General features: G+C 43.4%; 16 protein-coding genes, 1 long non-coding RNA gene and 1 other non-coding gene across 22 annotated transcripts; 10 read left to right on the forward strand and 8 right to left on the reverse strand.

Moving 5' to 3' along the window:
* The first annotated feature begins 10,563 nt into the window (after positions 1-10,563).
* LOC127755669 (glucan endo-1,3-beta-glucosidase 14-like) lies at positions 10,564-14,984 on the forward strand. Of its 2 annotated transcripts, XM_052281360.1 has the most exons (4): positions 10,613-11,035; positions 11,765-12,831; positions 13,352-13,556; positions 14,590-14,984. In XM_052281360.1, exons 1-3 carry the CDS (start codon positions 10,972-10,974, stop codon positions 13,400-13,402), a joined length of 1,182 nt encoding a protein of 393 aa, XP_052137320.1. In that variant the 5' UTR covers positions 10,613-10,971; the 3' UTR covers positions 13,403-13,556; positions 14,590-14,984. The 2 variants fall into 2 exon arrangements, with proteins under 2 accessions (XP_052137316.1, XP_052137320.1); XM_052281356.1 differs by lacking the exons at positions 13,352-13,556; positions 14,590-14,984 and having other exon boundaries at positions 10,564-10,705; positions 10,809-11,035; positions 11,765-12,971.
* A 791-nt stretch (positions 14,985-15,775) lies between these two features.
* On the reverse strand, positions 15,776-17,576 carry LOC127760287 (uncharacterized). Its single transcript, XM_052284523.1, has 2 exons — positions 17,442-17,576; positions 15,776-17,347 (listed from the first exon to the last, which is right to left on the reverse strand). Exon 2 carries the CDS (start codon positions 17,315-17,317, stop codon positions 16,412-16,414), a length of 906 nt encoding a protein of 301 aa, XP_052140483.1. The 5' UTR covers positions 17,318-17,347; positions 17,442-17,576; the 3' UTR covers positions 15,776-16,411.
* A 1,801-nt stretch (positions 17,577-19,377) lies between these two features.
* Positions 19,378-20,748, reverse strand: LOC127760288 (uncharacterized). 2 transcript variants are annotated; one of them, XM_052284525.1, is made up of 2 exons: positions 20,309-20,748; positions 19,378-19,840 (listed from the first exon to the last, which is right to left on the reverse strand). In XM_052284525.1, exon 1 carries the CDS (start codon positions 20,697-20,699, stop codon positions 20,313-20,315), a length of 387 nt encoding a protein of 128 aa, XP_052140485.1. In that variant the 5' UTR covers positions 20,700-20,748; the 3' UTR covers positions 19,378-19,840; positions 20,309-20,312. The 2 variants fall into 2 exon arrangements, with proteins under 2 accessions (XP_052140485.1, XP_052140484.1); XM_052284524.1 differs by having other exon boundaries at positions 19,378-19,895.
* A 1,667-nt stretch (positions 20,749-22,415) lies between these two features.
* LOC127763855 (uncharacterized) lies at positions 22,416-22,730 on the forward strand. The gene is made up of 3 exons (XR_008015762.1): positions 22,416-22,442; positions 22,534-22,599; positions 22,712-22,730. It is a non-coding gene; the product is annotated as an uncharacterized LOC127763855 (long non-coding RNA).
* A 17,849-nt stretch (positions 22,731-40,579) lies between these two features.
* LOC127768859 (uncharacterized) lies at positions 40,580-45,270 on the forward strand. The gene is made up of 3 exons (XM_052294516.1): positions 40,580-41,473; positions 42,390-42,544; positions 44,475-45,270. The coding sequence occupies exons 1-3, from the start codon at positions 40,765-40,767 to the stop codon at positions 44,832-44,834; spliced, it is 1,224 nt and encodes a 407-aa protein (XP_052150476.1). The 5' UTR covers positions 40,580-40,764; the 3' UTR covers positions 44,835-45,270.
* Positions 45,271-45,389: 119 nt separating this feature from the next.
* LOC127768850 (uncharacterized) lies at positions 45,390-47,820 on the reverse strand. Its single transcript, XM_052294506.1, has 3 exons — positions 46,437-47,820; positions 46,167-46,338; positions 45,390-46,042 (listed from the first exon to the last, which is right to left on the reverse strand). The coding sequence occupies exons 1-3, from the start codon at positions 47,256-47,258 to the stop codon at positions 45,564-45,566; spliced, it is 1,473 nt and encodes a 490-aa protein (XP_052150466.1). The 5' UTR covers positions 47,259-47,820; the 3' UTR covers positions 45,390-45,563.
* Positions 47,821-48,047: 227 nt separating this feature from the next.
* LOC127768867 (uncharacterized) lies at positions 48,048-51,883 on the reverse strand. The gene is made up of 5 exons (XM_052294525.1): positions 51,487-51,883; positions 51,114-51,352; positions 49,492-49,604; positions 48,632-48,772; positions 48,048-48,440 (listed from the first exon to the last, which is right to left on the reverse strand). The coding sequence occupies exons 1-5, from the start codon at positions 51,767-51,769 to the stop codon at positions 48,182-48,184; spliced, it is 1,035 nt and encodes a 344-aa protein (XP_052150485.1). The 5' UTR covers positions 51,770-51,883; the 3' UTR covers positions 48,048-48,181.
* Positions 51,884-51,907: 24 nt separating this feature from the next.
* On the reverse strand, positions 51,908-51,987 carry TRNAL-UAG (transfer RNA leucine (anticodon UAG)). Its single transcript has one exon. It is a non-coding gene; the product is annotated as a tRNA-Leu (tRNA).
* Positions 51,988-52,398: 411 nt separating this feature from the next.
* Positions 52,399-53,382, forward strand: LOC127760139 (uncharacterized). The gene is made up of 3 exons (XM_052284354.1): positions 52,399-52,787; positions 52,883-52,936; positions 53,028-53,382. Exons 1-3 carry the CDS (start codon positions 52,515-52,517, stop codon positions 53,259-53,261), a joined length of 561 nt encoding a protein of 186 aa, XP_052140314.1. The 5' UTR covers positions 52,399-52,514; the 3' UTR covers positions 53,262-53,382.
* Positions 53,354-57,641, reverse strand: LOC127760138 (sorting nexin 1). Its single transcript, XM_052284352.1, has 11 exons — positions 57,481-57,641; positions 57,145-57,313; positions 56,258-56,393; positions 55,986-56,119; positions 55,355-55,426; positions 55,045-55,204; positions 54,582-54,715; positions 54,410-54,478; positions 54,220-54,299; positions 53,912-53,972; positions 53,354-53,818 (listed from the first exon to the last, which is right to left on the reverse strand). Exons 2-11 carry the CDS (start codon positions 57,286-57,288, stop codon positions 53,609-53,611), a joined length of 1,200 nt encoding a protein of 399 aa, XP_052140312.1. The 5' UTR covers positions 57,289-57,313; positions 57,481-57,641; the 3' UTR covers positions 53,354-53,608.
* A 1,539-nt stretch (positions 57,642-59,180) lies between these two features.
* On the forward strand, positions 59,181-59,930 carry LOC127760194 (uncharacterized). The gene is made up of 2 exons (XM_052284414.1): positions 59,181-59,465; positions 59,565-59,930. The coding sequence occupies exons 1-2, from the start codon at positions 59,340-59,342 to the stop codon at positions 59,928-59,930; spliced, it is 492 nt and encodes a 163-aa protein (XP_052140374.1). The 5' UTR covers positions 59,181-59,339.
* A 525-nt stretch (positions 59,931-60,455) lies between these two features.
* On the forward strand, positions 60,456-65,208 carry LOC127760193 (actin-binding protein wsp1-like). The gene is made up of 2 exons (XM_052284413.1): positions 60,456-61,757; positions 64,238-65,208. Exons 1-2 carry the CDS (start codon positions 60,936-60,938, stop codon positions 64,313-64,315), a joined length of 900 nt encoding a protein of 299 aa, XP_052140373.1. The 5' UTR covers positions 60,456-60,935; the 3' UTR covers positions 64,316-65,208.
* Positions 65,209-71,615: 6,407 nt separating this feature from the next.
* On the forward strand, positions 71,616-73,609 carry LOC127756387 (NAC domain-containing protein 90-like). Of its 2 annotated transcripts, XM_052281735.1 has the most exons (3): positions 71,616-72,080; positions 72,165-72,502; positions 72,983-73,609. In XM_052281735.1, the coding sequence occupies exons 1-3, from the start codon at positions 71,915-71,917 to the stop codon at positions 73,247-73,249; spliced, it is 771 nt and encodes a 256-aa protein (XP_052137695.1). In that variant the 5' UTR covers positions 71,616-71,914; the 3' UTR covers positions 73,250-73,609. The 2 variants fall into 2 exon arrangements, with proteins under 2 accessions (XP_052137695.1, XP_052137693.1); XM_052281733.1 differs by having other exon boundaries at positions 71,616-72,502.
* A 21,613-nt stretch (positions 73,610-95,222) lies between these two features.
* Positions 95,223-96,611, forward strand: LOC127760046 (transcription factor DIVARICATA-like). The gene is made up of 2 exons (XM_052284255.1): positions 95,223-95,791; positions 96,037-96,611. The coding sequence occupies exons 1-2, from the start codon at positions 95,454-95,456 to the stop codon at positions 96,218-96,220; spliced, it is 522 nt and encodes a 173-aa protein (XP_052140215.1). The 5' UTR covers positions 95,223-95,453; the 3' UTR covers positions 96,221-96,611.
* Positions 96,612-97,408: 797 nt separating this feature from the next.
* LOC127760045 (uncharacterized) lies at positions 97,409-100,461 on the reverse strand. Its single transcript, XM_052284254.1, has 2 exons — positions 100,268-100,461; positions 97,409-98,297 (listed from the first exon to the last, which is right to left on the reverse strand). The coding sequence occupies exons 1-2, from the start codon at positions 100,380-100,382 to the stop codon at positions 97,513-97,515; spliced, it is 900 nt and encodes a 299-aa protein (XP_052140214.1). The 5' UTR covers positions 100,383-100,461; the 3' UTR covers positions 97,409-97,512.
* Positions 100,462-102,411: 1,950 nt separating this feature from the next.
* On the forward strand, positions 102,412-103,600 carry LOC127757243 (protein GL2-INTERACTING REPRESSOR 1). 2 transcript variants are annotated; one of them, XM_052282735.1, is made up of 2 exons: positions 102,412-102,584; positions 102,746-103,600. In XM_052282735.1, the coding sequence occupies exon 2, from the start codon at positions 102,789-102,791 to the stop codon at positions 103,176-103,178; it is 390 nt and encodes a 129-aa protein (XP_052138695.1). In that variant the 5' UTR covers positions 102,412-102,584; positions 102,746-102,788; the 3' UTR covers positions 103,179-103,600. The 2 variants fall into 2 exon arrangements, with proteins under 2 accessions (XP_052138695.1, XP_052138686.1); XM_052282726.1 differs by having other exon boundaries at positions 102,416-102,584; positions 102,756-103,598.
* A 14,946-nt stretch (positions 103,601-118,546) lies between these two features.
* On the forward strand, positions 118,547-119,471 carry LOC127759463 (transcription repressor OFP13-like). The gene has a single exon (XM_052283976.1). It carries the CDS (start codon positions 118,610-118,612, stop codon positions 119,342-119,344), a length of 735 nt encoding a protein of 244 aa, XP_052139936.1. The 5' UTR covers positions 118,547-118,609; the 3' UTR covers positions 119,345-119,471.
* Positions 119,472-127,073: 7,602 nt separating this feature from the next.
* LOC127768277 (transcription repressor OFP8) lies at positions 127,074-128,507 on the reverse strand. The gene has a single exon (XM_052293829.1). The coding sequence runs from the start codon at positions 128,139-128,141 to the stop codon at positions 127,455-127,457; it is 687 nt and encodes a 228-aa protein (XP_052149789.1). The 5' UTR covers positions 128,142-128,507; the 3' UTR covers positions 127,074-127,454.
* Positions 128,508-136,054: the final 7,547 nt, after the last annotated feature.

Consider the following 136,054-nt stretch of genomic DNA (forward strand, 5'->3'; position numbering starts at 1 on the left):
GCAAGTTACAAACAAAATAATAATGATTTTCTAATTATAGGAGCAATTGATCAAAGGGTGACTTGCCTTGCTCAAGGTATTTACGGAGCTTCACGAATCTTCGAGAAAACCACGATCGACGAAAAATCCGGTAACCGCAACTATACGCAAACAATCGAAAACCTAGACAAAAGACCAAAAGAAATATCCTAATTAGACTAAATAATAGTTCCATCAAATAGATCTCAATTTTACAGAATTACTGAAAGTGGAACGGGGTCAATCGGAGTTACGGATCGAGAGATATGAATTTTGGAAGCTCGAATGGGATTTTCCGGACTAGGAAATGATTTATCAGAATTTTCTGAAATAGGAGAAATGGTTTGTGGAATTTATAGAAATAATATTCTCAAGAATATTATTGACAGTCGCTGACATGCGGGACCAAAGGAAATGATTTATGGAATCTTGGAATAGAGAATTGATTTATGGAACAAGGGAAAAAGGATTTATTGAATTTAAAGAAATAATAATTAAATTGGTGGAATTTTTAGAAAAGAATATTCTTTGCTTTCATTGACATGTGGGGCCAGCAAGGGGGGAGTTAGACTTTTGTGTAAGAGAGCTGATTTGGTGGAGAGAGGAACGAGGGAGCAAGGATAGACTTCATTCCCTGGGCAGCTGGTTTGAGGGGGGGTATATATGGACTTTGGTTCAAGGGCCGATGGAAAGGGGGCAAACCAGTGGGCCAAGCCCAAGGGCGGGAGGGGCTGAGGAGGCGGCTGACCGGGTCGCCGCTGACTCGGTCAAGCGGGCCCGGCCGCTGAGGTGGCGGCCACGTCGGGTGGGGAGGGAGAGGAGGCCGGGACGGCGCATCGAACGGCCGGCGGCGAGCTGCGCATACCGGCGGGCGGCGGCGAACCGGGAGGGGCGGCGTGCACCGGAAGCAAGCGGAGGTCAAGGGGAGCTGATTCAATGGTGCAGATGAGGGAGAGGCGGCGCGACAGCGGCTGGCGACGGCGGGATGGGCGGCACGGCGCGGGCGTGGCCGGCGAGGCGGGCGACCGCGGCGGCGCGCCGGGGAGGTTCAAGGGGTCCTGCGGACTGCGGCGGTGAGAGGAATCGCTGGGTTTCGAGCAGACGGCGGCGCATGGCCGAGCGCGACGGCGGATGGCGACGGCGGCTATCGCCGGCGAGCAAAGAGGGGTTTCTCGCCGGAGCGACGAGGGGTCAATTCGCCGGTGCTGAAGCATCTACGCGAGGTCGCGAACTCATTCCACCGGTCGAGAGGGCACGGGCGGCGCCGAGAGAGGCCGGCGACGGCGAGCTCGTGCGCGGCACAGAGCGACTACGCGGCGGCGAGCTCTCTAGCAGCCTAAGGAGGAGGAAAAACAGAGAGAGGGGCGGAGGGAGTCACCGCGATGGGGAGAGGCGGCGGGAGACGGCCGGTGGCACGAGACGCGATCACGGCGACCTCGGGTCGGGCAAGGGAAGAAGACGGCGCCCAGAGTCCTGCGTCACGCGCCCACGCACGCACCGGCTCCCCCGGTGCTCGGCGAGGAACGACGACGGCGAGAACAGCGGGAAGGCAACGATGGCACAGTGGAGGTGGAGAGTGAAGCGGGAGAGATTGAGAGGAGGGGCTTGGCTTTATAGCGCAGGCGAGGTTAGTTCGAGGCGGGAGCGAGCGGCAAAGGCGGTTCGTGGGCGACGTGTGGACGGCGACGGCGTGGATGCAAGGGACGATGGAGGCGGTGGATCGGACGGCGAAGAATCGGGTCACGAGCGCGGGAGGAGCAATATGGCGCGGTCAAGGTGGGGGCACTGGCGCGGCAGGACGTCATCGGCGTCCTCTGCCTCCGCGCGCAAGAAGACAAGGACGGGAGAGAGAGAGGCCGGGCTTAGAAGGGAAAAAGGGAGGGACGACGGTGGAAAGGGAGGCCTGTCCCTTCCATTTTGGGCGGCGGGCAGGCGAGGCGCGGCACGGGCGGTGCAGGCGGCGACCGCGGCGGCGACCACGCGGGCGCGCGCGCGACGCGAGGGCGCGGCGGAATTCAAAGGCGGTGGCGAAAATCGATTCGCGGCGCGTAGGCATCGAGAGAGAGAGGGGGGAGAGAGAGAAAGAACCGAAAGGAAGGAGAGAGCTTTCTCTCCCGAGCGGCTCGCGTGCGGCGCACGTGAGAAGGGGGATGGCGGTTGAGAGAGGGAGGAGGGCTGAGGGAGAGAAGTGGGCTGATGGGAGGAAATCCGGCCAATCCAAAACAGAGGACGCCAAATAGACTTTTACTGGGAAATCTGATTTGGCGAGAAATTTGATATGGAGTTTGAATTTGAATGCAAAATGGGAATTTGGTTATTTTTGGAGTCGAGCGGATATTTGGCAAGGTTTTCAAGAGAGGATTTGAATTTCGAATACTTGAATCGGAATAGGGATTTCGAGGAGAAGGATTTGATTGCGACGAGAGGGATCAAGGACGGATTTGAATTGAAATCCACGGCACAACTTAGACTCGCACACAAGGAACAAAAAATTTTTGCAATTAGGATTTTGCCGAATTAGTTTTTAACGTCTCACGAAAAGCAGAGCGTTACAACCCGCCACCCCTGACAGACTCCGGGAGTGTTGGCAGCGAGCATGATGGACCACACCATGAAGGTGAGTATTTGCGGCAACGGCTATGGCGGACTGATCCGGTCAGAGATCTTGCACACGGGTGCCATTAGAATAGCGTCGGCCTACTCCTTTGACAGCGTCTGGTGGTGGATTTGGAGGCAAATGGACCCACAGATAGACTGAACAAAAAAGCATGGCAGTCCGCGCGTGCTCCTTCCGTCACCTGACGGAGCGAAAGAACGCAAGCATGTCGGCGATCTATGTTTGTGGGATCTGAGATGCGACGAGGCCCGTGTTCAATCTCTAACACATTCATAACTTCTTCTTAATAAATGTTTGGAGGGACGTTTCTCTCCAAATCTTGTTTTTTAGGCCCATTTGATTTGGAGTAAAAACATATGAATTTTGGAGGATTCCGATCCTATAGGAAAATTTCCTATGAAGCCCTTTTATACAAAGGATTGAATCATATCCTAACCTTTAAAATTCCTATGGAATGGACAATCCTATAGAGGTTTTAGAGGAAATTTAGCAAGAGTCTAACCTCTTGAAAACTTTCTTTGGAGTCTATCTCTCATATCAGATTCTTGCGGTTTTTTTCCTGTGGTTCAATCAAACGGTTATTTCTGTATTTTTCCTGTGTTTTGCAATCCTCTGTTTTGCACTTGCATTCCTATTAGAATTCTACATTTTTTCTATTTCTCTATTTTTTTTCATTCCTATAATTCCAAGGGGTCCTTAATGTTCGTGGGATCAAAGGATCAAAGTGAATTTATTCCATTCCGGGCCGACTCGTTTGGATAGTTCTTAGTATGGTCCATCTATGTTTTGCGTTAGAATTTTAGTTTGGATCGTTGGCCAATAAACATGGATGGACCTGGCAATGATGTTCCAGACCAGTAAAAGCTCGGCCCAACTAAGCAACCCTTTTCTTTTGGAAAAAGTATACTTTGACTCCCTTAACTCCGGCCCGAGTACGATTCATGACCTCCAACCACAAAACCCGGTATACTGACTCCTCCAACTATCAAAACCGGTACAAACTATATCCCTGGGTGGTTTTGAAAGTGGTTTTGGCTGACGTGGCGCCTACGTGGCAGTGTTGACCTGGTCTTCGTTCCACGTGTCGTAGATGTGTCGCTTATGTGGCATTAGAGTAAAAACAAACATTTGTAGGACCAAAATGTCATTCACAAAAAAAAGTGGGACCCACCGACATGTGGGGGTGGGGCCCACATGTCATTCTCACCGACGCCCCATCCCTTCTTCCTCCCCTCTCTCTCCTTTCTCTCTCTTTCTCTCCCCTTTCTCTTCGTCTGCAGGCGGCGACGGGTGTTCGAGGGCCGTAGCGGCGGCAGCCAGCGGGAGGGCGGGCGCTGCCTAGAGACGGAGCGGCGACGAGGCGCCCTCGTCGTCCTCAAGGCGTCCCGACGGCTCCCGCCGCCCATGCATGTCGCGACGCCTGTGCCGCCGTCGCCGCCTCCCCCGCCGGGGCTCTGCTCCACGTTGGCGTCGGCGCCGCCGGCCCACGCACGCGCACACATGGTGCTCTGCCTTCTCCCTGTACCTCTCCAGTGTCTCCCTGTGCCTCTCCTCGTGCTCCCCTCTCATCAGTAGCTGGCTAGCTTCACACGCAAAATACATTCACACGCATCGGCTACATAGCTCACTCTCACCGACATCATGTCACGTCAATGCAAGGTGTTTGTTGCTATCACGACGTATCCTGGCGGCAAGGATCTGGACGCCGGCGTACTTGACGTCCCAGCTGAACTTGGTGATGGCCCAGCGGGTGCCGCCAAACTCGTCAGCGTTGTCGACGATGTAGTCGAGGTAGGCGGCGGCGGCGGCAAAGGCGTCGCGATGTGCGTGGGCGTGGCGGGAGCCGTCGCGACGCCTTGAGGACGACGAGCCGTAGCTCCGCCCCGAGGGCGCCTCGTCGCCGCTCCGTCTCGAGGCAGCGTCCGCCCTCCCGTTGGCTGTCGCCGCTACGGCCCTCGAACACCCGCCGCCGCCTGCAGACGAAGAGAAAGGGGAGAGAAAGAGAGAGAAGGGAGAGAGAGAGAGGAGGAGGAGGAAGAAGGGATGGGGCGCTGGCGAGCTCCTCTCCGTGGGTGAACGGCGGACGAGCTCCTCCCCCGCGCGTGGACGGCCAGCGACCTCCTTCCCTGTGCGCTGTCGCCGCCGCCCCGCGCTCTAGTGATTGAAGGTGAGAGGAGAGGAAAAGATGAGAGAGAGGGGAGAGGGGTGAGAATGACATGTGGAGCCCACATGTCGGTGGGTCCCACTATTTTTTTTTTTTTGCGTGAATGACATGTTGGTCTTACAAATTTTTGTTTTTACTCTAATGCCACATAAGCGACACGTCGACGACACGTGGAACGAAGACCGGGTCAACACCGCCACGTAGGTGCCACGTCAGCCAAAATCACTTCCAAAACCACCCAGGAATATAGTTTGCACCGGTTTTAGTAGTTGGAGGAGTCGATATACCCGGTTCTGTGGTTGGAGATCATGTATAGTACCCGGCCATAGTTAAGGGAGTAAAAGTATACTTTTTCCTTTTCTTTTCTCATCGCAGAAGAAACCTTCAAGTTTATTACCCCGCTCCCAAATCCCTACCCTTTACTTTACTGCATTACTTACTACTCCCTCCGTCCAGTATAAGAAATTTTGAGTTTTTTCTTGTACTGTTTGAACACTCGTCTTATCCAAAAATTTTATACAAATATAAAAAAATAAAAAGTTGTACTTAAATTACTTTGGATAATAAAGTAAGTCAAAAAAATAAATAATAATTCTAAAATTTTTTGAATAAGATGAGTGATCAAATGATACAAATAAAAACTTAAAATATTATGGTTCGAGGGAGTACTTAAGAGCAAAACTGGAAACTTTTGCTAGCAACATATCGACACCATTTCAGCTGATGGAAGACAGAGCTACAAACAGTCTGTTCAACATCCAGCTTTATACTACTGGAATATCTCACAACACCCATATTTTATACTACTACCGTTCAATAGAAAAGGCTTGATGTCATCTCGCTAATCCTATACTAACAGCTACTAGCTCCTATACGTACTCCCTCTGTCAAAAAAAAAATAGACAAACCTTGGATTTTTATGTTCAAATTTGACTGTTAGTCTTATATAAATTTTTTTTATAATTCGTATTTTCATTGTTGTTAGATGATAAAACATGATTAATATTTTATACGTAATTGTCTTTTTATTTTTTTTTTTTTTTTTTTTTTTTTTTGACGGATGGAGTATCAATTGGTCGGTACGCTAAGGGAGCTACTATCTTTGACAGGTTAGCTACATAACCATGATTGGGATCATAGGATGCTCACATGATTGAGCTAGAAACATCTATCGGTCCAGAAGAGTGAATGAATTTTGTAACCAAACCATATCCCTATATATTCTATTTAACCTCTGATAGCATCGTTGCAAAAAAATAATAGTAATAAATTCTGATTGTGCCTTCGAGCATCAACGGATTAGACAGCCGACTTATTACCACGTCAGGAAGTCAACAAATCTACAAAAGGTTTGCAGGTAAAATCGCACGAACCAGTCCGTGAAAGCTAGGTTTACACATCGATTAACTGCGCGCACATATTATCATCTCCATTACGGTACTTTTGCTGTCAGTTCCGTGTCCATGTGTGATGAACCCTCCTCGTGCTGCTGGAAGAGGAAAGAGAGGAGATTTCTTTTGGTCTTCACGCGCACGTTTATCGAACCGTTAAACGGTTATTTATTTAAATAAACATTAATTTAATTTTATATTAAAACCGTAAAATATTATATCTTAATTATTAATCTTAGCTATTAATACTTAATTAATTATACATTACATTAGTGACTCACCGTGCTTTACATATTTATTCTATCGTCTTATTTCTTTTAGCTTCATCGGTTAGCCTAATAAGTTAGAGAAAAACTAAATTTAATTTACTTGATTTTGAAGTTGTTTAAGATATTTTGAACATTTTTTAATATGAACTTTTAAGTTACTACAGATAAATATATAAAAATTTTATCTATAAATTAACTTTTATTTTTAAATAAGCCATTTTAGCTTATTAAGAAATATGACTAACTGTAACCGATGAGACTCTTCTTATCTCAAACACTCCCACCTGTGCAGCGGGGTTCACGAGGCCGGTCAAAATCGCTCTCCGTCCGGCCTTCCCGGTTTCTACGCATATGAACGAAGGCCCATGGGCTGCCGAGGTGACGTGGATCCGTTCAGCGGTGGGCCATCCTCGAGTCGTGTACAGCGTGGACCGTGCGTCCGCGGCCGACTTCGATCTAGTTGCGTCGACAAGTCGCGCCACCGGCGTACCGCACCGGCGGCTGTCGGCCTCCGCGCACGTGCCGGCCGGCACCGCTCGCCGGTCCTTCCCGTTTTGACGTCTTCCTGAACACGCAGTACTCGGGCATGCCGCCGTCAATTTTCGGTCAAGGTCTAATTAATATGCTCGTCTTCGTCCTAATCTTATCCAGGAGACCTGGACTACCCGAGCTCCATCATTTACCTTTTAACTTATTTTTATTATCAAACGACAGATGCATACCTACACACATCACTATCCACTCAAAACATTAAAAATTTATTATATATTAATTTTGAAGTTTTTTATCATCGTGTCTATTTTTACACTGCTTTACATATATATAATAAAGATTTTAATAAATGAATTTTGATTGTTTTTTTTATTTTCGATGGCTTATCAGCCGTACATCGATGAGGCTGCTAGGCTAATGTCTCCGTTTTCAGATTGCTATGTTATGTGATGTGATTCATTTGACTTTACGCGTGCACTAGCTGCTGCATGCCGTATTTGAGTTTGGTGCCAGGAGAGGTTGCATACGCACCCCATTTGGTGTTGTTACACTTGATTCACGCCGCAAGATTTAGCAGCGATATTTTCTAGCTAGCGGAAGAGTTGCTAGAACTGGGTTTTTGGCAGTTTGGGTATGGAATGAAAGGGTGACATACAGCTAGCTTTGCTTGGGTTGTCATGTCACCTGGATCATTACATTACAGGGATGGTTTTGACCTATGGTTAGCACACCATCAGCAAAATGGACAGTCGTGTACAGCAAGGAAAGCAAACTTAAAAAGTGCCACCACTTTACGTTTGAGGTCCAAGGATCGATGATAGAGAACTTTCAAGGCTTGTTCACTTTACAACTATTTTCAATCCTATCAAGTTTTAGCATTACCAAATTTCGGTAAGATTGTTAAAATTTAGTAAAGTTACCAAATTTTGGCAAGATTTCATATGTACTTACTAAAATTTGGCAACAAACTAAACATAGCAAAAAATTTGGCAACTTTATCAAAAAAAAAATGGTATGGTTGAAAATAGCATCAAAGCGCCTATTCAGATTGTGGCCAAAATAAACATTACTAATTTTTGGCAATGCCAAAGTTTTAGCAGAACTTCTTATGTATTGACCAAATTTAGCAACAAACTAAACGCGGATAATTTTTTGATAACTTTGTATGGTTAAAAATAGCATCAAAGTGAACCCAAGGTGAACAGGCCCTTAGAAATATGTAAACAGGGGACTGAGAAGGAAAGAGAAATCGGAAAACGTAGTCCACGTAGTCCATAGGGAACAACATGTAGAAATCGGAGAACAGCCTTTTGCAAATATCCTAACGAGGTCCGTGCATGAAAATTGTTCTAAATCTAGAAAGGATGTTCTCTCGATTACATGTTACTTGATTATAAAAATACTGGAAAGATTTAACAAGGTAGATTAATATGGGATAGATCACTCAAATTTAACCTCTACATATTGTAACGAAAAAAATAACCGCGAATATACATCAAGTAATTGTATTTTTTTCAATTTATAAAAGCTTAATTTTAACTTGCATTTTATGGAGTGATATATTATATGTTAATACAGCTTATCAAACTTTTAAAAAAATTTACAACTATTTAAGTAACGTGTAAACAACAAGAGAATGTCCCTCGAGAGTTTATAATCTACTTTAGAAGGTGTTTAGATTTCACCCTAAAATTTTACATCATATCACATCGAGCGCTTTAACACTTGTATGAAGTATTAAATATAGGCTAAAAAGATAACTAATTACACATATTACGACTAATTTGCGAGGCGAATCTTTTAAGCCTAATTGCTTCATGATTTGACAATGTGTTGCTACAGTAAACATTTACTAATGACAGATTAATTAGGCTTAATAAATTCGTCTCGTGGTTTATTGACGGATTATGTAATTAGTTTTTTTTATTAGTGTCCGAACACTCTATTCGACAACAATATCTGATGTGACACGCTAAAATTTTACATACCAGCATCTAGACACCCCCTTGGTTGGTGCAGATACATGATGTATTGTTGTCCTAGCTACTACTAGTATGCTACCGTAGCATGTAGCAACACGCAGTTGTAAAAATTAAGGCCGTGTTTAGTTGTTTGGTGAAAAGAATTTTAACGTATACAAACACACATTTGAAATATTAAAAGTAGACTAATAACAAAACAAATTATAAATTCCGCCTGTAAACTGCGAGACGAATCTATTAAGCCTAATTAATCCATCGTTAGCAAATGTTTACTGTAGCACCACATTGTTAAATCATGGCGTAATTAGGCTCAAAAGTTTCATCTCACTATTTACATACAAACTGTGCAATTGATTTTTTTATCCATATTTAATGCTCTATGATGTGACGGAATTTTTGGAAGTTTAAAGAGAATTAAATACGACCTAAATATATGTCATCTTTCGTTTATACCGGTACTATATTCTAACGAAATCCTACATTACATTACTCATCCTTTCATATCATAAGTCGTTTAATATTTTTCCTAGTCAGACTTCTTTTAAGTTTGATTAAGCTTATAGAAAAATATAATAACATTTTAAATACAAAACAAATGTATTATCAAAATATATTTAACTAAAAAAGTTAGCCAATTTATAATATAAAATAAAGGGAGTAGTTATTTACAGACGTCATAGTACATTCTCTCGAGTCGGTACTAGTTTCTCTGTCCTCAAAAAACAATCCGAAGGATGTATCTAGTGATGGTCCAGATTCCAGAGAACCGACCAAAACTTGTAGTGCCATTTATCATACTAGGCCAAGTACTAGCAGTTCTAGTGGCATCGTTGGCCAACATGTACACTGCAAACGCCCAATACTCCGAACTCCCTTGCAACACTACGTACAAACTTCAAAACATTGTTTTGGCCACAATATTTCAGAGCTTAATTGTTCAGAAAAAAATCGGAACTTCCCTGCAAATACTATCACAACACGTGACAACAGTTGTCCAACTCTATTGTTCCCTGCCCTTAATGAACATTATATAATCCTTTTATTATGATGCAATTATGGCCGCAACGGGGCACGTCGGACTCTACCTTATTAGGCTCTTTCTCCCGTACGCGCAAGGAATTCTAAGGGAATCTGACTGATTGCAAAAAAATCCTTGTCATCCTATTAGAAGACAAGATAGCTTCCTATAATTAAGAGAGAGCAAAACGGCAATGGTTATCACCTGATGGATTCAGACTTCAAGTCTGCGACCAGTGTAAAACCAGTTTACAGCCTTACAGGGGTTTGCATGGCTTGGCCTGGCGCTTCTTCCTCCGACGACGAGGGAGTTCAATTCAACTCCTTCACTTCAGCTCACACCGGACAATTTCTAACGTTAGCTGTTGCTTCGTGCAAACCCCCTAGACCTGACAGATGAACAGTATCTTCTGAAACAGAAAGAAAAATCCAAATTTCACACTTGAATCACCAATCTATCACGGGCATGCAGGGGCTGTGACCAGTGGAAACCCGTCATCTGTGATCCATAATTGGTCGATGCAAAGTCAAAACACCAGCAAACAACAGGGTAACACCCAACTTTAGGTAACGCTGGCTCGTGCTAAAAAAACAATGATGATCATATCTCCTATGGTAAGTTCGCTACTCTCAACCTATAAATATAAACCGTACTGAACGTACAGAGGGAGAGGGATCCGTGGAAGCAAATTAAACCGTGGGAGCGCACGAGTTACGCGGTTACTCGGCGAGCCGAGCACCGCCGCCGACCTCCGGTGAGATATTTTCTTTTTAACTACCTCGGTGAAGCACGGCCGGCTATACCTTCTCCCGTTGGTACACCGTACACACTGTATAAGAGCGATCGCATACTTGTAGCGGGGGCCGATCCCGAGGAGAGAGGAAGGGGAGGGGCGCTGTATTAATTCGAACGTAACCACCCTCCCCGTCATCGGCGGCGAGAAACAGAAGTACAGAACAGAGAAGAAGAGCGAGAGACCGAGGGAGGAGGAGGAGAGAGAAGGCGAGGCGCAAAGCGCAAATGGAGCTCTGCGTCCGCGCCTCCTCGCTTCTGCTCGGCCTCCTGCTCCAGCTCCTTTCCTCAGGTGAGTAATCCGGTGTCTTTCTCTCTCAGCTTCCTCCGTTCGCCGCCTCTGGCGCCATTGATGCTGAATTGCTGATCAATCTCATGTTAGTCTTGGATTTTTTCTTCTGCTAAAAACCCTTCTGTCATTGTGGATGATTTGCTTTTTAGAATTTTATGCGCGATTGAATTCCATGTTGGTATTACAATTCCCAAGGAGCACGCGGTTTTTGTTCATCCCAATTTGAAGAAAGTTTGCGCTTTTCTTGGTAAGAGCAACACTTACTGGAGGCGTATGGAGATCTGAGATCCGTCAAACCTAGCTGGAGTACTAGAATTTGCATAGTACTATGCGGAGATATTTTCTCTGAATTAATTGTGCCGACTTAAATACTTTGTCATCTCTGATTTGCACCCAGCCACCCATGCTTCCTATCTTGAGGCGTATTAATACGTCACAATATACGATTTTTTTGCTGAATCCACACACTTGCGAAATGACCCTTGTGCTGTAGATGCCAATTCCATCCGCTTGCATAATTATTAGCCAACTTGTGTATCGTTCATCGATATCATCGGGTTTTTTTTTCGGCGAGCTAATTGCGAAAGTGACTTGGTACCTAAAGTATTCCGTGCTGTGAAAAGGAAATTCGATTTCATAGTTTTTCTTAAAAAAAATCTTATCCTGAAGAAATTTTGATGTAATCGCTGTACGTAATTGCTCACTGGTAAGCTCGTCGTGTGTTCGCAGTGGACGTGGTGTCGGCGGCGCAGAAATTTGGTATCAACTATGGCCAGATCGCCAACAACCTGCCGGACCCGACGCAGGTGGCCGGCCTCCTCCAGTCGCTGAACGTGAACAAGGTGAAGCTCTACGACGCGGACCCCAAGGTGCTGATGGCATTCGCCAACACCGGCGTCGAGTTCATCATCGCCATCGGGAACGAGAACCTGCAGTCCATGGCCGGCAACCCCGGCGCCGCCAGGCAGTGGGTGACGCAGCACGTGCAGCCCTTCCTACCGGCCACGCGAATCACCTGCATCACCGTCGGCAATGAGGTGTTCTCCGGCAACGACACCGGCATGATGGCCAGCCTCCTGCCCGCCATGAAGGCGATCTACGCCGCGGTCGGCGAACTCGGCCTCGGCGGCCAGGTGACCGTGTCGTCGGCGCACTCGGTGAACGTGCTCGCCACCAGCTTCCCGCCGTCGTCCGGCGCGTTCCGGGAGGACCTCGCGCAGTACATCCAGCCGCTGCTCGACTTCCACGGGCAGACGAACTCGCCGTTCCTGATCAACGCGTACCCGTTCTTCGCGTACAAGGCGAGCCCCGGGAGCGTGTCGCTGCCGTACGTGCTGTTCGAGCCCAACCCCGGCGTGCGCGACCCAAACACCAACCTTTCCTACGACAACATGCTGTACGCGCAGATCGACGCCGTGTACGCGGCCATGAAGGCCATGGGGCACACGGACATCGGCGTGAGGATCTCCGAGACCGGGTGGCCGTCCAAGGGGGACGAGGACGAGGCCGGCGCCACCGTGGAGAACGCCGCGGCGTACAACGGCAACCTGATGCAGCGGATCGCCATGAACCAGGGGACACCGCTCAAGCCCAACGTGCCCATCGACGTGTTCGTGTTCGCGCTGTTCAACGAGGACATGAAACCCGGGCCGACCTCGGAGCGTAACTACGGTCTCTTCTACCCCAACGGCTCGCCGGTCTACGCCATCAACACCGGCGCCGGTGGCGTGTCAGGGCGGACGGGGCCGTTCGACCCGTACTCGGCGCAGATGTTCTCGTCGGCGTCCAGATTGGCGGTAAGGACAGCATCTTTGACACTGCTACTGCTAGTATTGCCCCTTCTGTCCTCATTCTCTTGCTAATTAATGATACCTTTGTATACAAAAACGTGCAAATCAACCATGGGGTAGGCCTGGATTCCAAAATTTGGCCGACAGCGATGTGGCTCAGAAAAAAGCTTTCATCTTTTCTCTTATTCCCCTCACAACGATCTGAAAAAAAGTCGCCTTTTCCCCTCTGTGCACTAACCTATCAAGATGTGAAAACACCCAAAGGGGAGGTCGAAAGATGAACGGGCATCACAGAAAGCGCGGCAATGTTAGGAATGTTTGACTGAACAGGAAACAGAGAACATTTTAGCCGCGGCGGCCTTTGCATCGCTTTTGTACTCGCGTTTCTGAAAGTGTCACAGTAGCAGCACAGAAACATCTCATTCCGTCATAGTAGTTGCACAGAGACATCTCGTTTTGTCACTGACAAACAAGGCTTGATCGGTGTGATCATCTCACTTTGTTTTGCTCACCTTCTCGCTTGCAGATGACGTCTGGGATGGGGGTAGTTGTCCTACTCGGCGCATTATTCCTCTGAGCTTCCTCCACACGTACCACGCAGCAGAGAAAGAAAGTCCCACGACTGAACGAATGATTGGGGGTGGTTCACTTCTGACTAACGCATCCAGCAGTCTCTGAGTTGTCATTTCATTCAGAGCCGGCCGATTGCATGTGTTCGTCCTGACAGCAAGGTAACTAACCGAAGCTCATCTCTGCACCCTCCAATACCTGATACGGCAATTTGTTACTACTGCCAGATTGTGTGCTTAGAAAGTCCATCAAGTACCAAACAACCTGTTGAAAATTGCAACGGAATCCTCGGGTTTAGCTCCATGCGGGTAGGTGACCGGTCACTGGCATGCGTGGCCGACTCGGCGCTTTGGCCGGTAGCCGCTTGTGCGCCATGTGAAATAATGGCGAGTTAGCGTATCCTCCCGGGTCGCGTGTCATGGATGATGGGCTACTGTTTGTTCGGTGCATCATATTGCAGCGCCATTGCTGCAGGTCCCTTCAGGCTTTGAGAGTTCCTTCCAAACCAACAGCAACCAGCCACTGTCGAGAACCATCGAAAGCTTTCCTCGAGTCACCACCATTGCTGCTACAATCCAAATAGAGTAGGGACATTTTCAGATAGAGCAGTGTTGTCCCTGTCTGCGACTGCAGCAACACGCTTGGATAAGCAAGTTGTTGATCACTACTCGCTAACGAAGGAAGTAGTTTTGAGAGGTCAATTAAACCAACTAATGTGATGCAAAAAAAAAACCGTATCATGTAGCTGAGCCTGTATCGTCATGTTAGTAATCATCGCGTAAACGTGGAGGCGCTTCCTCGAAAGAGGACGTACAAGTGGATCGTGGAATATCTACGCCTTTGTCTGATACTTTTATTCTAAAGTCACACTCTTCCATGTAGCATTGTGCGATTGCTGGCTAGGAGACTTTATTCCCGATATCAGAAATGTGTAGCTAATATACCATCTATTACCAACCAGTCTTCAGAAAAAAGAAGGAAAAAAATCTGGCTGCCTACCCTATCCCTGTCCCTGTAGTGGTATATTTTTTTCCTGTTTGGCATCTATGAAAGTTTTTATACTACCTCGCTAGAGCAAGATTACAAGAAGCATGCGTTCATGCTTGTCCAGACTCCAGAGAGAATGCATTATGCAATTTTCACTTCTAAGTTCTATAGCTTCTATCAACTCATTATGCTTGTTTTATGATGCAGGAGACTGAGAATTTATACTAGTTCTGAATGGACATCGAGATCTTTACTATAGTCGCACTAACTGCGGAGGAGGAAGCTGTTAGATAAACCTGGTGTACTAGCTAGCTTGACCATGTCCTTGTTATTGCTAATCGGTCAGTCACGTCACTTTGAAAGAACTGAAGGCTCTCAATTCTGGACGAAGTGGCTGTAACTGTCTTTAAGCAACGGCAAGTTCATGATTAGGCTCATAGAATTCATTTTGCTACCTTTCGTTTTCCGTTTTATTGGTGGGGTTACTGTATCTATTCATCTAGATTCGTAGCAGATTTTACACGGAATTATAGCTACAGATGAAGTATATGTGGTGTGTCATTTGTTACATTTAAATACAGAGATACGATTTTTTGTCTGAACGAACACGGCTCAACGTGGTACAGAATGATCTGTGACTGTCTTAGCTGGAGCTGCTTGGCTCTGTTTCATACTTTCATACTCTACCGAAGTACCAATAGTTCTTAAAAAACACTATACCAGTCATCAGAAAATGAAAATTCGGAGCTCAGATTTGAAGTTGCTCGGTCCAAAGAAATGAGAAGTGTGTAACTGTGTTTAGAGTGAAAAAGGAGCTTATCTGGCCCAGAAACTATGGTGCTTGGGGGGCTTGGAATAAGTTCACTTTAGGTCCCTCAATTTGTCACCGAGTCTGAAATTCATCCCTAACCGAAATACCACGGTAATATTTTTGTTTTAACCAAACAATCACTTACATGAGGATCCAACAGTTATTTCTGACTTTATGTGCCACGTCAGCAACTACCATCCCAACTGCCTTGTGACCTTCTTTGCACTGATTTTAAAAGTTGAGGGATGCGTCAAATCTGGTATTGCGGTTCACGGATGAATTTCAGACTCGATGACAAATTGAGGGATCTAATGTGAACTTATTCTAGGAGCTTTACGCATGCAATGCAACGTAAGGCCCAAAGCTCATAAACATCAAATGGGCCAGGCTGATGTCCGCAACCACCCGCGGCCGTCGGCCGAAGTTCGCAACGTCACGTTTCGTGTGAGCAGTGCTCACTCGACGAGAGCAAGTGCGCAACAGTGGTGAAAGCAACGCGGCAACACCCGCAGAAGCACGCGGCGCTGGAGCGTTTCACCGGCGGTGGCGATGCGACAGGTGAAGAACATTGTGACATTGGATTTCTTTTCTTCTTTTTTTTTTGATACATCTGCAACTGCAAGTCAACCAAATCTACCGGCTGATCAGTGATCACACGCTTTGTTTAGATGCCCATACATGGGTGAGTCTCTGATGAGAGAATGGCACAAGCAGCCGCGCGAGTACGCTACAACTACAAGCGTCCACCCTCCGCAGCACGCAAGATCGTCACACATGCTCAACAGTATGGCAGGCACGATCACGGAAAGGAGTGTGGAGGGGGGGCACGAGCACGAATGGAGCAGCGCATTGTGCGCTTCCAGTTATTCATTTCCTGGGTTATGTACAGTACAACGGCGATCATTGGCCACAGCACGCAAACACTCCCGATCCCCAAGTGCAAAACTCCAAAACAGCAAAAAACACCACCGGTAAATTTCAAGACTCCCATTTCGAGGCGATTCACCAATCACCATCGCGGCATGCATGATCCCGCGCCCATCCCTCGTCGGCTCGTCGCTGAATCTGATGGATACAACTCGACACGGCTTTGGCTTCACCTCACCTATCGGCGATCGCGCCCGAACCTACGCAGGGTCACTTACAGCGGGGCCCCACCATCGTATCCAAATCCAACCAGCATCTACCACTGCTTCTCCCGCCTCTGCTGCAACCTACTTACCTGTCGTGGGGCCCACTGTTCAGTGTCGTAGGCTCGTAGCGCTCGACCTCCTGCTTCTTCTCGTCGTCGTCGTCGGCGGCGGCGTCGTTCTCCTGCTGCTGCTCCTCCTCGCCGGCGGCCTCCGCCGCCGCTATTGCCTCCTCTACCCATGAGGCGGTTCGTCTCCCGGACTTGAACCTCCGCATTGCCGCGATGCCGGCCTGCTTGTCGTCGTCCCCGTCGTGGTGGTCTTCATCCAACGCCACCTTCTTCCTGGCGTGTCGTCGTCCTCCTCCTTGGCAAGAGCAGCCGCCGCCGCAGAGGAGCACGGCCACCAACCCGCGCCACCATCTCCGGCCCCGGCTGCGGCCGTACCTCTCCCGGTCGGAAAGCACCTTGCCAATGCAGGACACCTTGGGCGACCGCGGCTCCTCCTCGCCGTCGCCCCTGCGGCTGCTGCCGCCGCCGCCGCCGCCGCGGCTGCCCGAGCGCTTGTCGGGCAAGATCCGGCCCTGCGACGGGCGGCGCCGGGTGAACGCCGGGCGGATGCTCGCGGGGAGGCCGAAGAACGTGGTGGCGGCGGCGGGGGCGCCCGCGATGCGCGTGGAGTTGGAGCGCGACTTGGCCGGGATGGGGTTGGAGGAGGCGCCGGCCGCCGACTTGGGGTTGGTGCTTCCCTTGGTGGAGTCGTCCCGGTCGTATATCGGGTTCAGCTCCGAGAAGGCCACCTCGTCGCCGATGGGGATGGTTATCGACTCCGGCGGGAAGTCGGGGTCCGGCGGCGGCGGCGGCGGCGGCATCCGCGGCGGCGACGCGTCCCCGCTCTCCCCCGCCGCGATGACCGTCTCGCACGACACCTTCCTGTCGCCCGCTCCGGCGCCCGCCACGCCGCACACCAAGCTCTCCAGGTCAACCTGTGGCATTACTGCCACTTCCCCACTAGCCACGCAGCTCTGAACAACTGAGCAGAGAGTGAGCAAGAGATTGGAGCTCGAGCTAGGAGTAGAGACTGAGAGAGAGTGTGAGAGCTGTATGACACACGCTTGCCTTAAAAATTCATGAGAGGAGTAGATGGAGCTGAGGCTGCATCAGCTGCGTTCAGAGGCTGTCGTAAACCTACAAATAAATGAAGGTGCAGAAAAATGCCGCCTCTGAATCGAAACGAACTCCAAAAACGGATCTCGACTATTTGTCTCCCTAAAACATCAGTCTAACCGAGTTGAAACTGACTAATTACTGTGGTTTAGAGAAAACTGACAATGTCAATACCCTAGTAATGCAGCTGCCACGAGGTGATATCTGTAAAAATACCCTCCGTGTGTTTCGTTTTCTGAGGTTAACACCATGATCTTGTGGTTAGATCCTTATAGATCAGTTACTAATTTATTCGGTAGGGTTAACGGTGAGGCAGATAGTAGTGGCCAGAGCGATTTTCATGCCGATCTGGAGTCCTCCGACAAAGCCATTTTCCCCAGTGGCCCTCCCAATTAATAAGCATAGTCTTTTCATTTCAGCGTGGAATGCCCAGTGATCCCCCTCAGACCGATCTGTCTTTTAGTTACTATCAAGCAGTGACCACCAAAATGCGATAATCACACTACCACAGTAGCTTAACAGTTTTCCAAATAAATAACAGTTGTGCCTGCAGATCAGCCTGGCGACACCTGTATATTCAGTTAAAAGAGAAAATGCACTTCAGCACATGTAACCAAGGTCTAAGGTCAGAGCACTTGGATCAATCACAATGACACCACGAAATAGGTTAAACCTCTTCCCAAAAATATGCAACATCTAGCATAATTTTTACCGGGATCAGAGGTACGATTCAAGGAGCAAATCTGCAGTGAATAAGTGGAAGTTCATGAACCGGAATGAGAGAGGGTCTTGGTAAAAGGAATCAAAGGGCCAGTTCTTGGCACAAGGTTTCTGCTCGACGCCACATGGCCGTGTCGGGCAGAGTAGCAGAAGGGCATCAGCGGGGCACCTACCCAGTGTGTACTATTTTGTTGCCTTTGCTGCAGATGGAGCTCCAGTGGCATCAGTCGTTGGTGAGCTGTGCAAGGACCATGTCTTGGCTTCCAAACCTGCTGCTCTCTCGACTCTCTCTCGCTCCTCCTCAAACTCCCAGACTTTAGCAGACTGAATCCTAGCAATACTGGCAAAGAGAAATCTGAATGACCCGAGGCAGACCTATCAGCTGCTCTGAAAGTCTGAATCACGCAGTTGATTTTAGAGTTTGTGGCACAAATAAATGAAAACGGTCAGCACTCAGATAGTCGGAGTAGCTTTATGGAATGGAGAATCCCAGTATTTATAATAGCAGAGAATGAGAGAAGAAAGATATAGCATGCATTTACATTTTTCCTTGCAAAGAAAAACGAGCTGCATCTGGTCGACATTCCAAACGAGTCCAACCTTGGTCAACAGCCCCACAAGCTCCTATGGGGTCGGAATTATTGTACTCCCATAACAGAATCACAATTCGAAACAGTGTCGAGAGGGACGATAAGCTGAATTAAGATCAAGTCCCAGACATGATAACTTAGGAAATAAATATCCTAGCTGAGTGGGCCTCCTATGCAAGAGCTTAACCCAGACAGCTCCCTGAATGTCTATGGTCTGATGATATTGCCACAACAGGAATCCAACTCCAAGCAAGGATTGTGAACGGGAGAATCAAAGTACACCTTATATTATAAGGTGTTTTGGTTACAAAGCTCGTGGCAAATACAGGGCTACTTGCATTTTGGCTGTACAGTAATGGTCTCTACAAATTTGTCTTCAATGCATTGCAGCAATGACAAACAATAATGGATGGAGCAAAGTATAAAACAAAAAATGGGCATGCCAAACTGCTAATTAGCAATAACTTGATTTGAAATTTTAGGCACCAGGTAACTCATGAATCTCAAGACAGTTTATAATCACCAAATCACAAAGGTTAGCGTTTGAAACAAATTATTCAGCAGATTACTCCCACGGATTGTCTACTTGATTACAGGGATAAATTAAACATTTTATGAAATAAACTGAACAGATAGCTTAGAAGTGTGGCCGTGGAGCAAATAACCCACAGCAATAATCCAGTGGATAAGCTAAAAAGAACAGGGCAAGCTAAACGTGCTATGTTAAGGGAAAGGGAAGTACAAAGCTTGATAATTTCTAAGGCACAACAATGAATACCAAAACTTTGATGCCGGCATCAAATAACCGAATGAAACTATTCTCTAGTTCACAGTTTTAGGTTCAGGCATCCAGAAATCATCCCAACGTTAAGGGCTTAAGGCCGATGCAAACACATTGGGTGTGCTTATTCTGTCGATTTATCCAGGGGACCATATATTGTTACCCTCCAAATCCAATCGGACCATGTGAAAGAAATCGCATCATACCAAGTTTGTTTAGGTTTCTCTATCGAATTCCCCACAAGGTCTGCAATGATGATGCTTCAACACAAGATCCGGTTAGATCAACATATTGTTATCTGGTGATCACAGTAATCTGGAGGGCAAAAGTGCATATCAGTAGCTCAGCACTGCAAAATGTGAGAAATACATGAACTCTTATGCTTTCAATTAAAGCTGGGTGGGTGACCGTCTTTCCTCTAAAATGTGAGAAATACAGAGATGATGCAAATGTCTCAAAGATGGGTTTTGGTGACAACAAAAAAACCCAAATCGCTCGTGGGAATGATCATCATACATTGATCGCAAAAATCTAAACCTTTGGCAGAATGGTTTCGAGTACGAGCACTGAATTTCCAAAGGCCACTTAGCATTCTCCATTTCACCTATCTCCTCCCAATCTAGGATCACCTACTACTAAGCAAGGAACCAAACATTGCATCGAGCTCAAATGATGCAGTAATTGTTTTGTAACATGTAAACCTTTCTTTTCAAGCTGCGGGGGCTTACTTTGTCACGGGCCGGAGGTTGGCTTGCCGGGCCCAGACAGCGGCGGCTGCTGCGGCGGCGGAGGAGGAGTGGAAGCCGCCTGCGACTCCTCGGCGGCGGCGAGTTGGCGGAGGCGGGCCTGGAGTCCGCGGACTCGGTCCTCGGTGCGGCGGAGCTTGCGCCAGCGCCAGGTGAGGTAGGCGGCGAGGCCGCCGTAGACGAGGATGTAGGATCCCCACACGTATGGGTAGGTCTCCGCGTGCTCCTTCGTCTTCCGCCACTGCTCCTCCAGCTTCGCGATCACGCCGCCTCCATATGCCGCCACCCCAGCCTCCGCCGCCGCAGCCTCCGGTTGCTGCTCCGGCTGCCGCGTCGCCTTCGCGTCCTCACCGTCCCCGGCGGCCGCCGCCATGAGGCGCTGCTTGGTGCTTGGAGTGGAATAGGGCAACGGGACAAGGCGAGCAATGAGTTGCGGGATAGTCGTCGGCCCAGGATGATGGGCTTCTAGTAAGATTTAGTGGGCCTAATGCTTTTAATATGGGCTTGAGTTTACGTTCTCTGGGCTGAAACCTTCTGCTATAGACTAGGAGTAGTAGCCTGGAAAAAGTACACCGAAGATCCCTCAACTTGTCAGCGGGATACAAAATCGTCCTCAAACCGCAATAATAGATATCCGGCGTACCTTAACTACTCCCTCCGTTCCTTAATACAGGGCGTGAGTGTTGTATTGTAAAGACCAATAAAACTGTTTCAACAGCAGTTACACCGTGTAATATTTTGATACTTGCGCCGGTAGATACGCTGGTATTAAGAGCCATGCAGCATGCACCTAACTTCTGCAGCCATGCAGCCATGAAGCAGTGAGAGAGAGGGGCTTTTTAAAAGGGACTGTCTATGTCTCAGTCGACAGAAAATTTGGTGTCCAATCTGTCGGTTTTTTTTACCAACAAGATTTCGATCAAACAGCCTCATATTTTTCACAGAAATACTTTAAAAAATATATATATATAATCTTATTCATGACCCATTGGATACAATAAAAGCCCAAAACAATAAGAAGCCCAAAATTAAAACATGGGCCAAATCCAATATTACAACCACATTAAAACTGACAGAGAGAATTCACGTGATCACATTGCCTATTGAAGAAAACTTGAGAACCAAGAAGATGCTCTGCATAGGCACGTGATCTGATCATTAAAGCAAAAAAGCAACTTTGCTTCCAAAGAGAAAAATCAGAGCAATAGATCGAACAAGGAATAAGAAGATGGAGGTGGAGAAGAGTCAGAGAGGAGAAGATTGCAAAAAAACGAAGGATTTAGAATCTGCAAACAAAATTCAAGATCTGAGGAATATGAAATCAACAGGTACTGAATCTTGTTCTGAACTTCCTAATTCTTGAAATCAACACTCTTCTAATTCTTGTTCTGAATCTTCTGAACTTCCTTCTTTGTATCTTGAAAAAAATAACTCACAAATGACTCAAGTTCATGGGATTCCTGTGAAGAGGCCAAAAATTGCATCAATCCATCAGTCCTCTATACTGGCGTATGTAAAAGAAGCATAAAATAGCACAACACTATATACACAGTACTTCGTAACTCATTTGACAATTGATAGAATCTTCATATCAATCTACAATAGCACAACACTTTAGACTATTGACAAAAACTTCATATGAATCTACAATAGAACTGTCAAATAATAGATAGAATTTCATCACTCATTTGACAATCAAATATGTTAGTTATAGGATTACACTTTTGGTATTTTTTAACTAAATTCTTGTGGACTTAAGATCTCTATTCATATTGCATATCAATTTATTGGGAACAGACTTATATGTTTACATAATTTAATGAGGTTATGCATACAATTGTTCATTAAAAAAATTTACTAATTTTTGAAAATTCTATGTATACAGAAACAGCAAAAAAACAACAGCTGATTGACTTGGATTTAAACAAAAAAATTTCACAATCAGGTGAAAAAACATAAATTTTTTATGTTGTTTATTTCAATATGAAATCAGAATTATAATCGGAAAATCTCATTCAAACAGGTTTACAATTAATTGAGCAAAATTACAATAGGACAAGATCATTTATAATAGATGCAAAGAAAAGTAGTACACGATCAAGTACTGCACAGTCAGGTAAGAACGGAAAAAAAAACATTTGTCCATATAAATTTTTATTTCATTGATATGTTTAAATTAACTTAGAAAGAATTCATATGTTGTGCAGGTATTTTGAAGGATTTAACAGAGAGAGACAAAAACATTGAGAAGAAGACAATATCAAAAGATGAAGGTAATTGAAAATAAAATTACATAATTTCTTTTGACTAATTGTATTCAGAGTTTGGTTTTAAATTTCATAAGAAACAAACATCAGATTAATTCAATTTTTTTAATAAATAAAGGACTTGGGTTACTGGAGCAAAATTATAATACGACGAGATCATATATGCTTGAAGATGGCAAAGGTGATACAAAAACTGGTAAGAAACATAAATTTAGAACCATTAAATAAATTAGAATGAAACAATAATCTGTCTATTCTATTATAATATGCAGGAAACACTCAAAGAGATTCAGAAATTGACAAGGGAAAGAGAATAGCTGTTATCGAGAATGTAAAAACAATGGAAAATGAAAGAATTCAATTTGAAGAAGATATGTTAGGTATATATATTTTTGACTACACAGAATTTGTTTTTTTGTACATATTTTAGATTGTTTTATTTTTTTTCAGGAGAACAGGATATGAACTATGCAGAAAAAATACATCAAACCAATGTTCTATCACTATTGGATCAAGATTTCATTGATGTAATTATACATTGTCAGATATCGTATATTTGTTTTATTTTGATTTGGTTTTAATTTAATTAATATATTTTAAGCAGGATAAATTTACTTCATACACTAGTCTAATGGAACATATTATATCTTCACAACCTACAAAATGCAATGATTTGGAGGTAATTTAACTTGTACTCTATTGAAAATTAGAATTTCTTCATTTTTTTGAATTTTTTTTTAAAAACTATTTTTATTCTTTGCAGAATTCGATGTTAGAAAGCAGCAGCACAAATGTTGACTTCAATTATAATTTGGTGAATGAGGTATTAAAAAAATTTATTATTTGAATATATCATTCAGAAAACATTAAGATTAATAAAAAACATCAAAAAATCATTATGTTGAATTTTACATGAGTGCAGGTTGAACAAAATGGAAATGATTCTATGCAGACTGTCATTGATGCAAAAAATGTCTGAGGTGATTCCAGAAATGAATTTTGAAGCTCAAGTTGATTCTGTACAACCTTGGTCTCTAGATTTGTTCAATCTACAAGAATCTATTGAGGTATGAATTTTTCATGAATATGTATGGTTCATATCAATTAAGATTGATATAAAGATAAATTTTCAATAATGTAAATTTATGGTCCAATGTTTAATTACAGCAACAGAGTTCAATTCAGTCTAGTGATAAAGGCGAAAGTACTACTGAAATGATCCTGATTTGAATGAAGAATTTCTAACAGAAGAAGATATTGAACAGTTTCTAGATGAAGAACAACAGGAAGCATCAAAAGGAAACAATGCAAGCATAGACAGAAAATATATTCCAGAGTTGAATCAGAAATTCAAATCAATAGATGAGGCACAGAACTACTTCAATTTTTATGCATACATGGCTGGATTTTCTATTGTCAATGCTCACAGTGCTAGAACAGCAAGTAAAAAAAGAAATGGAGAAGTTATTAGAGTAACATTCAAATGCAACATGTATGTGAAGTCGGATTGCAATAAGAAGGAAGAAACAGTTACTTCTGAAAGGAAAACAAATGAAGTCATAGGGACTGAATGCAAATGTGTTCTTGTAATCAGTGAGAGGAATTCGATTTGGGTTATATCGAGGATAGATTTAGATCACAATCATGAGCTCAGTCCTCCAGATGAGGCTAGATTTCTAAGATCTCACAAATACATGTCGACAGAAGAAAAGATTCTAATCAGGAAGAATGCCATATTCCAACAAGAAATATGATTGTAATATTATCTGTTCTAAGAGGTGGTCTAACTTCTTTGCCTTACACTAAAAAGGATATAAGCAATGTCAGAACAGCAATAAACAGAGAAACAAGCAATAATGATTTGATGCAATGTTTGAATTTTTTTTGAAGAAAAAATAGGAAGAAGATCCCAATTTCTTCTATGAGTTTGATCTTGATGAGAATAGAAAAGTGAAGAATTTTTTTTGGACTGATGGAAGATCTAGGGAGTGGTACTACAAATTTGGCGATTGTATAAGTTTTGACACAACTTTTTTGACAAACAGATATAATCTGCCTTTTGCACCATTTGTTGGAGTATCTGGACATGGGAACACAATACTATTTGGTTGTGCTTTTATACATGATGAAACAACTGAAACTTTTGAGTGGCTCTTCAGAGCTTTTTTGAAAGCAATGAATGGAAAGCAACCAAAGACAATCATTACTGATCAGGATGGTGCTATGAGGGTAGCAATCAAAAATATATTCACAGAAGCCAAACATCGAAATTGTTTCTTCCATATAGTCTCAAAAGCTCTGAAGAGATCTGGTTCTCTATTCAAGAAGAGACAAGGTCTTTATGACATATACAATGATATCATACACAACTCATTGACTGAAGAAGAATTTGAGTTTCTTTGGGAGGATATGATTCAAGTTTTTAATTTGCAAGACATCAATTTTCTGAGAAACATGTGGGAAATCAGAAAAAGATTTATTCCAGTGTATTTCAAAACAAATTTCTGCCCTTTCATTCAATCAACAGCACTAAGTGAGGGTACAAATTCCAGATTCAAAAAGAATGTAGGGCCACAGTACAGCATTAGAAGTTTCTTGACAGAGTATGAAAGAGTTATAGACACTATTCAAAATCTAGAGCAACATGATGATCATGAATCAAGGACAAAAAGACCAAGTAGAATGTGGTCACACTATTGTATTGAATACCAAGCAGTGAGGTTGTATAACAACAAAATATTCAAAAAATTTCAGTTTCAGCTCAGCAAGACAAATGAATTGGAAGTTGAGGAAATTGAGAGAATGAAGTGTTATGCAGTGTTTCAATCAAAGAATGTGATCAACAAGGAAATAAGACATAGAAAATACCTTGTGATATTGGACTTGGACTCAGAGGAATTCACATGCATTTGTTGTATGTTTCAGAAGGATGGCATTCTTTGCTCACATGTATTGAAGATTATACTTCACCTCAAAATTAGCAGAATACCAGAAAAATATATTATTCAGAGATGGAGGAAGAAACAAATGACAACAGATAACATCAAGAGAAAAAGTATCATACCAGTTTCTGAATCTTCAGTTCTCCGATCCAATATCCTTTCAAGGAAATTCTGTGAAATTACCTCAAGAGGTGCAAAAACAATTCCAGCATATGAGTTCTTGATGGAAGAGGCAGATAAGATTAATGAAAAATTGAATGATTTGATTGATAATGATAATGAAGTTGGAGTTGATGAAGTGAACAATGATCAAGATGCAAATATGAATGACAATTCAGAAAATAATGTAGTTCAGGATGAGAGATTACCTGAAGAAGACTTCATAGAAGATCCGGACATAGCAAATTCAAAGGGGAGGCCAAGACAGAGATATAAAACAATTAGAGAGCAAATAGCAGAACAAGAAAGTTATCACTGCAGTCATTGTGGTAGGACAGACCACACCTTTCCAACGTGTCCATTCAAGCATATTGAATTTGATTTGCCAAGAAAAAAGAAAAGGAAAGTTCAAAACATAAATCAAAAGGTAATAAATTAAGAAAATTAAAAATAATGTTATTCAATAAAATTGGAAGAATGATAATTTAAAAATATTTTCATGACATTTACAGAGTTCAGATGATCAGAACAAAAGCACAGGAAAGCAGGCAGCTACATCAAGTGCTGCAGCAAGTAAAAGGAAATCTCAAAAAAAGGGGCAGACAATTGGAGGCAAAAAACAAGAAGATGGAGGGAAACAGTCACGCAAAAAGATGGAGGGAAACAGTCACGCAAAATACTGTTCTTCCCAAAATATATGCTAATTACATGTCTATGTAAACATCAGTTCATGTACTGATATATTCCAGCATCGACTTCTAAAGTCCACGTTTGTCTTCTATAGACTAGCAAGTACTACTAAAAAGTCCACCATATAGTCCATCAAGTCCTACTAATATATTCCAACATCTACTTCTAAAGTCCACGTTTGTCTTCTATCGACCAGCAAGTACACTACTAAAAGACCACCATATAGTCCGGCAAGTCCTACCATGTTCATTCAAAATCTTCATATAAGAGAGTAAAGCCTACAGAAAAAATAATGAAAAAAGAAGAAATCACATTTCAGAACAGAAAAAATACAAGCAAAAAATTGAACTATAAAATTTTCAAGTAAGAATTATTACCTTCAGAAATGATCATTTAGGAGTTGATAAAAATCTGAGCAAAGAATAGAATTGTGGGGATGGAACAACATTTTGTTCATTAACTGAATCCTCAAATTGGGTATATCTCTCTGGGAAAAAATATTTCGAAGAAGTACTCTTGGCCCCCATATCTCCATGAATTTTAGTGCAAATATTCCACAATCAAATCTGGGAAAATAAAAAAAATATTAAACAGCTAATAAAAAAATAGTAACATGCAGTCTCAAATATATACAGAATAAACAAAAGCTAATTAAAATGAGACAAACAGACATATTGGTTTAAATTACAGTGAATTTCTATGGCAATTACACAAATCAAAAACTGTAATTACAGAGATAAAAAACTGTAACTGATAGTAGTCTATATACTAATGTAATTAAATATAGATTTGCAAAGTCTAGTCATTCATATCATACAAAACATAAAGTAGAACATCTCAATCGTACCATATTACTGCACAATATTTTCATCTGAACAGTCAGGTTAAAAAGCACAAAAACGGTATAATTATCCTTCACTCAACAGCACAAACTGTACTTTACTATACTTATTTCAGTACTCTTCACTATACAGCTGACAAATAAAATATTAAACTGTTTGACAAAAACAGTAACATGCAGTTTCAAACATATACAATATAAACAATAGCTAATTAAAATAAGGAGAAACAATATCAAACCAAAACAAATAAGATTTGAAAAGAAAATTGGTAAGCAAAAATAAAGACATGTAATCAAACCTGTTATTCTGTTTTGGCACAGGAGGATAAATCACTGAGAATCTGTTGAAATCAATAGAGTGATCTTGAACATAAAGGTTCCAGGCAAGACTAAAATTTGAAATCTACAAAAAAAAATATTAATAGAAGTTAAATTTTGTAGATGAATAAAAAAGCTGTAATGAAATATTTACAAATTCATAAATGTATATAAAACTAAGTATACCAGTTTAGGTCTTAATTCAGCATGATAGAAGCTCTCCTCATCATACAATGAATCCAGAAAAACAAATCTTTCAGATTTCAAATCAATGACAATACGACCCAGTGACTACTCTTGACAATTGGGAAAAATAGCTGAATGAAAACAAAAAAATACATGAAAAAGAATTTAAGTTATATAATGCAAAATTTAGAGAAAAAAAGTAAGAAAACAAACCAGGTCACATGTGTGAACAGGTCTTGCTAGTGAAGCTCCATCAAAACACTTCTTTACAGCCGAGAAATTTGTCATAGAACGGTCCTTAAGGAGATCATCCTAACATTAACAAAAGAAAAAAAATGAGACTGATATTATTTGTTAATGTCAATTATTTATAAAGATCAATATAGAAAACAACTACACAACTACAGTTTCTGTCATATTAACTTGCACTATAGTTCAATGGTATTATTTCATAAGCAAAAATTAATACTAAATAAAATAAATTACAGTCAATTTCTATGGCAATTACAGAAAACAAAAACGGTAATTACAGAGATAAAAAAATGTAACTGATAGCAGTATCTGTACTAATGTAATTAAATATGGATTTGCAAAAGTCTAGTCATTGAGATCATACAAATCATAAAGTAGAAAAACTCAATTGTACCATATAACAGCAAAAATATTTTCCTCTGAACAGTCAGGTTAAAAATCATAAAAACAATTTAATTATCCTTCACTGAACAGTACAAAAGCTGTACTATACTATACTTATTTTAGTACTCTTTACAATACATCTGACAAATAAAATATGAAAAAAACAAGAGACAAGCAGACCCTGCATAATCCTAGTAAAATCATACATAACCAGGGAGCAAACAACCAGTAAATCAGAACAAACAGCAAAACAGAAAAATCATCTCACCAAAAAAAATCATAACTTAAAAAAGAAAAAATAATCATAAATTCAAAAAGGATGCCATCAGATATTAAAGAAACACGTCAAAGCTCTGCAACATCATCAGGCAAGAATTTTAATTATTCTTTTATTAGTATAATTAATATTCTTGCCTGATGACCTGCAGAACTTAGATTTGCTTAATGTAGAGATATTTATCATCATCTGGCGAAAAGAAAATTAAAATAATGAACCAAAAAAATAGAAAAATTATCTACACTGTAGTACAAAGAGACATTAGAAAAATCAATTGACTATCAATCACCACTAATGTTGTAACAAGAGTGCAGAAAAGGGGTTCAAATAGAAGTTTTTCATTGTGTGATTAGTAAGTAAAAGTCTAAACATCTAAGATGATAAGCAATAAAAATTGTAATTCTTGGTTGATGAAGCAGAAGAAGAAGAAGATGGAGAGAAACACATCATATATAATAAATTACAGTCAATTTATATGGAAATTACATAAAGCAAAAAACTGTAATTACAGTAATACATTTCGGTAACTGGGAATTAACTATAGATTAATGTATAAAAATGAACTGTTAACAAAATTTGAATATTGATTTGCAATGTCTACTAAATCAGATCATACAACTCAATCAATATAACTACTAAAACAAACATAGAAAATAAGAAGTTATTTTACTTACTCCAATTGAAGAGAAGAAGTAATGTTTCTTCAATTTTGAAGGGTGACATGATCGAAACATATATCGGCAGAAAACACAAGCTACAAAGTTTGACAGTTCACCACTAGGCTTGAATGAATCTCCAAATGTGTAGAATTTGCAATGAACACCGTCAATATCAACAGCTACCTTACTGCATAATCAAAAAATACAATGACATAAAGAATTATCAATTAATAATCAAATAGACAAATATTAGATTAAAAAAATAAACTATACTATTTTTAGATACTTACTCTTGAAAATTACTCTTGCTGATCTTGCAAACAGCATTGTAAACTTGTCTATCATATTGTGTCACTGGAAAAGAATGTCTCTCAGGGCTGTATGGATCTGTATAGTATCTAGCTGGCTGTAAAATTCTTCTGAGATCATGTTTTGGTTTTTGACTTGTGCTGCACTGTCCAACAGATTTATCAACATTGCACAACAGAATCCTCTCAGGACTGCCTGTAGACATCTTCAACTTCTTGTCTGGTTTAACTACAAATGCGTTGATCTTATTGTACAAAACATTAGTCTTCGAAGTTATGTCAAAACAATTGTCTGGACATTGTTTTTCTCCAAGAAATATGACATCAGGTGAATCCTAAATAAAAATAGAAGAAAAAATGAGAAAAAAATGTATTTATTAATTTTAAACATTGTTCTTGAACCAAAACATAATCCACTACATTTCATTTCAAGGTAAAAACAGAATTACATAGCTTCAAATGGCAGAAACAAAATTTTCAGGAAAGCACTTTTGACAGCACAAATCAAACAGAAAAAAAATTTCAGGAACACACTTTTGACAGGCACAAATCAAGCAGAAAAACAATCTTCAAGAGCGCACAATTGACAGGCACAAATCAAGCAGAAACATAATCTTCAAGAATGCACATTTGACAAAAAAAAAAGATAAACTTCACAATATATTAGTAAAACAAAAAAAATAAAAATAAGAAAACATACCTTTTTCTGTAGTTGTTCAATGTTCAAGTTTTCCTTTTCATTATGTTGAGTCAAGATTTCAGTATCGGTATCCTCCAAAGTTATCATTACTAACTTGTCCTGTGAAATATTAAAAAAGAAATTTAAAAAAAGTATTATAAAAGTAAAGCTTTGTACAATTTAGAAAGTTACCTCATTAGTTGAATTGTTCAATTGGCTTTGTGAATTATCATCGAAATCTTGTGACAGGTCCTTTGGAATGGTCTAGATTAACATAAAAAAAATTTTGAGATGAAAAAAACAGATAAAAAACATATAAAAACATACAAACATGACAAAAAAAGTAAGGAACCATTACATTTGAATTGTCTTGATGTTTGGGTGTTACTTGAGTCTTGATATGTTTTTCTTCATTTGGAAAATCATCATCTAAATCCCAGATTTTAAAGCTAGGCTTCTCATGACCTAAGAATATTGATTTTCTTTCATTGAAACCAACAATGCTTGATATTGCTTTCTTTGGAGAAGTATTACCGAGTCCTGTTTCCAAATTTAGAAGTAATATAACTGAGATTGATAATTTGGGAAAAAAAATAATCATCAAGAAATTTAAATTTAAAAACAAAATATATAAAATAGAAAATTGAAGAGAAACTAAAATTTACCTGGCTTGGAAAGCTTTTTCATAATTCCATCAACAACAGCTATTTTATCCTAAAAAAACAAAAAAATAAGGCATATTTAATCAATATGCTGACATAAAGAAAATCTAAGGCAGCAACGTATTGAAGTTTATATTATGTTTTGCTTTTCAGAAAAATTTAAATACAGATTATAACTAAATTGGAATGTTCATATCAACTAATTAGGGGCAAAGCTAGAAGTTCATAGGAAAAATTAAATTATAAATTCTTAAAGAATTACAATCTAAAATATGTACTAAAAGCATTTTTAAAAGAATCTACAAAATTTCAAAAATCATATTACTTCAACGAGACTAAACTAGCAAACCCATCAAAAGTAGATATTGTACAGTTAGAATTCAGAAATATTGAAAGCAAAATATTGTACAGTTAGAATTACCTTTGGAGAAGATGATATTTTCATAGGAGTTTGCTCATTTCCAATTGCATTATCATTACAGGTATTCTGGTCTTTTACCATTGAACTATCATCATTGAATTTACTCTTGTCATCTTCATTCAGATTAACATCTACATAATTTAAAAGACAAATGTATATATTTATGAGTTGTAAGTTAGACAAAATTGAAACTGAAAGTTCTGTTGTTGATGGTACTAAAAGTAAAAATGCAGCGATTAAGAAGAAAGAATATATAATGATAAATAAATATTGAACAGTAAACAAAATCATATTCAAAATTTAAAAACTTACTAGTGTTTTCAGGAACAATTGGCTTGCTATTAGATAAAAGAACAAAGACATCTACAAGAAGATTCTTTGCTCTTTCATCAATGCAGTCCTCATCAGGACCAAAATGTTGAATCAGCAAATAATTGATCTTGTTTTTCATATCTTGAGTTAAATCAGCACCAATTGAAGAATCAAGCATATCTAGAAAGCTTCTCTCAATGGGTTTAATAGGAACATTTTCTTTCACATCATCACTTCCAATCTAAAAAAAAGAGAGATAACATAAAATTTAAAACATGAAACAATTATATTTTTTAAAAAATAAGAAATAGATTTATAAGTTTACCATTTTGTAACAGCACTCAGAAAAATCTTTAACTGGTCTTTTGCCATAGACACCTTTGCTGATTTTATCAAACTTTGAAAATATTTTGATCATTGACCCTTTCCATACTTTTATTCTTGGAACATCTTTCGGTACTAATCGCATACCAAAATTTAGAAAATCCAAATAATTCACCTATTACAATAAAAATTAAAATGAATAAGTAACTGGCAGAAAAAATAGTTTTAACAAATAATTGAAAAAAAGAGAGAAATAATACTAACCACCAGACAGTAGAAGCAACCTCCAAAAGTTTTTGACTTGTCAAGCTTGCTCAGATGTTTCATTAACTAATCAAAGACAAGACTGCTCCAATCCAAATTGTCAATACAACTAAGATCTTCAAAAACACCCAGATATTTCGTGCTAGGTTGAAGAGAAGAATTTGGGCACAGGAAGCAATTCAAGGATACAATCATGAAACACATTAAGATTTGCTCATCAGACATTGTTTCATTTTTGATAAGCTTCTCTCCAAAATATTTGACAGAGGGCAAAGAAGAGAGGCCGAAAGAGTCAAGAAGGATCTGTTTGCCAACTTCAAAATCTGAACTAATCGTTAAATCTCCAACAGGCAAACCCAAAACAATATGAACTGATTCTTTGGAAAGTGGAATGACTTTATCTCTAACGATGATATCACAAGAGGTGACATCAACTCTTTGTGCCACCCATAAAGCAAATTTACATGGCACGGGACATTTTTCAAAGAGTAAGAGAGTTTTGAAACAGGTTTTGGAAATAATCTCTCTCTGATGTTCAGACAATGAAGTTAGCACATGAGAAAAGTATTTCACAGAAAACCTTGTCAGTTTAGTATCTAAAGTTGCAGCACTCTTCATTGGATTTTTCTGCAAAAGAAAAGATATTTTCATTAAAAAAGATTTTACATAAATTTTGAAAATAATAAAGACAACTAATAACATCAAACTAATTTACCTTGCTTTTATGAGAATAGAGTTTCCTTTTCATTCCATTTAGAACATTATCTCTATATATCTCAAGCAAGGCTGAATCCAACTTATTTTTGAAATCAACATCTACTGTTTCGGTTTTTTTCTCTATCAAAAATAAGAGAATGCAAAATTAATTTTTTAAAAAAGGAGCAAGACAATAAAAGGGGTAATAAAGAAGAGAGAAATACAAAAAAAGTATGAGAAATGCACAAGATCTAATATGATTAAGATTCTACATTATTGGAATTGTTGTATAGAAAATGACATGTTTCAAAGTTCATCAGCAGATATCAAATTCAAAAACTAAAAATAAAATGCTTCTACATTTAGACAAGCAGATAATGTATCCCAATTAAAACTTTACAAACCACATTTATGTGGAGTTCCCTTTTTACATTATTTTCTCAAAAATCAACAGCAAGACAAGTACTAGAAAAACTGAATGTGAGCACATATTGACAATTAATGACTTAATTGCAGCAATGCTCTAAGAATGTAGAATTGATATTGCAAATTTCAAGTATTGAAAAGAATAAGAAAAAAAGTTAAAGGTATAGCTAAGGGATATAAAACAGAAAGCAAAAGCCAAATTACAGTCAATTACAGTGAATTTATATGGCAATTACATAAATCAAAAACTGTAATTACAGAAAAAGAATTATATAATAGAGAGAAGTCTAAAATTTAATGTATAAAAAAGCAATGATAGGAAATTATAAGAGAACATATAACTTAAACTGAACATAGTGTTGTAAACAAAAAATGCAATAATATTTTGTTACCTTGGAAGTGCCTTCATCAGTATTTTTCTTCTTACTCAACTTTCTTTTCAAAGAGTTCAAAAGTTCATCCTTAGAAATTCCAACATAACTAGATTCGGAGTCCTACAAAGACAATTAATGAAATCTAAGAATATTCTTACAAACAATTTTAAAAAATTATTTCATAAAAACAAACCTCATTGTCACAAAATTCATCATCATTTGGAGAACTTTCAGATTCAGAAGAAATAGAATCACCAAAAAGATCTTCAATATCATTAGGATTACCCATCTATTAAAAAACAAAAAAATTGAATTAAAATAAGATAGATAAATACACAAAGCATTCATATCAGAAATCATATATACAGTCACAGGTTCACATCACAGTTTCACAACTCGAGGTTAAAAAAATATACAGATTTTAACAGTTACATGCAGTTTCAAATATATCTAATTTGCAAAGTCTAGTCAGAAGCACAACATAAGAGCTAAATCAAAGCCTATATTGCATATAAACTAAAAAAGAGGGTGATTCGTCAATATTTGCACAAAAAATACAGGCTACAACACTACAAGACCTTCGCAATCTTGAGCTCAAATCACAACAATGGCACCTCCAATTCGGCCACATCAACTTAGTGAATCACCAGAACCACCCCCACGACAAACACCACAAAACGACAGTCACTAGAGACCAGGATAAATCACTAATGAATCACTGCTGAATAAATCATTCAAATAAATAACTACTGAATCGCTTGCAAGAGCTCAAGAGGGTTATTGAGTGGATTAGTGAGTTAACACAAGAAACAGTATCCATTAACAGATTCAAGCAAAATGTTGCATTTGTTAATTCATAAACAAAATAACATTAGGAAGTAGTAGTTTTTGGTCATGAATACAAATGCAAGTATCTCTGGAAAATATGTATGAAAAACAGATAAACATGCGCTGCAGTTCTTAATGAACATCATAACAAACAGGCTAAAATTCTAAATTAACAGCAGAACAAACAGATTCTGCACAACATATGAGAACACACTAAGAAAAAATCTAGATGACTTGTGAATGACAGGAAGGAATTGGATACTCAAACAAAAAAGGGGAATAATGCCATTGACAAAATGACTTGTGAATGACAGTAGACTAGATCTCATTTTGTATGAACAATTAGATCTACACCTAACAACCTAAAAATATCATTAACATCTAAGTCATAAGTGCAAAATTAGCTTCTGAATATTGGATCAAATGAACCATGTCACTGATTTGGATTAAAAAGTACTTCTCTACCTTAAAACAGAAATAAAACAAACAACAACAATTGTAACTCAATGTCACATAACACATTCAGTAACTGGATCAATAAGCTACAGGATTCACAAAATAACAAATCCACCGAATCCAAACACTCAAAACTCACCTAAGATACCAGCTTCAAATCTAAGCCTCAGCCAAAAGTAACCTACAATCCAAAACAAAATAGAGATTAAACTTAAAAAACACCACAGAAAAAACAAAAAAACAGGGGAAAAACCTAAAACGTTGTAGAGCTGACCAGATCTGAGACTCGAAACAAAAATAAAACGAAAAAAAATCAAACAAAATCCTCACGAGACAATCACGAGTTCATCACGAGTTCATCACCTACTGCACATGCTACGACTACACAACTCATGGAGTTCATCACGTACTGCACAAGCTACGCATGTTCCAAACCCTAACCCGTGTCGTCCGATCAAACAACAACAGTGAAATCCTAAAAAACAACACAGAAAAAACAAAAAAAAACAGGGGAAAAAGCTAAAACGTTGTAAAGCTGACCAGATCTGAGACTCGAAACAAAAATAAAACGAACAAATCAAACTAAATCCTCACGAAACAATCACGAGTTCATCACGAGTTCGTCACCTACTGCAAATGCTACGACTACAAAGCTCATGGAGTTCATCACGTACTGCACAACAACAGCAAAAACACGAGAAGGATGGGGAAGGAGATGGTGAAGAGCAAGAGAGAAGAAAGAAAAACTCACGAATCAAATAGAGGTCAACGAGCAGCTCTACACCAGCAGAAAAAGGACGACGAACTCTCCGGCGAAAATCCTCAACACCGGCTAGATCTACGCCGGCGAAATCGCCGTGGCGGCGAAATCGTCTCGTCACAACGGCGACCTCGCCGAAGCCTCTCTGCCTCTGTGTGTCTCTCTCTCCCCCAGCGAGTGAGTGATTAGGGGACAAATATCAGGACAAAAGTGGGACCCACAAAAATGAAATGCAAGCGCGGAGATCAAAATTTGAACAGTACAAGTGGGACCCACAAAGACTGAAAATGTTAGGCGCGTCTCTGGAAAAATCAATTGGGACCCACAACAGCCCAAAAAAAACAGGCCCAACAACCCAGTCAACCCAGACCACGAACGCAAAAAAAAAGAGCCCATATGAAGTAAAGAAGTCCATCTCTCAGCACGAATCTTGAACAGATCAATGGCCCAAAAAACGACAGATTCAGCCCAAAGAAAACTGTCGACAGAGGAATAGCAGTTCCGTTTTTAAAAACCAAACACAGTTAATTCTGCATGCATGCAATAGCTCAACACAGGAGCCTAGGAGTACTAATCAATTTCTGCATGCAACTAGGAGCTGCGCCTTGTATTATGGAACTGGGCTCAAAAGCAGTTACGCCCTATATTAAGGAACGGAGGGAATAATAAAAACCGGTCCCTCGACGGTTTTGATCCCGGTTTTATCCTACGTGGCTGCTGAGTCAGCGTGGGACCCACGCGGACCAATGTCAGTATGTCCACGTCAGCCTCCTCTCTCTACTCTCTTCCCCCTCTTCTCTCCATTCCTCCTCTCTCTCTCAATTTTCTCTTTGAGGCTCTGGGCAGGGCAACCAGCGGGTGCGGAGGAGACTGACGGGGCGAGGCGGGAGAGGAGGTCCGGCAGCCGGCGACGCGGCGGCGGCGACGCGGGAGCAGGGGAGCATTTTGCGACTGTTTTCTTCCGCTGAATCTGGTATTTGCGGCAATGGCGTTGGTGGCAGCAGCAGCGGCGAATCAGAAGCAGCAGAAGGCATCGATCGGGAGGCGAGCGTGGCGACTGCTGCGCCTGGCGGTGCTCTGGGTGAGGAAGGGCAGCGCGGTGCACAGCCTCTGCCTGTTCAGCAACCTGCGGCGCGCCGGCGTGGGCCTCGGCGCCGTCAGCGGCGGCGGCCGCAGCGAGCGCCTGCGGTACGGCGAGCCGGAGTACTCGATCGAGGAGACGCCGTCGGCGCGGGTGCTCTGCCTCATCCCCTGCATCGCCCCTGCTATACCGAACACGCCCGGGTTCTACGGCGACGAGGACCGCTACTTCTTCTGCCACTGGGACACGGAGCCCGAGTGCAGCAGCGTCGGGTGCTACGACTACATCGAGAACAACGTGCTCAAGACGGAGCAGATTGTTCAGGTTGTTAGACCAACTGACCAGCTTGATGCTGAAAAATGCAGGATTTTCGGTGTGTGACTGGCGAACACCTTCGCCATTGCTGTTCTTGATGCAGGTTAGACATGGCGCTAGAGGGGATGTGACCATCTTGCCGACGCTGGTGATCAACAATGTGCAGTACCGGGGTAAGAACAATCAAGATTCAGATCAAGATCACACTGAATTGTGGCTAAGATCATTGTTCGATCAAAGATTTGGAGTTTGCTTTTGTCTGAAACAGATTTGTTTTGCTACGACTACAATGGTGAGCCGAGTGAGTGCGGCGGCGTGGAGGACGAGAGCTTCCCCGACGGCACAATGGACGAGCAGCTCCTCGAGCTGTCCATGCCGACGCCCGCATCCGCCCGGCGCTCCGCACGCTGAAGCAGAACCTTTCGCTGCTCCTCTCCGTGCTCGTCGACCGCGCGCAGCCGGCAGCGGAAAGCATCGTGGCGCTCATGGGCAAACGGCGGAGTAGCTCGTGGAGGAGCTGAGCATTGCATGCGAGTTGAACGGAGCGGCGAGCTCCGCCGGCCAGAGGATGCCGGTGCCGGTGACGCGGCGGATGCGGCGGCGGAGGAGGAGGAGCCGAGGAGGACGCCGACGACCACCGGGAGAAGCAGGGCACACACCGTCGATGCGGCGATGGAGGAGGAGGAGGACGCTGGCCACCGTGCTCACCCGCCTGCCGCTACCGGCGCTCCGCGCCTCCGCTCCACTCCGCTTCGCCGGCCGCTGCTCAGCACCGCTTGCCGCCGCCTGTTCCGTTCGTACCCCCCGCGGAGAAGAGAAAAAAGAAAGGGGATATACAGGGTGATGACGTGGCACGCTGACATGTGGGGTCCATATGGGTTCCACGCTGACTCAGCCGCCACATAGACCAAAACCGATGTCAAAACCACCAAAGGACTTCGGGTGACCTGTTTTGTATAGTTAAGGGACTCTGCATATCTGATTTTGCGGTTTGAGGACGTTTTTTATACCGCTAACAAGTTGAGGACCTTCGGTACAATTTTTCCTAGTAGCCTTGCACGTAGAGCTGCTTCGAAATAAGGCCGTGTCAGAAAAAAAAATGCTAGTATATGCAGTGATGGACTCCAGTCTACTGTTGTGGTCCATGCAGTTTCGAGTACTAGGACACTGTTGCCCTCTGTGTTCTGTACCCTCTGCCACGGCTTCCAAACCGATATACACGGGCATCACCCCACAAAGGCACAAAACATACTGCACGGCTTGTGTAACATGATTTCTTATGAAATTCGTATGTGTTTTTTCAGCACTCCTGCATCGAAAAATAAAAATGCTTGTACAGTTGTACTGAAACGGTAACATGCCTTTCAGTTCATCCCCACGCAGGCATCGCAGAGAGGCCAAGGCCAGCGGCCAAACGGGCGACGTCTCGTCCCCGTCGCACGTTGCCGAGGAGATAGACGCAGTTGACCGTGAGTTTTTTATGCACGCTCCCCATGGCGATCAAGCGAATCTGGATTGCCCGTTGGTTGGATGCGAGGCGGGTGGCACCGGTATTTATTCCGACGGTTCCTGACTTCCTGCGGCTGCGCAAGTGCGCAGTGTCAGTCAGTATCGAGCTTCGTCGGAGACCGCTCCACGCCGCAGCGCAAGCGGAGCATGTGGGAAGTGTGTGCGCGGGCGACGCCGCCACGCCGCGCACACCAGTGCGGGTCGTGGAGATGGGACTTGCTCCTATCTCTTGTCGTGTCGGTAGGTTCGTCACGCGGGACGCTGTCACACGGACACGGCTTTTGCTTTGCTGCTGCCTTGGTGCAGTGGTGCCGGAGCCAGGGCTCGTGGAGCGACTGGTCATCGTCAGATCGACACTTGGACGCGTCGCGATGAACTAGTGGTACTTCGCTGCTAATTAATCCAACCGAAATTGCCGTCCTGCTGGTGGCTTTGATTTGGGGGTCAGATGGCTTCGCCGGGGGACAATGGCAACCAGGGAATTAGTAGGTGCTAAATTTGTTGTTCCAGTCAGTATATGTCGTTAAAACGTTCGATCAACACGGTCACACGAAAATAGTGGAGTAATGAACATGACTACTACACGGCACGGAGAATAACCGGATGATCAGTACTGTATACCGACTCGGTAGCAACACTCTGACGGTCATGTCTTGTCACTGTCATGGCTAACCACTGCAAGCGTCGTTAATGGAATTCAGAGTGCAACGGACTGAAAACTTAAAATCTCATCATACCGTTGTGGTACACAGACACTAATCCAGTAAAGCCCGGTTGGTAAGAGCTACTACGTATACTCCAACACGCCCCGTCACTCTGTTAGAGACAAAAATGGTGCATTATTGGACTACGTATGTGATATTGGCTGTGAGCGCTATATATTTGTCTGCATTCCTTTTTCTTTGTCAACATAATGAGTAAATCCGCCGCTTGGAGGACTGCAGGTACACGAAGACTGTTTGTCAAAGAGCTTTAAGAGCAAGGTTTGCAGCTATACCAATCATCATGGTCCGGTTGCAAGTAAAATACTAGTACTACAACATCATTTCATCAGCCAAGAGGATTACATGCATGCATCATTGGAAGTGTAGAGTTTGCATTTATCCGTTTTCTGGCTGAATCATTCCCTGCAAAGATTCGGATTAGTGCGCCATGATTAAAAACATTCCAAATGAGGATACATCCTGGAGAAAAAAGCATGAAGGCATGTCTTGTCGGACTGTTATACATGTAACCTGGCATTGTATCATGGTCGCTTCCTTTTCTGTTCTCAAGCATTACCGCGTACTCCCTGGTTCGTAATGTAGCAGGCCATATACTCCTTCTGTTCCAGAAAAAATAATCTAGTATAATAAATTAAGATATATCTATCTTAATTCGTTGTACTAGAATGTATCACATTCAGTAGTAGTTTGTTTTTTATGTAACGAAGGAAGTACAATATAGAAATCACTTTGTTGATCTTGCCGGCTCTCCACGGCAAAAAAAAAAAAGAAAAGAAAAGAAATTGACGTCACCATTTGTCCCTACCAATTCGATATTGATTTGTATCATCAGTAGAAGTTTCTATCCATATCAAGAAATAAGAGGTATTTCCACCATTTTTTGACACACTAAAACGGATTTTTTTAAATGAAGAACAGCATCACTGTCATCCGTTTGCAGTGCATCCTCATCCTGATCCTTGCTTAAACCTGACAATATTCCATGGGAGCAAGGGCCAGGCCAATCCAAAGACAGGTCCAACAGCCAAGTACTAACCACCAAGCAAATAATCATCCACATCCATCCTTAAAACAAAAAAAAAAAAATCCTGTCACACCACCAAAAAGCCCGCTCCGCCCGGTCCCACCGCCCCCGCTCCGCCAACTTCTCCCGCAACCCAACACTTCACACCTCCCTCCCTCCGTCCCTCCTCCCCCTCGCCTCATCTCACCACCTCCAACTCTCGAAGTCTCCAAGCCAAGCCAAGCTCAGCTCCGCCCCCCCGCAATCTCCACACTCCACCTCGGATTCCCCAGCGCGCGAGCGAGCCCTTCCCGTCCTTGATGGGCAACTGCTCCCCGTCCCCTCGCCGCCGGGGCCGCCCGACGTCGCCGTCGGGGTCGCCACCTCTGGACCGCACCCCGTCGTCTGCCAAGGCCGCGGGTGGTGGCGCCACCACCACGGTCTCGCCCTACGCGCTCGCCAGATCCCCCTCCGTGTCCGCCGCTGAGGCCGACGGGGACGACGGCGTGGTGCGCGTGTACGGCTCCGACGGCTGCCCCGTCGCGTGGCGGGTCCGCGTCGCGCTCCTCTACAAGGCGGCCGCGCCGGTGCACTTCACGCCGTCCGAGGCGGCGCCGCTCGGCCGCCCCGTGCTCCGCCTCTCCGCGTCCGACCCGGAGCTCTGCGGCACCGCCGACGAGCTGCTGCGACACGTCGACGCGCGGTTCGAGGGGAAGCCGCTGGTGACGCCGCCGGAGCGGCCGGCGCGCGTGTCGGCGGCGGCAGCGGCGGCGGAGGAGGTGGCCGAGCTGGTGCGGCTGCAGCACCGCAGCGCGGAGCGGCACCTGGAGGGCGTGGCGGCGAAGGTGGCGGAGATGGTGAAGAAGGGAGCGAAGAAGGCTGGGAAGGGGGCGAAGGTCGTCGTCGTGGAGGGCGCCGAGGTGAGGAGGTTGGGTAAGTGGTACGGTGACGCCATGGAGGTGATGCTGGAGCACGCCAGGATGGAAGAAACGGTGCTCTTCCCTGACATCCAGAGGGCCTCTTTCCCAGGTCGATTTCAGCTTGATCCCATTCCATATGCGTGTGTTAGATTTTGGTTTCATTCCTCGTTTCATCGGGTTTAGGTTACATTTGTTCCACTTGTTTCCAAAAAAAAATCTGTTCGATTCGTGTTATACCTTTTTTTGTCTCTGCATTTATGGAGGAGGGTTTAACGTACTACATATAAGGTACATTCGCCATTTGCTTTCACTGGCGCATTTTACTTGGACGGTTTCTTTCACTGCTTGCATCTGCATTTCTCATGTGGGCGATTTATGAGTAGGTGCGTTAATCGCAGTCGGCCATTTACTCGTTTGCACATGTCATATTTATCCACTAGTTATTCCAGTACTACTTCTTTTGGTGACTGTACTTGTGATGGTGAATTTTGATGGCATTGAAGAATCTGTTGTGATAAGAAGGGATAAAGATAGATTGTTCTTTTCCCATTTTTAATCTCTGTGTCCCCTACAAGATCCGAAGGTCTGTCTTCCCCTACCTTTCTAGCTGTACAAGTCTGGATTTGTTCTGATCAGTATTAGGAGTTAACAAAGGATAGAAATGTCACGTAGTTGAGCAAAGCTGCTTCTGAAAAATCTTGCCCTACCTTTCTAGCTGTACAAGTCTTTTTGTTCTGATCAGTATTAGGAGTTAACAAAGGATAGAAATGTCACGTAGTTGAGCAAAGCTGCTTCTGAAAAATCTTGGATTATTTGGAGTTTACCAATGGCAAAGAGAACAGAGCGCTGCGAGAATCCAACTCGCGATCTCTCGTTCATGCTCTAAGCGGGGATCATACCACTAGACCAGACACCCATCTTGATCCAAATCCAAGAGCTTCGTTGTAGAGTTGTTTAATTGTCAAATGGTGGCTATCATATTTGTAATAGCAATCTAATCTAAATCCTGGGTACTTTATGTGCAGGGGTTTTGGATAAGGCTAATGAGCAGCACGGGAGGCACTTGCCCATGATGAACGGCATCAAGGAAGATATAAAAACACTCCTCACCCTGGAATTAGGCAGCTCCCTCTTCCAAGAAGTGCTGGTTAACCTCTCAGTCCGGCTCAAAGCATTGCAGGTATGAGCTCCAAACATTTAGTGGTTACACTGCTTGCATCTATTTGTTATTTCATTTAGCATAGAACTGTGGAGTTCAGTGTACTGTGTTGCTTCTGTTGGTTGGGACGGAGTAGCTCATTAGCACACAATTAATTAAGTAGCTAAAACTAACTTGAAAAATGGATTAATATGATTCTTTAAAGCAACTTTCCTATAGATTTTTTTTTTTTGCAAAAAATACACCGTATAGCAGTTTGAAAAACGTGCACATGGAAAACGAGAGAGGAGAGATAGGAACACAGACAAAAGAACACAGCCTTAAGAAGTGTTGCAAGTTCAGTAGGTTTTGATATCTTATTTGAGGGGAAGTTCTAGTGCAGGTAGCTTCAGAAGTGTGCCATATCAACAGTGAATTCTTGTTGGTAGTTATGCAAACTTCACCTTTTGTGACTTGCAAGGCTTCTCTACTGCCTTCAGGCAAAAGGGATATAGTTAGATATTAGTTATCCTCTCATAATCTACTTGCAAGGCCTCTGCTTTAACATTAACCTGCCATGAGAGATGCTCAGAAAAGGAGTAACCGAAAGTGAAGTGGAGTAGAACTCTGAGAATTCACCAAGTTTACCCCAGGGGAAAAAGATTCCTTCCGTTCTCCTATGAAAAAGATATTTGTTGGCTCACCACGCACTTGCACTTTCCAAGGAAGCATGAAGATCATGTGGTCCTGGATAAGGACCACTTCTAACCTGCTTGATCTGTAAAGATTGTGTTGCTTCAGCAGCGCATTGTAGGGTTAATTTTGTTTTTGAGTTGGATACACAGGAACCATCCACGTTGGCTATTGCATACAGCTTGATGCAACGTTGGTATTATTGTTGAAAGTAGGATGCAGCCTGGCCAGCCTGTTTACTCTGCAGGATTTGTTTTTCAGGTTTTCAAGAAAATATTATAGGGCTGATTTAGTGTCCTCTTTCTTCAAAATTGGATATTGATTCACCACACAACTGCTGTTCATACAGCTCTATCACCCTTAGAATTTTGTGCGTGGAACTGGAAAGTTGGAGGGAAGTAGGGTGCAGCCTGACCCAACTAATTAAGAAAGTTGCTTTAAAAGATAAAGCATTTGCACCTTTCAGCTCTTTATTCTCACTACAGCTGGGTCTATTCCACATTTTCCTACCAAGCTGATGGATTGAGTTTGACATAGGTCTTGTCTTCTAGAGAACTACTAGGATTGCACATGCTGCAATCATGACAGGCACTTCCATGGATGTTTCACCACTTTGGTTGTGACTTGCAAAACCAGTCACAAATCTTTGTTGCCCACTTGAGACTTCCTTACTTCTGTTGGGCTACACTTACCAGTTGATTTGTATCTTTGTTGCACAGTTGAGAATTTCCTATGCAATTTGGTGCTAGAATGCTAGTAGATCATATTATACTGAAAATTTTATACAACTGTATTTGTCATACAACCCTTGGCATTATTTTGAAGTTGTAATAAAGTTATATAAATCTGGCTCAATCTCAATAAATAGAATGCAAAATTCATTGGATGAGAAGGAACAAATATTATTTTTACAGGAGCATCTTCTTCAGTTGACACTTGAAGTATCGATCTGTACAACTATTGCAGAGTTGGCAAATATATTTTTTTAAGGATTTGTTTGCTCTAGCAGAATTCTGTATCAGCTATTAGATGTAGCTTCTTCTCTAGTCCTCATAAAACCATCTAGTAACAGATTGGTTGACCTACCCTTATCAGGACTCACGGTCAACTTCCTGAACAGGGGGGAGTGTGTTTAAAATAAGCGTAGTGGTTACTGTAGAGAACTCTTTCGTATGCTATTTAGAAATCCTACTGAAGGAATTGATCCCGTAAATGTATAGCTGTATATATCTCTTTCGTCATGTTTGCTGTGCATCTGAAATTTATCAAACATTTGCAGGATCACACCAAAGAGCACTTCAAGGAAGAAGAGAGGGAGCTGCTCCCAAGATTGGAAGGAGTACGGCGGATGCAGAGAGAAGAGGGGAATGTATCTGACAAGTCCAATACTGCATGGGCGTCGGAGGCCATGGGTACAATGGAAATGACGCACTCTAAGCTGTTTCCATTCTTCATGACTGGTCTCTTGCCTCAGGAGGCTATGCAGTACTTAGACCTGGTATGCCGATGTACTAAAAACACTAGGCATTTGGTCTCCATGCTCAGATCGCTCGCAGAGCGTCTGGAAGACGCAAACCCAGCAATTATACACAACAATCCCACAAAACTATATGAGCACCTACTTGTAAAATCCCCATAAGGTATAATTCCCCACCGTGCAGATAATTGTTATGTGCCACGTAAATTGTGAATGCTAACCTCATTTTCCTTGTCTGGAGTGCAGCTATGTAATTTTCGGGTTTATTGAGCTATTGTGAAAGCCTGTATATCTTATGGTGTTATTGCAGAAGTGTGTGTGTGACTACAGGGAAAAAATTGACAAGTGATTGCAATGGCAAAGATTGTTACTGACCACTAAGCGTTTTTATGTTGTTTTTTTTACTGTGTTCATACTAATCTGGCCCAAAATGATGCTGATCTCTGACCATTCATCTAATCTGCTCTGTATGTGGTATATCATATACTTACTCCGTAGATATGTAAGAACCTTTAGTTCTACACCAGATAAATTGTTGAAATCATAAGCAGGTGAACTGGCATGCTCTTCAGAATTCAGATTTTGTAATACTGTAATTTAGCAATGGACAGTTGGCAGATTGTCTGTTTACTCTGCCAAATGATCGTGGAAGAACACTGCTTTGCTTAGCAGTTAACAGAAAAACCATTTAAGCGCTGTTCCAGTAGAATAGTGGACTGATCACTAAAACGTATGCGCGTGTACTATTCAATTTCAGGACACTACATATTGCACCAAAACGTGCAACATCAATTACTACATGGGACAACATGCCGATAGTTTATTTACCCAAAAAGGCGAAAATGGTCATAAATCATAAGTCATAGCCTCGTACCACGGTTCGACGATCTTTCAGGTACAATCTTCAAAGCTTTCATCATCTCCGATGCTCCCTTCGTGTAAGATCTGCTTCACCTTGTTCAAGATCTCCTGCATCTGCTTTCTGGAATGGAGAGGGCAAGGGTACATGCACGCGAACTCCAGCTGACCATCTCTGATGGAGTCAAACAATCCGATGGATGGCCCGACGCCATGCACGGTGGCGCAGCACACGAATTCCTCCACGCCGGCCTTGCTCTGCAGATCGGAGAGGTCGTACACCACCGGCTCCTCGAACACGGAGACGACCGCCGTCCGGAGCGCAGAGCCCGTCGTCAGCTGCGGGTTCTCGATTGCCCGGCACATGAGGAAGTTGAGGTCGGCAATGTCAGTGAGGTGCTTCTTGTTGTTCTTGGCGTTGGTATACGAATCTTGGCACCTCTTGGCCAGCTCCCATAGCTCTTCTCCGCCATGGATTGCGTGCGTGTTGGTGATAGCAGAATGGTAGAATCCTGCAGAATCAGATCAGTAATGTCAGCAATGCTTTGCTTGTAGAATGTTTTGTGTTTCTCGTGGTGCATTAATGAGCAGTGTCCTGCATTGTGACCAATGTGAGTAAAAGATGTAGGGGCTCACCAACGTTGTGATCATCCAGGGCCGGTTCGAGAAACTTGCGGCAATTGATAAGGGTCGCAATGGAGTACGTCTCCTGCTGGTTGCTCGCCAGCTGCAGCTTCGACTGCCGTGCAGCGAGCAGCGTCGCGGCCGCCATGGCTGCACAAATCTTCACTCCGTTCTGCTTGCACGCCTAGATCAGTGGCAAATTGGCAATGTGGTTAGGAGAAGTGATCTGATCTGCGTGTTTGCAATTTGGAAGTAAAATGTGAGAGAGAAGCTTAGGTTCACATCGAGCAGCCTCGTCGTCTCGTCGCGGTCGAAGCCGAGGCGTAGCATCTGCGTGGACCTCTCCGTGCCGGTCACCTCGAACGGCAGCGTCGACGTGCGTAGGCCGTTGATGGAGTAGCCCACCATGTCGAGCCCCCGCGCCCAGAACGGCTTCCACGAGTCCCTCTGCGGTATCCTCTCCTCCAGCGACGCGCGCACCGCCGCGTCCTCGGGTTCGCTCGCTGCCGCGGCGGCGGCGCCATCGCCGGCCAGCTGCGCGAGGAGCTCCCTCACCAGCGAGGCCGACGCCGCGCGGTCGCACGCGGCCGTGTGGATCCGGACGAACAGCGCCGACCCCCCACCCGCTGGCGGCGGCAGCTCGTAGAGCGTGGCGAAGAGCACCGGTGGCGCGTCGGGCTCGTGTTCGGACGCGGTTGCGGTTGCGGCGGCGGCGGTCCATGGGTTGCGGTTGAGCTCGTGCTCGAGGAGGGAAGGGAAGTCGGGGGCGGACTCGGGCACGGGGAGGAGCTCGAGCGCTAGCGGGGGCGGAGGCGGCGCGGCGGCGGAGGGGAAGGCGAGGGTTGGGCTGCCGGAAGCGGACCCGCGGAGGCGCGCGCGGAGGACGGGGTGAGCGTCCAGGATGGCCCGCAGCGCGGCCTGGACGGTCGCCGACGCCACCGCCGCCTCTGCGCCGCGCGCGAGGCGGAGCGCGAGCAGCGTCGTGCCGGTTCCGCCCGGCACGGCGCGGTACCAGCCGTACTCCATCCCGCCCACCGCGCGGGCGCGCCACTCGGCTGCCGCCTCCGGCTCGCCGCCGCCGCCGCCGACGGTCGCGGGATCCATGGATGAACAAGACTGTTTGGTGGTGGATCGGAGATCGTAGTAGTGTTGGACTGGTGGTTGGTCCGCCGCGGCGGTGTGGCGCTTTGTCGTCACCTCTCCTTCCTATGATCCTATCCCGTGGTTTGCTTACGCAACACAGACGATTTCGCAACGAAACAGTCGAGCTGATGGAATGCGAAATGGCGCGAAATGCAGCTCGTAGCCCCGGACAAAGTCGTCCCTGTCTCGTGCACTCGGGTGTGGCCGCCCGGCCGGCCGGCTGCCGGGCTTCAGTACAGTCATGATAGCGCAGTAGCACCCGGCACACGACTGGGCGAGAGCGTCGTACTCGCGTGGAGAGGAACGGTGAAGTGTTCCAAAATCTTCTTTTGATTGGTTACCGATCCACCACCACCACACGTTCCCGTGGCAATGCAAGGCATGGATGGTTTGATGATTTGATGGATGGAAGTTACCGTCGGCGCTTGGCGTTGTTCATTGGTAGAATTCTGGAACGTGCGAGCGCGTGTTGCATACTTGCATTGCCGCACACTCGCACAGCACTCAACTGGCGCTAGGCACTTCCTCTCAAAGACGACGTGGTTGCCGCAGCTCATCGAGTACATAGAATCAACGGTGGATCTGCAGTGAACCTCAGATTGCATATGATGGAAGATTGGAAGGAGGCGAGGAAACAGTCGACACGGTATCATATTTAAGGAGCAAATTTAAGAGAATCATTCCATTTGATCAACCTATAATATTTCTGTTAAGTTATCCATCTTCAACACCAACTCAATATCCTAAAGGAACATAAATTCACTATAAATCTCTTTTACTAACATATTTCTTTTTTTTTAAGAACATCAACAGAGTAGTTCTCATCCAATCACAAAAACAATGTAACCCTCCAGCGGTAACAAAATGGCATGTTAACAACCTAGTCAAATTTTAGCAGCTGACAGAAAGTTGGGAGCCATTATCTCCAGTAGCCCCTTGGGATTGTCCACATGAACCCAATGGCCAGAGTTGGGGAGAACGTGAAGAGAAACTTTACCAGCATCAGGCTTGCTCTCTCTCCTAGACAACGCTTTTAGCCTCTGAACATCATCAGAAAGCCATCTATCACTGAGCTCTGCTTGCACTATGGCGATGTCCAAACCCTTTGGTGGGTTCTCAAGCAGTGTCCAATAGCTTCTTTCTCTGTATATCAAGAATAATTTTCGTCAGTTTACAGATAGCAAAACAGAATTAAACATGTCGATGTATGATTCATATGAGCAAGCAGCTATTAACATTTATGGTTTATAATAAGCAGCTATTTCACAGATTTAGAATGGGTAGGAAATCAGAAAAGGAAGTGTGGTCAGAAGAAAAGGAAAGGTGAACATTACCTATAAGAATTAAACATATCTATGGCAGCCTGAAGATCAAACGCCCATGTCACATGTTCATTGTCCTTTTTTAAGTTGCTCCCAATCCATTCTGAAAGAGACTTTGAAAATCCCAAGTTGATCATGTGGTCGACAACCCACCTGACAGTAAACGGGCATCATCACTAAGGATATAACAAACATGAATCATTGGTCCTTCCTGATAAAAATTATGATAGGGCCAAAACATTTGCTATCCTTTAACAGTAAGGCTCCTTGGTTGTATATACAGCATTATGAGACAATTGATCGAAGCAGGCATCAGTTATCATCTATATAGGGAGTCTAAAGTTATTTATACTGCTTCAGCTATAAAACAGAACAACATGAAAAAACTCAGGAATAAGACATTATAACACACCAGGTGTTACAGAGGACCAAGCTTGATGTTTGCTTCTGTGCACTTCTTTTATACGCATGGTGACATGCTCATAACATACAGGGGCTGTTCGGCTGCCTGGCTGCAGCAGCCACTGCTGCAACAGGAACAGTTATGCAAGCACGAGCATGAAGGAAGCAACGGGCTGCAGCAGCCCTGCCTGCCGAACAGCCCCACAGTTTACAGCGAAATAGTAACAATGTACAAAATTGAGTAAAATTCTGTCTTAGGATTGTTCTATTTGTGTGCGGAGTAACTAGTGTTAGTATGATATTCAAGATTCTATAAACTGCATTTTTTGTACTGTCATGCACTTTGGATTACCCAGGGGCTAGACAATTTGGCGCAAAAATAAACATGTTAAATCATACAGTTCAAATTAACAAATCAAGCAAATAGCAGGGATAAATTAAAACCGGAACAGCAAGGGAAGAGAGAGTACTTGCGCGATGGAAGCGATGAAGGAAGACTTGCCAGCGTTTGCAAAACCCGTTCAACTTCACCATCACTGTTATCTGTTTCTACTTGACCAGGAACAGAATCAAGCACCCAAAGCTGTTCTGCATCAAAACAAACGTATAACACAGTGAAACATATGTCCTTTCTCTTAAGAATCAAACAAGGGAGAATTGCAAATATACCACTACTTTTACACTCGAACTCGAAATAGCCATTAAAAAAACGCAAACTGCAAATTTGCCACTGAAATAACCTCCGTTGGCTATTTCTGTTGGTTAAGGACAATTAAGAGGATAAAAACAATTCAGGAGAAATCAAGGCAACAATTAAACCGATTTGCCATTGCCAAGTATCGATCGATCCGGCCGCTCTCTGGTCTCTGCCTCTTCTCCAGAGTCCGGGCCTGACATACTCATCTTCTCCCTTCCCCTCGATCCCTTCTCTCTCCGCCCTCTTGAGAAACCCTAGATCCTCAAATCTCATCTCTTCTTCTCATTCGAGAACAAATCATCTGAAAATTGGTCACACTGAGGTAGATTGCAATGGAAAAGTTATAGGAGAGTGATTTTGAAGGGTTAGGGCAGCAAGGGGTCAGGTTTGTAGTGGCAGCAGCAGGCGGCTTGGGCAGTGATGGGCGACTGCGAGCGATGGAGGTTGGCGCTGCAACGGTCGGATCTGCAGGCGGCTTGGGCAGCGATGGGGGCGAGGCGAGCGCTGCAGCGGTCTGTTCAACATGTGGCTAGCTGCAGCTTGGGCGGCAGCAATAGGCTGTTGCGGCAACAGCAGCAGCAGCTTGAAGCACATCATCTGCCCACGAATTTACAGGAACACTACGACATCATTTTACCATGTAGCAGTAGAACTGTAGAAGGAGGATGATAAATTCATGCCATCACATGTAAATCTTACAATTTCCTGGCAGAGCATCCTGTCATAATTATCAGGAAACCAACCTTCTAACGGTGTTTGTCCAAGCTGTCAATCCAATGGCAGATAGGATGGGTTCCAACCGATTTTGGTGGCAAATATGCAGTTGTATTTTTTTTAAGAGCAAATTTCACAAAACTACATATTTTGTGGTCCAAGTTGCAGAAAACCACACGCACTTTGACACTTGGCACTTGAGTACATATATTTTGGTAGTTTAGTTTCACAAAACCACACTATCGATGAATGGATTCACTTGTGATCTGACGACGTGGTTGTTTCATCTAGTATGAGGACGTGGCATCATATTAATTTCGTGCGATGGCTGGTAATAGGATGCCATATCCTCGTCCTAGGTGAAACAGCCACATCATCTCGCGGGTGAATCTATACATCGATAATGTAGTTTTGTGAAACTACACGACCAAAATATATGTACTAAAGTGCCAAGTGTCAAAGTGCGTGTGGTTTTCTGCAACTTGGGACCATAAAATATGTAGTTTTGTGAAATTTACTCTTTTTTTAATGGCAGATTCACAATACCGGTTCAAACTAGTGGCATATATGCAATTGGCCCATCAAACAATGTCAGGTAATTAGAACGGCACTGTGCAATGAAATAAATCAAACCATGAACAAGAACAGGTATGTTTCTATGCCAAAAGGAATTCTTCACACCTGTTTGGGAAGATCAGCGGACTCCCCGTAATCACCGCGGGAACAGCTCTCTGCAAAATCCAGTGCAACCTTGCCACCCATGGAGTGACCCACGACAACATCCGGCCATGCCCAGCCACGGGCCTTCACCAAATCGGCGAGGTCCCTGGCCGCAGTTGACATGTCATGCGGCGGCCTCAGGCCCTTGATCCCCGCTGATCTCCCGTGGTTCCTCAAATCCACGAGAACCATTCTCCACTCTACAGGCAGAGGCATGATCACAGAACGGCACAAAATTCAGCCTAGGTGAAATGATTCCCTCCATCCCAACGATCAAATCCTATCGTTGCACATCGAGAACATTGCTAAATAGTACGAGGAATTCGAGGCATACCGTCGGAAGGGGAGCGGTCGCGGAGCTCGGAGGCGAGGGCGCGGGAGAAGGAGCGCCAGTTGCGGCCGGAGCCGAGGAGGCCGTGGAGGACGAAGGCGGTGGCGGTGGACGGCTTCTCGGGGGACAGCTGGATCTCGTCGAAAGCGAGGGTTTCGGTCTGGTTGGAGGCCTCCGAGTGGACGGAGGAGGAGAGGACGTGGCTCCACGGAGACCAAGCGGCGGAGGAGGAGGAGAGGAGGCGCGAGCGGAGGGAGGAGGACGATGCCCGGAGAGACGCCGCCATGGCCAATCGGAGTCGTCGCCGAGGCGGCCGCCCGCGATGACGATGCGACTGCGAGGTGGCGATGTGTTATTGGTGGCCGAAGACTTGGGAAATTTCATGAGAAAAACAGAGGAAAAAAAAAGGAAAAAGAATAAATTGTGACAGCTGTGGGATTTGAACCCACGCCCTTTCGGACCAGAGCCTAAATCTGGCGCCTTAGACCACTCGGCCAAACTGTCGTTGATGCAATAATCCGAATATTCAAATTTAATAACTACTTCCTCCATACTCGCAAAGGTAATATAGCGATACGGTCTTCAAAATACAACTTTAACTTCTTGTTTTTATAAAAATATTTATTTAAAAGTGATATGTGTATACTTTTATGAAAGTATTTTTTCAGACAAATCTATTTATATAATTTTTACATTTTCAAACTAAACAACTTGAGAGTTATTCATGATTTATATTCCCAATATTTGATTTAAACATTGTCCTAAACGACTTTCTACGAGGGAGTATGTATTTATATTTTACACACCAGAAAATGTAATAAACTCATTGATGAACGGTTCAGATCATGTCCTGTGAAGCTGGCTGGCTGAGCCAACGGCCAAGCAATTTGCTTGAGCGAGCGGTATCACTTGCACCAGCTTATCCATCCTCATCCTCACACAAGCGAATCCGGTGAGCTCATTAGCTTAGCTCTGTGAACTGTGATTCTACTCCACTTCGAAGTCCAAAGCCTCTGAGGCAGAACGCCGCCATGGCGGTGGTGAGGCAGCTGCTGGTCCACAGGCTCTCCTGCAGTGGCCTGCCTGCTTCCCGCTGCAAGACCAGTTGCTGGAGCAGCGGCGAGAGGCTCCCTGGCTTGAAGTCAAGGGTAAGGTTGTTGGCCGTGGCCATCAAGCCACCGCGCGCCGCCGCGGGGAAGGACGAGATTGTGCGGGCGGACGACGACGACGACGGCGTCAGCCTCGGCACGGTGAAGCTGCCCGCCAACATCGACATAGCTCGGTTCGAGACGCTGCTCTTCCAGGTTAGCTGCATGAAGCCATGAATGAATTCTTCAGCCTAACCGATGCGTATTCTGAATGAATTCCGATGCATTTGCTGCGTTGACACTTACTACAGTGGGGGAACAGCCTCTGCCAAGGCGCCACCCTGCCGCTCCCGGTGCCCCTGAGGGTAAGCGAACTGAAGAGCTAAAACGATACGAATTGTCACTTCACTTTAGAAATCCTTCGGATGATGGCATTTTTTCATGTGCAAAAAACAGGTGGACAAGGTGGAGGGCGGTGTCCGGCTAGGATTCATGGCGGTGGACGACGGCGTGACGCAGGTGCTGGTCTACATCGACTGCCTGGTGTCGCCGGCGACGGCCGCCTCTGGGCCGGTATTCCGAGCGATCAGGAACGGTCCTATGAAGGACCAGGAGCCACCTGGGGAGCCCAGGATCATGAGAAGCCTACTCGAGGCGCTCCAAAAATGTATCCAGTATGCACAAGTTTGAGTGTCCAAGAGAGGCGATGCAAGCCCATTATCTGAAGAAACTTGGAATTCTAAATTGGAGATGTAAATTCCCTGAGAGAAATACATGATACAGTACCAAATTAAAGTTTATTTTCCCTTTACTGCATCATTCTTGAGATATTTCAGTAGCAATATTGATTGGTCGTAAAAAGAAGGATACACACAGAGCAGGCAGGAAATGATGTCAATTGTATCTAAAAACTAGCCCTTTTTCAGAGTCAGTTGAAGTATACAGGACGCGGTGTCAAGGTGGCCTGGGGAAAAAACAGCCTAAAACTCGCCGATTGTCAACCACTAAACCAAACAACATAAGCTAACACGGAGCATTTATGAAGTGGAACAGGCTTCGAGCTTTGGGAGGACGCCTCGCCATGCATCAGCAATATCTTTAGCTAACTTTGCTTGGCCTTTGGCAAATTCATGGAATGCGAATCCAATATCAGCTGTTTTCTGCTCTTGGAAACGTGCAAGCTCTTCATTCATTACTGCAACTATGTGCTCAAACCTCTTTGTAGCCTCCTCACTGTCTGCTGTCAACTGCATTCACCCACAACACTAGTCAATACAACTTATTAATCCACAATTATGATCAATGACAAGAGTTCATCAAAGTGAATAAGAACAACTTGCCTCTCGGACCTCAGCTTCTAGTTCAGAAAATTTATCAGGGTTCACGAACTTCAATTTTTCGCTGCAGTAAGAATAGGATTACAAAACTTTCAGATGATATAAGGAAACTAAACGGATTTTAGACCCTGTATTATGTATTACTAGATTAGGACGTTTAATCACAAGGATTTGGTTGTTTAATCAGAAGAATCTTAGGCCACAATATTTATAAGGTCTATCCTGGAAGATGAAGATACTCGAATTTCATTGTTTATCCAGAATCCTTGGCAGAGAAAGAGACGAGTAAATGCAAAATATGTTGTACGTACAGATTAACCCCTTTATATTCCTTCTGCTGAAATAAATCATGATGCTGCCTGAAAGCATTGGCTCGATCCACCATAGTTGCCTGTCATTAACATGAGAAAACATGAACTCAACTTACTCAACTATTTGTCGATATTTAAAAGAGATTCCCGGTTTACAGTTAATAGATGTTGGGAGGACGGCACTACTCACTTTTATCGACTGCACAGCACGTACATAATCTTTCAAAGGCTCTTCAAAGTTAAAGAGAAGGTTGTCTGCCTACAGGAACATTGTGTCAACATCATTAGGTCATAGAAACTCAGGAATGAATGGTTATGTGGTATTTAATGCCAAGTGGTACTATCATGATAATTCTCAGTACCTCTCTTTGCAGCTTTACTGATAACATCTCTGACTTTGATCCAACTTCTGAAAAAACTTTTTCCAAGGAGTCCCCTTCACAAGCACCTAAAAGCTTAATAGCCTTCCCAAAGTCCGCCAAAGATTGCCCAAGTTCTAATGAATAAAAATTAGGAATGTGAGATTGGCGTTCCTATCCAGTTACACGGAATTATGTAGCCAAGAAAGGAACATGAGGTGTTGTTGATCATTGCTGACCAATAGCTTCATGCCCATTAAATATTTTGTGCTAAGTAAACTATTTCTTTAATTCGAAAGACTAAACTTGGATCAAACATGCATCTTTACTGCCATTGTACTTTGCGACTTCCAAAAATATAATTTTACGTGAAAATCAAATAACAAACTAGAAAAGCATGTAAAATATAGAGAAATGCAATACAACTAAAACAGGCTGTTTGCATACGATCAACTGATAGATATACCTCGGTGTCTTTTCACAAGACGGAATGCTTGTTTCTGTGCCTCTGCTAAATGGTTTTCTAGCTCAAATATGTAATTTTTAAGCTTTTCATATTCAGGACTAGATTCCTCCACAGGCTTTTCTTTTCCCAGAACAACATCACTGACTTTTGATTGTACATCCTAAGAAAATGATTAAGAATTAGTAGTTAGCCCACAATTTTAGAGTATATATGGAATTAGGGAGAGCTGGTAGCATGACATTCTGTTATAATCCTGTTGAAGACAAGTTAGCATCAATAATGTCTTACTGGACATCATAGATAAAAGTACCTTAAACATCTGTAAGAAATCAGAAGGCTTCTTGAATATACCAGTTTCATAAGACCTTTCTCTATCCATTTTCTGTTTTGCACAGGCAAATTAAACCAAAAAAAAAAAGCATTAGCACAAGGAATATCTTAAAAATTCAGAAGTAAACCAAGAACTCTTTTGGTGAAAAGAACCAAGATACATATTATGTGGACCAGTAAATATATAAAGTTCCAAGAAAAAGCTATCAACAGATGATAAACCTTATGAAGCAAAAGGCTAAAAAAGACAATGGGACATTCTGCGCTTGAAGTCACTAATCAATTTGAATGGTCAAATGCTACCACAGCTGGATTGTCTGATGAATTCTTTTTCATTATCAATTTATTATGTTCTGATGAAAATTTCAGTGTGAAATACAATTAAAAAATATAGCATCATTTAGCATTAATACAGCATAAAACATACATAGGCTAAGGCCAGTTGACCATTTAGTTACTTGACAATATTAGCAGTGATCTTTTAGGCAACTGTGAAATTTTTAAAAAGGATGACTGTTACACAGATTGATATCATGAATTTAAAGCAATACACAACCTAATAAGAAAAGAAAAAAAAAGTAAAGTAAAAGCTTGGCATGTAAATAGTTAACCTCTTCATCTGCCTGCAAAAATATCTTCAAATCTCCACTTTGCTTGAGTTCAGGATGTGAAGCTATTCTATTGACAAATAGATCCAGGGCTTGACGCCGTAATTCAATGAACTCTTTGCTAAACCGGAATTTTTCTGGCGGAAAAGCAAAATAATTACAGCCCATAAGCAAGAGAACACAATATTGATAGTTCTGTTCAATAGTCCACTTTTTTTTCTGTTCTAGAGATAATAAAAGAATAGATTGTTCAGAAAACTATGCTGCCATCTTACCAACAGCATTCTTCTCTGGAAGGGGAGGTATAAAAATGCCTTTGTACTTCTCAGCAAGACGATCATGCAACCACTCAAAGTCACTATAGCGCCGGATAACAATTTTCTCTTGCCCCTCAAAGTCAGGCAGGTTGGTCTACACAGGCAAACCTTTCCAAATTAGTTGGTCATGTTAGTGCCAAAAATAAAATATTGCTCGAAACAGTCAACATGGTATGGCTACTGGGTAGCATACTTGCATTAGCCCAAAAAAACGAAGGGATGAAGAAACGTAAAATAGGTGTTCTAGGCTAGCTCTGAAGAGTATACAACGAAACGGAACCAAAAAAATAAAAACAAACTGCACATTCATTTGCCAGATTACAAGATTGCCATGTCACCCCATGAAATTATCTTGGACGGTAGCTTGAACGAAACCTTATATATATTTTAGTTCATTGCTTGCTTATATGTGAAAGTAAAGGTACTATTTTGCAAAACTGAAACTCACAATCCTTTTCTTCAATGCATTAGGTAACCCTCTCTGTATCACCATGATGGTGCATAACTTCTCTTTATCCCTCAATGTCAATGTAATGTTAAACATTGCCCTTTTTTCCTCTAGTACATAGTTGGCACTACTAATGACCGGGCATGTATTAAAGCTCGCTACTAAAATCCATTTGCATGCCACCGAGTTAATTTAATACTGGATTTTAAAAAATCAGATCTATATTAGCAAATTATATTCCAGAATTTGAGTTATACCAGTCCAGCTTTCACAATGGCATCACATATCGGGCAAAAACTTCTCTAGAATTGCCATAGCAGGGAGACAAGCCCCGTATCACGAAATACTCAATCGAACTAACTAACTATTTTGAGGTTTTCAGAACGAATCAGAGAACCTTGGTGATGACGCGATAGGAGATGTAGGCCTGGACTCCGGTACCCATCTTCACAGGATCTGTGACGGAGATCGACAGGAACGGCACCCCAGCCGCCGACGCCGGCGACCGGGGGCTCTGCGACTGGCTCCTCTCCTGCGACATGGGGGCTCAGTTGAACCTCCCAAACCTTTTGGGGAACAAACGAACTGTGATTAGTATCAAGGTTAAGGCAAATTAAGAGAAAAGCCTCCAGATCTACAAGAGAAGCTAGGGTCACCGCAAATTCGAGAAAGAACAGCGTGAGTAGAGAGAGATCGGTGATGAGGGGGATGTGCGTAACGGATGGATGCTCACCAGGATGCGGCGGAAACAGCAGGACGGCGGCGTCCCCCTGCTCGCGGGATAAAGAATCGGAGATCGGCGCAGACGGCGGGTGAACTCGCGAGGAGACGAGACGGGAGTCGACGAGGGGACGGGGGCCTCGGGGAGATCCTGCCCGAATTATTTTTTGTTTATAATAATTAATTATTTTTGTTTATAATAAAGCCTTTGTAACGTACTACTATTGAGTTGCGATATGTAGTATATCTGTCTCAAAATAAATTAACTTTTGTATATAAATTGCATACAGCCTATATTAAGATTCGTGTAGAAAAGTTAATTTATATTGAAACGGAAGAGGACAGTTTATCTACTGAAGTAAGTTATGTATTATATAGTAAAATCGAACGATATCACTATGCTGTCCATGCACTAATAATGTTTTTATAAATGTTGGTAGATTTTTATTTATCACCCTACAATTTTCATCTTTCATCGATGTTCGCTCATGCTCCTCCCATCCTACATCCGATTTTCTATCAGGATGTATCATGGACTCACTTGTCCGAAGTCAAATGGGCTTTGTGTTCTTCTCATGATCAATGTTCTGGTCATCCCCCAAGCGTCATGTCTAGAGATCCCGCGTCAATTAGTGCCTCTCTCTGTATGCATTCTTCCTATTCCTAAACCGATAGCGAGACATGTGGGTGCGGGAGTGTGGTGTGGTGTTGGACTACAGTGCATAGAGTTCACAACAAGTAGTCATGCACTGGTGTGTCTGGGGGAAAGGTTCTCTAGTGGCTTCCTTTGAAGCACCGTTAAGTCGAGCAATCCTTCATCAAAACACCATCACCAACGAGTCGGAATGTAAGTTGGTTATTACTACTTACTAACTTGGTCAAACCATTCTTTCTCATTAGTTAAGATGTGGCTGCCATAAGAAGGGCGGTATGCTAACCACAGTTTATGCAAAAATCAAAAGTAAATCAATCAAGAATAAAAATCTTGAACTCGTGACTGTTTAGATTCGTAGGATGAATTTATCTAAGGTCCCGTTCTTTTATCCAACAAGAGTTGGATGAAAATTAATATTTTTGTGGCACGTTTTTTAAACTGCTAAATGGTGTATTTTGTGCGAAACCTTTATATATGAAAGTTGCCCTAAAATATCATATTAATTTATTTTTCAAGTTTATAATAATTAAAATTCAATCAATCATATGTTAATACCACATAGTTTTACGTAAAAAACTTAATCTTTATCTTCATATTCATTTCCAGGAGAAAAGAATAACACCATTCAGTTCTAAATAATTATATTTTGAAACGAAGAGAACACATTTTATTTTGAGTAAAATACAATAGCGGTCCTTAAACTTGTCATGACGTTTCACTTAGATCCACGAACTTGCAAAACGCATATCGAGGTCCCTAAATTTGGTTTATTGTATCATCCCGGTCCAAAATCTAGTTTAACTGTGGTCTCACCTACGTGGCACGCCACGTGTGCCACGTGGACGATGAGATTGGATTAGTGAGAGGGGCGGGGTGGGTGCTACAGCTCATGCACGCCACTGCCGTCACTCCCTCTGTGCGCTACCGCCGCTCCCTCCGTGTGCCGACGCCGTCGTCGCTGCCCCCTCCGTGCGCCGCCGTCACTCCCACTGCCTGCTGCCCCCTCCCTCCCTCTGCGCATCAGCGCCGCTATCAGAATCCAGACAGCATTCAGAGGCTTCCTGGTAAGCAATGGGTGCTCGTGTCCTAGCTCTGCTTCAATGGAGTAATCATGCCATGTGTTTGTGCGGGCGAAGAAGGTGCTGCGAGCGCTCAAGGCGCTGGTGAAGCTGCAGGCGCTGGTGCGTGGCTTCCTCGTTCGCCGGCAGGCCGCCGCCATGCTGCAGAGCATGCAGGCGCTCATCCGCGCACAGGCCACCGTGCGCGCCCACTGCACCGGTGCCGGTGCCGCTGCCAACCTCCCGCACATCCACCACGCTCCCTTCTGGCCCCGCCGCTCGCTGGTACGCCGCTGGCGAAATCTCGCCGACGACATCACCATGTATATATTCGCCGTACTAGTTCATTTCGATCTTGACGTTGTGTGTTGGCGATGGATGCAGCAGGAGAGGTGCGCCACCGACGATACGAGGAGCAAGCAAGGCGTAGCGGTGTACAGCCGGCGGCTGTCGACGAGCATCGAGTCGTCGTCGTACGGGTACTACCGGAGCCCCAAGATCGTGGAGGTGGACATCGGGAGGCCCAAGTCGCGGTCGTCGTCGTCGCGGCGGGCGAGCTCCCCGCTGCTCGACGCCGGGTGCGCGAGCGGCGGCGAGGAGTGGTGCGCCAACTCCATGTCGTCGCTGCTGCCGTGCTACCTCCCCGGCGGCGCCGCCGCACCGCCGCCCCGCATCGCCGTCCCGACGTCGCGCCACTTTCCGTACTACGACTGGTGCACGCTGGAGAAGGCCCGGCCGGCGATGGTGTAGAGCACGCCGCGCTACGCGCACGCGCCGCTGAAGCAGCGGCCATAGCCGCGTCTGCCGCCGCTCCTCATCCCTCCGCGCACCAAAGCCGCCTCTCCCTCCCTTCCGCCGCCTCTGCTGCATCTGCTGGTCGCCGTGCCGCGTTGTCATCGTCACTAACCATGGCGACCGGATCTGGCGACCTCGCTGTCCTCGTCGCCGCCATGGTTGTCTGACAGTCGTGAGGAGAGTGGAGAGAGCTCGAGCTTGCCGATGGAGAGGGGAGAGAGAGTTCGAGCTTGTTGTCCTCTGCCACACGGAGCTCGACGCTACCGATACCGTCGCCCTTCGCCTAGGAGTTCGTCGGGGAGGAGAGAGGCGGCCCGATCTGCGCAGAGAGAGAGAGAGAGGAAAGGCGACGCCACCAGGGATGGGAGAGGCGGCGCTGCCGCCGGTGGTGAGCGGAGTGGGAGGGGAGGCGTCGGTGGCGTCAGGCCATCTCCGTCGGTGGGGAAAAGGAGGTGGGGAGGGGAGGAGAGGGGAGGAAGAAGGAAGAAAAAAATAAAAAAAAATCTATGTCATCGTCCATGTTGCGTGCCACGTAGACAAGACTACGGTCAAACCAGACTTTGGACCAAGATGATTCAATAAACCAAGTTTAGAGATCTCGATGTGCGTTTTGCAAGTTCGTGGACCTAAGTGAAACCTCATTACAAGTTTAAGTACCGCTGATGCATTTTACTTTTTTATTTTCAACGCACATAGATATAACACCTCCGTAAATACTTGATGTGCTATTTTTTGTTTCAAATTAACTATTCAAATCGTTACTACATTTTAGAGCGAATGAGAGAGCAATTACCAAATCAGCTGCCAACCAGAAGATCTGAGCCAAGCTACCAAATCAGCCTTAAAATATCTTAAGGGTGTGTTTGGATAATGAGAAATGTGGGGTGGGATTGGGATTAAAAAATAAAAGAAAGGTTAGAATTAAATGAAAGAGGGAGAATAAATGGTTAGGATTTAAAGATGGGTGGGAAATCATTTCCCTTTTCCATTTGCCAAACACCACCTAAAAGGACAAAAAGGCCACGCTACCTGAGGCCCCCATGGCCCAGAGTCCGCATCGGCACGCATCCGTTGTTGCGCTGGTCACCCCGCTCGCCGCCGGCTCGCCGCCTCCCACCTCTGGATCGGCCAAATCCGACGCCAGCGCCGCCGCCTAGCCACTCCATGGACCGCTCTCGCCACAAGAACTCGCCTAGTTCCGAGCGCTTCCTCGGCTCCTTCCTCCCCTCCGCGGCCGCCGGCGACCAGCCCGGATCGGCGGCCTTCGAGCTCGACGAGGACGACCTGTTCGCCTCTGGGGCTGGATCCCCCGAGCGGCCGCAGCCGTCTCGCCGCCCTCTCATCCTCTCCGCAGTCCGCGCCGCAAACCCTAGCCCCCTCCCCCGCCTCCGCCGCCCGCCGGAGGGCATCCTCGATGCTCTCCCCGAGCGCCGCTCCCCTTTCTCACCGCCTCCATCGTCTTCGTCGAACTCGTCGACCACCGCCTCCCCAGCGGCGGCGGCGGCTGCTCCTCCACGCCTGATCCCCACCATCCCCCGCCCGGCGGCGGCTCTGGCACCACATATCCCGCAGTCTGCGCCGGTGAATGTGCCGGTAGCGCAGTTTAGGCGGTTATCGGTGGAGGCACTGATGGATAAAGCTGAGGATGACGACGACGACGACGAGGAGATGCTGCCGCCGCACGAGATGGTGGCGCGAGCGCGGGCGCGGGATTCACCGATGACCACCTTCTCGGTGCTGGAGGGCGCCGGCCGCACGCTCAAGGGGAGGGACCTCCGCCAGGTACGCAATGCCGTGTGGCGGAAGACAGGATTCCTCGATTGATCCGTGCCTTCTGCATTCAGCTGTAGCTTAAGTTAGATTTGAGTGATTGGTTATGCACTATGCATGTTTGAATTTGTCTGTGTACAACATGGATGATCGGGTGTTAATTTTGGTTGCACCTGTAAAATATGTCTGTCATATTATCAATCATTATTACTTGTAAACCCTTGATTGGAGCTGTCAATTGTTCAGCATTGAACTATTGGATAAGGTGAATTGTGACCTCATGGTGGATACTTCTGTGTTTATCTACTTAATTTATGTTGGGGTATATGTCTCCCTTTTAATGATGCTTTGGTTAGATTACATCATGAAGTGATTTTTATTGAGCGCGATCAATTTTTGGGCATTTTGAGGATTGGTGGTGTGGTCCGTAGATTGCTGTGTTGTGGCTATGGAGCTTGACTTTTTAGCTAAGCTCATTACTAGCTACCATAGCTCGTATGTTCAGCTAGCACCTTGATTCTGTAAATTATGGACAATTTTGGCCACCTCTTGTGAAATTGCTTATCTGTTGATCATCAGTCATGCTTGATCTGTGAATCACATTAAATATGGTACCGTAGGATGTGGAAATAGATTTTGGATTCATAGATTATGTTATTTAGTACTTGAGCTAAACATTTTTTGCTTACTGTGTAGCTATGGTTGTATTTGATATTTACATCTATTATAAGTTCTGCTTGGTAGCTTACAGAATAATCTTAAGTGCCTAGATATCAGAGTCGATAGCCTAATTAATAGCTAATAGATACTGAACTTGGTCAGGTAAACAGTTAGACAGTTGAACCCTCTGAACTACATTAGCCAAGGAAAAACACGAACAAACTTACTCTAAAACAGGTTTTAAGATTGTCCAGAATGTAGCTAGATATATTGTTTTGTATCTGCTAGACTGTTAGGTCCTATAATTAACTCCACAGCTAGCTGTTGGAATGGTTTAAGCATACAGAAAATACACCTTGATATAAACCCATGGCCTCCCATTTGGTCACCTGTTCTCAACTGTATCAGCAAGGAAATGACTAAGATTATATGTATATATGTATGGGAAAAACATTATATATGTGATGATTGGCTTCCAAGTGTCTAGGACTAGGAGTTGTTTCTCTTCTTGACTTGTTTCGTTTCCAAACCATCTTATAGTTATCCCATTGGGTAATTCGGACCTCAACTTTCATCAAAGTCCATTTTTCACCCTGAACTACAACATCGGTTATTTTTCACCCTAAAATTTCAAAACTGGACAAACTTCACCCCATGATTGTTTTTAGTGGTGGTTTTAGCCATGTTAAGAATCATTTTACTATTCTTGTGCTATATTGGTTGCTAACTTGGTACCGCTTCACAAATACGCTTTATATCTTTCTCTCTTTGTATTTCCCTGTCATCTCTCTAGTGTGAGGAAATGAGGTACAAATGTGTCATGTGGAACTGGAATCAGTGCCATATTAGCAACTAGGATAGCATAAAGTGGTGTTGTCGCTTTAGACTCAGTAGGTACCACCATTGAAATTAGTCGTAGGGTGAAACTTGCCCGATTTTGAAAGTTTAAGGTGCAATAACCGGTTTTGTAAAGCTTGAGGGCCAAAAGAGGACTTTACCCTCTCCCGTTCAGCTTGGTCTCCTCAACTTCAATTATGCCTTGCCTACTTGCTAAATGCTGAAATGCCTTTTGGTATTGGTAAGCCTTCTCAAGCCCAGCCTAGTGCATGGCCCATAAGGCCATAACACCAATGCTTTGGTCTTAGGCTTTGAGCATTCTGTATTGGGCCTCTCTAAAACTTGTAAATTCTGTGTAATAAATAGTATTTGAGCGAATAAAAAGACGCAGTGTTGGCCACCATGTGATATAGTAAAAATTTACCACCGTTTGGTGAGCAGTACACAAGTCAGATTTTCATTGGAGAGTAGTCAGGTCCCATCCGTTGGGCGGGTGAAAGAGTTTACCTTCATGTTTTGGAAGTGAAAATCGTCCCTCGCTAGTTTGGAGAAAAACTTTTGGTCAACTCCATATGAGGAACAGTTTTGTTAACTATGGTTTTCTGCACTTTTACCTCTAGGTTCTAATGCAGAGGATCTGTTTCCTTCACCTGTAAATGCAGAGGATCCGTTTCCTCAAGGTGGTAGTTCAGCAACTCAGCAGCGTCTAGGCAGAGAGATGCAACTGAAGAAGCGAAGCATCAAACTTGTGCTAATATCTTTGTTAAGTACAACTCTGATGCTAATATGTGCAAGAGTAGATGCACTTAGTCTGATTATAGTAGCTTTGTAGCCACTAGATCACTGGCGGTTGGCAAACACAAAATGTCCATTCCAAGGTTCATTCTTCACTGATTGGACTTAAAATGAACAGAAACAAATTAAGTCTTGGCTAGCCATCCAGTTTCTGATCTTGTTTTTACTAACTCTCTTTGTGATGCCCGTGCTGTCTACAGTGTAGCCATGGCGTATGGCAGCTCAGTGAAGAGCTGGAACCAGGAACTGCTGACCGGATGCCTCCAGTAGTCCTGTGACCAAACTATAGACACATGAACGAAATTGCAAGCCTGGCTACAGAGGTATACTGAAGTTTGGATAAGATCACCAGGAGCAGAAAAAACACGGGGGGGTTATCCTGCGCCTCTCATTTGACATCCACATGCAAAAATTCACTCGCTGATGGCTGTGCCAGTGGCTCAGTGTAGAGTGTAGACAAGTCATGTGGCTATCAATAGATCATGACAACTGCCGCCAGCTTAATTAGTCGAAAAATCAACACTGAATAATGCTGCGGCTGTTAGCTGAGTTCAGTTGTAAAAAAAAAGGGGGCCAAGTCTAGTTTCAGAGTCAACGCCTTGACGCATACAATGGCCAATTGCGCTTTACCATTCACGTGATGAAATCCAATGCATTTGACTGATATGGATGTCTGCAGAGCTACTAGTACCTATTGGGGGCATGGAAGGATTTACTAATTATGATAAGAAAAAGGTCAAATACAGACAACAGTAGGTGGGTTTAATTCAAAAGGACGCTAAATATATGTGCTTGGTTTCTCTACCCTTATTGCTATTTTGCTTTACAGAACTCTTGTTTCTATCACTGATATAATTCAAAAGGACGCTAAATATATGTGCTTGGTTTCTCTACCCTTATTGCTATTTTGCTTTACAGAACTCTTGTTTCTATCACTGATATCACATACCTGGTTTCTTTCCTTTCAAACTTTTCATCTTTTTGTGTCTAATTTTCTTTGGAGGATTCTTTAGCTCCAGCATTGGGCTGTCCGATCCCTAGCACTAACTGAAACCTTTCCTTGATAATAAAAACCTTTCCTTGATAATAAAAACCTTAGAGAAACTTAGAAAACTGAATGTTTTTTGCCACATTGTTGTTGTGTAAGCTAACAATGATGTCAGCATTCGGGCACAATTGGACTGGGGGATTTCCTGTTTTAGAAGCATTAGCAAAATGCCCATACATTGTTACAGAATTAAGAAAATCACATTGGAAACAGAAACCTATTTTGAATTTGAGAACTTAATTTCAGAATTAAGTAAAGGCTTTTGGTTGCTAAGTTTTCGCTCTCTACGAAAATGCTCCATTTATTATTAGCATTTAAGGATGATCAACCAATGGTTGAGAGCTATAGTGCATGTTCATTAGAGCACTCGCAATGGTAAAATAAGGTGCTACCTATAAAACATGTACATCTCAGCAATAGACTAGATCAATAATAAACCACTTTAATGGTATGTCTACTTGGGTATTTATAGCTCTCTAATCCATTGTCTCGTTTTTCTCTATAGACTATCTATAGATTAGTAGATAGCTTTGCTCTCTCTCTTCATTTAATCTCTTCCAAATAAGAAAATATGCTGACATGGATATCTTGTAGAGAGCCTATAGATAACCATTGTGGGTGCCCTTACTTCTATTGTTCTTCCACATGTTTGGTTTTGATATAGGATAGAAAGTAGTCCCACATAAAAAATTTTTAAGGAGTTGATAATAGAGTGGTGACAGAATCGTCACTTTGCAGTACAGAAGTTTTGATAAATTTATTAATGAGCCATGGATAATAAGGTTCAAGAAATAAAACCCATTTTCCCTATCCCATTTGTTTCATCGTGAGAAGGACCCTTTATCATATTCTGTATTTTACTGTCCTTAATAAATTCACATCTCGTGTGAACGTGAAAAACTACCGACCACCGGACGAGTTAGAAGTGTGAAAACACGGTCATCCTATGTGTGAAAGCGAAAAGAACATGAAAATGGAACCGATGAATGATTCTTCCTTCGAAAATGCTATACATACAACCAAAGCGTCTTACCCTTGTACGACTAAGACGTCCGCCGTCCGTGTCTTCATATCCGCATAGATCGCTAATTTAGTTGGGCCTTACAAAAGCCCAACTCAATAATCTGGCCGCACGTCCGCGCACCGTTTCATCTAGCCGATAATATTGCCTCAACGTGACTTTCCATCTCCTTCTATCCTAAACCCCACGGTCTAATTCCTTTGTCTTCCATCTCTAATCAATTGCTTGAGTTCAATAAGATGTAATTTGGCCGCACGGCCACATTGTTTTATCTAGCCAATAGTATTCACTGATCACATCACACAAGGTATGTGAAAGCTGCTGATTTATTTATGCCTACTCCAAATTTTCATCTGAAAAATCATAGACATGAGATAAAATATCGTTGTGCGGCTAAAAGGACATGTTGTGTCCTTATAAGTTTAGGCTTGAAATAATATATGGGCTTTGATGTGGATTATGTTACGTGGGACAGTTGGAGCAGCAGCCCATCTGACCAAGTCAGTGCTGTGTCACGCTGTGTAATTCGCCGTTGAGTCGTACGCCAGTCGAACACGTTAGTAGGATGTATAGCAGCGTTCTCCTTCCTTGATGATAAATTTCGTATGCTGTTTACGGCAATCATCGATGCGCTCATCCCTACCGACCACGGCTACTGATTCCAGAACTAACGGCTACCGGACGGTTACTGCTCGAAGCAAGTTTTGTTGTGATCGGTTTGGGCCTATTGGATTGTGACATGGACGGCTGAGGTTACGTGCAGTTGCAACAGCTCCACAAATAAAAATTTTAAGGAGTTGATGATAATAGAGTGGTGACAGAATCGTCATTTAGCAGTACAGAAGTTTTAATAAATTCATTAATGAGCCATGGATAATAAGGTTCAAGAAATAAAACCGATTTTCCCTGTCCCATTTGTTTCATCGTGAGATCGAAGGACCCTTTATTTTATTCTGTATTTTACTAGCATTAATAAATTCACATCTCGTGTGAACGTGAAAAACTACCGAACTCTCCCCATAACTTTTTTTCATCCAAAAAAACTTGTCAACTAATCTTGCAAAATGCCAGATTGAGCAACGCACGGATACGACGGTGTCCCGGCCGGGGTTGGGCTGCCGTTGCTGCCTGCCCGTGTAGCGACCGTGCGACGCAGAGGTACGCGCGGTCCCTGTCCACCGAGCCGCACAGGCAGAGGCAGCGCGTGCGTCGTATCTGCCGCGGGATTCCGCCGTCCGGTCCTGTTCCGGCGTCGCGCGTGCGTGGAGCGATCCATCATCCACCGCTCAAGATTCGCACGTCTCCCCTTGCACACGACTCATTCTCGTCCCAATCACCCGCCGGTTCGATGTATCCGGCGACTTTGATGGCACACGTCGATCCATCCATCCACCAGGGGGCCCGTGGATCCGGTCTCGTTGCGGTGCTCTGCACGGCGCCGGCGTTTTATCATTGGCGTTTTGCTGATCCGCGCGCGCGCGCAGAGCGAAGAGGAGGATCTCCGCCTCCGCGTGTCGCATTGACCGCGACCCCCCGCCCCCGGCTTGGCCGAGAGGAGGTGTCTTGGGCGGTCGGGCGAGCGCGGGTGCGGCGCGGACACGGCCGAGAGCCCGAGACGTCCCTGCGTGCGCGGTCTCCTCTCGGTTTACTGGCTCGGAGGAGGGCAGCGTGCGCGCGCGCGTCGCCGTCGTGGTGAGCTGGTGCGCGCTGGGGTGAAACCCGGCCGCGTACCGCCACGGAAGTAAACGGATAGGTTGGGAGGAGCTAGTGATCGGACTGGGTCTGGCCGAGCGGGGAGGGAGCAGAACAGCAGTCGTGCCGAGCGTCAAGGCGACATGGACACGATCCTGGATGGGCCGAAACCGTGAAACCCAAGTGCCGGTCGGTCTAAGTACACGGGCTCTTCTCACGAATCAGTCAGTCAATCACGATGCTCTTTCTCTTCCTGGTGCCGTACGTACATGTGGTGCGGTTCTGTCTACTTGTTCCTCATCGTGGCTACCGTTATGGTCCACAAACATTCCACTAGGCTCGGTAGCTCGCGACCGTAGTTCAGCTGACGTACGTTAGTACGTACATGTGTGCTGTGTCCGTAATTCTAGCATTTTTTTTACCCCAATAAAATTCAAATCATGTTCAGGTAGTCCAATTTACGTGCCTCGTCTCTGACTGTGTAAACGGACGTGCATGCAGCAGATATTGTAGATGTCGACATCGGTGAGAGACTGAGAGCAAACGTTTCATTAATCCATAACCGGTGCGATTTTGATTTGGATCCTCGTGGTTGACTTGTTAAAACTGGCAGCAATATTGTGTTCGTTCGTGCAGGAACGCGCGTGGGCCATAGAATCAGGAGTTCGAAGACCTACGGAGCACGTACCCTAGCGACGCGTTTTGCCGGGGTAAAAATGGGCCTAAAAAAGACGGCATGGCTGGATGACACGATAGCAATTTGAGCGACGGGTTCACCATTCTGACGCCCTTTGGCTCACGGCACGGCCGGCCAGTCGGTGTCAGTGCTGTATATAGTATCCGGCTAACTTGGAGGTACAACGTACAAGGCCAATCTTCCATTTCCTTACCTTTTGTGGAACTTGACTTGGTGAAAAGCGCACCCATTAGGCCATTACTCCGTTATCTTCTTTTTTATGATACTATTGTAATTTATAGGCGCTGAGATATTACCTTTTTTTTTTGCGGGGCTGAGATATTAATGTTGATCAGACAGCAGAGTTATCCCAGCCGATAGAAAAAGTTATGCTTTCGTACATCAGACGAGTGTGAGAGTGATATGTTGTTGTTGGTACTGTAAAATAGGTTTTCCAAATTGGTTGAAATAGCCCCTTCACAAAACCAATTTCAAAATGGTATTGGTCCCATATGACATACGCCAAATGAATGGCTGGTGTAACAAACACCAGTAAGAGCAGGTAGTACAATAGCAAACCATTAGCAAGCTACAAACATATTTTAATGAGATAAAAGATAAGATAGAAGAGCAGCGGGCTACAGATCTGTAGCCACCTGCAGCACGGACTCTAAGACACATGTGTGTATAACAGGTGAGACCATATATTAATAGTATAGTAAGCAACTATTGTATGAATTGGCTATAGATTGGCTATAGATGAATTGGAGCTAGTAGTGGGCTATACTATTAAACTTGCTCTAAGGTTGAGTTTGTTGTTGCAAGTTGGGAATTAATCTTCCGCACACGCAAAATAGAGTAAGTATTAGAGTAAGTATGATTTTTAAAGCAACTTTCGTATAGAATTTTTTTTTTGCAAAAACACACCGTTTAGTAGTTTAAAAAGCATGCGCGCGGAAAATGAGGGAGATGAATTGGGAAGATAATAAACGAACACAGCCTAAGTAGGAGTAGGGGTAAAAATGTTTCTATAAGAAAACATATAGTTAGCCCCACGTGTTATATGACATAGCAATCCAGTCAAATAATATGTTTCAAAAATATAACAATGTTCCAAAATATAACAATTTAATACTAGAATAAACATCACACAATAGTATGGATGGCCTAAAATTATCTTGTGACGATGGGAGTAGTAACTAAAATGTTGCGGCCTTCTATCCCTCCATTTTAGAATGTAAGATGTTTTTGGTTTTGTCCTAAGTGAAGATTTTGAGCCAACTTTATAAAGGAATGTAGAAAAACATCCACAGCATCAAATTAATTGTATTAAATCTAACATTCTCCCAAAGTCCCTTTTCACAATTGATATTGAAAACATTGTTATGTATTTTTATAAACTTTGTCAAACTTTCGAACTATAAAGCAAAACAGGGTACGTAAGTTTCAAAAGCTTATGGAGATTTTCCAAAGTGTTAGTAAAAGCTACCGAACGAAAGCATTCAAATTTGGCAAAACATTGCATATCACATTAATGTAGTATCATAGAAGAGGTCAAGACAGGAAAGTAGGAAACTAACAAAAACAAACAAACACACACACACACACACACACACACACACAGAGAGAGAGAGAGATGGGAAACAACAATATTCAAGGACCACAACTTTGGGCCGATTCAAGCATGCCAAAGTGCATTCTGCAAATGTGTCTCAATCCAGCAATAACATATGAGTATCATAGAAGAGGTCAAGACAGGAAAGTAGGAAACTAACAAAAACAAACAAACACACACACACACACAGAGAGAGAGAGAGAGAGAGAGAGATGGGAAACAACAATATTCAAGGACCACAACTTTGGGCCGATTCAAGCATGCCAAAGTGCATTCTGCAAATGTGTCTCAATCCAGCAATAACATATGAGAATCGGGTTCTCTGAAAATTAAACGCAGGAGCGATGCTTGTAAATTCACACTACTGCGGTTCTAAAGGATATTCGCACTCATGTCGGCAGAAAAGCACAAACTACCCGTGCTAACTCTATCCGTATGTCGCAGTAATATTGAAAAAAAAACAAATATCATGCATAGAAACACTTGGTTTGTTGAGGTTCTTTTGGATGGTGTCTGATGAGCCGACACAAGTGGGCGAATGAACGAAAAATAGTTTTAGGCGATAATTTTATAGTTCAACTAAGAAAAGCCAATGTTAAGAGTAGAAGGCCACAATAATATACCTAATTCGTTCAGAACTTATTCACTCCATCCTAAAATAAATAAATTCATAGAGTTAAAAATTTATCCTAAAATAAATTAATTGTTGCCTTCTTTTGCGTGGACACAATTTTCTTTTGTGTGGTAATTCTTGCTTTCTTATCCACCATTGATTCACAAATCAAGAAATTTATCCCTTAAACACTCTTCACATTCCCCAAAATAGAGGGCACTTTAATTTTTCATCCTCACCACTAATATTTCTCGTGATACGGTTTGGCTTATTTTAGAAAAAAAAATTGTCACCATTTCAAAATAAGTTAATAAAAAATATATCAAATCTCATATTAGATTAATTTATTCTGAAACGGATAGGACGAATGGAGTAGTAAGTCTAAAATTTTAATCTGACCATGGCTTATAGAAGAAAGAGGTGCCAAGTAGGCCCGTACGTGGAATTGTACATAGCCTTAACTGCAAGACGTAAAGGAAAAACATATAAAAAAACAGAAAATATCAAGCACGCGTCATCACCAGCAAGTGACGGTAGCAGTGTTCTTCAAACAAACCGAGTTAAACTCCTCTGCTAGTTAAAGGCGAGACAGCTACTTAGGAAAAGGAGGATAAAAACATAAAATGGAATTTCAAAAGGGAAAGGGAAAAGGAAATGAAACTAGACCCAGTCCTCCGCACGAGTCCACTGGATTAAGCGTCTCCCTCCCATGCCACGGCTACACCAAAATTTGCCCCCACTCTAACTCTCGTGTTGATTGCAGCGAATTTAGATTTGAGAAGAGCCAGCCAGGCAGTCCCACCACGCCACGAGAAATTTCTACGCCCATGTCAGCGGTGACGACGCGCGCGCGTGCTTCTCCATATATACACCGCGCGCGTGCACTCACACCTCTCCTCACCACTTTCACCACCAAAAAAATCGACCAAACCACGTAGTATTACGCAGTACGCACACTATACTCCGATCCGGCCTCTCCAACCCAGCTTAGCTTTTCTGCTCCCAGCTGCCAGCTACGTTGCAACCCCACCACCGGAAAGCTACACCGTGCGTTTCCATATAAGCAGCGCCCAGTCGAGCGAGCTCGACCGGCAATAGCAATAGCGCCAAGACATACAGAGAAGCCACAGACGTCGAGGCAGCTAGCGCGCGGGGGAGGACAGGACACTGCAGCAAGTTGGCCGGTGATAAGCGCGCGAACTCGCTGGCAATATGGCCGACGGCGGCGGCCGCCGGGCTCCCGGGTTCCGCTTCTACCCGACGGAGGAGGAGCTGATATGCTTCTACCTCCGCAACAAGCTCGACGGCCTCCGCGACGACATCGAGCGCGTCATCCCCGTCTTCGACGTCTACTCCGTCGACCCGTTGCAGCTCTCAGGTACCAGCACACGCGTGTACGTGCATTGCGTTCGTCGTACGTCGCGCGAGCGCCGCGTCACCTGTATACACACACCTGCTGCAGAGATTCACCACGAGATGCTGGGCGGCGGCGGCGAGGAGGGGGAGCCGTGGTTCTACTTCTGCCCGCGGCAGGAGCGGGAGGCGCGGGGCGGCCGGCCGAGCCGGACCACGCCGTCCGGGTACTGGAAGGCGGCGGGCACCCCAGGGGTCGTCTACTCCGCCGACCGCCGGCCCATCGGGATGAAGAAGACCATGGTGTTCTACCGCGGCCGCGCGCCGTCGGGAACCAAGACCGCGTGGAAGATGAACGAGTACAGAGCATTCCACTACCCCGACGCCTCCTCCGCCTCCGCCTCCAGCGCCGGCGCCGCCGCGCCACCAAACCATCTTCCTCCGCAGGTGATTAATCAATACCCAAGTACACGTTGCTTTCTTTGCCGTTGCACATACTAGCCGCATACCTTGTCACGTCATCTATCGATCTCTCCGTATAAATCAGAAAGATATGGCCGGCGGGGGCAAACTAATTGTTTTGCAGGTCGTTCCCTTTTATTGGCGGCGGGTAAATATCCAAACTTGTATATTCTGAGTGGTTCTTGCCAAACTGCCAATGAACCGGGTGCTCCATCATAAAGCATTTGAACCACACGCGTTGATCCATACGCACCAGTGTATAACTATACAGTACATGCAAGTATGCAACTGGGCGAATGCATGATTCGTGACTCCGTCCGTATGCAACTTTTTAAATGGTTGCATGGTTGACGCACTGTTTATGATTTACTCATGTACGAAGACAATTAATTGACTTGTAATTAAGTACATTTGAAAACACGATCAATGACGACTAATTTGTCTTGTGGGCTTTCGCTGTTGCAGCTGAGGAGCGAGTTCAGCCTGTGTCGACTGTACACCAGATCGGGAGGCATCCGGCAATTCGATCGGCGGCCGCTCGCGGGTGGTGGTGATGAGAACCCGGGGCCATCCATGGCTGCCGCGGCGGCGTCACCCGAGGAAAACGACGGATCAGGAAGTTCCATGCAGCAACTGGAGCTGATGGATCAAGGTGGCGCCGTTGATCCGGATTGGGACCAGTGGGACGACTTGGCCACCTTGACCGCACTTCTGTACTGGCCTAGAGATTAGGGATGCCAATTGTTTACATGATCTTGCTCGTAGTGCTAACTGTGAAGTGCATGTTACACGTATCAACGACCAAGTGTAGTACATGCTTTTTTTTTCTTTTGCCGCGCAAACTCTCCAGTATTAACATAAGAAAAAAAATCAGAACACATACAATTTTTTTTGGTTTCTCCAAATATATAATTAATTAATTATTGTTTTCTTCAGTTAATCATATTTTTCTAGTTGGATCTTCGCCCTTGGCCCTGTGGGATCTCCTCCAACTTTTCTGATAATAGGATTTGTTTATACTAGTTCATCCGTCACAAAATGTAAGGTATACATGTATTTTAGATGGTTTCATTAATACAATACTTCTTTGAATGTTTATTTGTTTTATAATTTCTCCTGAACAACTACAAAATATATCAACTTGATATGAGCACACTTTCAATACGAGACTAATAGCATCACTTGGGTGATATTAAACATATTGCTATTTTGATTATTAGTTAAGAGTTATGAATATTGACTTTCTTAAAAACACGGGTGCACTATATATGTTGTGGGGGCAGAGAGAGTATTCTTAAAAGAAAAAAGGTAATGATGGGGGTGGTGACGGTGACCTAACCAACTGTATTTATATATTTTTTATTAACTTCTCTATCAGTTTCAAGTTATAAGACGTGAACTACTTTAAGTTTGACTAATTTTGTAGAAAAAGTAGTAATATTTTTAACCCAAGACTAATATATTATGAAAATTTATTCAATTATGAATTTAATGAAACTATGCTGGTGTTGTAAATATTACTATTTTTTCTATAGAGTTAGTCAAACTTAGAGTATTTTGTCTTTAACCAAAGTAAAAACGTTTTATGATCTGAAACGGAGGGAATACTCTTTTACGTGTTTGTAAGATTGCAAAATAGTGTAACACATTGGTTATATCTGATACGAGTAAATTGCACAGTGGGCAAGGTTTTATTACCTAATTAAGTTAAACATACCAGGTCTTTTTTTTAGAAATTTATTGGACCAAGTCTTTGCATACCTTTTTACTTAACATCATGTATTAGTTGCACACTGGACCATGTCTTTACATACATTTTCACTTAACACCATGTATTGTTCATTCGTTTGCACTTTGGACCGGGTATACAAGTTAGCTGTGCTTCCTGCCCAAAAAATCGGGACCAGTGTATCCAACATGAGCCATTTACATAGATAGTTGACTCGAACGCGTACAGTTTAATTTGGACGAACCGTCGCGTGCAGCTAGCCGACTGGCCTTGCAAGGGATCGACTGAGGCTGCCCAAAGCAGCTAACTTATTACCCGATCCGAAGTGCAAATAATGTAACAAGATATGGTGTTAAGTGAAAAGGTTTGCTAAGACATGGTTCAGTGTGCAACTTAGGTAATACTTTGCCCATTGTGCAATTTACTCTTATCTTATTTCATATATAAAATGCAAGTTTGTCACGCAAAGACATATGTAGAGATGAATTGCACTTAATTTGTTCCAAACAATGCTTGAATGCATAATTTTTAATATTTATTAGTGTCAAAGTAGGGTATTTAGCTAGTATTAATGGCATACTTTTACGTCTATTGTTATTGAGATGGGTCCCATTCCTCACGAAACCCATATCGACCAAGTGAAGACCCCTTCGACCAATGAAAGTTGTTCAACCATATAAAGCCCCCAACAAGGTGGTCAGTAACCACTGCGCCAGAACCTTACATCTGTGACGGCACGCCAGTGATGGGTTTATAAATTGGTCACAGATGACCGTTACTTTTGACGAGTCGTTAGGTTTACCGTCATCGGTGAGACATCTGGCCGCGGCCCGTCACAGGTATCACCTCACCTGTGACGGGCCGGAATTTTAAGCCGTCACACGAGTTTGACTTCCAACCCGTCACTGGTATGACCTCATTTGTGACGGGCCAGTGAGTTACAACCCGTCACAAGTGATGGGCCGTCACCTGTGACGGATATGACTTCTGGCCCGTCACTGATTTTAAGTTTGCACCCGTCAAAGGTGATCAATTTTGACATATTAAAAAGGAACCCCCATCCCCCACCCATGGGGCCCACCGCCACCTGCTCAATCTCTCTCCTCCTCCTCTCAGTCTCTCTTCTCTTCCTCCCACCGACCGCCGGCCTCCTTCGCCCATCTCCAAAGGTCGCCGCCTTCTTCGCCCTCCGTCCCATGGTCGCCGCCGCCGTCTCTCCGCCGCCCCGTCATCGGCTCCTTCGCCCACCGCCTCCGGGTCGCTGCCTCCTTTGCCCACCGCCCACGGTCGCCGCCTCCTTCACCCACCGCCCACGGTCGCCGCCATGCCTCCACCACTCCAGATCCGGGTCACCGCCTCCTTCCCGCCTCCACCACGCCAGATCCGGGTCGTATCGAGCCAAAGACGAAGACAACGCCGGTTCCAAGACCATCGGCGAACGGGGCACCACGCCGCTGCCCAACACCATCGACAAGCCCCTCCGTCCATCGCCGCTTATCTCCGGTCGACGACGAGCTTCTACATCCCCCACCCTCCCCCTGACGGTCCCAGCAACCATGAACTCGGGGGCTCCAGATCCGGACACCCTGAACTCAGAGGTCGCGGATCCAACCATCCCGAGTTTGGGTGCTCCAGATCCTGCGGTCCTAGCTTCAGCGACGCCAGATCCGTTCGTGAGGTAAGCGGTCCGCCGTCCACACCACACCACGTCGTCGAGGTCAACCTGCCGTGGGGAAAGCAGGCGTCGGCTGTCCCCTTCCACCCCATCCTCGGTAGTCACTGCCGCCTCATCTATTTTACTCAGTTTAGTGCTAAGCAAAAGTCACCCTTTCCTTCTCTTGCATCCAGATCTGAGCTTGCAGTCAACCGATTCCGGCGTCTCCTGTGGTTCCTGTGGCTAAATCCTTGTCCAAGGATGCATTTAGCTTTAACCCCATCAAAAATCATGAGCTATTGGATCATTAGTTAGATGCTCTTTGTGTACTAGTATTTTGTTTGGATAGTGGGCATGCATGCTGTTTCGCTTTGTTTTCTTGTTTTATTTAAGTTGATGCATCACTAAATCTGTTTTTATTTTCCTTGTTAGACCTCTTACCAGAAGTTTTTTTTTTGGGTGTGTTCTTGGATACTCTACAAATCCCCCAATTTCTATGCTAGCTGAACAAATTAGACGCTAGTTCTTTCTACAAATGGTGAGCTTCCTCTGCCAGTTAATCTATTTCCATTTCTTTCAGATAATATTTAACTACTGACATGCATATGGATGACTATCAAGGATGGTTGAAAGGCTAGCTAATGAATACTAATCTGAGGTAAACTTATTTTTGCCTTCTCAGTCAGAGTGACCCCATTTTAATTTGTTGTTTTGGAGCAGCTTATGCTGATTATTTGGCTGTTAGGCTATTCTTGCATAGTTATATGCATTTGTAACATATCGAAGCTGTTCCTGCTACTGTCATCCCATCTGTAACATATATCTGGTTGTTAGGCTGTTAGGATATTGTTGCATTAAACTTCTCTGAATGATGTCATTGTAGGCACTAGGGGCTGTACTTATGCTGATCTAATTGCAAGTTTGTATGTCGTACCATATTCGTCAGGCTCAGAAACCAAAGATGGAAATGCTATGTTCAAGTTTGTGGCACTTAGGCTGTATTTCTCATTTTTCAGTATGTTGGCATCAAAGTATGTTCTCTTTTTTTTCTGGATTTATTTCTGGTGCTTTGAAGCATCGGCTTGGCTCAATTTGAGAACTTGCAATGCATGTGTGTGAATGTCTATGGATTTTCGGTGACAACTTGGACTGCATGTGATGTTAGTTTGAAACTTTTAATGCAATGGGCTGAAACTGGTGACATATATATTGCATGTGTATGTTCTGTTATTCCAGAGGCATGACTAGCAAATCCTAGGGGAAATTATTTTTTTTTTCTGGATGTAAGCTCACCACTGACAGTTCATATTGCAAAAGCCGTCACAGGTGACCATACCAGTGACGGCTTTGCACATACATGTCGTCACAAGTGACACACCTGTGACTTTTTTACTCTCTGAGCCGTCACAGGTGAGTCATCTGTGACGGGTTGCAAAATGGTATGGGTTAGCGCAGACACTTACCTCTGACGGGCCGTAGAGTTCTAGCCTGTCAGAGGTGTCTGTCATCAGTGACAGTCTTCCACCCGTCAAAGGTGACCGAACTCACCAGTGACCACTGATCACTGACCAAGCCTAAAGCCGTCAAAGATGAGGGTTTGGGCCCGTCACTGATGACCTTGTCCAGTGTAGTGAACTCAGGATGCCTTAATGGCCAATGATTGAACTATATATAGGGATCACACTTGTAGTGGACTTGGTATAATAATGTGGTTTTAAAGATAGCCCATAGACCCGTAAAAGAGGAAATAACATGTGTACAGTGCAATCACACTCTTTAGAGAAGAATAATGTAAATTCTCCTTTAACCAAACCCTATGTGGCCCATGCCTATAAATGGATAATTTAATTATGTAATTAATTAGGCAGTTTATTTGAGACCAGAAAATTGCAACATCGCTAGCTAGTCACTTCACGACTCTTAACTAAAGACGTTAGATTATTTAATTTGAGTTTTCAACGAGCTCATTGTCTTTTATTATTGTTCTACCGCTTCACCCGGCAACTATATTACTGCGAATAATAATCATGCTCTGGTTTAATTCAACCAATCATCGAAAGATCGATAGGGACCCACAGGCCATATCATACATGCATGATTTTAATTTTAATTTTTAAATTTTTGGGGGTTGGGGTGGGGGGTGGGTTGATTTTCAGCGTAAGAAGAATTTTCTCAGAACACATGGGATTAATTCTCTTGGAATTAATTTGGTCGTACAATTTAATTTGGTCGGATAGACTGCAACAGCAACAATCGTTGCGCAGCAGTAAAACAACGTGCACAAAAAAGAAGCCGGCCATAACGATCAGTGGACGCCACTTTCTTTCGTTGACTATCCATTGAACGCCACGCGAGTGATGAGTACGTACGACATATGCTTCTGGCACTCGTGCCATTCTTCGCTTGCTTCCGTTCATATGTACAGCGTGCTCGATAATAACAGCTACATGTTCATGTACCTGCAGGTTTCCTGCATCCGAACAGCTCGACTAATATTCGCAACTTGCAGGGTGCGTGTTGCGGTCAAACTCCGATCGATCGAAATGTCGATCGTTTCGATTTTCCACCGGATACAAGGAGGTCAATCGATCTGTACCTGCAAGTGACCAGTTCGTACGTACCCCGTCTCATCGATCCCTGCCCCAATAGGTGATTTGGAGCACCATCACTTTGGACTATAATAAGCCAAATCAAAAGTCAAATTTTAAATTTTCGAATTTGATTTTGAAGTTGATTTTAAGGTATTTTTCTACGTAATTTGTTTTAGCGTTGATTTTAAGTCACTACGAACAAATGTATCAATTTTACCTATAAACTAATTTTTATTCTCTAATAAGCCAACACTTATTAGAAGAATATGGGTAGCCGATGAGACTCTTGGACTACTTAAGCTGGAAACATATTAGTGTATACAATGTGTACACCAATTAACAAATTTCACTAAAAAACAAAAAATATCTAGAAAAATCATACAAGTAATAGTATTACACTTGTGTGTAAAGTCTTGGCCTTAAAATTATTATATTTTAGACCTAAACAAATTAAGAAAATCCTACCGTATTGACTATTGAGAGTATAAATTTGTTAGAATTTTATTTTTTTTACAACCTATATATAATGAACTAGCATAATGACTAGCGCAGATTACGCTGCTAGCATCGTTATATTTTTTCTCAAATATAAGCATGTATATTTTCATATTTTGTTATTGAAACGACAATATAGTTTTAAACTTTGTTCTAACATGACCAAACTAATCAATTAATATTTATATTGTATTGTACATACATGAAAGTTATTAATTATTTTTTTAATTCTAAAATTTTGTTATTTATAAATTATATTTCTACATGAACTACATACTCTTTTTTTTTCAATATTCATTATTTTATAATTCTAAAGTTTCATTATTTATAAATTTTATTCTACTTCCAAATTTTTTATTATTTATAAATTTTATTCTTGTATAGACTCTAAACTCTTCTTTCAATATTTCTTATTTTTAAATTCCGAATTTTACTTATTTGAAATGTATTCCTATATGGACTCTAGATATTTTCTTTCAATATTCCTTATTTTTAGTTCCGAATTTATGTTATTTTTAAATTATATTTCAATATGGAATATAGACTCTTTTTTAATATTTCTTGTATTTCTAATTATGAATTTTAGTTATTCTAAGTTGTATTCCTATAGGGAGACTATTCTTTCAATATTTTTTTAATTCCGAATTTCGGTTATTTCGAAATTGTATTCATGTATGGACTTTTTTAAAAAAAATAAATTTTAGTTATTTCTAAATTGTATTTCTATATGGCTCCAAACTCTACTATTCCGATGTTACTTATTTTTTATTTCGAATTTCAGCTATTTTAAATTATATTTCTATATCAACTCTATTTTTTCTTTTTATCCGGTTAATATGAGAATTTCAAACGGTGAGAGTGAATTTGGATGTTTCTTTTTTAGTTACTTTAGTAAGTTAATAGATTTGAAGATAAGACTTTATATATATAGATATAATACTATATATATAATTTTTTATAGAATTTTTGGTGATATTTTTAGTTGATGTGTATGGTGTATATATTAGAAGACTCGTGAGTATATAATATGCTCCCACTTAAGCTTCGTATAATGGCATTTTGTTCAGATCTTGGAATACATATTTCTCATTGCAGATTATAGTATTATATGAATTGCTGTCGATCGGTCGCCCGGGGGAGGGGAAAAATCAGTCGCTCCCCCCACCCCCAACAACGCGCACACATGCTCTGTGGGCCCACCACATGTCCCAGCCCCCATCTGCTACGTGTTCCTACCACATACTCCGTTGCAACAAATCACCCACATATTTTGAAAACCCTCTATAAGGGAATTCGTTTCATTTTTTATTCCACTAAAAATGTTTCACATAGTGTATTCATAATGTTTCACTATGTATAGATCTAATGTTACAGTGAAATGAAATATTCTTTTGCAACAAATCACCCGCATATTTTGAAAACCCTCTATTAAGGGAATTCGTTTCATTTTTTTGTTCCACTAAAAATATTTCACCTAGTGTACTCACAATGTTTCACTATATATAGATCTAATGTTGCAGTGAACTGAAACTGTCAGGGTTACGGATAAGGTATACCCTCTATCCTTGGATATACATTGTATACTGATACAGTATACCCGCGCATATACGGATAGTTCCTGCATACGTTAAGAAAATCTATCACGTGATAGAAACAAAATCCACAGATGGAAGGAGTCCTACTCGGGCAAGAGTGGGTCGTTACCATATCGTGAGGGATCCGATATCTCCAAATCCTACTTAGAGATAAACTGACCTGCGGTATAAAAGGGACCCCCTGGACAGGACCTAAGGCATTGAATCTCATCGCCAACACATCCACCACAGCCCACGGAGTCGGAGCCTACAGGAGCCAAGTCATCAGGTGATCTAGTTGAACCAACTCGACTACGATCTCGTCGGTATCACCGAGTTCCATTATTCCCTTTGTAATATGTGGTTTCCATCATATAATCCCATACCAACTGGATTAGGGCTATTACCTACCAAGGGGCCTGAACTAGTATAATCCTTGTCTTTTGTTTGCTTGATGTCGTATTACGTAGATCCTTGTTCCAACGTACCCCAATACCCTCTATATCCGTTCTACGGGTATCCCCCGTCGACAAAAACATTCTTTCACTATTTGCTGAAACATTGTTTTCACATAAGGTGAAACAACGCCCGATTTAAACAATTGAAATATTTTCGATCTACCTAGTGAAACAATTTTGATATATTTGGTGGAACATCATGCAACATTTAAAAATAATTCAATAATAAGCTATTTTTTCATCGGAATACATATACATACATATATATATATATATATATATATGTGTGTGTGTGTGTGTGTGTGTGTGATCTTGTTTTAAGATTTAATTGCAACGAATTTAATGATGCAATCGGATCATGATTTGGATAAATAATTTAAGAGAAACAATAGGTTAAAGTGGTTTTGCACGTGCGCGTCATGTTGACGTCATCACCCGATTTTTTGCCCTCCCCATCGAGCGCCCGATCCTGAGTTGACTCCTAGGCCCTGTTTAGTTCCCAAAAAACTTTTCTCAAAAACATCATATCGAATCTTTGGACACATACATGAAGCATTAAAATATAGATTAAGAAACTAATTGCACAGTTATAGAGGAAATCGCGAGACGAATCTTTTGAGCCTAACTAGTCCATGATTAGGCTCGAAAGATTCATCTTGCGGTTTCCAAGCAAGTTATGAAATTAGTTTTTTCATTCGTGTCCGAAAACCCCTTCTGACATCCGGTCAAACGTCCGATGTGACACCCAAAAATTTTTATTTCACCAACTAAATAGGCCCCCTAGTATAATGCATAGTGCTAATGGCAGATTATACAATCTCTGTTTAAGAGTGTGTGACTTCGTATAGTGTTTAGGTTGACAATTACAGAGAAATTATTACGGTTTGACTGCTTCGCTGCTCGATGGGGCACGAGTTAAGCATGCGCATAAGGCCATCAATCTTCAACGCCCTGCTTGTACGAGCGCTCAGGAAAGAATCGGGTTTATTTTCCAACTTGACGCACAGGCTAGTTGCTACGTGGTACTGAGCTACGACATGATGTTGCGATCCTGCGACAGTTTCTAAACACGTCAATTGCCGGCCCGGCGAAAAACACGTGAGAATTAATTGAACAAGCTCTTCGACTTTTCTTCAGGAAATGTGAACTAACTCAATACTACTCCCTTCATTTCATACTATAAAACGTTTTAATTTTTCCAAATCTTTTTTTCACATTTTACATAAAACTAGAAAAAAAATACTCTCGTACGTTGCAACGGGTGAATGTTATTTTAATATTATTATTGTTATACAGTTTAGCTTGGATAAAATTTACTATAGAAATTCGCTAGAATATTTTTTTAAGAAAATCATCCGCTGCAATTAGGAGTCGGACTTTCATTTCAAGTTAGAATGAGAATTTTTTTAAAGAGATTTATTACACGACCTCTTTTGTATTTTTAAAAGTAAACGAACTTAATCAGACTCAAACACGCATCTATATTTTCAAAAGCGAATGAACTTAAAAACCGACTCAAATATAAATAACGTACCAAAATATCGGTAAAAACATCTCCAATTTTTATAATATAGTAGAGAAATAGCAACGTATACAATATTTAATTAATTTCACTATATATATTGATTTTGTTTTGTGTTAAAATAGTACTATACTTTTTATAGTTTGATTTAAAAATTTCAATGTGTTTATAATATAGAACAGAAAAAACAGGTGAAACGGAACGAAACCGCTAATAAGCGGCTAGTCACGGTTAACGACGAAATTTGGTAAGCCCATAAGAGAATTATCACATCGCCAATAGTCGGATTCCTGCTATATTCGGTTAAGTAAATTAATTTATTAAAGGAAGCTTATCCAGAAGTGACCGAGTTTAAGAAGGATGCAGCATGGCAAGTTATCTATTAATTATGAATAGTTTGTTAGTTTCATGTTATCTTTAGAAAAGTGTGTTTAGTGTCCTATAAGGACTTTATGTTTTTCTTTTATCTTTAGGAAAGTTTCTTTCTTGTCCGACAAGGACTAGTATCTCCCCATGGGTATAAATATGTACACCCGGGGTCATTGTAAAATAATCTCTCAATCAATACAACTACTCTCGGCGCATCGCCACCCTCTTTTCCGAGGTTTTTTACTTATCATCCGGCGGAATTTAGCACCTGACGCGGGGCTGCATCGGTTCAGTTCATTCTCCGGCGAAGGGGTAAGTCCTACGTTCCTCCGGCCCTAGTGAATCTAGCGGCTACATTGGTGTTGTTCAAGGCTGCATCGCTTTGATCTCTTGGATCGCTCTGGTTTAGTTGATATATTTGTCTACCTGATATCTCAATTCTATCTGAAATTGTATTGTATTTAGAGACGCATCGGTTTAGTTGGGACTATCTCGGTTAGGTCCGATCTTCTGTCTTAGCTGATATATCTCTATAATCACAATGTTGCTGTAAATAGATTTGTTATATCCATCACATTAGATAGATCTATCGGCTCATCGAGTGTTAGATTATCATATACAATCTCGTGTTGCATCGGTTAGGTTCGATCTACTAGATTATCGTTGATAATATAAATCTTGTTAAACCGATAGGTTCATGCTAGTGCTTTATCGGGATGCTAGCCGATAAGTTATCTAGACGTTGTATCGGCTTATAAGGATTGCATATACATATAAGTTAGATTTAACCGATGACAACAAAGGTTTCACTGTTTAATCTAATCTTGTGGATTTTATGACATAGGACCTCCAGCCGATATATGCTTTAACCATCGAATCAGTACTTGTTCTATCATATCATATTGCTAGCCGATTGGTTTCTACTCGATTATATTGTTATACTATACTGTCATCAGCCGATTGCCTTTATATCATTATTTACTCAAGTATCAGAATCTACATTGGACATATAGTAGATGGCTCAAAACCCTATCGTTATCGGCTGACATCGGCATCGGCTGACATCGGCTGTTTGATATGCTATTTGTATATCTTGTTAGTTGCAGGATCAAACTGACTGGCACGCGCACATATCACCAATCTTTGGACCTGCACTGAAGCTAAGCAGTTCTCCCAGGCCAATGTGTATTTTTCGCGTCAACAGTCATGCGTGGATGCGCCCCCGGAGGCGCGTCGGAGGGAGCCATGCAGCGGTATTTCCCCTTCAGGGTTTTTCCGATTCTTTTTTTACGTTCTTTTTTCTTTTTTTTATATATACGTATATAAGCTTTATATATGTATGTATATGAACTTCATATATGTGAGTTTTTTCTTATATAACGTGGTGCATGTACTTATACAAAGTTATACGTATGTATACATGTGTATATATATTCTTATACACTAAAAGTGTGTGTACATATAAAAATTTATATATATAGCGTTTATACATACATACATACACAAAGTTTATACATATATATATATGTATATAAAGTATATACATGTGTATATAATAGAAGGTGAGAGGACAGACTAGAGGAGGCGGACTGACCGCACGAGCACGCGCCCAGCCGCCGATCAGCCACCCCCGAAACGTAAGCAGAGATGTGGGACTCCATCGTTTCGCCTATCGGCGGAATAAGCGAAACGATATATTTGCAAACGAAAAATAATTTATAAAGAATACTTTTATATACGTGTTATTAGCGATCTAAAGGCAAAGGTTGATAAATAAGTTACAATAAAAAAATTTAAAATCAACTCAAAATATAAGGTTGAAAATTTAAATGTTTGCCTTATAAGTATAAGCCTAACCCAAAATATGAGGCTTGTGGTCTTTTCCAAGAAGAAGAAAATTCCGTTGGCCTTCAAAGAGGAGGAGAATTTTTAGAATATACCATCAAATACACACTACTTTCAGGATATGCCACCCAATTCGTGCTACTTTCAGAATACACCATCGGAGCATGAGTTTTCTTCGTTTCGTACCACTCCGTCTCTTGGAGTAAGTAGCGTCGTCGGCGGCCGTCCGCCCGGCGTCGCTGTCGTCAGTCCGCCACTGCCTACGCCGGCGCCCGCGTCAGTCGCGCCGTCGTCGGTCCGTTGCCGCCATCGTTGTCGTCAACCGCCCGCATGCGCCCATGTCAACCGCGTTGTCGTCCGTATGCCTGCCAGCATCGTTGTCCTCCTCCGCCACGGCTTGGCGAGTGTGCTCCGGGAGGAGTGCCGTGGCTGGGCCCAGAGCGTGTGCGGCGGACGGACGACGGTGCACGCGAGCGCGGGCGTACGGAGCGGCTGATGGTGAACGACGACGACGACACAGCGGATGAGGCGGCTGACGGCGAACGGACGACGCTGTGGCTAACATGGGCGTGAGCGTGGGCGGTGGACGACGACAATGGCGGCAACGACCGGAAAGAAGATGAGTTGAGAGTAGGGAGCTCCACACACGCGTGTTCCTCCCGCTGCTAGACACCACCACCATCTCGCCGCCGCTGCAAGATTTACTCGACCATCGGGGACTTTGCGGGAGCTCTTGGGGCGTGGCCAAACGGCTCGTCGGTGGCGAGGGGTCGACGAAGGCGCGGCACGGAGGAGAGAGAGAGGAAACCTCAGGTTTGCTCAAGTGCACGGCCGGTGGACGACGACGACGCCGGCGACGGACGGACGCCGGCGCGGCTGACATGGGCGCCGGCGCAGCGGTGGCGGACTGACGATGGCGGCATCGGGCGGACGAACAACGACGGTGCTACCGACTCAAGAGACGGAGTGGCATGGAATGAAAAAAATTTGTGCTCCGATAGCGTATTCTGAAAGTAGTACAAATTAGATGGCATATCTTGAAAACAGTGTGTTTTCGATGGCATATTCCGAAAGTTCTCTGTGCTACTGCAGGACTAGCGAAAGTACTTTTGCTCCATTTGTTTCAGCTGTTGAAAGTGTTTAAGATCATTAAAGGCTGCGTTGGAACTTCAGTAGGAGAATGATGACGGCGACCGGAATCACGGCCCCACGAGATGAAGTCAATCAGAATATTTCGATTTCACGATTTTGTGGAAAAATATATAATTCTTGGGCTCAATCCTAAACATAGGTGGGCTGCAAGGCCCAAAAGTTACATCTGGGTTTTGACTATTTTTTATTTGTGGATTATGATATGGAGCGGAGGGTGAGGGGATTCGCTGTTCTTTTCTGGAAGTGGGAACAAATCAACAGGGTGGGAGATCGACGGCGAAAGTGCATGAATTAATCACTTAATAACTACTATTATAATCGCACCAGTGAGCGTGTACGTGTAAGGCACGTCGACACATATTGAATGGAATCTTTACTATTATAAAAATCGAAACGTGTACGTGTAAGGCACGTCGACACATATTGAATGGAATCTCAAATCGAAACGTGTACGTGTAAGGCACGTCGACACATATTGAATGGAATCTTTACTATTATAAAAATCGAAAATATTTTTGCCAGTATTTTGATACGCCATCCATATTTGAGTCGGTTTTTTAATTCGTTCGTTTTTAGAAATATAGATCCATGTTTGAGTTAGATTTTAAGCTCATTTTCTTTTGGAAATACAAGAAGAATCGTATAAGAAATCTCTTAAAAAAACTCGCATGCTAACTTGAGATGAAATACACTCATAATTGCAGCTTATGATTTTTTTTAAAAAAAATATCCAAACGAATTCGCACAATGAATTTTTTCTTAACTAAACCATATAACAATAATAAAATTAAAATAACATTTACCCATTGCAACGCACGAGTATTTTTCTAGTAAATTAAAAAAAACATCCATGATCCATTGCTGAAACCAATCTTGATACTACATGTAGCCGATCATTCTTTCATAAACAACTCGACTTGGTTAGTGCATCAAATACAAATTATGTGCAGAAGAGGTTTTTGGGCAGGTCATATTCAGGAAAAAAACAACATTGTACTCTAATTAACAAGAAATCTCTTAAAAAACTCGCATACTAACTTGAGATGAAATACACTCATAATTACAGCTTATGATTTTTTTAAAAAAATATCCAAGCGAATTCGCACAATGAATTTTTTCTTAGCTAAACCATATAACAACAATAAAATTAAAATAACATTTACCCATTGCAATGCACGAGCATTTTTCTAGTAAATTAAAAAAAACATCCATGATCCATTGCTGAAACCAATCTTGATACTACATGTAGCCGATCATTCTTTCGTAAACAACTCGACTTGGTTAGTGCATCAAATACAAATTATGTGCAGAAGAAGAGTTTTTTTGGGCAGGTCATATTCAGGAAAAACAACATTGTACTCTAATTAACATCGTAGGACAACGAATCTGGACATGAGACTGCTATATTTTAGGAGCATTTACTCCTATAAAGCAAGACAAGCAAGAAGTCACATTATCAACAATTTTAAACCATCAGATCACATTACTACAAGTCTACAAAGATAACAACCATTGGATCAAGAAACTACTTATTCATCTAATTCAATCATTTATTAGCTACCCAATCACATCCCTTTGCTCCACCTCATAGTCACAAATAGCACTCTTATATATTTTGTGCATAACAACATGTTTTCCGAATACAACTCAAATTACTGTTTAAAATATGTGTTTTGTTTTATTATGTATGATTAGATAGTATATAATTATTAAGTATCGTTACCTAAATCAATTTTTAGAAAAATCTTGAATTAAGCAGAGATATGCAAATCGTCTTACTACAACGATACCCATATTGTGCATGAAAATAATATTCATATATTATAACAATATACAATGACGTTTGGAAAAATAAAACATAAATTGTATTGTAGTAACATAATGTATATATATAAAGACACATTATCATATATATATATATATATATATATATATATATATATATATATATATATTGTATATTTTTAGATAATGGAAATATATTTTGTATATATATATAGAGTTGTACCTAACCATTTAAAACTACAATTTTGTTTTTGTTTGACAATAAAACTACGAAGCCACGGCAAGACGCCGGGTGCCAACTAATTTAGGATAAGACTGGATCAAATCTTTAAAGACGGGATGAGGGATGATGGGAAGAACAGGACGCTCCAGGAACACAGCAGTGCCGCTGCTCATCGCATTGCACGGTTCGGTGAGACGAATCCGCAAAAGGCGGGAGAAAAGCCAAGGGAAACACCGCGGTTTCAGTCGGAGTGCGCTGTGCATTTGGCTGCTGTACCGCGGCATATGGCGGTCTGCATCCCCGCCCGTCCCGCATCGGATGTCGGCGGAATCGGCGCTACCGGAATCCCCAAAAGCCGCCCACCGGAAACAAAACACCGCCCACTTGTCAACCGTCCAGAAAATATTTGCTGCTGCTATGGTGGGCTCCCGGTGAAAGCTATTCAGGCCGTATATACGGTCCATGGGCTAATGCCCTGTATCGGGCTCAAATGCAGTGGGTCGATGCTTTGCCCACGAATGACGACAGCTTTACTTTGGGAGAGTACTATCTAAAGTATAGGTGTCGCAAGTTTTCCTTAAAAAATGTAAAATATAATTATAATAAAATTTTAAATTACATTGTAATAAGAGAAAATCCCTTGTGTACCCATGAAAACTCACCTAATCCCTTCTGTACCCCCGAATTTTACCCAATCCCCTGTGTACCCCTGAAATTTCGCTGTGATCCCTTCCATGCCCCTCCCGTTAGGTTTCCTTCATTTTCACATTATGTGTGGTTCCAAATGTCTAAAATACCCTTGTAGATGTAGGAGTGTCAGCTAGATTGAAAAAATTGAAAAAATGTTAACTGAACAATATGTGTATTTTATGAGACTAAATAATGAGCGTATAACAAATTTATTGTGGCACTGAAAAAATGCAATATAATGAACTTTTTGTTTGGAAAAATAATAGGATCAGGAAAAGCTGACTGTCTGTACAGTCATCAGTTTTCTCTATAGAAGAAATCGGTTCCTCTGTACAAGAAATTGATTATGGTAAAATAAGAGCATCAATAGCATCATATATAACAATAGAGATATCCATACAGAACACACAATATCATGCACAGAACATAATCTTTCCATCATCCATACATAACAGTTCATATCATGCGCACCCACAATTTCATTTCCATACCCAATAGTGCAGGAACCAAACCAACTTTCCATTTCAAACAAAATAGTGCAACCAACAAACCAAATTAGCTAGGCAGTATATCATGAGCATAATGGCATAAGGTCCATAACAGTGCATCATTACATCATGAGGAAGCAATCCTTACAATAGCAAAATATGTCAACTATGACTAGACCACTTTGCAGGGCATCACAACAACAAAATCCATTAGCCTCCACAAGAGAAATGGACAGTACCAAAATAAAACCTAATTAGCAAGCCATATGATTCAGTCCATAAGTTTTCTTTTGCTCCTAGTGCCCATTGCAGGACTCTTATTTTTGCTCCTTGTGCTCATAGCTGGGCTACCAGGAGTACTAGAACATGATGAATTTCCCTTTGTCTTGCTCTTGGTCATTTTTGGTGCAACTGTAGGTGTTTCCTCCCCCAGACATGGCAAGGCTACAATCATGTTAGATGGCTCAGGTTGGTTGGAGCCAGTAAGTGATCTTAATCTGAAAAAGAGAATTGTGAATATATTGCATAGAACAACATAATACCAGCAAATTGACATAATTGATCTAATTACTTATCTAATTGATATACTTGAACCTGAGCTATTGTTCAATGTCCTATTGTCCTCGGTGAAATTAAAGTTTTGACTGTGAAAAATAAATTGTTATGTAGCTAATTAATCTAAATCCAATGTAGAATGAAATAAAGAAGATAGGCTAACCTAGAAGGGTATGCCATTATTGGTGTAACTATTGGAGCAGCCATGATACTAGTCTCTGAGGTTGCTTCATTAGTTTTCTTCGTTCTCTTCTTTGGTGGCCCTCTATGAACAAGAGAAAATATATGTCATAAGGCTTGTTAGAAATAGAATGGAAATTTGTGAGACAAATATACACAAGTGTTTAGGTTATTAAATCGAACCACCGCATTACTTTCTAATCTTATCCATTAATTATAATGTTTAGTACTACAAGGATGGAATGTCATGAAATATATTTATCAACTTACACAGCTGCCTAAATTGCAACCACCAACTAAAATGAATAAAAGACTTGCAATGATATATACCTTTCAGCAAGCATTGCTGCTACTTCCTCTGGATCACCCTCTTTGCAATTGTGCCAATGATGGCCATAACTCTTGCAAATTGGGCATTTGTGCCTCCTACTCCTTTTGCTTCCTTTCTCAGTCCATCCTTTGTACCTCATAGTTCTTGGTCTCCCAGCTGATTTCTTCAGAATGGGTGGTGCCAAGAAAAACCCATGATCAGCTTTTGGCCATTGTGCCTTGTCAGGTAATGAAGGGATCAATTTCTCATATGCTGCCCTGAATCGATGCACACTAAAGCAATCATCCACATAATCTGCAAGCCTTCCTCTAATTGATGTGATGAATGCTATAGCATGGATACAAGGCTTCCCTGAGATCTGGAATTCCCTACATGTACATGTTTTGTGCTCCAAATTCACAACATGTCTAAACCCACTACCTCCCTTGACCTCAATTTCTGCCTTAAAGTCTCCATTCCTTGTGACCACCATGTCTAAATCTCTACTTTTTTCATTCAATTCCTTGACAATATGAGGTAGAATGCAGCCTTCGAATTTCTTTCCTATTCTTTGCCTCTTATCCCATTTCACCAACAACCACCGCCGAATCCTCTCCAAGAAGTCATATAAATGTAGTGCTTTCCAATCTTTCACCAAGTTGTTGAAGCTTTCTGCAAGGTTATTTGTCACATAATCAACCTTGCAAATTGTAGAGAACTGACTCCTACTCCATAGCCTTTTGTGATACTTCTTAAGGTATGCTACTGCTTCTGGTTTAACTTCTTGTATGGCTGCCATATGTTTCTCATAGAAGTATGGGCTCCATGCATATGCCGCAGGCCAAAGGTTATCATCAAAAATCTTGCCGGTGAACTTCTTTTTGAAGTTGGTGACCATGTGCTTCATGCACTCCCGGTGTTCTGCATTACGAAAGACCTACAAGAAAGGAGAATCTTAGCTCATTTTAGCTATTATTTAAGAAAATAACAGAATATATTAGCTGCATAAGAAAGCAATTTACCTCATGCACTGCACTATCTATCCCCTTCCCTGCATCAGTACAAATAGCCAAGCCACTTGGAGTGCCAATTGCATCTTTTAGTTGTTCCATGAACCACATCCAGTTCTCAGCGGTCTCTGAGTCAAATATACCCAAAGCAACTGGGTACATCCAGTTATATCCATCTATAGCACAAGCAATTGCTAGCTGCCCCTTAAACTTGCCCGTTAAGAAAGTACTGTCTATGGCCAAATATGGCCTACAACCAGTAAGGAAACCATGAATACATGGTTTCAAGGCAAAGAACAACCTTCTGAATTTTATCTCTTCAAGAACAGTGTGATGATCAATGATGAAAAAACTGTCGGAACTTGATTTCTCAATTTGTGCCTTGTATCTATATAACATGTCAAAACTCTCACTCCAACTACCATACAACTTTGTGATAGCAAGCTCCCTACCAGCATGCACCCTTTTGTAGTTGATCTTAACCTTATGTGTTTCATGGATTCTTCTTTGCAATTCCTTTGCTCCCACACTAGCATCCTCCAACAACCAATCTTTTACCTTCTCACAAATCCAAAACTTGATTGCAGCCTTGATAGTCTCACTTCTTCTAGTACTTGAGCATTCATGTGGCAAAGGATTAGTTTTCACCTGAAATGTAAATATAGTCAATACCACAATAATATATATATATATATATATATATATATATATATATATATATATATATATATATATATGACAATATACTTAAAGAATGCATGCTGATTTAAATTAAAAACATACCATCATAGTGACACCATCAGCAACCACGGATGCATGAATCCTCCATTTGCAGCCTTTAGCATCACAACTTGCAGTAAATTGCCCTGGTTCACTTCGGATGATGTTATATTCAAACTCCTTTTTTATTGCATGTTGTGCTATTGCCAATCTAAATTCATTAATGTTTGGATATACGCTGCCTACGATCATTGGTGGGTCATTTTTGTCATAAGTTGCAATAGGAATATGTTCAGGCATCCCATCTGATGCCATTGACTCATCCTCAGATTCATTGACACCATCATCCTCAGATGCATCCTCAGATTCATCCTCATATGTAGCCCAAGATTCATCCTCGGATACTTCATTAACAGCCCCTTCACCTCTAGTTTCATCAGCATGACCAACAACAGCCTCCTCCTCATCTAAGTATATGCCTTCCTCATCAACACCAACATGCTCAGCCATAGGAAATGGGTTTACTAAGTATGTGTCTGATGGCACAATGACATGAGAAGGAAGAGTGCTGCTGCTAGGTTGGCTGAAATCAACTTGAGATGGGGTTGCCAAAGAAGGAGTATCGGGAACACATGCGCTTGCTTTAACAAGAGTGTGGTCTAACTCATCAATACTTTCATTAATACCATGTATGCGAATAATCATTGGAATCACCTTGATATCAACAAACTTTTCAAACATTGCAAGCATATCCTGGTCAGTTGTGACATGATAAGTAATTTTATGAACCATATCCATGTAGCCAATTGTGACAGTTTCATTTGGCCCCCATGGATATGACTTCGCAATATCATCAATAAAGTCTTTGTAGCACATCACATTTGAGTCTATCACTTTACTGAAAATAAACCAATCATATTCCATCCTAGCATTTTTTTCGATCCCCGGCTAGTTTGATTTCCAACAAATATGTAGTTAAGGGGTCCATCTTGTGGATGAACACAATAGTATGTATCTATCAATGTATGTATCTAGCAACCAAAATGATCCCCACGTATACAACTACGTCAAAATTATGAACGATGGAAAGTTAAGTCACTTACCCTACGGGGAGCCATGAAGGAACCGTGCTAAGCATTGAATCTGCCATGCCAAGTTGATGTGGTGCAGAGAAGGGATGGTGGCCTCCACTGCTCCGCTTTCACTTCCTTACTTTTTGGTCACCTTTGCTAGTCAAAACATAAGTAATAATGAAACCAAAGTGTGGGCATAATGATTAAATACAACCAAAGTGTGGGCATAATGATTAAGCTTTGTTGAGTCAATCAAGCATATGGAAAATTTTGTAAAGTCTCCACTAGACAAATACTAGTACACTGGACAAATATTAGTAGAGATCTCATACTAATAAGGCAGAAAGAATGATGTAATGCATTTATGTGCATGGTGAGATCTTGGAACTTATAGATCAGTTTTTTCTAATCAAACCCCTTATCCTTCCAAGGGCATTTCCAATGTCAAGAAAGTAGACCTAGGTTATATGCAAAAACAAGAAGAAATCGGTGTTAACCTATATTGGGGATGGGAGAATGGGAGCTGGGAGGGCAGCTGACTTTGGCGCACGCGACGGGAGGGAGGTGGCCGGCGACGCCCGCGCGGCTGGAGGGGCGGTGGCCGGCGGCCCGCGCAGCGGGAGGGCGGCGGCCGGCGACACCCGCGGGGCGGAAGCGGTCGTGGCCGGCTGCCCGCGCGGAGGGAGGGGCCGTGGCCGGCAGCCCAGGCGGCAGGGTGACGCCCGCGCGGCGGGAGGGTGGTGGCCGGCAGCCCGCGCGGCGGGAGGGGCCGTGGCCAGCAACGCCCGCGCGGCGGGAGGGGCCGTGGCTGGCTGCCCGTGCGGCGGGAGGGCGGTGGCCGGCGCCCCGCGCGGCGTGACGGCGGCTAGACGACGGCGCGTGGCCGGAGGGCGGCGGGAGGATGCGTCGACGGCGCGCACGGTCGGAGGACGCCGGGACGACGGCTCGCGTGGCGGGAGGGCGGCGGGACGACGGCTCAGCGGCCGGAGGGTGGTGAGACGGCGGCGCAGGACTGCAGGCCGGCGGCGCGCAGAGGCCGCTCGCGTGGAGAGATGCGAGAGAAGGAAAGGGGATCGAAACTAGTTAGGGTTGGCAGGGGCATTTTGGTATTTCCTAAAAATACTGACAATACAACACACGGTTTGATTAACATCTCTAACGGAAACCTAACGGGAGGGGCATGGGAGGGATCACAGCGAAATTTCAGGGGTACACAGGGGATTGGGTAAAATTCGGGGGTATAGAAGGGATTAGGTGAGTTTTCATGGGCACACAAGGGATTTTCTCTTGTAATAACTATATAACAGACATATTTGGCAGCATTTGTTACTACAACTGACATCTTTTCCGGTCAATACATATAAAGGTCGGATTAATTACTTCACCATTCTAAAATAACTCAACATATGATACAATATGATCTAACCTAGTATAACGAATTTGAATCTTAATATATTCGTTGTATTAGGTTAGATCACAGTCTATCACAAGTCTAATTGTTTCGGAACAAAAAAAAAAGAGTACCCTATGAACAAAAAATCATGATGTGAAAGGGCCTGTAGCCTAGTGGTTACAAGAGCCTCAGTAGCACCTGAGATCCTAGGTTTGACTCCCCATGGGAGCGAATTTTTCAGGATTAGCACCTGAGATCCTGGGGTCGACTTCTCATAGGAGCGAATTTTTCACGATTTAACAGCTCTGTGCTTTCAGTGATAGACGACGTACCCATCGACGGCGAGGTACCTTGATGTACCACCAAGCAATGTCCGGCCCTGTTCTTGCGCTTGATTTTTATACCTATTGTGTGCACGAATCTCAAACCTGATACGACGACTCGAAACTTTCCCCTTCAATTTTCCTGCGACGGTAGAATATCAACTCCGTTGGTCCAAACGAGTACTGTGACACCTCAAAAACAGAATGAAACAAACAACAACCCATTGTAAGACGCTCCGTGCCCAAACGAACTCAACGAGAATCCCAGAATCCAGCGGAAAGCAACCCCGTCCGCGCGCTACGCCACAGCCTCTGCCAGCCGACGGCCGTTCGGGCGTTCGGCCCTCCGCGCACGCGTCCACCGACCCTGGCGCCGCCCGTGCGCGCACAAAGGATATGCCCCGATGGCCCATGGCCCCGCCGCCTCGCACCCGACCGCACGCCCAAAACGTGTGCGTCCACGCGGCCAGAGCATCACAAAAAACCCCCACGGGATTCCCAACCCACCGTTCCATTCTCTCGAGCTCACCCCGTCATCCACCTCACCCGCGCCGTCCCCACCCCCAAGCGAAATCTTTATAAATTCCGTTTCCCACGCGGAGCCGCAGCGAACCAAGCCCAACAACACACGGCGCCGCCCACCCATCCATCCACCCACCCACCGGCACACGCAACGCCATCATCGTCGCTCGTAGCAGCAGTAGCGTACCACACTTCGCACCGCGATCGTCCGTGTTTGTGTCGTCCACGGGAAGGGACCGAGAGGCTTGGAGGAAGGGAGGGGAGACTCACTCGGCATGGATTTGTACGGCGCGGCGGCGGGCGGGGGACCGGTGGCGAGGCGACCGTGGAGCAAGGTGGAGGACAAGGTGTTCGAGAGCGCGCTGGTGATGTGCCCGGAGGACGTCCCCGACCGGTGGGCGCTCGTCGCGGCGCAGCTCCCAGGGCGCACGCCGCAGGAGGCCTTGGAGCACTACCAGGTGCTCGTCGCCGACATCGATCTCATCATGCGCGGCGCCGTCGACGCCCCCGGGTCCTGGGACGATAACGACGGCAACGACCGCCGCGGCGGCGGCGGCAAGCCCCGCGGCGAGGAGCGGCGCCGCGGCGTACCCTGGTCCGAAGACGAGCACAGGTACGGACGGAAGCACACCTCAAACCCTCGTCTCCTTCCCTTCCCTCCTCCCCTGCTCGTCTCTGTTCCAGAGGCTTCTCGATTTTTCTCGCGATCTTTTCCGCATTGCTTCGTCAAAGCCGAGAGAAACCAACAAACTCTTCCCAGCTGGCAGATGGCCCCCACCTGCCAGCCACCCCCCCTCAATCGCAACCGCCTTTCCCGTGTAAATTCACTTCGTTTTGCTCCACCATGCGTGTGTGCAGGTTGTTTCTCGAGGGGTTGGACAGGTACGGGCGGGGAGACTGGAGGAACATCTCGCGGTTCTCGGTGAGGACGCGGACGCCGACGCAGGTGGCGAGCCACGCGCAGAAGTACTTCATCCGGCAGGCCAACGCCGGCGCCCGCGACTCCAAGCGCAAGAGCATCCATGACATCACCACCCCTTGACCAGCGTCGGCGACGGCGACCCACCCCCTTTCTTTGCAACCCTTTGGATTAAGTGAAACAAGCAAGGGGTAGGCGATGACGTGTACATTATATCCTACACCACAACATAGGCAAGTAGTACTGCCAAACCGTTTGTCACTTGGGGCTCTCTGATCCATAACCGTGGACGGCCTACTTGCCGGAAACAGAGGCTGTTGAGAGCTCCGGTCGGCACACGGTTTGGGCTTTAGGTTTTTCAGCATTAATTAGGATTTAGCTAAGTCAAGGACTAATGGGGTTTGACGTGGCAACGTCGTGTCTAGGTTTGGTTGATGCAGACGAAGATGTCACTGTTAATATGGGTTTTGTGCTTTTGTTTTGATGAATGATGCTGTCGAAATCATTTTACATAGTCATTACGGTGCTGTGTTGTGATAAGCATGCACTGCTGGGAACATCTGGATATCGCCACGTAGTTGGCGGCAGTGCGGCACCGTTCCGAGGGTTTGGGCGGCACGTGGTTGATAAGTGCGCGACACTTGGCAGTGCAAACAAACGCGGGCTTCTCTTTTGTCGCTAACGCACCGTCGTACAGAGGTCACACCTCACAAACTCCAAAAGTCCTTACCATCTTCTAGCTATCCAACTGTGCAATGTCTAGCTATCCATTTATGCGGACCATGCGTGATCTGCGTATGTATCACACCACACAAAACTCCAAACAGTGTTTACCACTATTTCCTCCGTTCTAAAATACAATAATTTTGAACAACCCAAGTATTAGAAACAACAACTCAAGAACAATCCGGATGATAAACACGAGATATATCTCCAGATTAACCATATGATTAAAATGCATTATATTTTAAGACCAATGTAGTTCAGAGGTCACACCTCATCACACAACTAAACTCCAAAAGTCCCTACCATCGTCTAGCTATCAAACTGTGCAACGTCTAGCTATCCATTTCTGCAGACCATGCGTGATCTGCGTGTGTAGCCTGCACTGCCAAGTCGAGTTGCATGCTTATCAGGGCATGATTAAGGTACAGGGAAAATTTCCCATATTCATCAGCATATCAAATTATCAGATCCTTAGCTACAGAGAAATTTGGTCCTCTGATAGACTGATACCAACCTCACTCTGTCACGCGTCCGTTCTCTTGGACAAGGTTTATACATATTCATATATGCAGAAAACAGTAGATAAATACATAAAGCAAAAAAGGCTCCAAATTCGAACGATAGACAGAATGGTACCTGGCGTTCTTACAAGCAATTCCGTAAAATACTGTCAATGGTACCCCTCAAAATCAAATAAAACAGATCATGATGACAGCGCAAACGCTGCAGTCTATCAGGAGGGCGCTCAGGGCTTTCTGTAGCAGCAACCCAATCTCTAGCATTTGGCCTAAGTTATCAGCAGAACCAAGGTTGCTGCCAGCTGGTCTACCCCTCACGTTGGGGTCCTTGTTCTCCATCAACAAAGTGAAGACAATGGTTATGTTCGTTACAATAAGAAATAGAATTGGCCTTGTAGCAACTAATACTTTGGTGATAGTGCCACCAACGTCCAGCCCCCAATTTGAAAGAACCACCAGAAAACCAATGACGACGGAAGCCAAAAATCGGTTATACTCTGTAGCTGATATGGCCTGGGTAATCTCATGTGGTGCGAAATTCAGGATTTCCTTCAGAGTTTCCACAGACCAACCTGCACTATCAGATTGATTAGACTGATTTGGAGGCACATATCTGGGTCTTGTTTCCATTTCCCTCATAGGCTGTGTACTTGCCGATCTGTCATGACTGTTCTTCTTCCTGAGGGTTTCCTCACTGTGCCTTTGAAATGCCTTTTCATTTACTGGCTGAATTTCAGGAACCACATTGCTTGTCTTGAGCTTTTGGAGGTCACTTTCATTACCTTGGTGTTTCTCTTTATGAGTTTCCAGGTGGGCCTCACTAGTCGGTTGAACACCAGATTCTGATTTTTGCAACTGAGTTATGTAGTTGAATATGTCATCACCAATACCAACTTCATTTAGCTGACGTTCAGATAGCTGAAGGGAAGCAGCATCAACAGTATAAAGTGGTGAATCTGCAAAATAGCAACTAAGTCTGTTAAGATGTGGCATTTAAGAAGCTATATGTTTTAACTTTCAAGTACAACTGTGAAAACAAAAATGACAAGAATATCACTTAAACCAAGTGTAAGCTACTAAGATATGCAAATAGAAGTCTAGGACGATTTAATTATCAATAGTCCATAAGTGATGAACTAGTTGTTAGGCAATAATAGATGGACAGCATTATGCTTGATATCAATAGAGTAGGAAAAATGACAATACTAAGGAAATCTGCATAGTAAAAGTCCAGCTTGTGATTATGGTACTGCAATGTGTGTGCTTTTCATCAAAGCAACACAGGCAGCTGTGGAATTTTTCCAACAGTCAAATTTTGCTACATTTTCTTTGAGAACAATATTTTATTCTTATCATCTGTGTGGATTGGATTATCTTTTTGTGAAACTTAGTGGATTGGATTATCAGTTCCATTATCACAACTAAGGGCCTGTTCTAAAGTGGGGATCAGCTTGGCCACTTCCTCGTTTTCTGTTAGCACGCTTTTTAAACTGCTAAATGATGTGTCCCGTACGAAAGTTTTCTATATAGAAGTTGCCTTTTTTAAAAAATTGTTTTTCTTATGTCAATCAGTCATATGCTAATCACAATCTCGTTTTGCGCGTGACTAATCATCCGTTTCTAACATCTGTTTAGAACATGCCCTAAGTGCAATACCAGACAGAGCCCGAGAAGTACCACGAAAACTCATGATGCTAAATATCTCCAAAGTTTACAAACTTACTACTTATCATGCCTCATTGTGACAATTTTCTAAGGAACCTACAAAGAAGGTAAGTGGAAAGAGATGTTACATTGGACTCCCTTAGTTGCAACTCAATGAGTATGAAGGATTCCTGTCTCAAAAATGTTATTTCCTCTGAAATTTGTACACTCCAGACAGTGGTTCAATTAATCAAACTACACTGCAGTACTTACTACTCCCTCTGTCCACAAATATAAGGGTTCCAAGCATTTGAAATTTCCCCCAATCATCCACCCACAGCCAACCATCCATCATTTAATGAGGGGTATCAAAGTCTTTTTGCCTTCATCTTCAATCTCTCCAAAAAAAGGTCTAGGAATACTTTATGTTAGTGTGGAGGGAGGGGGGAGGGGGGCGGGGGGTTAATTTGGTATAAACGTTGCTTGCATAGGTCTTCGCCGTATACAAATACAACTCTGTGTTCTGGAGTATTAGGCAAAAAAACGTTGTAGATAAAGAAAATACCCAGCTAGCACACTTCCTAGCACCTAATTATGTACTATCCTACAAGGTACATCCTGTTTCATTAATAGGACAAGAATTTACTCCTGACAACAAACTAATAAACTATTTCATGTTTCTATCCCTCCTTTTTCTCAACATAGTAAATCAACAAACTACTCTCTCCGTCCCATAATATAAGGGATTTTGACATTTTGCTTGTACTGTTTGACCACTCGTCTTATTCAAAAATTTGTGCAAATATAAAAAACAAAAAGTTGTGCTTAAAGTACTTTGGATAATAAAGTAAGTCACGAAGAAAATAAATAATAATTTTAAAATTTTTTGAATAAGACGAATGATCAAATAGTGCAAGCAAAATATCAAAATTACTTATATTAGGGGCTAGAGGGACTAATTAACTTACAAGTCGCAGAACGAGCGCTGCAATGTAGGCAGTTCCTGGCTTTCTGCCTCGCAAAATAAAATTCAAATCTATCACCTAATTGGAGATCTGTACATAACATGTGCAGCAATCCTCCTAATAGTTGCGCGCATCCAGGCAACGCACGCATAGTTCCCTAGTGAAGAACTTAATACTAACCCTATCACAACCACAGTAATCCCGCGAATCAAATCTGGATGCGGAAGCAACATCTTTCACAAGACCCATATAAGAGCAGGCGATTTGAGATTTTGAGGTTTGTTCATCAGAGGAAGAGCAGGCTTTCCTGTGGTTACCTGGGGACGGATCGGGGGGGAGGCTCTGAGCTTGGCCGGTGATGAAGGCGAGGCGATCGGATCCCCTATCCACCAGCCGCCGCCGCCGCCGCCGTGCGTTCGCGCCGCTCTCCATCGCCCGCCCCCTCCGCGTCGCACGCCCACGCCACTACTTTCTCTCCCTCCTCCTCCATGCGCCCCACCTCTCGTTCTTTACCTTTCCTTTTCGGAAAAATTCCCCTTATTTTCTCCAGGACTCTCCAGCGAGTTCATCATGGGCCAAATCTTTTCCCCAAAACTGAGGCCCAACTAAAAAGAATTCCTCGTAGGCCCAAATTGCGTGAAGCCGTTCACGATGATCTGCGAACCGTGCAGCCAGCCAGCCCCCTCATTCACTGCACGCCTGCACGTATACTGTAGCTAATTTACTCGCGGTTTCATTCATTAGCAAGCTGTGTGCCTAAATGCACCACGCCTGTGAGCAGATTAACTGTGCGTCGCGCTTGCAATTGCACTTACTTTGGACGTCCGGAAACTTTTTTTTTTCACATCATCAAGACGCCTCATCATCGTCATTCATCCCGGTTCTATTTGGAGGGCTCTGGCGAAGCATAAAGGCTCGGCACATGCCGCGGTTGCGCCCGCCCCGCCCCGCCTTCGCGAGGGGAGGAGATATGGATGGATGCCAGCTATACCACACGTCTCTCTCTATCGCCGTCTCGCGCGAGAGCTTCTTCATTCGTCGCCTGACTAGCTTTGTGCTTACGCCGTGTCGTAACTCGTAATAAGCGGAGTCAGGGCCATAATGCCATTGATGTCGCGACTGCGCGCCCTTGGGGCTGGACACGCACGCTAGGCAGGCGCAGTGACCTCGGCGGCAGGCAGGCCGGCAGCTACAGTTAATTTCAGGCCAGTCTCTGAACTTTTACTAATGGGTCGCATATGATCTGCAATGATCTGCGCATGATGGCATAATCATGCATGGATCGGGATTTTTTGAAACTGTACTTTCGCAGAGGCGATTTTGGATGGTACGAACCAAAAAGTACGGTGAAAAGCCAATAAACACCCTCATAATTAGGGGATTAGGGGATGCATGCCTTCCTTCCGGTCAAATGATCTAGAGGAATGCACTAGTAAGATGGAATTATTTCCTCCGCTGGTTTGACCGATCTTTTGTGATCTGGATTGCACACAATTATTTTCCATGAAACATATAGGATTCAACTAGCAGTTAGGCCCTCTTCTCATACAGCGAGATGCTAATAAGATAGACGAATAGTGCTGGCCCCATTAGCACTTCTGTCATTTTGCCCAATGTTTTGACTCACCCTTCAACTTTAGGTGATAAAAAAAACATGGCCAAAATGACAGAGGAGTACATCGTACTCGGTTTAAAAATTTGAAGGGTGAATCCTATCTGACCATGGAGTTAATCAAAGAATGAATATTTTATAGCTGCGCCAAGAGTGTGAGAGATGTCATGAGCCCCTAATTTATTAAGAAAAATGTTTAGTCAAATGTGTACTCCCTCCGTATTCGTAAAAGAAGTCATTTTAGACAACGACACGGTCTCCAAAATACAATTTTGACTTCTTATTTCTATAAAATATTTATTGAAAAGTGATATATATATATATATATATATATATATATATATATATATATATATATATATATATGTGTATATATACTTTTATGAAAGTATTCTTCAAGACAAATCTATTCATATAATTTTTACATTTTTAAACTCAACAATTTGAGAATTATTCATTATTTATATTCTCCAGGTTTGACTTAAATATTATCTTAAACGACTTCCTTTATGATTACGGATGGAGTACTTTTACACTAATACCCCGCTCTTGTATATTACATGATTGATTTTACGGTCATCTTGTTACATGAATGGTAGTACTTCATGTTGTTACAGAGGCCATGCATTAAGGAACCTCCAGCTAGCTCATTAACATACCCCCGTACAAGTGCTTCCCTTTCGATCTACAGAAACACCTGCTCCTTGTCACGTCTATCCACCAATTAATTAATAAATATACTCCAATATTTTTCCACCCTCCAGAAAAGCTACAATATTAATGGAAAATACAAGTATGGCGGGACAGCGTCCAGACTCCAGAGGCTTGGAGGGAATTGACCAGCGTTTAAATGTGGCTGTTCTTGCCTTTAAGAAAACCCACCTCCTCCTCAACCCCTCCCCATTATATAACAACAGGAGTGGTGCATGACAAATACTCCTACCTAGCAAAAGCTATATGCAACCAAGTGGAGAGCTCCAATCCACCAACACGTCGAACTGCTCCCTATATTAGAATCCGAGGTAATGCATTTGGTCTAGTGCAATGTGACTGAATTTTTCTTCAGAACAAGTTTAGTGCAATGTGTCACTAGCTAGCTAGGTCATATTGTTGGATAGTGGCTAGCTTAGCTTGGTCTTGTGTGTTGTGAACTTGTGTTGTCTCGCTAATGTTGTTGGCGTAGCTGAGTGCAGTGATCGGAGGTGGTGTTGGTGGAGGCGGCGAGGATGAGCAGGAACAACGGCAAGAGTTCCAAGCTGGAGTGCCTGAGGCTGATGAGCCTGTCGAGGGCGCGTGGCGGCGGCGGCGGCGGGCCGTCGGCGACTGTGCGCCCGGGCGGCGACAGCGGCGGCGTCAACGGCGCGAACACGTCGCCGCGCAGGCTGTCGTCCTCGTCGTCGTCCACCGCGTCGCCGCCGAGCTCGTGCGTGTCGTCGGAGGGCAGCCCGGACGCGGCGGGCGGCGGCGCGGGGCCGCCCATGGTGCTGGCTGGGTGCCCCCGGTGCATGATGTACGTGATGCTGTCCCGGGAGGATCCCCGGTGCCCCCGGTGCCACAGCGCCGTGCTGCTCGACTTCAACGACGACGACCAGCGCCGCCCGCGCCAACGCCGGTGATCCGATCGGCGAGGCTAGCTAGCTGGTGCAACAGCCGGGGGCTCAGTTCTTGCGTTTAGTTCTTCGTCGTCACCGTCGCCGTCGTAGCTTTAATTTAATTGCCATCATTCATGATCGATCAGAGTTTACGTGGATCCCGAAAGGAATTATTTCATAGACCTGTTTCTTGCGTGCGGTGCACCCTGTCAAACGGAATTGGTCTAGGTAATAATTTCGCGTTTCAGTAGTATTTCCTGTTCTAGTGTTCAGCTGAGAGCTACGTGCAACAGTGCAAAGACTTTAAGTTTATCATGTCATCAACATTTAAATCATTTAATGGAAGTAATGCTCTTGTCCTGTCATATAGTATTGACCCTTTTCTGTGGTACTGAATGGTACATAAATATGTTGCAGCAATGTGTAATGTGATTGATTGAATACATGTGCATTTGTACACAGTTGTACTAAAATTACAGAGCCGGAAACTGAATTTCCAACCGAAGGGAACTGTTCTTAGATAAGAAATATATCTTTTTCTTTTAACTGCAAGTTGTTGTATAGAAACTAAAATAAGGCATACATCCATCTGAAAGATAACCCAAATGACCTAAAAAATGAGAAAATAAATTGAGGGTTTGTCACCCTTGATGACCTGAAAAGGTTCACTTCAGGATTGCCACATTAGTACATTACATGTGGATGTCATCCATGTTAGTGAGAGACCACTTATCAGTGAAACAATACAGTGTAAGAAAAACACTTACATGCCAATTTCCCAGTTGTCAAAATAATTAGTACTTCCTCCGTTTCATAATGTAAGCCATTATAACATCTCCCATATTTATATTGATGTTAATGAATCTAAACATATATATCTATATAGATTCATTAACATCAATATGAATGTGTGAGATGCTAGAATGACTTATATTATGAAACGAAGGGAGTACCATTGATGAACTGTCAGAGTTTTAATGAAACCAAGCAACTTAAAGTAACAACAAGCAGTATTTTAAAGCAGATATTTGCTCATATTGCTTGAGGCGCGCGATTCATCGTGCACTATGTTAATAGACTCTGGTCTTAGAGTCTTGGACATAATTAAAACAAGGCCGGACAGGTAATTCAATTAGAAAAAACAGAAAAGGTAGGAAATAAGTCTGTTTGTATTATTTTTCTTACTATTGTCGTTTAGTTCAGAAAATTCTGGGATGGATTGGTGGGGATCATATGTTCTAGCATGTGATAGCTCATCTTGCACTTTTGCATGAAACATGTGACATGGCATGAGTTCTGTTGCCCACCCTTTTTCTTCTTTCTTTCTTTTTTTTTTGGGCATCGGCAGACACAGATTTGTGGTGGGAGAAGTGATTGTATGCTTATCAACATAGTGATTTTGTCCAATTTTAAAGAACGATTTCAGTGACGTTGTTACTTATCACTGGAAGTGCTTCGAGATAATGCAGGAGTACAACTCTAGTGGAGACTAGGAGGTGAGAGCATGAAAGCCTATCGCAAGCATGGTTCATACGAATATCATTTCAGTCTTTCAGACAGTTCCATTTCTTTTCGTAAATCATAATTTGATTAATTTAGATGGTTAGACAATGAAAATTTTTGTTGTTAGCTTTTTACAAGTGTCTGAGAAAAACATTCTTAACGCACGCTCACTCCTGAAATTGTTCAGTTTACTTCTAGTTCAGGTGACCTTTTGTTACTGCTTTTGTGAGTTTGCCAGTTGTCATGTACTCAGAGATTAACACAAATATCATCTGAGTAATCAATTGTTTGCCAAACACAACCTGCTTGGAACAAGGAACACGCAATCATCGATCCACTGCTCCTGCCTACAAAAACCAAAGTTCTCAGATTAGCGGAAGCGCAATCTTTTCTCCTGTGACGCGACGTGAGGGAGAACTGGAAAGATGCTCGGTGGTTAGGATCATTCAAAGGGAGACCTATTGCCGATTAATTCGCTTTTAAGCCGTATAAATGCACGAGTAATTGGAGACAGTTGTGCAGCGACGCCGAGCGGGGAGGGGGGCGCGCATGGCCGGATTGGTGTCAGGCGATTAAACCGCGCGCGGTCTCTCTCTTTCTCTCTCTCTCTCGCTTGCCAACCCTTGTCGCTTGAATGCGTTGCTTGCTGCTGCTACAACGGTCGATCGATCGATCGGTTCCGAAGAAGCAACAGCTCTGCTCGCCAGATGCGGCGAACTTCGCAGGCTGTTACCAGGTTGCGTTGCTCCACGTCTGCTGCACACGGAATTAAGTCATGTCCTCTGCCTAACAATTTTGCCAACTGGAAGTTTGGAGTATTAGTAGCGGTACTATACTCGACTATTACTACGGCTTTACCTACGATGTCGACACCACCATGAATTGAAACATGGCCGAATAGATAGCAGCACACTTGCAGATAAATTCGCTTCAATACAGCCTGCATCTACAGACAGAGTAATCGTGTTCTGACAAACAGTGAGTAAATACATTGATTACTACGTCACTTCAGATTATCGCGCCATCTTCTTCCTCCTCACTCTCCGCACGCATCTGAATTCTGAAGATCACTGATCAAATAGTACGCCTACTAGAGAAGCATTGGGCTAAGGCTAAAAACAGAGGAGGCAGAGATGCTACGGGTTGCATTCAAAGCGTGGGCGTCGGCAGCGCAAGGCAGCACAAGCACAGTTCGCCTGGCATGCAGAATCGAAGATGCAAACCTGGCATCCTAGTAGTCGCAAGCCAAGTTCATGCAGTGAAGCTCCAACAACTCCTTAAATCCCTCCTCCTAAAAGATCAGCTGGTAACCTCACGGCAATTAAAGTGACGATGAATGCCACATAGTGCCTAGAGAAAACGATTAAGTGCTCATGAATTGCGGTTGTTGCTGTGGCCAGGGTTACAGATCCGCATGACCTGTTTGATCTGTTGTATAGCCATCTGGCGATGCAAATGCCGTGATGGAGAGAGAGGTGTCAGTACCCCCCCCCCCCCCCCCCCCCCCAATTTAGACCACTTTAGTTATGGCAAATCTTGCTGGCTGCTGCTATTTAGGGCGCTGCTTACCTGTTCATCCCGAAGGTGCAATGGAAGCTTCACTACTTGTCTACTTGGAAGTTGGAAGCCGAGTCCTTGCGGGTCATATTAGGCTGATAACCCGTAGCGACCCATCATTCAAAGGGCCTCTGTTGTGGCCGTATCAGGCTTCCAGCCCAATTCAGGGCCTAATGTGATGGGCCGTTTCTGGAAGTTCTGGCCCAGTTCCAGACTCTCCAAGAGTTTGGCTGTTTGACGTGTGTGCACGAATACGACCGGAGCGGCACAGGCGAACAGCGGCCAGCGGGTAGCTGCCGGCGAGGAACCTGCTTCGGTGCCAAAAGCCCAATGCCACGAGACAGCCGAACGACAGCGGAGAGCCTGAGAAGTGAGAACTTTGGACGAGTGAAATGTGACCACGAATGCAAAAATGATATAATCATCGTTGAAAAAGAAAAAACTACTACTCCGTTCGTTTTACGTTATAAGACATTTTGACTTTGGTCAAAATTAAATTATTTTAGGTTTAACTAAGTTAAATTATTTTAGGTTTAACTAAGTTTATATAGATAAATATAGTACTCCCTCCATTCACAAAAGTTACACATATTACTTTTGACATCAAGACTAAGGAGTAATTAAATCACCTTGAATATTATAAAATCAAAGAGTGAATGCAAGCATGCAACCAATAAGTATTTAGATGACTCCTTGGGTTCTAATAAAATATTTAATTTATCTCTTAATTTAAGTCTTGAATGCGTAAAGATTACAAATAGGAACAACTTATTTGGAAAAACTCAAATGTGAAATAGGTGTCACTTTTGTGGATGGAGGGAGTAATATTTATAATACTAAATTAGTTTCATCAAATAAATAATTGAATATATTTTCATAATAAATTTGTGTTGGATTGAAAATATTACTACTTCCTCAATATGAATGTGGGAAATCTATCTATTATATTATTAAAACAGTTTTGAAAGGAGGCACCACGTTCACCGTGGGGGCTAGAAATTTCCACATTAATCGGAGAAAAAGAAAAAAAAATAGAAAAGAAGAGTCCAAGTAGAAATACAATCTAAAAACAGCTAAAATTCGGAATTAAAATCTTACCCGTTAGATTATAGTGGGTCCGAATTATAATGGTATAGATTAATTGATATAGTTGTATACAAGATACAATTATATCTACATAAATAGAAGTTAAGAGTTGTATGTCTATTAAACTAAAAGTTGTATAAAATCCAAATACACTTCTACGTATAAGGTTCCTATAAAAATAAAAGAGTAAATTGCACTTTGGTCCACCTTTTATTACCCAAGTTTTAATTTGGACCACCCTTAAACTTATCTTTTCAATTTGGACCGGGTAAATTTACCGTCGTTGCGGTTTGGACTACCATGAACAACTTTTCTCGTCATGTCTAACTTTCCTTTCGGCAAACATATGAACCATACATAGAGGAGTTCGGCCGTATACTTAGAGCTGATGTGTTTAAGGTCGTTGATTGCACTAGAAAAAAAATCGTTTGTAGTGGCTCAAATCGCAACAATGGCAAATTTATCTGGTCTAAAGTGAAACTTAGGTAATAAAATGTGGCCCAAAGCGTAATTCACTCAAAATAAAATTTTTCAGAGGCACGTAGCCTTGCGGAATTGAAATCAAACATGATATACGATCTATACGGATGTATGGACTCAATATAAATTATTGTCTGATTTCTGTTAGCCAAAAGAAGTTCCGTATGAATTAGATTATACATATATACTTCTATAAATCAAGCACGTATCACAACAATATTCAGGCTTTGATATGGACGGAAACAGATCAACAAATATTAGGGGGACGAAAGCTGCAGCAGCAGGTGAAGCAACGTTAAAAAAAGATTTCTGTACGGAAAAAAAAACAAGCGCTAAAAATTTTAGGAATTACTAACTAGCAGCCTCCGATAAAAAAAAGTGCGAAAAACGGTTTCCGCCTTCCGTAATAAAAGGAAAAAAATAGTGCGAACAAAATATTCTGTCAAATTGAAAAAAAGTCCCGTCCTCCGTGCCAAAAAAAAACAAGCGCGAATTTTTTTTCTATCCGATTAAAAAAAAGTGTGTTCCCGTTTTCCTTAAAAACGAAAAAAGTAGTGAGAAAAAAAGATTTCTGTCCGATTCTTTAAAAAAAAGTACGTATAAACCGGTCCTCCTGAAAAACCTCCGTGCCCGAAAAAAAAACAAGCACGAACAAAGATACCCGTTTTCCTTAAAAAAGAAAAAAATAGTCAGAAAAAAGGTTGATGGAAGAAAAAATTTTCGTGAAATGTTAAAAAAAAATCTAATTCAATAAAAACCTATGCTTTTCCAAAAATTCCTCAAAAAAAGAGGTTGATGGGAAAAAAACAAAGAGTCCATAAAAAAATCCAATACGAGATTTGTAAAAGTTAGGAATAAAAAAAATAAAAAAAATCAAAATTATAAAAAAAAGAAAAGAAAAGAAGAGTTAAGTATAATACAATTTAAAATTAAATATAATCAGTATTGAAATAAGAGTACAAGAACCTAATAGTAGATTAATTAAATTCGGAATAAAAAATAAAATAAAATCTAAAATCAGGCAAATGAAAAAGAGATTTAAAGTAGGAATACAATTTTGAAACAGTTGATGAAAATAAAAAATAAAAAGAACAAAAGAACACAATAAGAAAAATAAAATAAATTTTGAAATTGGTGATAAAAAAAGTAAAGACTATTGAAAAAAAAGATCATTTAAAACACATGACGAGATTAATTAAGTAACAGGCCTATAGAGGAGCAGAGTGGTGGCGGTTGATGGGACATCTAAAAACTATTAATAAATCACCAAATAAAATCCTAATGACGATTAAAAGGAAGGACGACGGCCATGTCGTGAAGTAATCGGTCAAGGCGGTTGGCGGGACTTCTAGAAAGTAAAAAAATAATCCCCAATGAAAATCATATTTGATTTTTAAAATCTCAATTACAAAAAAAATGAGAGGCGGCGGGCGGGTCGTATAGAAGTACAATGGCAGAGCCGCTGATGGTTGGTGGGTCTTCTACAAAGTAAAAAAATAAATTCCAACGATAGTTAAGTTCGATTTTACAATCCCAATAAGAACAAAGAGTATGCGGCGGACGGGTCGTAGAGGAGTATAGTGACACCGTTTGACGGGATTTCTATAAATCCTATCTTAGTATAAAGTTATCCCCCACTAACTCCTTAAGCTTAACATGTAAAGATGCTACATCATCATTCACTAACAAGATGCCACATCATCATCCACTAATTAACAAGATGCCACATCATCATCCACTAACAATGACCACATTTAAATATCATGCAAATATGCTATATCTTTATAGTCTTTATAATTTAAGAGCTTTTCAAATATAAACATGTTAAATTATCATCCAACATAATTCACATAATGTTTCAATGAATATCTTTATTATGTTTTTTGATATCCTATATACTTATATAGTTCATCCTATATACTTAGTTAGTGCTTAAATGATTAATTTATGGTCCAAATTATCTTTCTCCTTTTTTCTCTAATTAAGTCATATCACATCAATTGTTTTTAGCCTTGAGATAAATAATCTACGGTCCAAACTATCTCCCTACTTTTCTTCTTCCATAAAGTCATACCACCTTACTTTTTACATTTGAATCACCATTCTACATACTATTTAAATTTAAATTATCATAAACCACATTAATTTACTTAATCTGATGTTATCTAGCTATCTTACACATTATTTTTTTTGTTGTTATCATACTAAATTCCCACAACAATGCGCGGGGTTTCACCTAACTATAAGAAAAAATGAAATCCAACGAGACAATAAACTCTAAAAAGTATAAGGTCCAATTTTTAAAGGTTTGGGCTTCTAAAAAGTAAAAAAAATAAACCCCAATGATAATCATGTTTGATTTTATAATCTCAATGAAAATAAAGAAGGGCGGCAGCGGGCGAGCCGCGGAGGAGTATAGTAACAAAGTTGCTGACGTTTTGGCGGAATTCTAGAATGTAAAAAAATAAACCTAAACGATAATTATGTTCGATTTTTAAAATAATACTCCCTCCATCCCATTTTAAATGCAGCCATAGTTTTCTGCACCTAATTTTGACCGTCTATCTTATTTGACAATTTTTTAAAAAACAATTAAAACATTAGTCACGAGTAAAGTACTATTCATATTTTATCATCACATAACAATAAAAATACTAATTATAAAAAATTCAAATAAGACGGACGATCAAAGTTGGGAGCGAAAACTTATGGTTGCAATTAAAATGGGACGGAGGGAGTAATGACAATAAAGAGAAGATGCAGTGGATGGTCATAGAGGAGTATAATTAAAGCGTTTGACGGGACTTCTAAAAATTACAAAAAAGAAGTCCAACTGGACAATAAACTCTAAAAACTATAATTTTTTAATTCAACTTTTAAAGGTTTAAAGGAGAATGAATAGAAACAATGGTGGATCGAGTAAGCTAATAAAGAATAATATGACAGAAGTAAGCGGTAGCAACTCGTGTGACTTTTAAAATCTATAAAATTATAAACACGAGGATGATAAGGTTTGGTCTTTCAAAATCTTAAGACAACGAGATAACTATTTAAGAAATTTTAAGTAAAATCATGTTAAAAAAATATAATTTTATATGGGTGCTAGCCGCGCAATTGCGCGAGCCACCCAACTAGTTATATTATTAAAGGAATAGAAAAAAGAGCCTCCACGTTCGCTCTCATGGCCTAGAAATTCTCACATTAATCGGAGAAAAAGAAAAGGCAGAGTCCATATAGAAATACAATTTAGAAATAGCTGAAATTCGGAATTAAAAATAAGGAATATTAGAAGATGAGACTAGAGTCCATATAGAAATACAATTTAGAAATAGTTGAAATTCAAAATTAAAAAATAAGGAATATTAGAAGAGGAGACTAGAGTCCATATAGAAATACAATTAGAAAATAACTGAAATTCGGAATTAAAAATAAGTAATATTAGAAGTGGAATATAGAGTCCATATAGAAATACAATTAGGAAATAACTGAAATTCAGAATTAAAAATAAGGAATATTAGAAGTAGAGTATAGAGTCCATATAGAAATACAATTAAGAAAAGAAATAGAAAGTCAAAATTAAAAAAATAAGGAATATTAGAAGTAGAGTATAGAGTCCATATAGAAATTTAAAACTAACTAAAATTTGGAATAAACATAATAAAATTAAAAGTAGAGTTTAGAGTCCGTATAAAAATACAACTTACAAATAACTAAAATTCGAAATTAAGAAAAACATGGGAAGAAGAGTTTAAAGTCAATATAGGAATACAATTTAGAGTAACTGAATTTCGAAATTAAAAATTAAAGAATATTGAAAGATGAGTTTAGAGTCCACATAGAAATACAATTAGAAATAATAAAAATTCAGAAATAAAAAAAATAATATTGGAAGAAGAGCATAGAGTCTATATAGAAATTCAATTTACAGAAAATTCAGAATTAAAAAAAGAAATATTAAAAGACGAGTCTAGAGTCCATATAGGAATATATATAATTTATAAATAACTAAAATTTGATATTAAAAATAATTAATAACTAACACGTATATAAAATATAATATGAATATTACCCATTAGTAGTTTTGTAATGTTATTACAAAATTTAAAATTATGTTGTTATTTTAATATATTTGAATAATATAATGAGAAAACATATATGCTATTACATGAGAGAAAATATAAAGATGCTAGCCACACAATTTGCGCGGGACACCATGCTCGTTAATGCTAAAATGACTTACGTTGTGAAACGGAGGTAGTACTTTTTTTTTACAAACTAAATTAAACTTAAAGCAATTTAACTTTGACTAAAATCAAAACGTCTTGTCACATGAAAGGAAAAGGGAGTACTACAATTCTGCAACTCTCCCAGGAGCAAGACGAACTCGGAATAACGGCCATATAACAAGTGTGTTAGCACACTTAGCACGACGATCTCGTTAATCCAATCCGGATAAGGATGGTTCGATATCGTTTTAGGAGAAAGAATTTCCCGTCAGGTGAACAGGAACAAACCATCTTATATGACCCGTGCGCCAATATGGAAACAGTGGGTAGTGGCTACTGGCTAGAGGAGCACTAGTCGTAGAGGAAACCAAGGATGGGCCAAGTGAACTGGACATAACGAGAGTTTGATAGGAGGAGTATGTAAGGCTGTAGCCGATGGACCACCCGCGCCATCCCAGCCCACTCCGTGTCAAGGTATGCCCATGTCTCGTCTCTATCACCTGAAACCGATCGCACCAGAGAGGAGTACGTGCGCGCTAGCAACCTGCCAATCTTGCATGATTTCACACATGCACAGCGGCACTGCGCCACCTGAAATTATCACGTATCGCTCGCATCGCTTCCCCGAGGCAAAAAAGAAAAAGAAAATACTGTAGGCTGCAATTAACAGAAACCAGCGTACTCGCGGACTCAGAAAGTCGTACTAACGATTACCAAAGATCTGGCATGAAAACAAAACGCATGCATCGGACCGGCGATCACGCCGGTTTTGATCGGGTACGGCTCGTAATCGCGTCAGCTGGCACGGGAAAAGCGACGGCCACCGAGAACTCCGCCCAAATCCAGGCCACCGGCCCGCCGCACCGCGTGTGCGGCCGTGCGCCTGTCGCGGGTCAACCTGCACGCTGCACCGGCCTGCGCCGCGCCGCGCGGCCGGATGGCGCGTACGCCTTCACAAGAGTGCCGCGCGCGCGCGCGCTCGCTCTCGTGCCGTGGGACGCCGCGCCGGCCATGATCGCTGGCTGCGCAGGTGTTGGCGTACCCAGGCAAGCAACGCATGCCGTGCACGAGCCGATCTAGGCGCGACTGCCATGCCCAGACGAGCAACGTCGCTACGAACTCTCTGCGTCAAGCAGCTAGCCCTGTGTGGCTGCAGCCGCAGTATCTTTTTGGTGCTGTCTCCCTTTCGAGTTTTGAGTTTTGACCCAAAGCTACTGCACCTGCACAGCTGCACTACTACAGCGGCACGACGCGGGGCTGTTTCAAAAGGTGAGAGGGATGAATTTCAAACAGTGGCCTGCCCCCTTTACGCTGCTTGCACGTAGTAGTAGGGAGCAAGTAATAATTTCCTGTGTTGGTCTGAGCGTAGCAGCGAGCGCTGATCACGGCCTGGAGCCCTGGACAATGGCGCACAATGCAATCATGGCGGAGAGGGCAGTAAGCATTGAAGGGAGGGGACCGGCTGGCCGGCCGCGGCCGCGGAGCTAGGTAGCCCACACCGGAGAAGATATCGGAGCGGCAAGCCTGGCCCGGTTTGCTGTTTCCTGGTATGCTATGCTAGTGCACGAAGACAAGGCTAGCCTCCATGTGGACTGTGCCGATCTTTTTCGTGGATTCTGGGCGTCTGTGCTGCTTGCTGTGCCATTGCCCTGCATCTGCATAGCTGCATGCGACCGATGCTGCATTGCTGCGGGTTAAAAAGTCCCTCGCTGTATCCAGGACATACAGGGGGAGAGAGGGTGAGCTGACGATACAATTGGTACATTTGTCTTGCATCCTGTTACAGTTACAGCACCTAGAGGCTAAACCCATCGTCTCAGACGGTTTGGATGAATTACGCTATCATTGTCATAAACCGACGAGACGACGGGTAATCCATAGATTCGTTTTTTTACATATGTGACATAGAACCAGATGTTACACTATCTTTGTTCTGTGCCATATCTGGTTTTAGATTTGTTCTTCATGCTGCAATAGAGGAAGTATCGTGCAAAAAGTTTTAAGGTGTGTTCTTTTCCCAATTGGTGCACATGCTTTTTTAAAATGCTAAACGATATGTTTTTTTAAAAAAAATATACAGAAATTTCTCTGAAAAATCAAATAAACTCATTTTTATGAATTTGTAATAGTTAATGCTTAGTTAATTATAGTTCCGCGTGCGGTAAAAATCAAAAGCTAAACAACCTTGCATGAATGCATGATTGGTAAATGCATTGATAAAGTTTTTGAGTAAATTTCCTGTATACCCATGAAAACTTACTTAATTCTTTTTATACCCCTAAAATTTATCCGATCCCTTCTATACCCCTTGAAATTTTAACTTTATTCCTTCCATGCTCTTGCCATCACATTTTCCTTCATTTCACCGTTAAGTTGGTGGCAAATGTCTTTAATGCCCTTGATAATTTAGGTTTGAATATAAGCTTAAAAACCATTGAAAATTTTGATTGAGTGCATAGTATGTGCATTTTATGTAAAAAAGAGACTAAATAATTAGTGCGGAAAATTTTGACATAAATTTTGAAAATAAAACAAATATAATAAATTAAAATTTTTATTTGAAATTTAATAGGACAATAGATTTTCTTATCGGGAGCATTCATTAAAAAAAAATCTTGACCATTCGTAGTTCTATCCTTGTATGAATGCTCCTTATTTTTATGATTTTTTTAAATAAAATAAATACATATTTTTTATTTCATTATCTAAAAATATTTTTTTCATAAATAATGTATCACACGTCTAACTCATAACTATAATAGTCTCATCCAATAAACTTTTGCATTTCCAGTAATGTAATTCGTAAATTTCTATGTTAATCCAAAAGGTAAAATGATCGTTTTTATAGAAATTAGACGGTCAACTAACATAATTCATAAATTTCTATGTTCATCCAAAAGGAAGAATGGTCGTTTTTATAGAAATTAGACGGTCAGCTAACGGGAGGGGTATGGAAGGGATCAAAATCATATTTTTGGGTATACAAAGAAGTAAGCAAAATACAGGGACGTAGAAAAGATTAGCTAAAATTTTAGGGGTATGTAAGAGATTTTCTTTAAAGTTTTAGTTTTAAGTACTAGCCTAGTAGCTAGACGCACATTGGAAGGATGCAAATTAACGATGGCAGCTAGTCTCGCAGAAAGAACGAGCTACAGTATCATTTCTTCAGACAATAGTGCCAAAAACGATATTTGTCCTATGATAGCCATGAACCCTAATCTGGTGCCAGGCGTCTCGGGCAGGCGGGCTCACAGATGCTTTGTCATTTCGTCAATGATCACTTCTCTGAACCTATCAGTACGGACTCGTCAATTAGGAGTGGCAATTTGGCTTAACCCAAAATGTACATGCATGCCTTCTCGATTCATTTTTTTAACTCGACACGTACAGTTCAAAACAATGAAATCTAAGTAAATATATTAGCGTCAAATACTAGCGCTACGTGTTTTTTTTTACCCTGAAGGTAGTGTTTCCAGCAGATGATCCTAGCGATCAGGCATGATGGTACGTACACCTCTGCATTAGTATTGTTGAGGAATTTCAAGGAGGTTTTTATCAGTCCTTATACTGCGCGCGCACCTCCTAGTATTAACAGTAGTACTACTAATTCATATATGCTCAAGTTATAGACACCCCTTCTTGATATGTTTGTCCACCGGCATTGGGATACCACATAACAGACGACTGGTAGCTTTCGCGGGTACGTGCACTCGATATGATTGCTCAGCTTGAACGTCTAGCAGAAACCAAGACGAAAGAATTTTTATTGTGTACACCCCAATATATCCTCCAAATGTACTATAAACTGCGAATTCGGTATACCGAACCATCAATAATTCACGACAATCATACAAAATCATGATCCGAAATCCCAATCTTCTGTAGTATTGAGCTGACCCTTGAACAAAATCTCTATGCAACAACAATATTTTCAGTACCTTTGTCCTCAGGGGCCAGTGGGCTCTTGCGGACTTGCATGCCTTATAAACCACAACCTTCACCATATTTAATTTGCAGAGGGTCCCTGCTGGTCTGGATGCATATAACCTTCCAAATTCCCTATTCAAACAGCATAGTCGTTTACACGCTGAATGTTCTAGTACAGAGTCATGCCAATCTTGGAGTACAATATTGAATATTCCTAACACTCGTGCATTTTGCCCTGATTCAAATTGAGGATTCAGAAGAAAAAGGCACCGTGGTAGGCCAACGGTGATGCCAATAATCAGATGGTCCAGACAACTTGGATAGGGCCAGCCAGTATGGCGTATCCACCAAAATTCCTTTTGCCAAGCACATCTACCATAAATGACTGCAGGAACACTGATACGTGAGCAGCTGCCTGGAAAACATCTTTGAAACTTGCAAGGCAGCGCCACATCCTATCTCCTACAGTGACGAAGCAGAGGAACGGGGTATTCAGAGTTTCAGACCCGTGGAGAAATGGCAAGATGCATTCAGAGTTTCAGACCGTGGAAAAATCCCAAGGGAAGTTCTTCACGTCAACGGATGACATTTGCCTCCTGGGCTTGCCTCACGTGCTTTCACTTCAGGATAAATGCAAATGGCCGGTTTTGCAAATAGTTCCCTGATACTTCAACAGTGAGCTATTCTGAAAACTTCTGTGCATCATCCATCCACCCTGCGACTTGCAAGGCGAAGTGAGTTCGCTACCAATATGCAGCGAGCCACACACGACTTGCAATGAAGCAGGAGGCAAAGACATGGCCTCCGATCTTGCATGGAACCATGAAAGAGCAACGTGGACAGGGTACAGGGTCAAGCTCCCTCTCGGGGTTGCGTTAAAAATGGCCGGAAAAACATTCGCTTGAAGCACGAAATGCCTTTGCAGTTTTACATGCTTCGTGCTACAAGACCCGGTCGTCTTTCCATCTGCAAGACACGGTAGCCATTCAGGTTTCAATGGATGGTGTATCATGTATCAGCGCTGTCCTGTGTGTTTGTCTTAGCATCCTGCTCTTTTTGGCTTATGCACGCACATGTGTGGGACTGTGGGTCTTGCCCCCATAATCCGGATCGTCCGTCTGAGTGTGCCAAATGAGTTGCAAGGTTCATTTGGGTTGTCTGTTCTGAAAATTGCACCCTTTTGGTTTTCAGATGAACCAATGCATACATGGATCATCAAGTCATGGATACTCAAGTATGAGGACAGTATATACAGTGTCTTCCTGGACAATGAGAACCCAAGCCTACGGAAGAGGATACTCTAACTTAATTCTCTCTCACGACTACGTAGGTCACTGACATATGGGCTCTCTAGATAGCGGATCCACATGTTAATTAGTGATTTAAAATCAAAGGGTTAGAGGATCTCAATCCCGAGAAAAACCATTTTTCAGGTGGACTATGACTTAAATTAAAATCAGCTCAAAGGTTTCAGATATTTAAATTTTCGTTGTGGCTGATAATGAGAGCCCAAACCTTTTTACAGAGTATAACAATATGGAAATAATCTAGAAAAAAAATCCAACAATATTATGTAAAATGAAGTATGCGGCCTTGGTTAATTTTACAAAATTGCTAGAAAACTTCCAAAAGATTTTTTTTTGTCCCTAAAACTTTCAGATTTGTGACGAGCGGACTGCCTTGAGATTTGTGCATGAAGGAAACAAATTGTTAAAAATATATTTTTACACCTGTCACGCGTAAGATCCCGATTATTGACAACTAAACTATTGTTGAATACAAGTTTTATAGAAGTTATATCATAATTACAATGTAGTTACAAGGCATGTTTGTCACGGCTCCAGCTCCAGCTTCACCTAAAATAGGTGTCGAGTTGGTTGGAGTACTCTCACAAAATGAACTATAGAGATGTGAAAATGGGTTTAGGATGCTCCACAATTCCACTTCAGACCCAATTCCACATCAAACCCAACTTCTAGAGTTAAATTAGAAAGTGGAACTCTACCAAACAGGTTCACAATACAATTACATAATTACACTTCAATTATACTATATTAACATATGAAATATTTTTATTTAGAAAACTTGCGGCGGATTTTTAGATACTATAATTTTCAAAAAATATTCTCGAAGATCTACATATATACAAGTAAGGGGCAGTTTAGTTCCCAAACAAATTTTTTCACGCTGTCACATCGAATTTTTGGATACATGCATGGAGTATTAAATGTAGAAAAGAAAACCAATTATACAATTCGCCAGGAAATTGCGAGACGAATCTTTTAAGCCTAATTGCGCCATGATTTGACAATGTGGTGCTACAGTAAACATTTGCTAATAACGGATTAATTACGCTTAATAAATTCATCTTGCAGTTTTCTAACGGAATCTGTAATTTGTTTTGTTATTCGACTACATTTAATACTTTAAATGTGTCCGTATATCTGATGTAACACGTAGGATAATTTTTTTTGCCATATAAACAGGCCATAAATCTGAAAAGCCCAACAGAACTATTCTTTCATCCCCGTCCCCCCTTCCCCTCTTCCCTCCCAAAGCTCCTTTAAAACCAAACCGCGACGTGTCCACAATTTGTGTCATATCTCCCCTGTTTTAAAGCCACACACCAAACCCTCTCTCCTCCGGCCGGTTCATCTTGAAACCCACACCGTACCAATGGTCATCGGAAGGCTGGCCTTGAGCTCCTTCTTCCACAACAAGGCCAGGGACACCTCGCCGTCCCCGCCTCCCGCCCCGGCAACCGCACCTCCGTGGGTGTGGCCGTCCTGCAAGAACCCAAGGACGCAGTCCTTCCGCGCCGCGACGGCGCCGCCGCCTCCCCCGGGCTCCAGGACCATTGCCTCCATCTTCCTCGACTCCGCCGAGTCCTCCTTCACGACCTCCTCCGCGCGGCACGACTGCTCCGACAGCCTCTCCACGGCGTCCGAGGCGTCGGCGGGGGCCGAGGCCGCCGACACGGCCGACGACGCCATCGTGCGCGGCCTCCGCTCCTCCGACCGGCTCCTCTTCGACCCGGGAGCGTCGGCAACGAGCTCCATACTGGAGGAGAAGTCGTCGGGCGCCGCCGGCGAGGCCTCCTTCATCGGCGGCGTGGCGGTGGCGTTCGAGTCGGAGGACCCGTACGTGGACTTCCGGGTGTCCATGGAGGAGATGGTGGTCGCGCACGGGGTCGGCAACTGGGGCTGGCTGGAGGAGATGCTGGGATGGTACCTGCGAGCCAACGGCAAGGACACGCACGCCGCCATATTGGCGGCGTTCATCGACGTCATCGTCGCCATCGCCGACCCGGCCCTCGCGTCCTGCTCGTCGCACCGGAGGAGCTCGACTTGCACGATCACGGAGGAGTCGTCGTTGGAGGTCGCCGAGAAGCAGGCAAAACTCGCCGTGTAGTGAACTTCCTACCTATTAGCTCCTGTCTTTTGGATTTTGAGGTGAACTAATCTCTGGTGTTAATCTCATCGAGCTTAATGGCATATAGTAGACTACCAGATCAAGATATTTCATTTCATTAGCCTAATTAATTAAGTACTCTTCCTACTCCTACATGCTTGGGATCGATTGAGCGTGCATGCATGTGATCGTTCGTTGTACTTGTACGCACGTATGATCATGAGTTCCTAACGATACGGTAACTTAGCAGTAGATTTTGTAGGACAAAAGAAGACCAAATGCGTATGGGTGCAAAGTGTGGACGGTGGTAGTGCTGGTGCGGTCGTGCCCACCGCCCAACTGTGCGCGTGGCTAGCAGCTAAGGTTTCAATGATTACGTGATGCGTATGACAGTACCGTACAGTAGAGTTGTCGCCAAGGTTTGGTAACAGTAGAGTGGAGTATTACGTAAGTCCAACACGTACCAGTGTACCAGGCAGCCACACTCGAGCTCACTAATAGTAGGCGGAAAAAGATCGGCAACCTACTGCAAACCTGCGAGAGCTTCTCGCCTCGTCACGCGCAAGCCGGAGCGTACAGTCGACGTCCATATCCGCGCCCGCGTGAATTCGATTAGAGAAGAACTTGCGCCCTATAACTGACAAATCGCAACCTGGCGGTGGTGTAGACGAGGGATTCGGCCGGCGTGAGTGTACGTAGTGAATTACGGAGAAATCACTTGATTTGTTTACCCATTCTTCAATTACACTTGTGCGTATTGCTTATTAGCAAAAAAAAATATTTCCTCAGTTTTTAAATACGGACGCTCGCAAGCAATGTGTTCACACTCTACCGCTATTACCATACATGCACACATTATCTATATAACCACATTCGAAAGACAGACATCATATCTTGAGATTTACAAAATTATTATGGACGCCTCACTATCTATCACTGAAAGAATAATTTAGTCGTAAGTGTGAGCACCCGTATTAATAGGGGTATAAATGGGTAAGCCGCGAATCCACTTATGAATCAAAATAAACAGGTTCGTGACTTATTTTGACATATAAATTGGTTTTACGGGTTAGCCATTTACACTTCTATGTATCAAGTCTAGAACTTGAATTTGAGTAGGTTGATTTCGCCACAACAAACCTGACTACTTGAGCCACGCTTACTTCGCTTATTCATAAATTACGTGCAAATCTTAAAATAAAAATATTTCTTAAATTTTCTTTAGTAATAAATCAAACCACAACAAAAGGGAAGATAGTTACTTTTTAAAATGAGATAAATGGTTAAACGTAATGTAAAAATTTAACGGTGTCATGTAAAAAATAGTAAAATATAGAGGTAGTAATTTATAAGTAAAACGTTTATATATGTGTCCGTACTACTTAGTGATATAAATGTAAACGTTGTAAAATAAACTACGACAAAAACCAGAAAATCAATTTTAAATTTTAACTTATATAAGCATGGATATAAACGAAGCTGTTAGGTCACTGAAGACATGAGTTGCCGTAAGGCAGGTTTCGGCCGGCGAAGTCGGCTGGGTCGCCTAAAAGAGGAGAAAACGGCGTTGGAACTTGGAAGTAGGAACCGTGGATCTGATGGCCCGAGAAAAAAAGACGACCCACGAGGCCTTTCCGGCCCATTTTGTTGTTGGGATAAAATTGTTGTACGGGCTGCTTTACTTGGGCGGGATCCCGTTTCTAATATCGTTCCCCAACATGCCACGATAGATACAGAGCCGCATGTAAATGTTCGCACTGGATCGATGAAATATCTTTGCATCATTTCGTACGCTCAAGTTTGTAAATCAGCATGCGATTCAAATATATGCGTGCCACTACCATGTTAAGCTCCCTCCCGGTAGGTGCTTGCGCAAGTACTCCCATATTGAAACAAGATAAAAAGGGGCAGATAAAATTCAGACAACTTTCACTGTGTTTGCTGGCACCAATTCTACTTTCTACTACTCCAGTAAAACCCAGATGACCAGGATCCGTGCAGTTTACAACAGTGAGGGAGTTCATCCGTATTCTAACAGTTCTCCTTCCTCGAAATCACTGACAAGCAGCAGAAAAAGTCGATTGGCAACCATGCTAAGGTACCAGTCATACACAGGGAAGTAATTCAAAGAAGAGAAGAATTAAAGATATCCGGTGCGTGCAACTGTGTAGATTGACCTTAAGCTGGGAATCGAGGACATATTCAAATGGTAGAGACAATATTATCTCTTATGGACTATTCGTTTTAGAGTAATTTCAAAAGATTTGGATTTCTAAGGATTAATTCCTACGAATATCATTCGATTCATAGCAATGTAGATATAGGAAAAACCAAAGGAATTTTTTTCTTTCCTACAAGTTATAGAGAGAAAACAAAGGAAATTTTCCATCCAAACAAACCTCATGGAAAATTTCCTATGGATTGAAGTGTGCATGCACTCCTATTCAATTCCTCCACTTTTTCTATTCCTATGTGTTGAAATTCCCCCAATACGAATAGGCTCTTAGACAATACAAACTTATTTAGAGACTATATCTTTGCGATTGTTAAGATGATAGGCTATAACCATTAACTTTAAAATATTCTTTTTTATTATTTTTATGTTTATTTTTTCACTCTTATGCAACCATGACTAAGAGTTATTGCTGAGTCGTTGTTAACCATAACAACAATGTTTTGTTTATCCACTTTCTCTCTTCCATGTTAACAATTAAATATTCCAAATTAGCAATATTAAGAGATCATTATTAATAATTGTACATGCCCTCACAATGTCAAGGCTAACTAAAATATACTAGTTATTCCATTATCTAAAATAACTAAAATATACTAGTACTTGTGTTTCTAAAATAAGAAAAAGTTACTAATACTAGAGGCTTTATGCGCTTCATTTGGATCTGGATTGTACTACTGTATGGGTCTGTTTGGCATAGCTCCAGCTCCATCTTTTTTGGACCTGGAGTTCAGCCAAACAGTTTTCAGCTCCACAAAAAATGGGAGCGGAGCTGGGTGGAGCTCTCTTACGAAATGAACTAGAGAGGTGGAGCTAGTTTTTGTCAGCTTCACAACTCCACTTCAGACCCAACTTCTGAAGTTAGATATAAAAGTTAGAGCTCTACCAAACAGGCCAACAGAAGATCTACTAGTAAGGATCGATCACAGGGTGCAAGATAGTGAATCGCACTGCCCATTCGTGACGACGCTTTTGGACCCGTGTGGATCCGACGGCCTGCCAAGCGTCAAACGACTCACATATCACAAAGTCACAAGATAGGCCGAACCGGATTAGAACTGGCCAACAACGCAGCAGTAAAATCCAAACCGGCCGAATCCTCCGATCCCCACCCCCACACACGCGCCCACGAAACGCATCCATGCAGCCGACCTCACACCGCAACGGCACGGACTAGGCGTGTGCGGTCGCGGCGTCGCTCGTTCTTTCGTTTCATGTGTACGACATGTGATGGCGGTAGGCTCGGTGGTCGATCCGTACGTCGGCGTCGCCGCTTTCTCCATCGCGCTCGCGCTTTGGCGTTTTTGCCATGCGCGACCGCGGACGTCCGGACGAACGACGATATGATGCGCGCGACCGACTTGGGAGCGGAGGCGCCTCCCCGTGAGCACTTTCATGACCGTGTCAGCATTAATGGACGTGTCGTGGCCTCTTCGTTCTCGCATGGGAGTATAGCTCTTTTCGCTCGCTGTGCGCGCCCCTGAATCGATCTCACACCCTGCACGCGCGCGGCTCGGACAAAAACGCCGCAGCTGGAAAAGGCTTGCGGCGCCGGGCTCCGGCGGGTGGGCGCGCTGCGCGCGCAGTGCACTGACCGTGTCAGGGCCACGAACTCCTGAGAGAGCCCCCACCTGCGAAAGCCGGAAGCCGCTGGCTAATGCGGACGACTTGGCATTCATTCGCGGCAGCAGGCTGCCACGGCCCAGCCTGTGCGCCGCGGTGTGCATGCATGCGCCCGCTAGCTAGCTGCTGGCTGCTGCTGCGCGAGACCCCGGCCGTTTGTACGATTCTGGATGCACACAAACACATGTACACACACACATCGGCCTTGGCGAACGTACGTACGTTGGTCGATCGCGTTTCACTGGCGGGTGCTGATTTTACCATGTGTACTGTACTGTGCAGATATAATACGAGCAGGACGGACCAAACTCTGGATCGACCCGGCGACCTCGTATGTCGTCTTGCGATGCAAAAAAAATAATGTTAGAGTTGTGTAGTATACTTTACACATCTCGTACAATGCTTCGAATTGGATAAAAACACGTGAGGCAGCAGGCAAGTATGCACACGACCGGGTTATCTTAGGTACTTCTGTGTGCTGTGTAGGACTGATGGAGTAGCTAGTAGTACGAAAGTACTTACAACTATATGCATGTGTGTCGACCGTTCATTGCTTGCTTAGAAGTTGAAGAAAATGATACTGTCAAGTACTACTGGATGATGGGGTTGGTCCGTATGTACGTATATACTATGTGAGATAGTAGTGCCCGATCATCGATCTTGGTGGTACACTGATACTGCTAGAGTCTGCAGGTACTTAGATTACATACACAGAGCATCATATATAGTAGAGCTCTAGCGTTAAATAGTTTTTTTTTTGACCTGGTGATTACTAGCTAGGTATTCCCCCATTCCATATTAATTACAGCAAATTATATGTTTATTCCAAATCAAACTTCTTTAAAATTGATAAAATTAATTAAAAAAATATAGCGATATAAAAAAACCTATACTCCATCGAATACATTTTTATCATATATTTATTTTATGTTAAAAATAATATTACATTTTTCTATAAAGTCGAACAATCCTAAAAACCTTATAAGGGGACTAGCCAGAGAGTACTAATTTTGCGTAAACCCTTTTTTTTTGAAAAAAACGAGAGAGAGTACAAAGTTAATAGTATATAATACTCCACTATACTACACTATTGGTACATGCTTTTTGGCCGTTGGAGTACTATTACGTACTACTCCCTCCGTCCTAAAAAAAGACAAACCCTGGGTTTTCGTATCCAACGTTTGATTGTCCGTCTTATATGAATTTTTTTATAATTGGTATTTTTATTGTTGTTAGATGATAAAACATGATTAATAATTTATGTGTGACTTGTCTTTTTAATTTTTTCAAGTAAGACGGACAGTCAAACGTTGGACACGGAAATTTAGAGTTTGTCTTTTTTTTAAGACGGATGGAGTACGTCTGCGCGAGAAACATGGAGTAAATAGTTATTGTATAAGTACATTTATACGTATGTAGTTTGGTACGTAGTCGTTGAGCCTGTACGCGAACTGATCTGTTGCCCAGCTACCCAAGTACTTGCCGAGTTGCCGTCCGTAGTATGGTGTACGCGTGCAATTTCGTTGGAATAGTCACAACATATACAAACCGGGTAACAAGAAATAAATTACGTGGTACTAGTACTACACCTATATTTTTGAAGTTTCAGTAATTCAGTACCCGTGTAATGAATGATATAGAAGGGAGCCCGGGAGCATGTATGCTTGCTTGGTGTTTTGCTTGAATTTGAAGGGTGCATGAAAGCATCTGGCGCAGCAATATTGCATACTCTATGGCTATGAATATGATCATGCAATTGCATGTGCATGCGTGTCAGTGCAACTTCAAGTTTTACTGTGGCACCATAAATCAGAGCCCCCCAACGTACTGATCGTCGATCGATCGCTCCCCTAGCTATGCTTAACACCAGCTGACTGATCCAGCGATGCATGCTGCATGCATGGCAGGCTCTACCATGCACGCACAGTATATGACATCTTAATAAAGTTTCTTAACCAGAGGAGAGGACGCAACAACAGGTACAGCGTCGTCCAATTGGACAATCTAATAATTACTGCTTTCTTGCCCGCCGTACATGCAATCGTTTTAAGGCTGGGACGGTAAAAACTTATGTAACTCCGAATTGCAGGATTAACTGTGTGCCTAACAGCAAGTACATTAAGCCGGTCAGCCCCAGTTGGCGACAGAGGCTCCATTTTGGTTAGTTTTGGACCTTTTGTATGGATGAGCAAAATAGCGAGAATGAAGGAGAGGTAGTAACTTTAAGGCTGAACTCCATCTCCGGGCACAGAAAATGTGGTGGTTCATTAATATATAATTAACTGAGTATAAAAAAATAAAAAAATAAATTAATATAATTTTTAAAGCAACTTTCTTATATAATTTCTTTTATATAAAAAACACACCGTTAAATAGTTTGGAAAAAGTGAGCATAAAAAACGAGATAGATGGATTGAGAAAGTGAACAAAAAGTACTCAACCTAAGTGTCTTTTTGACACTATCTGAATTCTGACATGACATATATTAGAGCAATTTTACAGTAGTCAACTACTAACTCCAAATCATCTATAGTAAACTTAATAGTCAAAATTTATACAATAGTTACCTATAAACATATACTATATTATTAATAGATGGTCCCACCTGTCATACACACATTGTGTTTTGAAGTTCGTGCTACAGTTGGCTATAAATTTGTAGCATGTTGCTCTTCTCTCTCTTCTTTTTTCTCCTCGATAGGTATATAGTCTGCTATTGTACCTGCTCTTACCCATGAAATCTTCTTTTGGATCTACGTGCATTCTGTTTAGTCTTTTATTAAACTCGCTCTAGATGTACTAATATCTCGGTTACTCCCTAAGTTCTAGAATAAATTTATTTTTCGCTCCTCATGTTTATTTCAAAATAAATTTATTTTTAATAATTATTACATCAAAGTTTGTGAAAGTAAAAGATAAATATATTATGAGAAGATAAAGTAAATAGAAATTATATTGGATTTGATAAAAATGAGGGTATTTTAGTCTTTTTATTTTATGTTGGTGGTATAAAGTGGGTGAAAAATAATTATTTTAAAACGGAGGAATATTTTCCAATCTTAAGACATGTTCAGATTACTATCAAAATGATCCTGTTCAGATCACTCATGGGATTGTCGGATGGACGGTAGTCCGGGCTCTACTGCCAGCGTGCATCACTGTTGACCGCCGAAAAACCATAAAATAGTCTTTACCCGTAACCCTAAAAAAGCTCTTTATTGTTTGGGCTCGGTAGGATCGATCGCTGGCTCTGTCGCGAGGGCCCAACTGAGCAGCCAGGATTGGGATGATGCGGGTTTGGATTTCAAGCCAGGGGGTAAAACTTGTGCATCCGCCGGTGAAGCCCGCACGGTTGAACCACCGTGATCCGCGGAAGGATCCAGCCGTACGTCGATCGGGCGAGCTATCTCCCTCTCCATCAAATCTCACCCGCCGCAACAGTAAGCACGTCAGCGTGTCACGCGCCCACACCCACCCACGCACACCGAGACAACCGAACACGTCGAGCCAGCGAATGATGAAACCCCACAAGGAAACAAGCAGCATCGCAGCGGCAGCTTTTGTACTACCTTCAGCGCCCCAGCTGAGCCCCCACGGCTCAACAAGTCGCATCGACCGCGCGCGTATACGTTAACGCTCACCTTTGTTCCACACGAAACGGAAAGCGGTCGGGTTGGCATATATACGCGCAGCACACAGACACACAACGAGTCACACAGGCGCGTGCATGGACAGGACAGCGTCACGCCGTCGTGCAAGCGAATCGCAACAAAAGCACAAGCGTAGTACACTAATAAGCTCAGGTGTCAGCGAGCAGTACGTGACCAGTGCACTCAGCTAATTTAGTATAGATAGGGAGTACTACTAGCTTAATTAGCATGAAACACAAGTAGTATATGATTACACCACCACGGCGCCACGCGCGCGCATCATTACACATCACGTACATGGGCATATGGCGTGTCATTACATCAAGCAGATCAAGCTGCTGGAGCTAATTAATGGTGCATTTTGCACGGTCTTTGTGCTTTGGTTTCAGCAGATCGAAGACCGTTGGAAATGCACCACATCACGCTGGGATCTCTGTTAATAACCTCTCCCAACCATGAACTACGTACACCATGTAGATAGTTAACAAACTGAGGCGACAGACACGCTATCAATAGCGCTGGTAACAAGTACACTAGTAATATAGCTAGTGGTTAACACGATTAAGAAGTATGGCATGCATGGTGGCGTCGCGTTGAAACTTGGCTAGAACTGGCAGGGGGACGGCGGGGAGAAGAGGCCGTTGCGAGTCCAGAGGTCGGCGAAGGCGTGGAGGATGAGAGGGTGGTGGCGCGGCGAGTTGAGGGAGAGGAACTGATGGAGGAGGTCGTTGAGGTCGTCCCACGCGTAGATCTCCTTCTCCACCACCATCTGCACCATCGACTCCCGGAAGTCCTCGTACGGCTCCGCCGACTCCACCGCCACAGCCACGCTCTCCTTCGCCACGCGCCGGTACGGCGCCTGCTCCTGCAGCTGCTGCTGCTCGTCGTCGTGGCCGCCGACGTCGCCGCCCCGAGCGAAGGAGGTGGTGCCGGCGCGCCTCCGCCGCCGACGCTGCTGCCTCCGCCTCCGCCTCGTCTCCAGCTGCTCCTGCTCCTGCTGCGCCGCCGCCGGCTCCTCGAACAGCGAGTTGGTGGTGAACGACGCGGGGCCCCACGAGGAGTCGGTGGAGGTGGCCGTGCCGGCGCCCCCGGTCGTGGCCGTGAACGCCGTGGTCGTCGACGTGGAGGAGGCGTTGGGCGACTTGGGCTTGCTACCGCCGCGGCGGAACGACGAGGACGACGACGAGGAGAAGATGGAGAACAGCTTCGGCCGGCGGCAGTTGCAGCCGATGTCCACCACCGGCGGCTGCCGCAGCGAGAAGCTGCCCCTCCTTGACGACCTGCCCGACATGGACAATGCCACTGGTGTACCTCTAAGCTCAATAGCCTTGCACTCCTGCACTCACTGCAGAAGCCAATGCAGCTCAGCTCAGCTAAGCCAGTGAGAGCGACGTGTGCGCGGCGAGACAGTGAGAGCTAAGCTCGGAGAGAGTGAGTTGAGTTCTTGGAGCTTGGAGCTGGAAGAGGAGCTAGCTAGTGGTGCTATATATTAATGGGGCGCCATGTGAGAGCGCGAGGCAACGATTAAATGGCGAGTAAAGATAGAGCGACATGAACAGTGAGAAGGGAGAAGAGAGCGAGCATGTGAAGCGGATAATTAGAGGTGTAAGGGCAAGTGTGTGGGTAAAATAAGCTCGGACAGTGCAAGAGGAAAGCAGAAACCTGAGAAAGATATGTGAACAACATGTACAGCACAGTCCAGTGCGGCTCAGTGCTACACACTGCTACTAGTTATACGGAGTATGTGTGTGTGGGGGGTGCATGGGTGAATGGTTTTCATGGCATTTCATGGCTTCATGCATGGGTGCAAAGATGTTCAGATTGGATCCCTGGGGGGATCATGTCAGAGGGGAGAGTTGCAGATGTAAGCCCTGTAAGCATAGCATGCATGCATATATGGCTGGTGTGACTGCACGAGGTGGTTAATTTTTGTGCAGTAAATTCTGAGCTGGAGTGTACACCGTAGGGGAGAGGGAGAAGATGACTGATGATATATTGAGATGGTGTGGTGTGTGGATGGAGTATATTTTTTTTCTTTGCCACGGTTCGTAATAGGACGGGAGTCCCCTGTTGGGGTTGACTAACTGTTCATGTGAGGACAAGCTGGCCATGCTGCTGGCTCAGCTCATGCTAGCTTTCTCTGTTGAAGCAAATCTTTTGGTTGTTTTCTATCTTACCACTTGGCTTAAAAAACGTTCCTTTAAAATAAGCCTATGGTTCTAATGGTGTTTAATCTATGTAAAATAATCTTTAGCCGCATTTGGCTGTTATATAGGAGTATTCATCGATTCCTTCTTTGCACTCACTGAATAAAAAGTACTAGTAAATGTAATGGTGCTGCTACAGGACAAAACCAGAATTACAGTAGTAGTTCTTTTGCAAAAATTAAGTAGGATAATCAGGAGAGAGAGAGAGAGAGACTGGTAAAAACTCTAAGGACCCCTTTGAATCAAAGGATTTACGTAGGAATTTCATAGGATTCAAATCCTATAGGAAAATATTCCTATTTGGCCCTTTTATTCAAAGGATTGAAGCTTTCCAAATCCTATGAAATTCCTATGGAATGGCACATTGAATGTAGATTTTGGAGGAAATTTAGCAAGAGCTCCAACCTCTTGAAAAATTTTCTTTGAGTCTATCTCTCTCATTCGATTCCTGTGTTTTTCCTGTGCTCCAATCAAACGACCATTCCTGTGTTTTTCCTGTGTTTTGTAATCCTCTGTTTTACACTTCAATTCCTGTCAGAATCCTGTGTTTTTTCTATTCCTCTATTTTTTCTACCCTGCGATTTAAGGGGGCCCTAAGCAAGTGGTGCAACTGTGCAAGACTGCAAGAACAAATGAACGATGGCGAAAATCGCGTCCAAGATCCTCTAATAGATATGACATAACTGTATCATACCCACTGCTATACATCATGGGTTCACTGTTCAGCAAAATGAAGAAACAGTACGTAGATGGACTGCACCAAAACCATTAGTACTCTGTAGTACAGATGCTTGTACTGTGTACAGCAGCACAGCATATAAATCTACTCTGCTTCGTATGGATTTACATCTGTATGGGGTACATTTCCCTTCATGCCTGTCCACTTCTCTGGGATAGATTTCCTCCCTTTCCATTCATGTGAACTTATCTTCAGAGTTCAGAGAAAGCTTGATGAGCTAGCGGTGCCTCATCATGTCAGGCACTTGCAGAACTCGTTTTTGATGTGTATATCAACGGCGATTTGCTGGAGTGTTCATGTCCAGCAGCACTTGCATGCATCTCTGCATATAAATGAGAGAAAGGGAGATAGATCTCGAACACAATCTACAACATTGATGAGGTGCACATCTCACAGGCACAGCTGGGCACTTCGAGGGAAATTATGTCCCATAGAACTGCACGCTCTTAGATCATGCATGGAGTGCGGCCTAGCTACTCTCATCTCTGCCGCATACATAGTCGCCTATACATAGCTAGACTTGCCGGAAACGTACATGTGCACGCGCCTCGCGGCGTCCACTGCAGTGCAGCACAGTGAGCTCACCATTTTGTGTCCTCCTTTCCATGGCCGAAAGGAAGAAAAAGCTAGCTGCATGCAGCAGCAACCTTGGACAGAACATAAGTTTCACCAGTGTAGCTACCTTGGATTGTTCACTCCGATCGCCTTTTTTTCCATGTGCATTTCTAACTTCCTTTTGATGCTGAGAGGTAAAAACCTTGGGCACCAATAACCTAATCATGGCCACATGCATGCGCTAAGATTCGGTACCGCCCTGGCCAGCTGCTGCTGCTGCAAGGGAATCGCTAATCATTCCTGGATCCAGAAGAATTTGCCAGCTAACTGTGCAAATCTGAATTAGGGATTAGTTTAACTCAACCAATGTACTGATATGTACTAGTAGTACTTCCACAAATCGGGTCATGGCATAAACACGGCATTTGCGAGCAGTCAAATCCATATCACTGCATATGCATCTTCCCGAAGCTCTAAATCGTCAGCCGATGCTGCATGAATTGGAAGTTCAGAGGGAGAATAGAATAGAAGGCTCCATTCATTTGTCAGTACTGCATCGGAATCGCACGGTGATCTCGAGCGTGTGGTTAATTTAAGGAGCTGTCGGCTAGGTCGCTCGCGGAGCTCGATGACGGGTGTGTTTCAAACGAAACAGCGGGGAACAGGGTGCTGTAACTACACACGCATTGCATGGGCTAGCTTAGCTGGTCTGGCTAGCAAATTGGTTTAGCCCATGCATCCATCTGCTAGCTGTTGAGGTTTTAAGACCTGTCTAATCGATCCCAATGCACTGACCAAGCAGGGAGAGAATTCAATACTCAGATCGTCTCGTCATAGGGATCAGGTTTTTAATTAGCTGTACACCCTACACTAGGAAGGGTGTAGTTAATCTTTCGCGCCATTTTGAAATGTCAAGTGTGTGCAGCATTCAATTCAATTGCGTGTCTATCTGCAGTTCGACCTGTGGACTACTAGTGGACTAGCGGTGCAATGCTAGTGGTACACAGGTTTCAGACGTTTCAGCTCGAAGACTTAAATGGTTTTGAAGGTTTGTTTAACTGCGTTGTGGTAGGTAATTCGGACCGGTTTAGATGGCAAAAATTTTTATTTTCGAGTGTCACATCGGATATACGGACACACATTTAAAATATTACACGTGGTCTAATAACAAAACGAATTACAGATTCTGTTAGGAAATTACGAAACGAATTTATTAAGCCTAATTAATCCGTCATTAGCAAATGTTTACTGTAACACCACATTGTCAAATCATGGTATAATTAGGCTTAAAAGATTCGTCTCACAATTAATTTACACGTAAACTATGTAATTGGTTTTTTTGTCCACATTCAATACTCCATGCATATGTCCAAACATTCGATGTGATAGGCGAAAAGTTTATGTTATGGGAACTAAACAAGGCCTTCATCCCACTCACTAAAACGCGCACACATTTTAAAATCCAACTCTTTAAATATTTAATCAGTAAATATTTTACTATAGAATAAATTTTATTTGATGAAAATAATATCAATGGATTGTTATTTACATTTAATTTTATATTATTATGATTTCATTGTTACAAACATTATAATATACGAGAAATCTAAAGTTAAAAATTAGTTTTGAAAACTGTAGCAAGTTTAATCACTCTTTAGCGAGTGAGATGGAGGAAGTAATTAAGGATAAGTCAAGGGCAAATTTCATTCTCGACTTTGTAGCGCCTGTTCCGTCGTGGCGCCTAGCGGGAAAACTATCTCTTAAAAACCCTAATTGCGAAATCTGTTTCCTTGCTTGTTGTCTAGTGTCCGTGCCATCTCAGATCTTAAATCCCCAATCTATCGTCAAGTTCAATCCTGAATCCAAATCCTTCCCAAGTCAAATCCCTCCGCAAAAGTCCATTTTGCCTCCCTCGGGTTCGATGGGCCGAATCCCTCTCGGCCCATCATCCCCTCCCTCCCCGGCTCTCTCTCTCTCTCTCTCCCTCTACCCCACTCTGCCCGCGCGCTGCGCACGCGTGCGTGTGAGCCGCGCCGAGCCGAGCGCCCCCACCCTCGCTGCTGCCTCCCGCCGACGCCGCCCAAATCGCCGTGCCGCCCGTTGCTTCCCGCGCGCGCGCGCGCCGTGGTGGCCGACCGCCTGCTCGTCGCCGCCGTCAGCGCCTGCCGCGCCTGCCCCGCGTCTGCCGCCGAGTCGCCGCTCCACTCCAAAATCGGTCCGCCGTCATCGCCGTCGTCATCGACTCAGCCCCGCCACTCCCCGCGCGTGCCTCCAAGGGACGGAGGTAGAGCCCTCCGCCCCCTCTGCCGCATCGCCTTCTCTCCCTCCTCCTTTTCCCGAAGTGGCAAGGAGGCAAGCCCCCTTTCTTCCCTCCTTTTTCTCTTTTTCTTCCTCCGCCGGCGTCATTCCCCTCCTCCCTGTCGCCGATTTGGCCGCTAGCCGGAGTGCCAGCTCGCTGGCTTGACCGTCCAAAGTCGGTTACCCTCTCCCAAACCGACATTGTCGCCCATATAAACCCAAGTTCCCCCCTTCCTTTCCTCTCCCATTCTCCCTCGCCCCACCGCGCCATTGTCGTCCCTCTGTCACTCTCTCGCCGACCGCCGCCGTCGCGTGTGCCGGAGGAGCTGGTGCGCGCTAGGACGCGGAAGGGGACTCCGGGCGCTCGTCTTCTTCCTCTTCCCCGGCCCAAGGCCGGAGAGATCACTCCCGTGCCGTCGGCCTCTCGTCACAGCGCCCCACCTCGTCACGGTAGTGTCGCCCTCCGTTCTCCCTCCTCGTTCCATCTCCCCCCTTAGTTTTCGGTAGTAGCATGCGTAGCCTCCCCGTAGCTAGCCGGCGCCGCCCCGACTGCTGCCGTCGCTCGCCGTGTGCTCGCCGCCGTCGCCGCCCGAGCTCGGAAGTGCCTCTCGTCGCCGGCCTCCCTCGATGCGATTCCTCCTAATCCGACGCTAGCAACGGATTCCCATAGCCGCGTAGATGAGCATCTCACCGCCGGGAATCGGCCCCTCGTGACCTCGTCGCCGTTTCCCCCTTTTCTCTCCGCCGGTATCCTCCGCCGCAATCCGCCGCCGTCGAGCATCCCCCGGCGAATCCGAGCCGTTGGCTCGTCTCCCCTCGTCCTGTGCAACATCCCGGTGTGCTCGCCTTCGCCTGTATCGCCATGGTTCACTCCGCCGCTCGCCGCTGTCGTCCGCCGTCCGTTCCGGCCGGCGTCGTCGTCTACCTCCCGCCGGTCCGCGTGGCTGCCACGTAGGCACCACGTCGGTGCCACCTCGGCTGCGACTGGACCGGCTGACCCGGCCAGCCGCTCCCTCCGTTTCCCTCCCCGTGCGCGCGGTCCACCGCGAGCCGTGAGGCTGCGCGTGGGCCCGCCGCACCGCATCCTCCGCGAACCGCGCGCATGCGCCGCGCCTCCCTCCCCAAATCCTAGCATGCCCCGCGTGCACCTCGCTCACGGTGAGCCGAGTCGCTGACAAGCGGGTCCCACCCGGGACCACGCGGGATGGACCCGGCCCACCGGCTCTCTCTCTCCCCTCCCCGCCCGCGCGCGCCTTGGGCCGCCCTCTTGGGCCGGCCGGCCCATTAAGCTCGGCCGAGCCGCCCCTTTCTCTTAGGCCGCGCCCTAGCCGCCCGAGGGAACTCTAATTTCCCTCCCTCCTTCTTTTCTTTTCTTTTCTTTTTCAAAAAGGATTTAAATAAATCCTTTTCCTTTAGACCAAAAATCCAATAATCTTAGAAATTCAATATCTTCCCAACCGTAAGTCCGTTTGACTCCGTTCAACTTCCAAAATTCCTCAAATCTCGAGATCTATCTAATGGCACGCTTAGAGGTCAATAATAGGTCTTTATTTTCGCCGTTTGTTGAGTTGTCCTGTTTCGCGTGTAGTTTCGGAGGCCGAAGACCCGCAGTGCGAGGATTTCGAGGATTAAGCTCAAGATCTCGAGCAAGGCAAGCCACCTTTGAACATCTTGAGCCTATATTTGAACTTAATTATGTTGCTTGAAAAATATTATGCATAGGTAGGATTGCACTTAATCTGGTTGCACCGTCTGCAAGGCAGACCGGTGTGCCTACCTAACTTGTTGCATCTGATCCTTCCATTGTAATTGTTATACCATGTTCCCTTGTAACCACCTAGTTGCGCCTCGGTAATCGTGCACTCTGCACAAGCATCGACGGTCGCATTCAAACTTAAAATCCGAGAAACATCTTGGGTAAAATTTGGGTTTTACAAAAGACTTGGAAAACTCGACACCTGGGTCGGTGCTTGCGAACCTAAATGAATTTCCAAAATCGCAGACCGGGGAACGTACCGGGAGTACGGTTTCCCGCTCTTGCACTTAAGGACCGTTTCCTTGGAATTTCATCCGAACATAAGACAAGTACGACCACATGGGTGGAATGGGACGCCCCTGGTTGAGTAACTAGCTAATCGGGGGAGCCATGATGCCAAGAGACATGTGGATTCGCCGGGGTGGTGTCGGGGAGGACCCCTGGGCTTCCTGGCACAGTATGGTCTGGGACCTAATCTGGTGTTGGTCTGGGACCCCTCTCGTTGGCATATGGTGAACCTGTGTCGGCTTTCGAAATGCCTTGTCATGAAAGCCTTAAGGTCTCTGCTCGTGGCCGTTCTACACGGGCTGGATGATTCGGGTTAGTAATGTCGTGTGGGTAAAGTGTACCCCCTCTGCAGAGGTTATTAAACTGTTCGAACAGCCGTGCCCACGGTCATGGGCGGATGTGCGGTGATTTCTAGCGTAGTTTTGTTTGACTACTGCCTTGTGAAATTTGTTGTTGAGGAATGGGTTGATGTTTGGAAAATCTGCGGCTGATGGGATCAGCCAGGCCCGGGTGGCCGTTTGAAAGCTGTTGGCCGGGTGCCAATCTTGTTCAATTCAAAAGACTGATACATTGCACATACTCCGACCGGACGAGACGCACTGTCTCATCCGTGTCGTTTGAGAAGCACTCACTTAGTTGTTCCAGAAAAGAGTTCAAATAAAATCAATTGCAAAAAAAAAACAACAGCCTTTCCTTGAAGCCTGCATTAAACACTTATTTCCCATGGCTTGCTAAGTACCCCCGTACTCACCCTTGCTCTATATAAATAATCCCCCCCCCTCAGTTGCTGAAGAAGATGAAGCAGATCCCGCTGCGAGGAGTTCTTCCAGGAGCAAGCCGGCTACGATGAGTTTTAGGGTTTCGGCCTAGTTCCCAAGTCGCGCCTGTGATGTGTGGTCCAAGTCTTGGCTTCCGCTTCCCTTTTGTAATGCAGTTGTGAGCTCGGGATCTGTCCGCAGCCCAACATGACTGTACACCTACTCTATAATAAAGAGACATCTGTTGCTGTGATATTCTGTCTTCCTGTGATACCAGCACTGTTTCCTGGGACTGGTATCGATTAACAGGTTAATTTGGAGCGTCACGGGCTAGTTCCTCTCGGGACTAGTTCGGGGCGTGACAGACTCGCAATGGGCAGTGCACTTATATATGCGACACTATGTGCTGGTGTACTCAGGAACCCTTCTTTTTTCCCTTTTTAGAGTCTACGTGGTGTTGAATAGAGCTGAGTCTTTTTCAACTCTATTATCGTGATGTTGCACAAATACATTCATCCTAAATCACTAGAGGTATCTCTTTTCTTACAGGGATGAGATCCGGTCTTCACAATCTTTCCTCGATCAATCACAGGTAGATCAGTG

The sequence above is a fragment of the Oryza glaberrima genome, chromosome 1 (assembly GCF_000147395.1).
Source record: "Oryza glaberrima chromosome 1, OglaRS2, whole genome shotgun sequence".
NCBI classification, from domain to species: domain Eukaryota; kingdom Viridiplantae; phylum Streptophyta; class Magnoliopsida; order Poales; family Poaceae; genus Oryza; species Oryza glaberrima.

Coding starts and splice junctions, on each gene's coding strand:
- LOC127755669 (XM_052281356.1), top strand. CDS start 10,972: ATGGAGCTCTGCGTCCGCGCCTCCTCGCTTCTGCTCGGCCTCCTGCTC. Junction 11,036..11,764: donor GCTCCAGCTCCTTTCCTCAG/GTGAGTAATCCG, acceptor GTGTGTTCGCAG/TGGACGTGGTGTCGGCGGCG.
- LOC127760287 (XM_052284523.1), bottom strand. CDS start 17,317: ATGCCACAGGTTGACCTGGAGAGCTTGGTGTGCGGCGTGGCGGGCGCC.
- LOC127760288 (XM_052284525.1), bottom strand. CDS start 20,699: ATGGCGGCGGCCGCCGGGGACGGTGAGGACGCGAAGGCGACGCGGCAG.
- LOC127768859 (XM_052294516.1), top strand. CDS start 40,765: ATGGGCAACTGCTCCCCGTCCCCTCGCCGCCGGGGCCGCCCGACGTCG. Junction 41,474..42,389: donor CCAGAGGGCCTCTTTCCCAG/GTCGATTTCAGC, acceptor CTTTATGTGCAG/GGGTTTTGGATAAGGCTAAT. Junction 42,545..44,474: donor TCCGGCTCAAAGCATTGCAG/GTATGAGCTCCA, acceptor AAACATTTGCAG/GATCACACCAAAGAGCACTT.
- LOC127768850 (XM_052294506.1), bottom strand. CDS start 47,258: ATGGATCCCGCGACCGTCGGCGGCGGCGGCGGCGAGCCGGAGGCGGCA. Junction 46,339..46,436: donor AGACGACGAGGCTGCTCGAT/GTGAACCTAAGC, acceptor CCACTGATCTAG/GCGTGCAAGCAGAACGGAGT. Junction 46,043..46,166: donor CCTGGATGATCACAACGTTG/GTGAGCCCCTAC, acceptor CTGATTCTGCAG/GATTCTACCATTCTGCTATC.
- LOC127768867 (XM_052294525.1), bottom strand. CDS start 51,769: ATGGCGGCGTCTCTCCGGGCATCGTCCTCCTCCCTCCGCTCGCGCCTC. Junction 51,353..51,486: donor CGACCGCTCCCCTTCCGACG/GTATGCCTCGAA, acceptor CTCTGCCTGTAG/AGTGGAGAATGGTTCTCGTG. Junction 48,441..48,631: donor GATATGTTTAATTCTTATAG/GTAATGTTCACC, acceptor CTTGATATACAG/AGAAAGAAGCTATTGGACAC.
- LOC127760139 (XM_052284354.1), top strand. CDS start 52,515: ATGGCGGTGGTGAGGCAGCTGCTGGTCCACAGGCTCTCCTGCAGTGGC. Junction 52,788..52,882: donor TCGAGACGCTGCTCTTCCAG/GTTAGCTGCATG, acceptor CACTTACTACAG/TGGGGGAACAGCCTCTGCCA. Junction 52,937..53,027: donor CGCTCCCGGTGCCCCTGAGG/GTAAGCGAACTG, acceptor TGCAAAAAACAG/GTGGACAAGGTGGAGGGCGG.
- LOC127760138 (XM_052284352.1), bottom strand. CDS start 57,288: ATGTCGCAGGAGAGGAGCCAGTCGCAGAGCCCCCGGTCGCCGGCGTCG. Junction 55,427..55,985: donor TTTTGCAGGCAGATGAAGAG/GTTAACTATTTA, acceptor TGTGCAAAACAG/AAAATGGATAGAGAAAGGTC. Junction 54,300..54,409: donor GTGCTGTGCAGTCGATAAAA/GTGAGTAGTGCC, acceptor TGTTAATGACAG/GCAACTATGGTGGATCGAGC.
- LOC127760194 (XM_052284414.1), top strand. CDS start 59,340: ATGCTGCAGAGCATGCAGGCGCTCATCCGCGCACAGGCCACCGTGCGC. Junction 59,466..59,564: donor TCTGGCCCCGCCGCTCGCTG/GTACGCCGCTGG, acceptor CGATGGATGCAG/CAGGAGAGGTGCGCCACCGA.
- LOC127760193 (XM_052284413.1), top strand. CDS start 60,936: ATGGGTGGGAAATCATTTCCCTTTTCCATTTGCCAAACACCACCTAAA. Junction 61,758..64,237: donor AGGGGAGGGACCTCCGCCAG/GTACGCAATGCC, acceptor TGCTGTCTACAG/TGTAGCCATGGCGTATGGCA.
- LOC127756387 (XM_052281733.1), top strand. CDS start 71,915: ATGGCCGACGGCGGCGGCCGCCGGGCTCCCGGGTTCCGCTTCTACCCG. Junction 72,503..72,982: donor CAAACCATCTTCCTCCGCAG/GTGATTAATCAA, acceptor TCGCTGTTGCAG/CTGAGGAGCGAGTTCAGCCT.
- LOC127760046 (XM_052284255.1), top strand. CDS start 95,454: ATGGATTTGTACGGCGCGGCGGCGGGCGGGGGACCGGTGGCGAGGCGA. Junction 95,792..96,036: donor TGGTCCGAAGACGAGCACAG/GTACGGACGGAA, acceptor GCGTGTGTGCAG/GTTGTTTCTCGAGGGGTTGG.
- LOC127760045 (XM_052284254.1), bottom strand. CDS start 100,382: ATGGAGAGCGGCGCGAACGCACGGCGGCGGCGGCGGCGGCTGGTGGAT. Junction 98,298..100,267: donor CCCCCCCGATCCGTCCCCAG/GTAACCACAGGA, acceptor GCTATTTTGCAG/ATTCACCACTTTATACTGTT.
- LOC127757243 (XM_052282735.1), top strand. CDS start 102,789: ATGAGCAGGAACAACGGCAAGAGTTCCAAGCTGGAGTGCCTGAGGCTG.
- LOC127759463 (XM_052283976.1), top strand. CDS start 118,610: ATGGTCATCGGAAGGCTGGCCTTGAGCTCCTTCTTCCACAACAAGGCC.
- LOC127768277 (XM_052293829.1), bottom strand. CDS start 128,141: ATGTCGGGCAGGTCGTCAAGGAGGGGCAGCTTCTCGCTGCGGCAGCCG.